We start from the raw sequence: 144,179 nt of genomic DNA on the forward strand, positions 1-144,179 counted from the left end.
TTCAAAAATTGACTTTTATAGGAAAGACTAAGGTTAGAAAAAAATTACAGGAAATATAAAAGTGAGCTGTGATCATAGAAAAGGTAGACGACACTAAAAATGTTCTTTGTAAAGGAACTAATCATAGTAAGAAAAAATCACCTCCTTAAACTTAGAACTGAAAAACTACAATTTGTAAGTTAAAAATAAAACCTTATAAATCAGTCAAAGACACTAGAGAAATAAGAAAAGCATACTTGACACTCTAGAAAATAGACAGGTTAAAAAGTATATATATTGAAAAGGAGCTGAAGTAACTCCTGAGATAAAATTCTTTTAAAAGACCACATAATTCAAAATTATGGCAATATTTTTCAATTGTCTGAGTAAAGAAAACTCATTTTCCAATATGAGAATGAGGAAAGTGATTCAATACCATTGAAACCTGTCAGATAAACAACTCTTTCAATAGCCACTTTGGAGAAGAAGGCCTTATTATCAAACTTCACAGAATTTGCAGAATGTGCATGGAATGTACATTCCATGCTCTGGAATTTATTCCCAGCTAAAATAATAGCACACGCACAGGAAAGGAAAATGAAGTTTTTTAAGATTAAAATAGAGTTTAGGGAAGTAATAGGCTTTGAAACTTTAAGCAACTGTCAGCAAAATAAAGATACTGTTTCTAGACACTAATATATACCCACATAAATTGACGTTGTGTTAAAAATTGATTTCCAGAAATAATTCACATGCATGTTTTCTAATTTAATCGTGAAACATATATCGAGTTTATCCTATGTGCAAACCAATGTGCTAAGTAGACAAAGAGCTTTATAAGTTGGTAAGGCTGCCTAGAAATCAAATATTGGATAGTACCTTTTTTTTTTTTTTTGCAACTGGAGCACCAGCCACTATTGTCACTAATTGACTTAGATATCAACGGTCTGGGGCAATATAATGCTTTAAAAAGATTTCACTGAAACTGTGACTGTGACATTTAATGTTATTCCCACGTAATGGGTAAGTATTGTTTTCTTGTACTTAGAGATATTCACATAGAACCTGGTTAGCCCTGAGCTGTCAGGAGTGAAGACATGATAGAATCTTTGATACATTGTTGATCTCAAGGAATTCTTTGGCCAAAAAGAATCTCTGATTATCATTAGAGGATGGTACATGTGTGTGGGATGCCTATGTTATACTCGACTTTTTTTACTTTCATCATATTTACAGACAATACTAACAGGTCAAATCAATGTAGTATAGGACAGCCAATTTCCCCCCCCCTTTCCTAGTTTATACCTACCTATATCCTCTTTTATTAATATAGTTTTTTTTGGTACCATTATGAGTCCAAACTAGTATTTCTTTTAATAGTCAATTTGCGTAAGTTCGTAGGAACCGAAAGTTCCCCATGCAGTGTTAGTGAGGAATATGCCTACACATTTTTCTCATTAAAAAGCCACGACTGACCCCACTTTTTGCTTTGGCTCTTGGCCGAAGCTTGACATGTGAGGCTGCTTCCTGATAACCAGAACTGTTAGGCGCATCTTCATCTAATGTAGGGGTTTGGAGTCAAACACTTTGGTGCTATGTGGAAAATGATTTGAGTATAAATCAATCAGTCAAGAATTCTGGCCAGTACTCATTTTAAATCAATATGGAAAACAGATGGGAAGGAAACGGTCTTCCTTATTACGAACTCTGGAAATGTGACACAGATTCTTTTAGGCTGTTTTCTCATAATTTTGAATGTTTATACATTCACAAGATGTACCTACGTATCCATTGTTGTCAGTAACCCAGGGCTTTTCTTGTCAAAGATGAACCAGCTGACATCATTGTCAATGCTATTACAAAAATCAGATAAAAATATCAACAAGTGCTGAAATATCTTTAAAAACAATGGCTGCAAACAGAAAGATGATTAAAGTTATCCCAGCAAGAGCAAGGGTGGAAATGAGCAAATTAACTGATGAGAGCTCAGGGTAAAATATATAATTTTGAAATTATACGTATGCTTTCGAATATTTCAACATGTGGGAAGAATCTTTTAATGGTACTCCTTCTTATAATTGGATACATTTGTACTCAGCTCTGCACTACAATGAAATGAGAAGGACTATGATTTTTGCAGCATCTAAATTTTACAAAACATTTAAAAGTGCCATAAAATAGGAACAAATTATCCTGGTCTTGCAAAAATGTTTATAGAATAAAGCTACTCTGAAAGGAGGCAAAAAACAGTATTTTTGTAAACATTTGTAGCTGAAGTATTTATGCATTTTAATACAGAAAGTAGAATTGAAAATATATTCTATCAGATTTTCACCTGCAGAGAGAATAATTTCTCAATTAAAATATAATCTATAGAAAAGAGTCAACTGAAACCACGAATAATTTTAAAGTTTTTAACCATAAATTGCATCTTGGAAGAAAATTGCGAACATGGCAGCTTCAAATAGCTGTTCTTTCTATACTGTCTATTAAGCAGGAGTAGTTCCTTCTCTCCATCCTGGAGCATAGCTCTCTTAGTCATTTAGCAAGTACTTCCTTTTCCACTCTACCAACCAGAGTCAGTAATGTTTACAGTTCTCGAGTAGTCATTCCAGCAGAAACCACGCCATTCAGCTTTCTTACTGAGGCTTGTGAGCACCTGGGAAGCAATTTAAGGGATTTATCACGTGTCCACCCATGAGACAGAGTCTGCAGAGGAGGCCCCTTCTCTGCCATGCTTTATACTTCCACATTTTTACGAAGCATAGTCTAGGCTTTGTACTGTATTTTTTTTTTTTTTTTGAAACGGAGTCTCGTTCTGTCGCTGTCGCCCAGGCTGGTGTACAGTGGCCTGATCTAGGCTCACTGCAAGCTCCGCCTCCCAGGTTCACGCCATTCTCCTGCCTCAGCCTCCCGAGTAGCTGGGACTACAGGCGCCTGCCACAGCGCCCGGCTAATTTTTTTGTATTTTTAGTAGAGACGGGGTTTCACCATGTTAGCCAGGATGTTCTCGATCTCCTGACCTTGTGATCCACCCGCCTTGGCCTCCCAAAGAGGTGGGATTACAGGCGTGAGCCACCGTGCCCGGCCTTTGTACTGTATTAAAAAGAAAAAAAAATCTAATTCTGGAACTCAAATAAAATCCTTCTTGTCCTACGTTTGATTTTTGAATCACCTATTAAATTTTCTGTCAAACAGATAATTTTGTTCTAACATTTTCTTAGGAGTGACTCTAAAACCAAGGCAGAAGCTTTCTACAAAGACATCATTCTTTCTCCTTTATCCTCCTACAAATTTTGACCTAGAGAAGAAACAGGTAACAGAAAAGGGTGGAAGAAGAGGGAAAGGAAGGCTTTTCAATTGCTCTTGGTTAACAAAAGATGAGCCCCTTTTTGGATTGCAGGCTGGAGCCAACCGTTTTCTGATTTAGGGGTAGATGAATGTTATCATGAGGCCTACTCAGGAAATACTGAGACAGAAGTGATCTGAGAGGCTGCTTTATCTTGGGTGGCCTGATTAAAGTTCTGTCCATTTATTAAAAGTAGCTATAGCAAATGAAATGACTGGTAGACACCTGGCCTATCAGTCCTGGTTATCAAAACATCCTTGCTTCCAAATCTCTTAGAGGAGTATTCCTACTCATCATCTGAGTACTATGAGCCCCACACCATGACAAACGGTTCTAACATAGTATTAAATATATATTTGTCTCCTGTCACTGCTTTTGCCCTGATCTTATCTGTTACCACTTTATTTTATTCCTTTCTTTATCATCACCTTAGACATTTTACAGAGAGGAAATTATTCTATATATGTATATGGATTTATATATGTTTAACTTTTTACTTTATAATTTTCATTTGCAAAACTCTACACAGATACTTCAAGACTTAGAATGAGGTTATGTCCCAATAAACCCAGCACACACTGAAAATATCATAAATTGAAAATGCATTTAATATGCCTAAACTATCAAGCATCATAGCTTAGGCTAGCCTACCTTAAATGTGCTAAGAACACTTACATTAGCCTACAGTTGGGCAGAATCATGTCACACAAAGGGTGTTTTATAATAAAGTATCAAATATCTCATGTAATTTATTGAATACTGTATGTCAAAATTGTGACAATTTAGTACCATTGTAAAGTCAAAAAACTAAGTCAAACCATCCTAAGTCAGGACTGCCTGTACTTAAGAGTTTTATAGATCTTCTTAACTAGAGGGGAATGTGTTATGAACGGAATGCATAGAAAAAGGAGGTGGAGGAAGATTTGGGAGTAAAATTCTTATGGAGCATGAGGGTCTTCTCTCGTTTGGACAGATGGAGTAAGAGAGAGGCCCTTGGAAAGAGATAGATGGAAAAAACAGAATACATGCAAGCCAAGAGAAGAAAATGGCATTTCAGTAATAGTTTAAGACAGCAGAATAGTGACAGAGAAAGACTGTGATTCTACTCAGGGAGAAAACAGCCTGGGAGTGGGGACCTCTCTAGGCATCAGAATCATGTCAACAGGAGTAGGACAGGAACAACTGAGAGACATAGTTAATGGGATTTCTTCTTCTTTATTTTGGATCTAGATAAAGTTGATTTTAACTGATTACTCATGTGGGAACATCATCATAAAAATCAACAGAAACATTAATAAGCTAATTTCTAAAACTTTGTAATATCTTAATCCTAATCTAGTTCTGAGGGGGCACCACTGTCATTAGAAACTTGTCTCACCGTAAATGGGAATGAGACAATGTGTCAAAACCAGTCAAGTAGTAAGATAATCAATAGGAAGATAAAGATGGATCAAAGACCTAGACAAGAAGTTAAGATAAAATATACTAGGCAACCACAACAACAGAGACCAGGTCAGCTTCCTACCATGACCAGTCCCCAACAGGGTATGGGTAATGAAATCCTGAACTCAGTGAGGTGACTCTGCAACAATAAATCCTCTCAATTTGTAGACATGGATATAACTCATGTCATGAACTGGGTCAGTGAAGCAATTATGCTTTTCTGATGCCAATGCTCTCCCCGAAACTGTAGCATCAAGGAAAATTCTGTACAAGTAAGGCAGCTTGAAGTACCTCAATTCAGAGAGAAAGGAATCATGAGATCTATTAGAGCTAAGTTCAACACAAGCTCTGCATAATATTGTACTTATCTTTAAGTTTGTGGATATAAGAAAACTCTATTTTCTTTAATAGCAGTGGGGGCTGGGCACGGTGGCTCACGTCTGTAACCCCAGCACTTTGGGAGGCCAAGGCGGGTGGATCACCTGAGGTCAGGAGTTCGAGAACCCAGCCTGGCCAACATGGCACCTTGTCTCTACTAACAATACAAAAATTAGCCAGGCATGGTGGTGGGCGCCTGTAATCCCAGCTACTCAAGACGCTGAGGCAGGAGAATCACTTGAATCCAGGAGGTGGAGGTTGCAGTGAGTTGAGATCATGCCACTGCACTCTAGCGTCAGCGACAAGAGAGAAACTCTGTGCAAAAGAAAACAAAACAACAAAAAAAAAATAGCAGTGGGATATAAGAAAACTTCATTTTTTCAAAATGGCAGTGTTAAATGGTATAACAGTTTAAAAAGCAGTATGGTATTAGACAGCAGTGTAAAACTTGAACTATGTTCAAGTTTTAGTTCTTCTGTATTCTATATGACTTAAACCCTTAGTTTTAATATTTTTATCTATAAAATTGGGATTATAACATGGGCTCTTAACCAATTGCGGGATTGAATGCCTCAGTTGTAATGTTTCAAAGTGTCTATTAATTGATATTTGTCATTTAAATTAATAAAAATTAATATAAATAATTGTGATTTCTCCCAACTATGAGAAAAAACAACATTCCCAAAACAAACAGAAGAACCCGTTAGATTAGAAAGGGCAAAGATTTCCCCCAAAGTTTATGTTGTATAGTTGTCTCTCCTCTCCTCTCTCTACCAATATATTTTTTAAAAATTATAAACTAATATGTTTCTTAAATTTATAATACATGTGCTGTCTAAAGACATGATTCTTTAAAAATTTTTTCAGTTGTTATTTTTGGCATTTTTGTTTCCAATTTATTGGCTTGCTATTACCTAGAATTTTGACTTTAGCTTCTCAGTAGCATGCAACACATTTTCAGAATTTAGAAATCAGACAGAACAGGATTGCTTTTTTTCTTTCTTTCTGGTAGTTTTGCATGTGAGAAGATTATCCCGGACTTTCCTGTTTGGTCCCTAAATCTAATGACATTTGTGTGTCAGAGAGCTTTGACACAGAATGAAGAAGGAGGAGGCAATGCGACCTTGGAGGAGGAGATTGCAGTGATGCAACTACAAGTCAAGAAGCTGCCTGAAGCTGGAAGAATCAGAAATTAGGACGTATTTACTGGTTTAAAACAACACAAATACAGTCAGAAGTCTGACATAGATATTAATGGGCAAAAATCGAGATCTCAGCAGTTTGCTTTTTTTTTTTTGGAAGCTCTGAAGGAAAATCCATTTTCTTACCTTTTCCAGCTTCTAGATGCTCCTGCATTCCTTGGTCCAAGGTTTTCTTCATCCATCTTCAGAGCCAGCAACGGTGGAGAGAGTCCTCCTCACATTTCTTCACCTCCTCTTCTGCCTCCCTCTTCTAGTTTTAAAGTATTACATTGGGCTCACAAGGATAGTTTTTCTATTTTAAAGTCAGCTGACAAGCACCTTAATTCTATCTGTAACTTTAATCTTCCTTTGCCATACAGCAAAATATAATACTCATGGCTTCTGGGAATAAGGACGTGGGCATCTTTGACCATCTTTACTTCTATAATTCTACCTGTAAACTTAATTTTCTTTGTCATATAACATATTTATGGATTCAAGGAAGAAGGAAGTGAGTATCTTTGACCATCTTCCCTCCTGTATAAACATTCCAAAATTCCTCTAAATTATCTTTAGGTTCTTAATCACCAAAGCAGGTGAAAACACTTCCTTCAGGAAGTCTCTCCTACTCCCTTGTTTCGATGGGTAGCTATTCATCTTGCATCCTTCTATAACAATCTTCAGTGCCCTTAACCCTTGCACATATTGTACTGAATTTAAGCCACCCCTCTATGCTTTTCTATTACCTGTAAAATACTTCCTTCCAAAATTCTTAAATGTTAAACTCCTTGAAAGCTGTTCTAGGGTGCTTCCATTTGCTCATTTTCACTTCAGTAATTTCACTACCTCAAATAAATATTTCTATCTTTCTAGTTTTCCGTGACATTTAGCTATTGTGTAACTATAAATACAGACATATTAGTTTAGTATTCTTGATGTCTGAGTTCATGTATGCCTATTTCTCTGGACCCTGACTTGTCTTAATTTTTAAGCTTCTTTCTTCTTTGGGAATAGTGAAATTCTCAGTTGTTACTCCATAGTAGTTTATCATACATACTCACTACTTGTTAGCACCAAATGCAGGGTGACCACAGTCATCTTCCTCCAAAATACAATGGTGAGATAGATACGGGATAAATATTCCCATCCAAAAAGGGAGAAATAAGAAAAGAAAGGAGGCTCCGCCCCAGGCAAGCCCAAAACCTGGCAGGGCAAACTATGAGAACTTAAGTCTTGTTAATAATCTTCTTTGGCTTGATGAGCTGACTTCTGGACCCACTAGGGTGACTACATCGACCCCATGACTCAGCAAGGCCCTGCCCAAATCACTGCTCCTTGGGGATGAGATACTGCCCCAAAGGTTGTGCTGTGCATCCCCCTGCCCACAACTACAGATGGCCCATTCCCACGACTTCTGTTGGAGGCCATCTGCGATGCTGAAACCTAAGCAGTGGCCCAGATAGTCTCCAAATCACCTTTGGGGTTCTTCTTCCCCTTTCTTGAGGGACAGCACACATTCACAGTCTTTCTTCATTCTGTCTCCCTTTGTGTTTCCATTAGTCCCAGTTGTCAGGGTATCTGCTGGTAAGAGCCCATCTCTAGTCCTGGCTTCTGTTGAGATGGGTGATTGAATCTGTGGTTCTTATCCACCCTAATGTCTTTATGGAATGGCAAGTGTGTCACACCCTTTGTGTTCTCTTTCCAATGTACTTTCATATTTCTTCTAATGTGGACAGGATGAGAATTTGCCAGATCTTTAGTTCTGATTCCTTTTACTTAACAATTCCATTTTCAACTCATTTGTTTCCTTCTCTTCTCACATTTTACCATAAGCACTCAGGAAGAATGAAGCTGCTCCTCCAACACTTTGTTTAGAATTTTCCTCAGCTGAACATCCAACTTCCATCCTCTCAAGGTTGACTTGTCATAAAACATGAGAACACAAGCACGATTCAGCCAAGCTCTTTGCCGCTTTGTGATCAGGATCTTCTTTTCTCCATTGCCCAATAACATGTTCCTCATTGCTGTCTGAGACTGCATCAGAGTCATCATTCATATTCATATTTCTACCCACATTCTATAGCTCATTCTTTGCGTATTCTCTAAGAATTTTCAGCTCTCCCCTTTTCTTTTTGAGCCCTCACCAGAATCACCTTTTAAGTCACTTAATGATAATAGCAGCCTTTTCTAGCATGCAGCTCAAAACCCTTCCAGCCTCTCTACTCATTACCTAGTAACAAAGCTCCTTCCACATCGTTAGGTGCATCAGCACACCACTTCTCAGTACCAGTTTCTGTTTTAGTCAGTGGGGACCGCTATAACTGAGTACCATAGACTGGGTGGCTTGAACAATATTTACTTCCCACAATTCTGGAGGCTGGAACTGTGTTCCAGATTAGGCTGCCACAGTGGTCAATTCTTGGTGAAGTCTCTCTTCATGGTTTTCAGATGGTCATGTTTTTGTTGTATCCTCACATGGTCAAGAGAGAAATCATCTATCTTGTGTTTCTTCATAGAAGGGCACTAACCCCATCCACGAGGGCTCTGCACTATGATCTAATTGTCTCTCAAAGGCTCCCCCTCCCACCTCCTAATGACATTACACTGGAGATTAGGATTTCAGCATATGAATTGGGGAAGACACAAACATTCAGTTCATAATACTGGAAGAGAGTCTGATTTCTATGATTTGGCTCCTTCGTTGATACATTTCAGGCTGAAAATGGAGAAAGAATGACAGAGGGACAGAAAGATTCAGCAGGAAATGTTATGGATGATACCTGTGAGTAGTTTATATTATTTCTTCTGACATTTCTTTAGTTACAACTCAGTAGCATAGTCATTCCTATCTGTACCTGCATTACTAAGAGGAAGGCAAGCAGATTTGGTGGTAGCTTTTTTTGTTTGTTTTTTTGGCCACAAAAGGAAAGAGATCTGATCTGAGATTCACAGTTGGGTTCTAAATAATGCATCATATAAATGCTAACAGAGGTAGGAGTTTGCAAGAGAGTAGTTCTGAAGATCTAAGTTTTATAGATCCAGGGAGGTGACATGCCACTAAGAAAATTTCTTTATCCATCCTCCTCTTGTACATCTTATGAGAGCCAACATAAAGATATCAAGTAGCTGGGACAGGGGAAGAGGATGGCAAGATGAAAAACATGACTGGAAAAAGGCATCGGAAGGTTTCCTGATAACATTCTTTCTACTTTGCTATGTATTCACCTTTCTGTAGGGAGGGTGTAAGGAATCCTAAATGATAGTGAATGTCCATATAATAAACGTTAATGCCTCCTAAACGGAAAAGAGTCAGATGTAAGATTCCCCACTGATAAGTGGTAATATGAACACTCAGAATCATCCTGGCATTAAAAGTGTTTTGCTTCATTAGTATTTTTAACTTTCACAGTAGCCTTATAAAGCAGTTCTAATTAGATCAGTTTTACACAAATAAAAATTGAGATACAGAGTTTAAGTGGCTCATACAATATCACAAAGCAGAATTGAGTGGAGCTAGGGCTAAGTCCCACGTTAGTTTTACTACAAAGCCTTGTACTTCTTCTTTGGTGATATTGGGAATAAACATCAATATAATCAATAATATGGATGTATACTTTATTTGGAAAAGAATCAAATGTTATTTATCTTTAGAAAGCTATTTACCTTAAGAAGAACACTTTAAAATGTTAATAGGTTACATTTAGTGAGAATCAAATTACAAATGTTTATTTCACATCGATAATTTCAAGGGAAATGAAGATACAGATTTGAATACAACTGCAAAGCATGGAAAGTTTTTGTAAAACCCAATGTATTTTAACATCTTTTTCATATAACAAAGTAAAACTTAATGCATTTAAAATTTACTAAGAGAAATGCATTGCTCTTGGAATAAATCATTTTAATCCATTTTTATATTTGTATTTGGAGAGAGTATTAAGCAATGAAATCTACCTTAGGTTTGGAGGATTGATTTCCCTAAATGAATATCTTGAATATCTTGACTCTCTTTTACTGCACAAAGAAGGGGGTTGATGGAAATTGGTATAGAGTTCCACATGAGCCACATTTGCAAAAGTAATCCTTAATAACATAGTCACCCATGTCTATTTCCCCGAGTAGATTTCAGAATTCTTTTTTCAGTTTTTTAAAAATTACTTGTTTCTGTGTTGGACGGAAAACTATTCATGACACTCATTAAAAACAGTAAGGAAGACTTCATTTGACAGAGGCTACCATAATAAGGTTTTGTAATAGAGGAGAGAGATGGTGCTCAATTCTGAATATAACAAGGAAATGTGAAAATTTGTAGCCAAGTAGCTGGATCAGGGTAAAGGTGGGGAGCCAGTGGAGGAAAATGCAGGAGTTTGGGTGGATTCTGGCTAAGCTGACCTACCGTGATTCTTGCTGAAGGCCAGCCAGGATGATTAGACCTCACCTCTGGGATGGTGGAGGAGGAGAAACCTCATTAGATATCAAGGGTGACCAGATATTGCGGATGGGGGATTATTGCTAAACTGACTTAGATTTCTTGCTAAAATTGGACAATGTACAGATAAATACGAAAGTTCAAATGTCAGGGTCTAATTGAGAGGAGATTTAGGAGGAGCCTGACTAGAGTTCAGTCAAGGAGAGAATCTTTGTCATTTGTCAACAAGATGCTAACATTTCTTGCATCTGTAACAAAATGCATGGTAGTACAACCAAAGCGTTTTTCAACTGAGTTTACTGAAAAGCCAAAATTCAGAGACATAAAATTTAGAACTAGGTCTTCTGAACAAAATTAATTTTAAGGGGAAGTAGAATACTAGTGAACTCTATTACCAGAAATATGTCAAAGTGTGCCTAGATAATTGAGAAAAGTTTCTAAGTAAAGCAATTAGTCTAAAACATAAGATCTCAGAGAACTGAAACTTCATTCTATTTGTTACTATTCTGAAAGATATATAATATTAAAAAAGGGAATATGACAGAAAAATTGAAAATGAAATTGAGTAAGAAACAGAAAGAAGGTAACTGTTTAACTCTGAAGATCAGTGAGAGCACCTGCGAAATGGAACTGTCAGGTTTAAAATATAGAGCACTCAGTTAAAACTCAAGTTCATATAAACAGCAAATTAAGGTTTTCAATGTAAGTCTGTTCTACATGTTGCATGGAACATAATTATACTGTAAAAATTATTTGTCTTTTATTTTAAAATCAAATTTAACTGGTCATCCTGTCATCACTGCTAAATCTGGCAACCCTATGAAGAACAGATCATCGACTATCTTTTATTTTGATTACTACTATTAAATTCTTATCTTCCACTTTTACATTTTAGAATAGTGTTCTGACTTAACCTTCATTTGTGATCATTTATTTCTGATTTTACTTGGTATACTAAATCTTCTGGTAGTTGTTGCCACAGGATTAACATTTTTGTAAGCATTTAATTAAATACCTCAGCTTGGCCGCTTCAAGAAGAGAGCACATAGTTTTACAATGTGTTATACACAGATAATTCATTTTTAACTGTGAATTAATTTATTGAAGGCAAAGGAAGTATTAAATGTGCTCTCATGGGTCAAGAGTTGCAAATTGAGGAAGGTTTTTCCTAATCCTCATTTCTCATACTATTTTATTTCTCCTAGTCTCATGTGTCTCTTCCTGATTCTTGGATCTATTCCTCTCCATCTTTCATTTTCCTCCTAACTCCTTAAACTGAGTCAACAATTGGAAACTTCCCTTCCACCTCTAGTTCATTCCTACTTAAGGTAAATCTGCCCCAAATGTACCCATCCTGTTGAACTTTTATTGCACGCTTGTCATTTATATATAGTGGCCTAAAGTCAAAGCAATCAAGATCTCTAAAAATGCATATTGCATGACTATAAGCACTTGCTGCATCTTTACTGCTTCTCAGCAGAGAAACTGCTTACAATGTGTGTTGGTTTAAAGTGCAATGGGAATACACACAGAGAAAAACACATGTGATAAACCTCTTCAAGCTAGGTCTATTTTTGAACTGTGTCCAGGCCATCTTACAACAGAATTCTGTTAGAATAAACATGTCTTTCATATATGTTGTTGCTATTCCTTGTCTTTACCTCACAATTCCCTGTCTCTTCTCAACCTCCATTCCTACTACACCACTCAAACAACTGCCAAGTCAACAAGAATATACTAGGTCCTTCAATCCAAAGGACACTTGTTACTTCTCGCATTTGAACTCTCTGCAGCATTTGATACTGCCACCATTCCCTCTCTCTGCAAACAATCACCTTCAAATATACCCCTGTCAGAGGCGTTTGAACCAGAGTGGCTCTATCTTGAATAGGGGCTGGGCAAAATAAGGCTGAGAACTACTAGGCCGCATTCCCAGGAGGTTAAGGCATTCTTAGTCACAGGATGAGATAGGAGGTTGGCACAAGATACAGGTCACAAAGACCCTGCTGATAAAACAGGCTGCAGTAAAGAAGCCGGACAAAATCCTATGACAACCAAGACGGTGAAAAGAGTGACCTCTGACCACCCTCACTGCTCATTATATGCTAATTATAATATATTAGCATGCTAGAAGACACTCCCACCAGTGCCATGACAGTTTACAAATTCCATGCCAATGTCAAGAAGTTACCCTATATGATCTAAAAGGGGAGGATCTAAAAGGTTCTGGGAATGGTCCACCATTGCGGAAAACTCATGAATAATCCACCCCTTATTTAACATATAATTAAAAAGTAACAATAAGTATAAGCAACTGAGTAGCCCATGCTGCTGCTCCATCTATTGAGTAGTCTTTCTTTTATTTCTTTACTTTCTTAATAAACTTGCTTTCACTTTACTCTATGGACTTGCCCCAAATTCTTTCTTGCACGAGATCCAAGAACCCTCTCTTGGAGCCTGGATCCGGACCCCTTTCCAGTAACAGCACTACAATACCTTTTCCTTTAATCATTGTAATGAAATAATTGCAATTACAAAAAAGTTTGAATAATAATACAATGAACACCTATGAGGCCACCATCTATTTTGAGAATTAAAACATTATAAATACAGTTAAAACTTCCTCTACATCTTGTTAAGAGAAAAGCTTTAGAACAGTTAGATTTAGCAGAGTTTAATTGAGCAAAGAATAATTCACTAATAGGCAGCCCAATGAAATGGAATAGGTTCAGAGAGACTCTAGGCTACCTCATGGCTGCAGAGGATTTATGGACAGAAAAAGGAAAGTGATACACAGAAAATGGAATTGAGGTACTGAAACAGCCTAATTGGTTACAGTGTCTGCCTGATTGGAACACAGTTTCAATAGCTGGCCACAACTCACGATTGGTACAACAGTAAGTTACAGTCTGTTTACACATCTGATTAAGTTACAGTTCACTATGTATGGAGAAACCTCTAGCCCAAACTTAAAATATGTAAGGCGGCACACTCCATCAAGTTAGAACAATCTTAAACCAGAAAGCAGGAAGATGGCTCACTGACTCAAAGACTTTAGAAGTATAAAGCTGTCCTATTAGGAAGAGATGATTTAACACTAATCACTGATAATTCACTTAACCCAGTAGGTTTTCTAACAGGGAATCCAAATCTAAAAGGCCCTAAGCATCAGTGTTTATATTTAATTGATTATCACACAAAAGTCAGGCCTGATTTAAGAGAGATTCCTTTCAAAATAGGGCAGCACTTACTGATAGATGGCTCTTCCTGGGTAAATGAAGGAAAAAGACAATGGGTATTCAGTAGTTGATGGGGAAGCTCTCGCAGGAATAGAGTCAGGAAGATTGCCTAATAATTGGTCTGCCCAAACTTATGAATTGTTTGCATTAAATCAGGCTTCAAATCACTTGCAAAAAAAGGAAGGGATTATTTATACTGATTACTTATTAGTGATAGTAGATCGTCTTACTCACTGGGTAGAAGCTATTCCCTTTTCAAGCGCAACTACGAATAATGTAGGTAAAGCATTGATGGAAAATATTATACCCAGGTTTGGCAGATAATGGGACTCATTTCACTGCACAAGTCATAGAGAAATTAACTCAAGCACTAGACTTAACATGGGAATACCATACTCCCTGGCACCCACCTTCATCAGGAACACTGGAGAAAATGAACCAAACTTTGAAGAGTCACTTAATCAAATTAGTCTTAGAGACTCGGCTGCCATGGACTAAATGCCTCCACATTGCCTTATTAAGAATTCAAACTGCCTCTCAGAAAGATGCTGGTTTATCTCCTTGTGAGATGCCATTTGGGTTGCCCTTTTGACACTCCACTGCTGACATTCCTATGTTTGAAACAAAAGATCAGATCTTCCACTTGCTCTTCCCTCAGAACTAAAGGTCTTTTAGCGCAGGTGCCACCCCTAGAGCTCCTAGCACACCAGCAGCAGCCTGGGGATTACATCCTCATCAAAAGTTGGAAGGAAAGAAAACTTGAACCGGCTTGGGAACAACCATACCTACTGTTTCTAACCACCGAGACTGCAGTCCAAACAGCAGAAAGCGGATGGACTCATCATACCCAAGTCAAGAAGGCATCGCCACATCCAGAGTCATGGGCCATTGTTCTGGGGGAGAGTCCTACCAAACTAAAACTAAGATCCCTCCTTTATTCCTTCCAGCTGACAGGACATGAGCTGTATGGTAGCTCTCTTCCAAGACCCCGCAGCCTGGGGTAATGAATTCTGCCAAGCTCTCCCTCTTTCTCTCTCTGCTATTCCCTGAAGTCCGACAACCCTGCGGGTCAGCCCCCTTGGGCCATCCAGCCTCCGTCTCCCGATGCCAATTTTACCTTGTGACTCTCACAACAGGGGGAAAATTTAGCATTCCTTGGAGACCGAATGTGATGCCGTGAGCTTAAGCCCTTCCAAGAGCTTAACAACCAGTCTGTCCTTATTCCATCCCAATAACACAGCCCCCGATGGAACAATTACAAAAGTATTTACAAGGCCTTACCTCTTACTGTTCTTATAGATGTACTTATTCCTGTAGGTAGACTCTAAAAAGTTTGAAGAGGAAAAATTATGAAAATCCAGAGGGAGAAGTTGTTGGAAACAGTGAGTTCCTCTTCAGAGGTTACACTTGTCCTCTGTTTTCAAAGCCTAACTTCCTTGCCTCCTTGCCCCTAGTTAGGATAAACAACCTTCCAGCTATTTCCAATCTGTAACCCACATCCATTAACCCACATCTGTTCCCAATCTATAACCCACATCCATTCCCAATCGGTAACAACTCACATCTGTTCCTTATTTGGTACCCTTAGTTCCGAAATTGCTCTGTAGCCCCCACCCCTGCTCCATTTGAAGTAGTCAGTCAGGATCAGCTTAGATTGTGTCGTCGGACCCCAACCTACGGAGACTGGACACAGTAACAGGGACTGACTATGTTAGAGACAAAAATCCTTCCCTTCTTTGTTCTGTGTACTCTCGCCATTGCTCCCTCCATGAGGCCCACCCTTCTTTTTTTTTTTGAGATGGAGTCTTCCTCTGTCGCCCAGGCTGGAGTGGAATGCAGTGGCACGATCTCAGCTCACTGCAAGCTCTGTCTCCCGGGTTCATGCCATTCTCCTGTCTCAGACTCTCGAGTAGCTGCGACTACAGGTGTCCGCCACCATACCCAGCTAATTTTTTGTATTTTTAGTAGAGACGGGGTTTCACCATGTTAGCCAGGATGGTCTTGATCTCCTGACCTCGTGATCCATCCTCCTAAGCCTCCCAAAGTGCTGGGATTACAGGCATGAGCCACCGCACCTGGCCAATTCTCTTTATTGTATTTTTATTCTCTATTTTATCATATTTTATCATATCTGCTCTAATTGCTATTATTTCTTTCCTTCTGCTAGCTTTAGGTTTACCTTGCTCTTCTTTTACTCCTCATGTGTAAAGTTAGGTTTTTGATTTGAGATCTATGTAGGGAAGCCTCTCTTTAACTGCATTTTTCCTCTACTGTCACAGCAAAACAATGATCATTGACAAAGAAGAATAATTATGTGACCAAATATGTGGGGAGTTTTTCCTCATGCATTAACCAGCAGACACCAGCTGAGTGCCTTCTACTTCAGTTCTGACAGTACCAGGTTGGAGGCTCAGTCACTAAGATTGTCCCCCATACCCTCAAACACTAGTTGCAAGTTTCTGAACAAATGGCTTCAAGTTGGGGTTCCCTCATCTCCTTCTTATAATTGGGTTCATTTAATTTTCTGGAGTAGCTCACAGAACTCAGGGAAACACTTGCATTTACGAGTTTAGTATAAAGAACATTGCAAAGGATACAGATAAAAAGATGCATACAATTAAGTATGGGGGAAGGGGTGCAGAGCGTCCATGCTCTCGCTGGGCATGCCACCCTCCAGGAACCTCCACATGTTCAGTTATTTGGAAGCCCTTCAAACTCACTCCTTTTTGGTTTTTATTAAAGCTTTATGATGTCAGCATTCCTTCCCCCAAAGTATAGGTCATGACTCTTTCTGTTGGAAGGCCTTAAGACCCACAATAAGAAAGCTGAGGAAAGGCTACAGTCCTGCCTGGGGGCAGGTGAAAAGAAGGTAAGAAAAGGTCAGCAGCCTCCCCCTGTGGCCTAACACACCCAACATTATAACAAAAGACTGTAACAAGGCCTATGGAAGTTATAAGCCAGGAGCTTTGGGTGAAAATTAACATACATAACACCAAAAGATCATTCTTCTTTTTAATGTATGTATTTACAGCTATAAATTTTCCTTTGAGTACAGCTTATACTGCATTCCCTAAGTGTTGGTGTATTATGTTTTAATTTTCATTCATCTCCTCCAAGTATTTCTAATTTCCCATGTGAGTTATTTTTTGACCCATTGGTTAAGAGTGTGTTAATTTCCACAAATTTATACATTTTCCAGTTTTCCTTGTATAATAATGCAATAATTATGATAATTTCTTGCTTTATTCTACTGTAGCTAGAAAACATACTTGTACAATTTCAGTCTTTCAAGATTTATTGAGATTTTATGGTGGCCATTCAATCACAAATAGGTTGCATGGTGGATAACAGTTCATGTGCACTTGAGAAGAATGTGCATTTTACTGCTGCTGGGTGAAATGTTTATATATATGTATATATATGTGTATATGTATATATGTATATGTATATATGTATATGTGTACATGTATATGTGTATATGTATATATGTATATGTATATATGTATATATGTTTATGTGTATATGTATATATGTATATATGTATGTATATGTATATATGTATGTATACGTATATACGTACATATACACATATACACATGTATACATATGTATACATACGTGTACATGCATGTACATATGTACATACATGTACACATGTACATACATATAGGTATATGTGCATACATGTGTATATGCACATATGTATATGTATGTATGTGCATACATGTGTATATGTACATGTGTATATGTATGTATGTGCATACATGTATATATGTACATATGTATATGTATGTATGTGCATATATGTATATATGCACATATGTATATGTATGTATATGTACATATGTATATGTATATGTATGTATATGTATATATGTATATGTATATATATGTATATGTATATATGCATATATGTATACATATATGTATATGTGTGTATATATGTATACATATATGTATGTGTGTATATATGTATACATATATGTATGTGTGTATATGTATGTGTGTATATATGTATATATGTGTTTATATTTATATACACACATACATATATATATGCTTATTAGGTCTAGTCGTTGTATAGGGTGGTTCAAGTCCTCTATCTCCTTATTGATCTTCTTTCTAGAAGTGTTAAGCATCAATGAACGTATTGTATTGAAGTCTTCAACTAGTATTGTAGAACTGTTTATTTCTCACTTTATTCTGTCAGTTTGCTTCATATATTTTGGGGCTCAGAGTTTTGGTGCATATATGTTTATAATTGTTATATCTTTTTGATGAATTTGTGTCTTCTCTCTTTTATCAATATATAATGTCCTTTAATTGATATATAATGGTCTTTTCATTTTTTAACAGTTTTTGACTTAAATTATATTTTGTCTGATATTAAAATAACAACTTCATTTCTCTTCTGGTTACTATTGGCATGAAAAACCTTTTTTCATCACTTCACTTTGAATGTGTTTGTGTCTTTGAATCTAAAGTGAGTCTCATGCAGACAACATATACTTATCATTTAAAAAAAATTTCATTCTGCCAATTGCTGCCTTAGAGAACCTAATCCATTTGAATTTAATGTAATTCTGACAGGAACTAACTTTTGACATTCCAACATTTTTCTATATGCATCATACCTTTATGGTTCTCATTTCTTCCATTACTGCCTTCTTTTGTATTTAGTTGACTTTTTTTTGTGGTGAACCATTTTGTTTTCTTCTTATTCCCTTTTGTGAATATATTTTTAGATGTTTTGTTAGTGACTACCATGGTGATTAACATCCTAAATTTGTAACATCTGTCTTAAATTGATACCAACTTGACTTCAATAACATTTAAAATCTCTGCTTCTAAGTACTCCATATTTCTCACACTTTGTTGTGGGCCCATATTACATGTTTATGTGTGTATAATACAATAAACATATAGTTATTTTAACACTTAGATCTTTTAAATCATGCAGGAAATTAAAAAATGAAATTATAAACACAAAATACAACAATACTAGCTTTTATATTTTCTCATGTACTTACCATTACTGAAGATCTTTATTTCTTCATATGACATTAGTTTAATGTCTAGCGTTCTTTCATTTCAACCTGAAGGAGTCCCTTTAACGTATCTCAGAGGGCAAGGGCAGGACATACTGGCAATAAACTTCCTCAGCTTTTGTTTATCTGGGTAAGTCTTTTTTTTTTTTTTTTTTTTTGAGATAGAGTCTCTCTCTGTCATCCAGGCTAGAGTGCAGTGGTGCTATCTCGGCTCACTGCAAGCTCCACCTCCCAGGTTCATGCCATTCTTCTGCCACAGCCTCCCAAGTAGCTGGGACTACTGGCGCCCGCCACCATGCCTAGCTAATTTTTTCTATTTTTTAGTAGAGACAGGGTTTCACCATGTTACCCAGGATGGTCTTGATCTCCTAACCTCATGATCCACCCACCTCGGCCTCCCAAAGTGCTGGGATTACAGGCGTGAGCCACCGCACCCAGCCTATCTGGGAAAGTCTTAATTTCTCTCTCATTTTTGAAGGACAGTTTTACCAGACATGATATGCTTGGCTAACAGATTTGGGGGTTTTGTTTCTTCTTTTTCTTTCAGTACTTTAAATATGTCATCCAAATGTCTTCTGGCCTTATGGTTTCTGTTGATGAGAAATCAGCTATTAATCTTTTTGAAGGTCCATTGTATATGACAAGTTGCTTCTCCCTTGCTACTTTCAAGACTCTCTGTCTTTTTCTTTCGGCAGTTTGACCAGTTTGTCCTGGTGTGAGAGTTTTTTGAGATTCTTGGACTTTTAGATTCATGCCTACCATCAAATTTGGGAAGTTTTGTTTAGTATTTATTTACATATTCTTTCTTCTACTTTCTCTCTATCTCTGGGACTCTCAAAATGCATATTTTGGCCCACTTGATGGTGTCCCACATGTCCCTTAAGCTCTTTTTACTTTTCTTCATTATTTTTTTCTATCTGCTTCTCAGACTCAATTTAAATTGTCCTATTTTCAGATGAACTAATTCTCTTGCTTGTTGAAATCTGCTGTTAAAGCCCTCTAATAACGTTTTCATTTTAGTAATTGTATTTTCAGATGCAGTTTCTGTTTGGCTCTATTTTTTGTAATTTTTGTATCTTTATTGATATTCTAATATGGCTAACACATTATTTTTCATATTTCCTTTCATTCTTTGTCCATTACTTTTTAAAGCATATTTAAGACACTTGTTTTAATGTCTTTGTCAAGTAGGTACAACATCTGTACTTCCTCAGTGACTGTTCTTTTAATTTCTTTTGCTTATTTTTGTTTTGTGACTATCCTGAATGATTTTTACCAAGACTGTGTTCCTTATTGTTGATGATCACTGGAGTCTCTGTTCCTTACTTTGTGTTAAGCTAGTGTTTTTGAATGCCAAGCACTAAAAACAGAAATAAAAGACAAAACACAAAATCTGCAGCAACCAACACAACCAACAACAATCCATCTCCCTCAGTATTTGCAGATTGTTTCTGAGCCTGGGCACGCCTTTAACACTTAGCCAGATTTGCACTAATCCTAGAGATCAGCCCAAGGTAAAAGTTTAGGTTCTTTTCAAGGCATGTGTTTCACCCTGAGCATGCATGGGGCTTTCTAAATTTCCCTGCATTCATTTTTTTTAAACACCCTAATTTCCCAAAGAAACTGTCTTCAGTTTTTGCTACCAGGCCTTATGCTCTCTATTTCATGTTTCAACTATAATGTTGTGACCCATGCATTTGAGGGTTGTTATTTCAGCTAACAGTGTTTTTGAACAACGGCCACTGCTTTACCAACGTGAATTCAAAATTAAGTGAAACAGAGTTGAATGCTTTGCATCAGTCCTTCAGGGAATTTCTTAGACAGATTAAAACAGACAAACACAACCGTTTGTGAGGAAGGTCATCTCTGCTTCCCATGGAACCAGGGCCCAAGGGCCCAAGCTACGAATGTAGACTGCCTACCACTGCCTCAAGACAAGAGAAAAAAAAAAACAAAAAAACATTGCTGCATCCAGGAGGAGGTAGGGGGAAGGCAGGTAAATATATCACAAACTTTACTGTTGTTTCAAAGTTGCCTTTTTCTTGACTCAACATTTGGTTAGTTGCTGTACAATTCTGAATTTTTTCAGAGTCCTGACAAAGTTGATTCTGACAGTTTCTATTTATTTTTTGATATTTCTCTAAAAGAATGAATTCATGAAGCTGCCTACTCCACCATTTTGTTAATATTTCTCTTCGCTTTTGTTTGTTTGTTTAAGTAAATGTACTCAATAATAACATACACATAAGTTCTTGTTAAGATATTAACATTTTAAAAATATAAATTCTAAGAGTTTTAAATATAAATTACTCTGCAAAGGAAAATAGCTGATAAATAACAGAAAGGAATACATATTTCAGTATGTTATGTAACCAGAAGATTGGTGTGGTTAAAGAAAAACATTTAAAAATGTATTACCTAACATTCAATAAAGAAAAAGTGCAAAGAAAATGCATAGTTGAAAAACATCAGGCTATATTATGGTTATATGTGTGATTAAAAGCCAAAACCACATCTAGTGCCAAACACATGTTCCTAAAATTCCTATATACTGTCTCAATGAATTAAAAAAATCTCAACGTAATCATCTCCTAATTGTGCTTTTCTGAGGGAACACTGTTAATTGTCTATCTGACAAACATTGACTTATTCCTCCTCTCTGCCATAATCTTGATTTTATTTAGTTAACATGAGATCTTGAGCTTCACCAGCCTTGAGCTTCTCCAACTCTGGAGAGTAAATAATGCTTACCATTGTAACCCAGTAATGGTAAATTTGTATCTCTTGAGTGTGATTGCTTTGGACATACATATCACTGCCATACTGATCAAACAAATGACTGAGGGTACAAATATTTCATTTTACCCTTAATAGCAAATATTAATACAGTCAACCCTTAAACAATATGTGTTTGATCTGTGCACTGTTCCACTTATACATGGATCTTCCACCTCTACGATTCCTGAGACAGCAAATCCAACTCCCCCTCTTTCTCCTTCTCAGACTACTCAATATGAAAACAACAATGAAGGATGAAGACATTTATGATGGTTCACTCCCACTTGATTAATAGTAAATATATTTCTCTTCCTTATGATTTTCTTAATGTTTTCTTTCCTCTAGTTTATTTTTTTGTAAGAATACAGTACATCATGCATATAAAATGTGTTAGTTGACATTATTAGTAATACAAAAAATGGTTAATTGACTATTTATGTTATTGGTAAGGATTCTGGTCACCAGTAGGCTCTCAGTGGCTAAGTTTTGGGGGAGTCAAAAGTTATATGTAGATTTTTCACTGTGAAGGGATCAGTGCTCCCAACCTCTGCATTGTTCAAGGGTCAACTGTATATTATTTGTAATAAGCACATTACAAATTAATGTAATGCTTTACTTAAGTACAAACTACTATGGTCTATACGTTTTGAAAAAATGGAAAGTTTTGATTTGAAACTATTTAGATAATTTAGGTGGAATGTGTTTGGCCCTTAGATATTAATGGTTATTCTTCATTTTCTACATCCCTTTGGTCTTTCTTTTTTCTTCTTCGTTTATTTAAATATACATTTTGCATTTAACGTGATGCTGGATGGCTCAACAAGTAGAATACATTCATTCTGGTCAGTTGAGCTATTTTTTCAAAAAAACCAAATGGCAAATTTCTGTTTTTTTTAATGGGGCAAATGCAATTCAACATTCCAAAGTAAATTAAGTCCTCAATTTTTATTGGTGCTATTAGGTTCTTTTCTTGACTGGACTGAACTTAGTAGATTCTCTCAAATACAAAAAGGATTTTTAGATTACTTATTAAAGATATATCTATGCATAAGTGGTAAATCAGCATGCATATACCATACAGCAATATAGTATTAACAACCCATAGGCACTGATCTCAGACATCCCAAGTGCCTATGGGTTGTTAATAGTACTATTAACAGTGTCATAGTACTAGTACTAGTAATAGTACTATTATTATTTTAAAAGTAAATTTTATTTTAAAATAAAAACAGTAATAGTACTATTATTAGTGTTAATAATACTAATAGTTAATACTAACAGTTAACACTAATAGTTAATACTATTAACAACCCATAGGCACTGATTTCAGACAACCCATGCATACCACTTATGCATAAGTAGTAAATCAGCATACATATACCATACAGCAATACAGTATTAACAACCCAGAGGCACTGATCTCAGACATCCCAAACAGGCTGATAATGCAAATGATTCTTTCAGAAACCATTGTATTTACCTTTTGAAGTTTTGAAGAAAATACCTAGATAGTGGAACTGAACACAAAGAATTATTAACTAGTTGAAATTACAGCCAGGGTTTGAGACAGAAAGTGTACATTCAGAATTCATTCTCTTAACCACAAAATTATGCTGCCAGAGAAAATCAGCAATGTTAAACAAGTAGAAGAATGTTACATGATAAAAATGCATTTTCAGTAGGCTGTTTACAGTAATTCCAATTCCAAGGTAAGGTTCTGCCTTTTTAAGTTGGACGGCTGTGAGTCTACCACTTGGTTATTATGTGTGGTGAGACTTCAGAATATGAAAAAATGCTTAAGCTTATGCTTTCATTTGCCACTATTAAAGAAAGAACAGTAGAGTAATTCCATAATAGTACTAGTTTACAATTACTTTTTTTGTGAATTAGTCATAGGAAACTTCAGAATTCTGTTATTTTCAGGGCTGAGGTTGAATTCATTTGTGCTTTAATATCAACTACTGGGCTTTCTGCAGACAGTCACTTTCAGGGTAGAATTACTGGGTTTCAGGGTAGCTTTTCACACTCTACACTATGGCCCTGGAGATGGGTTGACTACCAACAAAAGGTTGCTAAGCTACTTTTTTGGGGCATGCTCAGAGTTATTGTCCCTTTAGGACTAAAGGAGCCCCCCCCCCCCTTTGGTTGTAAATGTTGACTGACTTCATAAAAGACTCCAAAAAGTTGAAACCTTTCTTCCTTCTGCACTGAAGATGTTTGCATTGTTTGTTAAAATGGATTAATTAGATTTAAATTTTAAACACCATGTCCTAGAATTATAACAAGCTAATTATTCCATTTAAAACTGCATAACAAACTAAACTTCCTGTTAAGTTGCATTTTTGATCCACCAATTATCTGGACAAATATAATGATGGTCAGTTTTCTCATATGTCCTGCTTTCAATTTACTTCATGATTCAATTAAACAGTTGTCAGTACATGACAAGAAAAATAAGCTCCCTGGTCCATAGTGGCCAAGACATATCATTAATATTGATATCTAATACACAAGTTATTGCACATTGAGATATCTTAATAGTTCGATAACATTCTTATTTTAAAATAATATGTGTGGATTGGAGATTTTGCAATCTAGGCACAAAAGATATCTTCTGATCCCTTCTGTTACTCAGAAAGTAATTAAAATCAACTAAATAGATTACAAAGACAAGAAGAGCAAAAAATTGTAATCTCCTGGTGAACATATTATGAATTGGAGCCAATTACTGGTATGCATTGCTATTACCCTTGGCCTTTGTAATCTGGAAGCTATAAACTTCAAAATGTTCAATTCAGCATATAAGTCATTATATTAGAAAATTCCATTTAAAAACCTATAGAAGTTAAAATGATTTAAATATAGACATAAAATAGTAAGTATGAAGGTGTTCAATATATGAATCCTGTAATCTAAAATATTATTTGGGCAATATTCTTAATCTCTTAAATATTGATTAAATGGATTTTACAGGAACAAGGTAATAAAATCATTTTTGAGCAGCGATTTCATAGTTGTGAATGAAAATATGATGCATCATAAAGTGCAAGTGACTCCAGCATCTTCAGAATGTGAACAGGCTCTTGTCCCCCATTGCCGAAATTTACATTCTTCAATAGATGATTCTCTCCCAAAACAAAACACTTCATTCAGCCATATTGGACCAGTACCTGCAATAATGAGGTATAACTGCATTAGTAAGTTTAGAGTTTAGTGTTTCTCTTTGAGTGGGGCAAAGCCATTAATTCCTTCACTAATTAAACAAAAAAGTGCTGATTATTTTCTGTATGCAAGTTCTGTGCTCTCTAGTAGGAATCAAAAATTAATCTCCTGCTTCAGAACACTTTATACTCTGTTAACATGTAAACTACTAAAATGCAAAGTAAGAAGAGCTCTAACAAAGTTACCTACACAGTTCTATAAAAGTAGAGATTAAGAATTTTTTTAAAGGATTTGACAAATTAGTTTTATTATTAATCTAAAAATAAAGAAGAAAGTTTCAGCCTTAATAATCATGGGTACATGTAATAACCTGATGATTCAAGCGTATCTGTACGTCAAAGGGTCTTGGGATATATTTGCACATAAGATAAACCAGAAAAAGGAAAACTTAATATCAGCATCTTCCTCCTTTTCTTATCTTCCCGTGTATTTCAATTTATGTGTGCCTGCTTTATCAAATACATTATCTGTTTTTAATTAAAGTAGAACTAATCTAATCAGCAAACGGCCTACAAACTATCCTGTAAGGAAACCATGGATTAAGAATGCTACTAATTGCAAACACAAACAAACAGCAAGAAAATGACAAAGCAAAGGTTTTCCTGAGCTGATCAATTATAAGAGTGTTAACAGTAAGTTGGAGAGCCCGAGTATTTTTTGAGGTGTTTATAACAGTATTGAGGCTTTTTTACTTGAAATTTTAAGGCAGAAGAAGGAAAAGAATAAAGGAATATGATCTCAAAATCAGAAACCTTGCCAGGGACACTTTTTAGTTCCCAAATTATCTTACTAGGCATAGCATATTCCCTATTGTGTTTGTGATTGTATGTGTGAGCATGCTTGTATGTGTATATGTGTTTGTATATCTGTGTTTCCTTATAAGTATATAAAGTCTATAAAAACTTTTGAAAGCCTCAAAGGGCTACTTAAAACTACGGGCAAATAAAAACAATTGCACAAATAGTAAGACTATTCCCATGTTAATACAGGAGGAAGCCGAAGTACGAGACATTTATAAATTAAATCTATTATATTTATTGTCATTTATAAATTGTATAAACAAACAGAAATTAAACTTTTGGTGAAAGCCATGGCTCTGTCATAATTTGGAGAGTGCGAGAATGGCTCCATGAATTCTGAACCCGGGCTACTGTGATGCTTTCGCATTGTATTTTGTAGGTCTACTCAGTGAATTTAGATTTCAGCAGTGCAGAATTTGTACAATCCAGGAAAAGGAAATTGAGAGTGGGAATTCTCCCAATGTCTACAGCACAGCAAGGCCATCCCGACATGAACAGCAAAGGAAAGAAATTATTTGGTTGATTAATGTGCTGACATGTAAGCACATGTTTTTAGAAACTGCAGTAAGGGAATTCACGAATGTTAGAATACCAAGGTTGTGGTCCTGATAATGAAAATTTAAGTCCACTCTTTTAAGAATTTATTATGTGGCAGGAAACACTTTTACATTTGATGTATTATTCCATGCAATCCTCAAATAACTTTCAAAAATTGAATGCCATTATTGTGTCATTTTACTGTTGAGGAAACTGAAAATCAGCGAGGATAAGGAACTGTGCGTGCTCAAAGTCGCATAGGATTCTCACCTTGTATCCACCCTGAGTCACTGCCTTAAATCAATGACTTACTGCAACCTCCTTCATTATTAGACTTACTTATTTAGCAAATCTGCTCTAGGTGCCTACACGAGTGAACAAGTCCAAACTCCATACTCTTGTGGACTGACTTCCTGGGAGGGCTTATGTTCCAGGTAGATGAAGCAACTGAGATCACATATGAAATCGTGCCAGAGCAAATACTGGCATCTAGAGCCTCTGATTCTTATTCTGGTTATTTTTCGTCTGAGGACACATGGATGTGACAAATGTATTGTGGAATTTGGTATCTCTGTCTTTTGCTATGTGGAAAAGTTTCAGACACAGTGAAAATTTTTTAAGTGCTTGTGTATAAGGTAATATGCTAGGTCTTTTCACATACATTTCTAAATTTACTTTTTATAATAACCTTGTTAAATAATGATAATTATCTCCATTATATAGATACATAAACTGAGACTGAGAAAGGGTGTATGACTTTCTCAAAATTACAAAGAATAGATCCAGGCAACAGAACATGATGACACTTAAAGCTTAGTGATATTCATGGGTTACATAGATGTCTAGATAGAATTATAGAAGTAATTTCCAAAGATTTGTTGTTTTATTTTTATATTAATATATTCAAGACTATTGAGCCCAGGGGAAAAATTTATTTAATACACATTTTCCATCTCATTCCAAATTGTTTTCTGCATTAAAAAGTTAATGCAGATAGTATAAAATTCATAAAATTTTATCCTTGTGTAAACCAATGAGATAAAAAACAAATTTGTTTTTATTTCTTTAGATAATAACTGTTATTCAAGGATTTTCGTTGTTTGGGCTGTCACTGTTATTATTTTTTTTGTGCCTCTGAACTATTCTTTCTATTCAGTGGAAAGCTATACAAAAATTACGTGTGTTTCTTAGATATGTTTTTAACCTCTAATCCTCTTCCTCTCTTTCTCTCTCTCTCATCTTTCCACCTACATACCTAGCCATATATATATCTATGATTTCCTTTATAATTTGAGGGTTGTAGGGATTGATATTGATTATATTTTTTTAAAAATTTTTTTTTTTTTTGAGACAGAGACTCCCTCTATCGCCCAGGCTGGAGTGCAATGGCGTGATCTCGGCTCACTGCACTTCCGCTTCCTGGGTTCAAATGATTCTCCTGCCTCAGCCTCCTGAGACAGGTGTGCACCACCACGCCCAGCTAATTTTTGTATTTTTAGTAGAGACGGGGTTTCACCATGTTGGCCAGAATGGTCTCGATCTCTTCACCTTGTGATCCGCCCACCTCAGCCTCTCAAAGTGCTGGGATTACAGGGGTGAGCCACTGTGCCTGACCTTCTCTTCACCTCTTTATAAAAAATGAAAGATACTGATATTTCTTTGGGGGATTTGGGTATCTTTAATCTTACCAGCATTTCCATGAAAAATAAAAGGTAATCAGTTTCATACATCATCCAGATATATTATAAAATGATGAGATTTGAGATCAGCTGCTGAATAGATAAATGGGAGAGCAAATATCATTAATAGTTAAAAGTGCCTGAATGTGTATTTTCATTATTTCTAGTCATGACTGAGTGACATAAATTTGTATGACTTTTAAACCTAGTTGGGAAGTGTTTTGTGAACAGTGTCTCCATTGAGAAAAACATTGTAAATTAAAGTTGAATACACCTTGGGAATCAAAGTAGAGAAGAATGGGTCAATATAGCCTATAGTTTGGATTGTAGTTTTGTGCTTATAGAGAAACCACTCATTTTTCCTCAATTTTATGATATGCAGAATAAAGGAGTAAGGCTAACATAGCTTTAAGACTTTGTCTACCTTTAATATTTCATGATTCTAAGATTCTGAAGAAGCAAGCTCTTTAGAAATGAAGATCTTAAGTATAAAGGACTTGGAAGGATGTTCCATCTGGTGGAGAAAGCATGGTATGAGAGAAAGGTTAAGGCATGAATCTTGACCCTTCTTCCCACCCCCACCCACCCCCAACCACCATAATGACTACGTAAATTTGTACAACTTTGATGACCTCTGCTAGCCCTACTTATTTTCTCTATGAAAAAAATATGCGATTTTTCTATGATTACCCAGCTCTATGGACCAGCCCTATATTACTTTCCATAATATTTAACATTCAAATGTTTACATTTTGAAACATTCAACATGCAAGGAGCAGTATGTAAAAATTTGACTTGTGACCCTTTGATATATTTATTTATCTTTGAGATTATATTTACTCCCATTCATTAAAGGATAGTTCAGAGGTTATAGAGGTACATTTTTTGATTGCCTTCTGTTTACCCTTACGTTTTTTTTTTTTGGAAAATTTCACATAGAAAATTGATTATGGTATGTAAAAGTGGTAATAAAAAAGCAAAGAAAAGACAGCTAAGAATAACTTTTAAATGGCATTTATGTTTATATATTACTTTTGTTTCTCTTTTCAGGTTTGGAGTTTCAGCACTATAAACTCAGGAGAAGATGCAATAGTTACTCCAGATCTTACTTCCCTCATCAGCATCCGTACAGGCTCAGATATACCTGGAACAAATTCTTGGAGGTACCACTGTTGTCTGATAAAGCTCATCCAAGTTTGCTGCAGGGAGACCACAGGCACAAGAGCTGGGAAAGCCTGGATACGGGGCAAAAAGTGACTCACTCTCCTTTCCCTGCCCTGTGCATTGATAAACAGTAGATGCCCCTCAGTGCTTCCTTAATTAAACTTGTTTTGTCTAGTCAGAAAAAAAGGTGCATCCAAATGAGAGAACCTATTTAAAGGAGCATGCTTGAAACTTTATTCCTATAAGTCATTTTACCTGCAGCTGCAAAACTAATTGTTCTTAAAACTAAGGATTCTATCTGCTAAGCCAGGTTTGCTATTTAAAACCAGAAAAAAAATATGTGGAGACTGTCCAAAAATTATATTCTTTCTATAATGGCGCATTATAAAAAGAGGGATCATTTAAATTGTTTTCTGGCTGGGCACGGTGGCTCATGCCTGTAATCCCAGCACTTTGGGAGGCTGAGGTGGGTGGATCTCGTGAGGTCAGGAGTTCGACACCAGCCTGACCAGCATGGAGAAACCCCGTCTCTACTAAATATACCAAAAATTAGTTGGGTGTGGTGGTGCATGCCTGTAATCCCAGCTACTTGGGAGGCTGAGGTAGGAGAATCGCTTGAACCTGGGAGGCAGAGGTTGCGGTGAGCCGAGATAGTGCCACTGCACTCCAGCCTGGGCAACAAGAGCAAAACTCCATCTCGAAAAAAAAAAAATTGTTTTCTTTTTGTTTCAGTTTTGGTAATGATGTACAGTATGATATGAACCTGATTCTCTCACTTTCCTAAGAGAAGGATAAATAATTAAAACAATGCATGTTTCTCTTTTACTTCTTTACTCATCCACTCATTTTTCTAAGTTTCTTTTCTTGTCTCTACTCCGCATTTAAAATTGCCTTTTCTTTTCCTCTTGAGTGAAACTGTGAATTTAAGGTGGAGGAGTGAAAAAATCAGGAATGTTTTAAAAAGCTTTCCATAAAAACCTCGTTTGCCATGTCTAATCCCCAATCAGTGAATAATGTAAGCCTGTCTCTTAAAATACAATATCCAGTGAAGTAGATCATAAAACTTACTTTTCAAATCATTTTCTTCAGAACAAATAATGTTGGTTCTATTTTTTCTCTCAGCTCATTGTGCTTTATTATTTTAAAATTCTCATAATTATTCTTTAGTTGTTTGGTACTGAACTCTAGTCAGGGAGTGGAAACAAGAGCTAAGTCAAACCAGGTTCAGTGGCTCACAACTGTCATTCCAGTACTTTGGGAGGCTGAGGCAGGAGGATTGCTTGAGACTATGAGTTTTAGATGAGCCTGAGCAACATAGCATTTCTTATAAGCCCTGTCTCTATAAAAAATTAAGATTAAAAAAAAATTAGCCAGGTATGTGGTGCAGGCCTGTGGTTCCGAGAAACTCTGCAGGCTAAGGTGGGAGGATCGCTTGAGTGCAGGAGTTTGAGGCTGCATTAAGCTGTGACTGTACCATTGTACTCCAGCCCAGGTGACGGAATAAGACCCTGTCTATATAATAAAAAATCTAAGTCATATTAGTGGAATATCTACTTTGAATTATCCTTGGAATATCACTGATGTCAACGTACAATGTAATAGTGATCTGACTCTTTCAAAGAGAATAGCAAATAAATGTGTGATAACACAGTTTGTATTGCTGCTAGCAGTGATCTCCTTCAGTACTGAGCAATACAATATCGTGAGTCAGATTTTGTAGTGGGTGCTTTCCATATGCTAGTTAACTTAAGCTTCAAAACAAATCTGCCAGGTCAGTATTATTCTCATTTTATTGGAAAGGAAATTGAAATTCTGAAACACAATAACCACAGCTAAACTTTAAACTTGCAATTTTTTAAGTTAGAAAACTCCTAATCTTTCCAGTTTGCTTCACTAGATGCTGAAAAAAATGTAAAAGGAAACCAAAATCCTGACCCACTTTATTGTTTGATGATAATAAAACTCTGGGACAATGTATAGAATCACCAACTACCATAAACAAATAGCCTCCTGAAAATTTAGACAAATTATGTCAAGAAAACTTGAGAGACTTATCTCCATATAGCCAAGTAAGTAACTTCACATGAGACTAAACTCTGTCATTCTATTCCTTATTTAAGTTTAAAAAAAACCATTTTCTTCTTAGTATCTCAGTATACTTATCATCTTCCTTTCTTACCAGTTGTTTCGACCAGAAATCCCTACTTTATAGAGATATAAGCAGGAATGAATAAAAGTTTTGAGGAAAATACTATTTTACTCATGAGACTAAGCCTTAAAGTTAATACAATTTTAGGACAATAGTCTTCAGCTATGTTTTTCTCACCTATGTTTGTAACTCCAGTGGAAAAATATCTTTGAAGTCCATGGCAAAGCTTCATGCTCAGAGAAGAAATAAAGCTAGAGATGACGTCTTGTTCACTTTCATACTACAGGCTGTATTTTGCCAGCACTTACTAGTTTTCCTTGAATTAAAGTACATATACTACTATTGTTGCTCTCCATTTGATTTTCTCTTTGTAATAGATGAAAAAGCCTCACCTCAGCCACTGTACTACTGGGCTAGTTTCTTAAAGCAGGGGTCCCCAGCCCACAGACCATGGACCAATAGTGTCCATGGCCTGTTAGAAACAAGGCTGCACAGCAGGAGGTGAGCAGCAGGCGAGTGAGCAAAGCTTCATCTGTATTTACTGCTGCTCCCTATCACTCACATTACCGCCTGAGTGCCACCTCCTGTCAGATCAGTGGCAGCATTAGATTCTCATAGGAACACAAGCCGTATTGTGAATTACACATGTGAGGGATCTAGGTTGCACGCTTCTTATGAGAATCTAATGTCTGATGATCTGAGGTGGGGCTGCAGCCGTGATGCTAGAGCTGGGGAGCGGCTGCAAATAAAGATTAACATTAGCAGAGAGGTGTGACGGCACAGAGACAATAGTAAATCAATTGCTTACAGACTCATATCAAAAACCCTGTCAGTGAGTGGAAAGTGACAAGCTGCATCTGATGGCAGGCTTTAGAGTTGAAAGTGAGTTGATGTACTTCAGTTGTACAGCTGCTTTTGGTGCCTTTAAAGGTATGTTTGAGACAACTTCAAATTTCCATACATTCTGGATTAAACTTTCGAAGCAGAATATCCTGAAATTGCCACAAAAGCACTGAAAAGCCTGCTTCCATTTCCAACATGCTATCTTAGTGAAGCAGGGTTTTCTACAGTGACAGCAACTAAAGTGAGATTATGGAGTAGACTGGACATAAGCAACACACTTCAGGTGTCACTGTCTCCCATCAGCCCCAGATGGGACCGTCTAGTTGCAGGAAACCAAGCTCAGAGCTCCCACTGATTCCACATAGTGAGTGGTATAATCTACATCATAATAAGTCGTATAATCATTTCATTATATACTACAGTATAATAATAATAGAAATAATGTGCACAATAAATGTCATGTGCTTGAATTATCCCCAAACCTTCGCCCATCCCTGGTCTCTGGAAAAATTGTCTTCCACAAAACTGGTCCCTGGTGCCAAAAAGGTTGGGAACCACTGTCTTAAAGAAACAATGCTAAATACAGACTTGTCAGATCTCTGCATAATGTAAGCATCACAATAATTCATCCAGACTAGTGGTATTTTAGGATACTTTTCTTTTTTTTAGACTGAGCTTGTCTGCATTGATTATATTATCTAAATAACTGGCAAATTTTATACTTCATTTTATCAACAAAAGCACATCTTGAGAATCCAAAACATCTTTTATTTCTAAAGCTGAAGAATCATCAGTCATTTACCAGGTGACTAAGAGCATGGATAAGACTCGTTATGTCCTCTATTAGAACTGTGGGTGTCCCCTTCATAGATGGTAACAGTCACTTGAAATGTTTTATACAATTATGTATTTTAAATAAATGGTCTTTCATTCTGTGGATGTTAGTTATCATAGAAATGGATTCTGTTCCCACAAAACAATTTGGAAACGTGGGCTGGGTGGTGTGGCTCATACCTGTAATCCCAGCACTTTGGGAAGCCAAAAATAACTACCAAATATACAAAAACTAGCCAGGTGTGATGGTGCATGCTGGTAGTCGCAGCTTCTCAGGAGGCTGAGGAGGGAGAATCACTTGAACCCAGGAGGCAGAGGTTGCAGTAAGCCGAGATTACACCCCGCACTCCAGCCTGGGTGACAGAGGGAGATCTGTCTCCAAAACCAAAAAAACAAAAACAAAAACAAAACAGAAAACCAATGTGGAAACTCAGATTGGGAGCTCAGTCTTGTTAAATAACTGATGGCATCATTCAATTCTCTAGGGATGAAGAGTTGAGGATTTTTTCTTTTTCCTCTTCTCCAGAAAAACAAAAAAGAAAAACAAACAAAACAAAAGCAAAAATCTAGCTGTTGACCTTGAGAATATCTTACTATTTTACTTTTGGAGATAAATTTTATAGGTGCAAGAATGATTTCAAACCCACACTTTTCAACCTGGGAAAAATGTTCTAAATATGGGACAGGGATGGAAAATTTGGAAACTCCACAGATCTCTCTGAAGCTGTTTATTTCCTTTGTTTCTTCTATGTAAACCTTTAGGGTGCAAGTTAAAAACCAGGGCCAGGGGCTGAAACTGGCTACAGAAGTTCTGCACATTACCAGTCTATTTTCTGACATCTCCTCTCTTCATGAAATTAAATTATCCTTCTGGGACCTAAAGACTCTAGAACCTGAGACTTCTGCTTAAATCCATCTCTTAAACCTAATATGATAATTATTATCATTATTTTTTTAGACGGAATCTCACTCTCTCACCCAGGGTGGAGTGCAGCTCGGCTCACTGCAACCTCCACCTCCTGGGTCCAAGCAATTGTCCTGCCTCAGCCTCCAAAGTAGCTGGGATTACCGGCGTGCACCACCATGCCTGGCTAATTTTTGTATTTTTAGTAGAGATGGGGTTTCACATGTTAGCCAGGCTGATCTCGAACTCCTGACCTCAAGTGATCCACCCACCTTCAGCATCCCAAAGTGCTGGGATTACAGGTGTGAGCCACCATGCCCAGCCTAATATGAAAATTATTTTAGGTAAAATAGTAAAGGATGTAATTGTGACCTATTATTAACACTATGCAGGTATTTAACACAATGCGTGGCATATAGTTATTACTCAATAAATCATAGCATATTAGCACTTGGTAATATCTTCTAGGCATTTGAGAAGTTTGTCTTACCTTTTTCTACTTTTCTGTAAAAATTTGTTTTTCAGAGACAGGTCTTGCTCTGTCACCCAGGCTGGAGTGCAGCAGCGTGACCACAGCTCATGTAACCTGGAACTCCTGAGCCCAAGCGACCCTCCCACCTCAGCCTCTGTAGTAGCTAGGACTGCAGGTGCATGCTATCACGCCTGGCTTTTTTTTTTTTTTTTTTTTTAATTGGTAGAGATAGGATCTTACTATGTTGTCCACGCTGGTCTTGAACTCATTTATTCCAGTGATCTTCCCACTTCAGCCTCCCAAAGTGCTGGGACTACAAGCGTGAGCCACTGTACCAAGCCTAGACTATGTTCCTGTCACTACTTTATTCTCTGTCTTTAGAGAATGCCTACATTTCATTTTTTTAAAAACAAAATTTTCTGGCCAAGCGCGGTGGCTCTCGCCTGTAATCCCAGCACTTTAGGTTGGCGAGGCGGGCAGATCACGAGGTCAGGAGATCGAGACCATCCTGGCTAACACGGTGAAACCCCATCTCTACTAAAAATACAAAAAATGAGCCGGGTGTGGTGGCGCGCGGCTGTAGTCCCAGCTACTAGGCAGGCTAAGGGAGGAGAATCGCTTGAATCCGGGAGGCAGAGGTTGCAGCGAGCCGAGATCGCGCCACTGCACTCCAGTGTGGGCGACAGAATGAGACTCTGTCTGAAACAACAACAACAAACCTCACAAGATTTTCTTTAAATTACCTTGTCCAAAATGAGCTGCCTTGTGCACGGCTTGAACACCTGGGTATCCCAAGCTCCTACAGACGACCTGTCCAACGCGCACTTCCCAGCGATCGTCACAAATTGTACCCCACTGGCCGCTGTGGAGTATCTCCACTCTCCCCTCGTGAGGGCCGCTCCCACCGACCAGTCGAACTTTCGTAAATGGAGCTGTAAAGTAAAAAAAAAAAAAAAAGAAAAGACAAAGGCAAGCAAGGACTAATTATGTACATACTGCTTTATAGCACCTTTTTTTTAAACACAAAAAAATGTTTAGCACATTTTCCAAATAAGTTCAACTATTGGAATAAATATTAAACTTTCTAGCACCACCTATTGGTAAAGAGTTTAACTGCAAAGATTGCAGCTTTAACAGCTGTTAAGAGCAAAATCCAATCTGTCTTACATGTAAGTTATATATACGAGGACACGTCAAAGATTATATTCCAAAGAGTTTGAATTTTAACAGATAGAAGTTTATTGTCACTTAGATTTTTCATACCATTGAAAAATTTTAACTAAATGGTTCATTATTTTCTTGACATACAAACATACAAACTTACGAATATACAATGCAGAGATTTTCAATGGTATAGGAGGGCGAGGAGCCGATATTTTAGAATATCATAAACACAAAAATAGGTGATCAAACTTCATATCTTTTACCAAGGGAAACAAGGGAACTATAGTGACAACATTCATTTGGAAATAGCAAAGACTTTCCTTGTTGTGAGGTTCCTGGATTCTGTAACAAAGTTTTTTGTGTTTTTCTTCTTTAGAAAAAAATATTAACGAGATAAAAAATCAGACAATTTTGTTTATTTTTAGAAGTGATTCAAATAGTAAACTACAAAGAAATAAACTTTGTTTATAATTATAAAAGTAATTTTGTTCTGTAATGTCTAATCAAAATGACCATATGTACAATAAACTTTTGTAAAATCTTGATCATGCTACAGAAAGATTTACATAAATATGAAATGGCTCTTTTCTATTTTTAAAAACCAATATATATGCATTTTGACCTAGTGACAGATTAAATAAAATAGTGCTACAAATATTATAAGAGCAATTCACTTGGCGTATGAAAAATCTCTCAACAGCCTGTATTATTCTGCTAAGTATTTGTTTAGAAAATTATTTGGCTAAAGAACAGAAGGAAAGGCAGAGATGAAAAATTATTTTTAAAAATTTAGTTAATATTAAATAAAAATATTTTCTAATAATCATAAAAACTAATAAATGTAATTCTATGTAAACAAAAGATAGCTTTCCAAATATAAGTTTGAGGAATGTTATATTATAAAAAAGATGTAATTTTCATAACAAAAATATCTCTCTAATGTGAAAACGGAGTTTTAGGGAATGGGTTTTTGGAGCTCAATTAATTGAAGAAATATTCAGTAACTTCTTTTTCTCCAATTTGAATTCATTTTGTTAGAACAGTAATCTAATAACATTTAAAGTTACTAGATTACTGTTTCAACAAATGTTTTTAACTTATGCTTATTACTGTTTTAACAGTAATTTAATAACATTTAAAGTTATTAGATTACTGACAATTTCCTGTAATGAAATTGAGTGACCTGAGCTATGCAGAAACATAAAAGGTGGCATGTTACTATATATATAATTATAATTATTCTCTTGATTCTTCCAAAATATAATTCAGTGCTAAATACTGATTTAGTGTAAGCATGCCTGACTGGATAAGTCCTTCTTCACTTAATAAGCATAAGTTAAAAACACTTTAAAAAATGAAAATAATGTGTTATTATAATATCTCAACTTTCATTTACTAGTAAAATTCCTGAGTGGCCCAATCATTTCCTGTAATTGCCTAAAGAAAATGAGAAAGAAAAATCCAAGAATGGATTGTGAGAAGCCTTTACATATTAGAGACATGTTTTATTAACTAGTGTGATATCCAAATGTTTATTTTTATACAAGTCAAATATATCCAAACATAATATATTTATCATGCATGCATGCTATGAAAAATCAGGCACACTCAAACATTTGATTATATCAGCATCGTTGTCCTGTTGTCCAAACAAGTGAATGTAAGCATTCTCACTGCCCATTGTTTACCTCTTACTCCTTCCAAAATGTCATGAATGAGCCTTGCTTGTCCTGGAGCAGTGGTTCTCAAACAATAATATGCAGCAGAACAAGCTCCCAACAGCTAATGCTGTTGGTCCACGGACCACACTTTGAGAACCACTAACCTAGATGATTGCAGTATATATTTAGAAGAGGAGACATATTATATCAGAAACAGATAAGTGCTGCTGATACAATCCTTTCATCTCATTTATTGCAAAGAGAATGGCTGACTGTAAATTTCTGCCAAATTCCGTATGCTCAAGGGATCCTGAGGGGGAGTAGGTACCTCTATTCAAATTCTCTTCTTTTTTTTTTTTTTTTGGAGACGGAGTCTTGCTGTCTCCCAGGCTGGAGTGTAGTGGCGCGATCTCGGCTCACTGCAAGCTCCGCCTCCCGGGTTCAAGCCATTCTCCTGCCTCAGCCTCCGCAGTAGCTGCCACTACAGGTGCCTGCCACCACGCCCAGCTAATTTTTTGTATTTTTTAGTACAGACGGGGTTTCACCGTGTTAGCCAGGATGGTCTCGATCTCCTGACCTCGTGATCCGCCCGACTCAGCCTCCCAAAGTGCTGGGATTACAGGCGTAAGCCATGGCACCCGGCCCTCTATTCAAATTCTTTAGGGCCAAATATGCTTGGGTATGCTGATCCTTATCTGTCACCTGAAATATTTTTCAGTTATAAATAAATTATTGACAGGTGACCACACACTGCTGATCCTTGACCATCTCTGAAGTAATACAGAGGAAAGGCGTCTCAATAGGTCAGTAGACTCATTTGAGAGTTGGCTTCACCTACTATTCAACTGCTCTGTTTTGGTGATGTAGAAAAGTTCATTTTGTCATCAACCTTGATCATAGCATTTTCTCTGTAAGACTGAAGGATCAAAACTTCTCTGAAAGTAGCTAATTCATTGTCACAAAGATGTAAAGAATGTCTGTCGTTTCTTTGGCATCAAGCTAATATATTTAGTCAGATAGGGCTTTTTTTTCGTATTTTTATCTTGTATATAAAGATTTCAGAAGATATGTATATGTGTGTGTGTGTGTGTTTCTGGATAGCTGTTTCCTCTTAACTTTATTTGTGTAGACATTTTCTAGATTCAAATCAAATAAACACAGATAAGCATTGACTATGTGCCTAAACGATTCCGTGTATTATTATTTTTTAATTGGTGAAAAAACAGAAACAGAAACTAAAGTAATTTAAACCAAAACCAAAATAATAATGTATTTTAAGGACACTGGATGTTTCATAGAACCCAAGGATAAGATTATAGTTAGGTATCTGCAATAGCTGACCCAAGAGCCGAATCTGCTTAGGAGTCTCCAACTTGTACTCAAGCTTCTTTCTGTAGGTTGCTTTATTATTCTTTTTTTGTTGCAAGCTAGATATCTTTGCTCCCCTGTTCACTTGATAGAACATGTCTGTTAACAGCTCCTAAGTTTATATTTTACAGTTTCTTTCTCGAAGACAGTTACTGTCTCTTTCTCAGTGACAGAATGACAGTTCTGACACTCACCTAACTTGATATTTTACAGCCTATTTCTTAGTGATAGTTTCTAAAATATCCAGGGAAGTTCTTCTATGACCTAGTTTGGGCCAAATGCCCACCTGTGGACTGCACAAACAGGCCGAGTCACTTGCATGAACGTGGCATTCCCAGAGTGAGAATGGGGAGGCATTTCCTTGTTGAAAGAGTTTTGAGCAGACAAAAAATCTTAAGTCCATTCCATAAAAGATATTTTAATAATCTTGGTGCATTTATGAAAATATTTGCTGTTTCTTTACAGAAAAAGTTTGGGAATCCCTGGTAGAATTACAAACATAGTAGACGAGAATGATAGAGGATTTCCTGGGAATACTCTTGCCAAGTGACTTGTGGAATAAATAAGGTCATGCTTAATCTCTGCTCACCTTTCCAGCCTAACCCTTGAGAAATTCTCCCCAACTGCATTGCTTTGTCTTTTTACTTTATATATAACTACTCACATTTTCCAAATAAGTCTCATTCTCCTTTATTTCTGGGGCTTTGGTTCCTGTCTGGAATGTTCCTTCTTCCCTTCCCACTTCCCCTCTCATTTCTACACTCTCAATCTCCAAATTTGGATTGGTTACTCAATAGCACTATTACAGATGCTATACCAAACTGCAGTAAACTTGTTTGTTTTCCCCAGTAGACTGAAAGAAACCCCTTATAGTCATCTTTTCAGCATCTGACAAAATGCAAGTTGTCACTTAGTAGTCACTTGAGGAAGAGTTATGGCATGAATGAGTAAATGAATGAATAGTAAGCTTCTCTTGATACATGAACTGCATTACCCAGTGAGATTAAATTGGCAAATGCTTAAAATATCAAATCATAGAAGAAACTGAATTTAATATTTCATAAGTCTTCAGAGGGAATAGAATATAGTTTCTATGAGTAGAAACAGAAAAATCAGGAAGGAAAGATTGATTTAACTGGCATAAACATAAGTGTTTTTATGGAAAAAAACCCATATGGCTGGCTACTGAGAGCCTCTCCAAATACGAGGGTTTCGTGGGAGGCTCTGATCAGAGAAGCCTGAGACATTAGAAAATCTGATCTTGTCAGCTCAGTGAGCAGATCTATCTCTTAGAGGCAGACTAATGTTAAACAGAATCTTGGGACTAAATGTCAATTCAATTTACAATGAGAAATGTAATTGCCTTAAAAACTGGAATATTTGAATCTGCTTGACAAGGCCATTTTCTCCCCTTGGGCAATCTGCATGGGAAGGCAAATCCCAGTGAGTGAACTCTTAGTTTAATTAATTAATTAATTTACAATGAGACTTAGCAGTGAGATTTTGCTTCTGGGATGGCCAATGATCTTTCGTTAACACATTTTTCTTTATATATGTTAATACATTCAGTCAGGTTAAATGATTTGACATATCTCTGCTGATTCATTGAATGTTCATTCTATAGTTTAACTTTTTAAAGGCAATCTCACTATTCTTACGTCCCATTTCTTTACATCTCTATGACAATGAGTTAGCTAGTTTCAGAGAAGTTTCAATCCTTTCTTTAGGAAAGAACTGGGACATAAGAATAATACATAAATATGTAGTAAATGCACAAAAACATGAATGGAAGGAAACAAACTTCAGGATAAAGGTTTACCCTGGAAAGGAAGACATGTAGACATACTGGTACTTCAACTCTGCTCATAACATTGTATTTCTTTCAAAAATTTTTAAAAGTTTTTCTTTAGAGATAAGGCGTCCCTGTGTCTCCCAGATTGAAGTGCTGTGGTGCAATCATAGCTCACTGCAGCCTCAAACTCCTGGGCTCAAGTGATCCTCCTGCCTTGGCCTCCCAAGGTGATGTGATTACAGGTATGAGCCACTGCATCCAGCCAAAATTATATTTCTTAAAAAACAAATACTTGTAGTCAAGACGGTAAATGTGAACATTTCAAAGGTCCAAGTGGTACACATGACTGTGTATTAGCTATTTATTATAAATATTATTTCTTTTCTTTATTTTTGAAATATATTTTATTTAAAGAAGGAAACAACACATTCACTGCAATGTTCACAGAGCCATACCTGAACCCTGAACAAATTATTTAAAGTGTTCCATATATGAGTCTACCCTTAAAAGTTAGAGAAAAGATACTACGAATCTATTCATTGCTGTTAGAAAGACAACATTCAAACTTGAAAAGTCAGGGAACATGTAAGGTCTTCTTTGCATGTGTCAATTGCCACTACTCAGTGGAAAGAAATGATCGAACTTAGAAATGACTTTTGAGGAGCATAACAGTTATCCTATTGTTTACTCATAGTCATGATTTCCTTTTTGTATCATTTATTGGAATTACGATTTAGGGTTAAATTTATTACAATGGTAGTTATGATATTTGAGATGCAAACGTAATACAGAAATTAAAAAAAAATCTGGTTGCAGTTTGACCTGAAAGTTCTCATAACATGGCAAAATTCCTTTAAGAAGATAACTGATTCTTTATTTAAGATAATTAACTTAATGAGATACTTAGCAATGAAATGTGCAACCCAAATATCAGATACCTGAAGAAACTGAGTTAAATTTCTCTAGAAAATTTCTCTAGAAAAATAACATAACAGATTGTGTTACTCCTAAAGCCAGGGAGACAAGTATTTGGGACAGAGTCAAGAGGAGATATTTTTGTATTTTTTGAAGAGACGGGATTTCACCATGTAGCCTAGGCTGGTCTCCAACTCCTGAGCTCAAGCGATTTGCTTGCTTTGGCCTCCCAAAGTACTGGGATTACAGACATGAGCCATTGCACCTGGCCATAGGTATAATTTTGCACAGTTTACTTAATGGTTCTAAATCCTCATGGGGAGAACACCAGAGTGATAGATTCCTTGTGGGGATTAAGTAAACGAGGTATATAAAGTGCTTTTCAGAGTGTCTGGTACAGAGGGTTCATTCTACACATTATAGGTATTATTGATGCTATTATTTCTTAAAAATTCAAATTTCTGGCCTAATGATGGGGAATAGGTGATGGGAGAACAAAAGTATCATATATTAAATAACAGTTTCTCAACTACTTTGTGCTTCAGAATTCCAAGGAGAACTTTTGGAAATCACATGTATCAAGGCCCACAGCACAAACTCCCTGAAATCAGAATATCTGTATGTCATGTCCAGGCATCTTTATATGATAAAAGCCTCACGAGTCATTCTGATGTTCACCATATCCTGAGCCCACCTTCTAGAACAATACTAGAATACATATGACCACTTAGAGGTTACAAATCATTCGCATTATGGAAGAATTAAACTAATACATAGCCGCCCAATAAGCAATCAGCAAGACTATTTCTAAACATGATTGAACAAGATAGTGAGTTTGATCCACTTTTTAGTGCCCTGGACCCTGCATTCTGAGATTTTTAAAGGAAATCTTGTCTTATCCACCATTTGGTAATTATCTCTTCGGGTTAGGCAATGAGTATATCTTATCTCTACACACAATAGCTTGTCAAGGGGAAAGCTCAGGATCAAAAGTAGAGACAGAAAGAGTTATTTTGAAGGAAAAAATGTGGCATTCTTTCTTAGCCATGGCTAGATGTTAAGATAATGCCACACAACAAGAGCTGACTTCACAATGAATATAACATATCTAAAGAGAGAGAGCGAGAGAGTGAGACTGAGTCCAAACGATTTACTTTTAACACCTGGATCCTGCTATGCCTGAAGCCATCTGTTGAAATTGTAATTCTTAATTATGTAAACCAATAGACTCTATTTTGTGATTAAAGATGTTTCTGTTACTTTCCACTTAACATTTCTTACAAATATCTCCATGGTGATTATTTGTCAAAGAATATTAGAAGTGATTGCCCAGGTCATCCTGTTTGTCATTAACCCCAACACCATTGGTTATTGTCTGTTTAAATAGCATTATTCTGGTAATTTTTATTATCTCATGAGACAATGTAAAAGAACACCACTGAAATGTAAATACACAATATTGGCAGTAAACAAAAGTGAAATTGTTCTCATAACTATAAAAACACGAGAATGCATCAAATTTACTTATGGTGCAATTTAGGCCCTCTTTAAGAACAAAGTTACAGAAAGATAGACATAGAAAACTGAATTCATCCTGAAACAGTTCCAGCCGTGTGCTGCAGACATCTTGCCCACAGACAGAGGATCAATTCTTGATGCCTTCCTATTATGTACTGAATTGTGTTGCTCCAATATTCATATGCTGAAGTCCTAAACCCCAATGTGATTATATTTAAAGATAGAGCCTGTATGGAGGTAATTCAGTTTCAATTAGGTCATAAGGGCAGAATCCTAACTTCATAGGACAGGTGCCCTATCGGAAGAGATAAAGACACCAGGAGCTCAGTGCTCACACAGAAACTGCCTCATAAAGTCACAATGAGAAGGTGGCCGTCTGCAAGCCAAAGAGAAGCCTCAGGAGAAGCCAATCCTGCCCCCAGCTTGATCATGGGCTTTTAATGTCAAGAACTCTGAGGAAATAAATGTCTATAATTTAAGCTACTTTATCTGTGGTATTCTGTTCTGACAGCCCAAGCAGACTAATACGTTTCCTTTTTACACTTACGTTATGTGTTTTTACTTGCAAAGGAGAAATAGCATACTTCAGTGTGCATATAAACTTAAAAATACAAGCTGCTTCTTTAATTTATAGGTGGAGTTAAGCTACCATACTTGCTATGTTGTGATTTGAACACACTGAAAATCCCTTTTCTGAAAATAATCACTTTGTCCCTAAAACACCTACTTTAAAGGCTGATTTTTATTCAAAAATGACATAAGTACTTACGAAGGACCTATTAGATGTTTTAATACATTAATAATAATAATATGTTTGTTAGCTTACACTCTGTGATTGATAAAGTACATGTCCTTTTGGTGCAGAAATAGTATTTCTAGGTGCAGGTAATGTACTGGGTAACAGGATTAAGAGAGAATGCAACAGGGAAGAGTTTGAGGTGGAAGATGTTTTATAATAAAACATAATCATTTTATAGGGGAAATAAGTTTTGTTGTAAATCATATGAAGTTTTTGTGAAAATACACAGAAACTGAATATTTGTATGCAATTAAAGAGGTTTACTTGTTTTTTGAGCTTTCTAGGAAATAAAAATTCAAAATTATATAAAACGTCATTAGGAAATGGGTCATTTTGCTAAATAATTCACATTAGAATTCCTTTATATAGGTCCCTAAAATACCTAAGGGTCCAATATTTTACTTTGGCATGGATTAAGCAGGATGTGAGTAAGAAGTAGAAAATGAAAATAACTACAGCATCCGGGAAAGGATTAAGAGTCTGTAGGCTAAGCCGTAATGGGGGAATTTCTTGGAGACTCCATGTGAAACAAGCCAACTGTGTCGTTCTAGGAAATCTGGTCTTAAGAGTCACCTCAGGTTGGGTGCCGTGGCTTATGTCTGTAACCCCAGCACTTTGGGAGGTCAAGGCAGGCAGATCATTTGAGTTTAGCAGTTAGAGACCAGCCTGGGCAAGACAGCAAAACCCCGTTCCCTACAAAAAATTTTAAAAAACAGCTGAGTGTGGTGACCTGTGCCTGTAGTTCCAGCTACCTGGGAGGCTGAGGTGGGAAGATCACTTGAGCACAGGAGGCAGAGATTGCAGTGACCCAAGATCATGCCACTGCACTCCAGCCTGGGTCACAGAGAGAGACTATCCCCCCAACACCCCCTAAAAAAGATTTACATCTTAAGGGCAGCACATTTCAAGAGACGATTGGCTGAGGGGGGCAAATAATAGGCTGTGAGCCTATACAAGTCCAGTGCTTGAATTTGAGCAAAATAAATAATCTTGTGTGAGTATCAGGCTAAATTTCTTACTGCAGAATAGGAAGCCTGGAGTTGTTTCTTCAAAGGGCAGGAAAGGTACTTGGTACTCAGGCTATGGAGGAAAGGGAAGTGGAGTGTTGGGCCTCTGCTTCATCTGCATTCCTACACAAAATTGCATGAATTTCCACTTTTGCTGCTGTGAAAAATGGGGCTGATGTTTTTCCTTCTAATTGGCTCTGGTGAGAGTGAGGCTGTGAGAGTCAGCTGGGATAGTGACTAAGCAGGACAAGTGCTAACTGCTGGATCCATAATTGATTTAAATCTCTATTTCAAACGACAAAACATACAGGTATATCCTGTCTTATTGGTCTTCACTTTATTGCACTTCACAGATCCTGCATGTTTTACAAATTGAAAGTTTGTGGTAATTCTGTGTCCTGCAAGTCTGTCAGTGTCATTTTTCCAATAGCATGTGCTCGCTTTTTGTCTTTGTGTCACATTTTGCAAATTCTCACAGTATTTCAAACTTTTCCTTTGTTTCAAATGCTTTCTTCTGCCCCCACTTAGATGAGCACTGTATTTTATCTTTAAGTATATTAACATGGTGACAAATTGATTTATTTCATTTTTTAAAACTTTTATATTAGGTTCAGGCGTACCTGTGAAGGTTGGTTATATAGGTAAATTGCGTGTTGTGGCAATTTGGTGGACACAGATTATTTTGTCATCGAGGTAATAAGCATAGCAGCTGATAGCTTTTCGATCCTCACCCTCCTCCCACCTTCCACCCTCAAGTAGACCCCATTGTCTGTTGTTCCCTTCTTTGTGTCCGTATCTACTCAAAGTTTAGTCCCCACTTATAGGTGAGAACATGAAGTGTTTGGTTTTCTGCTTCTGTGTGTGTTTGCTAAGGATAATCGCCTCCAGTTCCAACCATATTCCTTCAAAGAACATGACTCATTCTTTTGTATGGCTGCATGGTATTCCACGGTGTATATGTACCACATTTTCTTTATCCAGCCTACCAATGATGGGCATTTAGGTTGATTCCATGTCTTTGCTATTGTGAATAGTGCTGTGATGAACATATGCGAGTACGTGTTTTTATGGTAGAACGATTTGTATTCTTCGGGTATATACCCAGTAATGGGATTGCTGGGTCAAACGGTAATTCTGTTTTAAGTTGTTTGAAAAACCACCAAAGTGCTTCCCACAATAACTGAACTAATTTACATTTCCATGAGCAGAAGATAAGCATTCTCTTTTCTCCACGAACTCGTCACCACAGCATCTGTAATTTTTTGACTTTTTAACAAACAGCCATTCTGACAGGTGTGAGGTGGTATCTCATTGTGCTTTTGGTTTGCATTTCTCTAATGATTAGTGATGTTCAACATTTTTGCATATGTTTGTTGGCCACGTGTACGTCTTCCTTTGAAAATTGTCTGTTCATGTCCTTTGCCTATTTTTTGTCAGGTTTGTTTATTTTTTGCTTGTTAAGTTCCTTACAGATTCTGGATATTAGACATTTTTTGATACATAGTTTGCAAATATTTTCTCCCATTCTATGTATCTGTTTACTCTGTTGATAGGTTTTTTTTTTGTTTTTTGTTTTTTGGTTTTTTTTTTTTTTGTGGTGCAGAAGCTCTCTAATTAGGACTCATTTGTCAATTTTTATTTTTGATGCAATTGCTTTTGGCATCTTCATCGTGAAATCTTTACCAGGTCCTATGTTCAGAATGGTATTTCATAGGTTATCTTTCAGAGTTTTTATAGTTTTAGGCTTTACTTTTAAGTCTTTAATCCATCTTGAGTTGATTTTTGTATATGGTGTAAGGAAAGAGTTCAGTTTCAGTCTTCTGCATATGGCTAATCAGTTATCCCAGCACCATTTATTGAAAAGGGAGTCCTTTTCCTATTGCTTGTTTTTATCGGCTTTGTCAAAGATCAAACAGTTGTAGATGGCTGGCAATGTTTCTGGGTTCTCTATTCTGTTCCATTGGTGTATGTGTCTGTTTTTGTACTAGTACCATGCTGTTTTTGTTCTGTACCCCTGTAGTATAGTTTGAAGTCAGGTACCGTGATATCTCCAGCTTTGTTCTTTTTGTTAAAATTGGCTTGGCTCTTTGGGGTCTTCTTTGGTTCCATATACACTTTACAATAGGGTTTTTTTTTTTTCTAATTATGTGAAGAATGTCGTTGGTAGTTTGAGAGGAATAGCATTGAATATATAAATTGCTTTGGGTGGTGTGGCCATTTTAATGATACTGATTCTTCCTATCCATGAGCTTGGAATGTTTTTCTATCTTTTTGTGTCATCTAGGATTTCTTTGAGCAGTGGTTTGTAGTTCTCCTTGTAGAAGTCCTTCACTCCCCTTTTTAGCTGTATTCCTAGGAATTTTATTCTTTTTGTGGCAATTGTGAATGGGGTTGCATTCCTGATTTGGCTCTCAGCTTGACTGTTATTGGTGTACAGAAATGCTAGTGATTTTTGTACACTGATTTTGTATCCTGAAACTTTGTTGAAGTTGTTTATCAGCTGAAAGAGCTTTTGGGTCAAGACTATGGGGTTTTCTAGATATAGAATCATGTTGTCTGCAAACAGATAGTTTGACTTTTTCTCTTTCTATTTCGATGCTGTGTATTTCTTTTTTTGTTTTGTTTTGTTTTTTTGAGACAGAGTCTCACTCTGTCACCCAGGCTGGAGTGCAGTGGCATGATCTTGGCTCACTGCAACCCCTGCCTCCCAGGTTCAAGTGATTCTCCTGCCTCAGCCCCCCAAGTAGCTGGGACTACAGGCACCCACCATCACACTGGCTGATTTTTGTATTTTTAGTAGAGAAGGGGTTTTGCCATTTGGCCAGGCTGGTCTGGAACTCCTTACCTCAGGTGATCTTCCCACTGCAGCCTCCCAAAGTAGATGCCCTATATTTCCTTATCTTGCCTGATTGCTCTGGCCAGGACTTCCAATACCATGCTGAACAGGAGTAGTGGAGAGGGCATCATTATCTTGTGCTGGTTTTCAAGGGGAATGTTTCCAGGTTTTGCCCATTTAATATGATGTCACTGTGTGTTTTTCAAAGATGGCTTTTATTATTTTGAGATATGTTCCTTCAACACCTACTGTATTGAGAGTTTTTAACATGAAGAGGTGTTGAATTTTATCAGAAGCGTTTGCTGTATCTATTGAGATCATCATGTAGTTTTTGTTTTTAGTTTTATGAGGTGAATCACATTTGTTGATTTGCAAACTTTTCCATTATTAGTAAAATATGGGGAGATTAAAACAGTTTGTGGAAAAAAGCAATTAAAAGGTAAAAATCAGAAAATATAAATTTTATTTCTCAACATAAGCTCCATCAAGTTCAAGACACTTTTATAGGTGATGATACTAGCCATTTAGTCCATCCCTAAAGACCTGAGGATCTTAAGAATTTAACTATATCAATGTTGTAATCTTCTCATTATTGAAAGAAGAAAAATTGGTGTCCTTTAAAAATATTTTGAGAGTGGGAAGCAGAAAGAAGTCAGAAGGAGCCAAATGAAGATTGTAAGGTAGATGCCCAATGATTTCCCATTGAAACTCTCCCCAAAATTGTCCTAGTTTGATGAGAGAAATGAGCAAGAGCATTGTCATGATGGAGACTCCCTGGAGAAGCTTTCCTGGGAGTTTACTGTTAAAACTTTGGATAACTTTCTCAAAATACTCTCATAGTAAGCCTAGGTTATCATTCTTTGGCCCTCCAGGAAGTCAACAAGAAAAATCACTTGAGCATCCTCAAAAACTGTTGTGAGAACCTTTGTTCTTGACTGGTCTGCTTTTGCTTTGACTGTAACACTTCTACCTCTTGGTAGCCATTGCTTTGATTATGCATTGTCTTCAGGATTATACTGGTAAATCCATGTTTTATCTTCTCCTATAATTCTTCAAATAAATGCCTCAGGATCTTGACCCCACTTATTTAAGATTTCCATTGAAAGCTCTGCTGTTGTCTGCAACTGATCTGGACACAATAGTTTTGGCACCCATCTAGAAAAAACTTTACTCAACCTTAATTTCTAAGTCACAGTTGTGCAAGCCAAACCAGTTGAGATGTCTGTGGTGTTGGCTGTTGTTCTGCTGTCTCAGTTCCTTTCAATTAAGGCACAAACAAGATGTATTTTTTTTCCTCACAAATTGATGTGGATAGTCAGCTGCTGCAGGCTTCGTCTTCAATATTTTCTTATCCCTTCGTAAAATTGAGTTCTCTTTTTGTAAACTGCTGATTCCTTTGGGACATTGTGCCTATAAACTTTTCATAAAGTATCGGTGATTTCACCATTCTTCCAAATAAGTTTCATCATAAATTTTATGTGTGTTCTTGGTTCCATTTTAGCAATATTTATGTGGCTCTGATAGGGGCTTTTTTTAAATAGATACCTTATTGTTCTTAGTGCATCAAATTAGATTCTATTCAGACATATTATAATAAGCTAGCTTGTTTTAGTGCAGAATTTTTGAAATCCATGTATAGTGTTTTCATAACACATATTTTCCATGATTTTTTGAAGACCCCTTGCATTTGTTATGGCAATCAGTGACCTTTGAGATTACTACTGTGATTAGTTTGGGGAACCACAAACCATGCCCGTAAAAGATGGCAAACTTAGTTGATATATGTTGTGTGTATTCTGACTGCTCCACCAACTGGCTGTTCCCCCTTCTGTCTCTCTTCCTCTCCTCAGGCATCCTTATTCCCTGAGACACAGCAATATTGAAATTAGACAAATTAGTAACCTTAACAATGGCCTCTAAGTGTTCCAGTGAAAGGAAGAGTGGCACATCTCTCATTTAAATCAAAAGCTACACATGATAAACCTTAGTGAGAAAGGCAGGTTGAAAGTCAAGACAGGCTGAAAGTATGAAATTTACCTAAGTTGCAAATGTGAGAAAAAGTTCTTGAAAGCAATTAAAAGTGCCACTCCAGTGAACACAAAAATAATAAGAAAACAAACTACCTTAATGTCGATATAAAGTTTCAGTTAGTGGCCTTCATATATGATCAAAACAACCATGACATTCACTTAAGACAAATCCAAGTCCAGAGCAAGGCTCTACCTCTCTTCAATTCTATGGAGGCTGAGAAAGGTGAGAAAACTGCAGGAGAAAAGTTGGAAGCTAGCAGAGGTTGGTTCATAAGGTTTAAGGAAAGAAGCCATCTCCATAACATAAAAGTACAAGATGATTTAGCAAGTATGGATATAGAAGCTTCAGAAAATTGTCCAGAAGATCTAGTTAGGATAATTGATGAAGGTGACTACACTACACAACAGATTTTCAATGTGGATGAAACAGCTTCTGTTGAAAAAGATGCCATCCATAACTTTCATCCTTAGGAGAAGTTCATGCTTGACTTCAAAGCTTTGAAGTATAGGCTAATTCCCTTGTTAGGGGCTAACACGGCCAGTGACTTTAAGTTGAAGGAAATGCTCATTTGCTATTCTGAAAATTCTAGGGCCCTTAAGAGTTATGCTAAATGTCCTCTCCCTGTGCTCTAGAAATAGGACAATGAGGCCTGGGTGACAGCACGTCTGTTGACAGCATGGTTTACTGAATATTTTAATCTCACTGTTGAGACTTATTGCTGAGAAAAAAAATCCTTTTAAAATATTACTGTTCATTGTGAGTGCACCTGGTCACCCAAGAGCTCTGATGGAGATGGACAGAAAGACTGGTGTTGTTTTCATGCCTGCTAACACAATATCCATTGAGTAGCCCATGGATCAAGGATTAATTTTTACTTTCAAGTCTTATTACTTAAGAAATACATCTTGTAAGGCTGTAACTGACATAGAGAGTGATTCCTCTGATGTGTCTAAGCAAAGTAAATTGAAAACTTTTTGGAAAGGTTTCACAATCCTATATGGCATTAAAATAATTTATAATTCATGGGAGAAGGTCAAAGTATTGAGGTTAACTGAAATTTGGAAGAAGTTGATTCCAACCCTCATGAATGACTGTGAGGGGTTCAAGACTTTAATGGAGAAAGTCACTACAGATGTGGTATAAATAATAAGAGAAGTAGAGAACTAGAATTAGAAGTGGAGCCTGAGGATGTGGCTGAATTGCTGCAATCGACAAAACTTGAATGGATTAGGGGTTGCTTCTTATGGATGAGCAAAGAAAGTGGTTTCTTGAGATAAAACCTACTCCTGAAGGGAAGATGCTGTGAACATTGTTGAGATGACAACAAAGGATTTAGAATATCATATAAATTTAGTTGACAAAGCAGCAGCAGAGTATGAGAGGACTGATTTTAATTTTGAAAGAAGTTCTAAAGTGGGTAAATGCTATCAAATAGCATCCATTGCATGCAGCAGAGAAATCTCTCATGAGGAGAAGACTCAATCAACGTGGCATATTTCATTGTTGTCTTAAGAAATTGCCACAGCCACCTCAATCTTCAGCAACCATCACGCTGATTAGTAAGCAGCCATCAACACGGAGGCAAGACCCTCCACCAGAAAAAGATAACAACTTCCGGAAGGTTCAAATGATTGTTAGCATTTTTTAGCAATAAAGTATTTTAAAAATTAAAGAATGTACATTATTTTAAAGACAAAATGCTACGCCACACTTAATAGACTCCAGTGTAGTGTAAATATAACTATTATATGCACTGGGAAACCAAAAAATTTGTCTAGTGTGTTTCATTGTGATAATTGCTTTTTTTTTGCCTTGGTCTGGAACTGAAACCACAATATGTCCACAGTATGCCTGTATTAGCTATACACTCTATTAAGGAACACATCTATTGTGTTAATGGAATGCTGCATTTTTTTTGAGAAGGAGTATTGCTCTGTCTCCAGGCGGGAGTGCAGTGGCATGATCTCAGGTCACTGCAACCTCTGCCTCCTGGGTTCAAGCGATTCTCCTGCCTCAGCCTCTCAAGTATTTGGGACTACAGGCATGCACAACCACACCCAGCTAAATTTTGTATTTTCAGTAGAGACAGGGTTTCACCATGTTGGCCAGGATGGTCTCAATCTCTTGACCTTGTGATCCACCCACCTTGGCCTCCCAAAGCGCTGGGATTACAGGTGTGAGCCACCGCTAATTTGTGAACCCACAGAAAGCTCTAAACACCATGTAACTGTGAAGGATGAGCAGCATTTACCTAAGTTACCTGGAATCATCCCTACTCAGGTACACTCAGTTCTGCTAACTCATAACTAGTGCTACTAAGAAAGTATATTATGGAGTTAAAAAAAAGACACAATAAAAAAAGAGAGACATTGGAGCAGACAAATAATAGTGAAAAATGTTAAGGCTGAGCCCGTTAGCAAAATAAAGATAGAATATTAACAGGTAGCTCGTCCCCAGGCGCACATAAGTAGCTCTCATTAGTGATAATGGAAGCTTTGTGAGCATTCCAGGAAGACTATGTTTCTGAGTAATATCCTTAGGAGGGAGGCTAGAGGCAATAGCTGGAGTAGTTATGAAGGTGGAAACACAAACAAAGAATAACTGAGAATGCTTATTTGGAATTTGATCTGCCATAAGAATTTTTATCTCTTTAGCTCTTCAAATTACTAGGCCCATTCTAGAAAACCAAACTTCTCATTACAAATTTCTTCCTTTTCTGCCTTTCTCTCTCTCTACCTATCTCTTTCTCTCTTTCCCTCTCTTTCTCTTCGCATACCCTCCACATGACATATCTGTGATATTTATATATAAAAATACATAACACTAGTGTGGGAATATTGAATGGAGTCATAAGGACTTTGGAGATTTAAAGACCTGGCTTTGAGTTTCTGTTCTTCCACTTATTAGCAGTAAGCCTCAGTTTCTAATTCCAGAAATTGGGATAATAGTCCTTCACCCAAATGCTCTTCTGAAGATTAATGTATAATGCACCAAAAACCCTGGTGGGTTGGGTGTAGTGGCTCACACCTGTAATCCCAAGATTTTGGGAGGTTGAGGCAGGAGGATCGCTTGAGGCCAAGAGTTGGGACCAGCCTTGGCAATATAGTGAGATCTCATTTTTATTTTTATTTTTTTAAATAGCCAAGCATGGTGGTGTGTGCCTAAAGTCCTAGCTACTCAGGAGGCTGAGGTGGGAGGATCATGTAAGCCCAGGAGCTTAAAGCTGCAGGGAGCTATGGTCGTGCCACTGTAGTCCAACCTGTGCAACAGAGCAAGACTTTGTCTCTTAAAAAAAGATAAAGAAAAGGAAAAAAAAAAAAGCCCTTGCCTCACAGGCTTTACTTTGATCAAAAATGCTTTGGAAAAAGACTAGTATTCATTTAAGACTGAGCTGAGTCCTCAGTAAAAATCAAATGAAAAAATAAATGGATTTTTCCTATCATTGTTTGAGTTTTAGATAGGATACTCAAAATTCACATCCTAGTTGTAGTCTCATTGCACTTGAGCAAAGAATGATGAGAAATACTACCAAACCACACATTGGTAACTGAGATATTTAGGACAGAGCCTCACACAAGTGTTGTATTGTATGGTAGGAATCATTTCGTTTGACTGAAACATCACTCTTCCGCGTTGAGAACACAGCAGACAGCTCACTATGACTAGCGTTAGAGCTTAGTGAAGGCTTCTTTTCTCTTCATTATGCATTTTTAAAGTTGATAAAATTTGTGCCATTTGTGCCAATAATTTGAACAGGGCATTCAGCATCCATTTTTTGTCTAAAGAGAGAAGCCTTTCTTCCCTAATTTGAAAAGTTTGGATTAGTTTTTCACACTGAAAAATCTATATTTAGTCTAGGATGTCAGATGACTTTTTAACTGAATCCCTGGAATTGTCTCCCAGCATCTCTGGGACTGAGGCCATCCTGTGGCTGATGTAGACCAAGGTCTGCTGAAGAAAGCTGCTCATACTCTACCTGACTTGCAGTGCAGAATGGGACAGGAGGTCTCATAAAATTAAACCAAGGAAAAGGAGTTACAACTTATCTCTAGATGTTTGTGTAAACTGGCTATTCAATGTTGCTAGCCTGCTATTAGTCAGGAGTATCTGAACAAGTGGCTAATTCTTCTCTCCCTTTTATTTCTGGAGATTTTAGTGTCATGTAGGCATAAAACCAGAGTACCATTGACAACTCTAACTTGTTTCAACCTTTCTTGGAATTTTCTCATCAGCACTGTCTTGGGCCCATGCTTTGTCCTTCAGAGACTGGACTCTTGTTTTATTAGCCTGACATTTTGTTCTGACCTCTGTTGACACCTTCTGCCCTCTGGCGTGCACTCTGTTTAGTAGCTTCTTTTACTTATAACTAAAGCTCTTCTGCTCGACTCAGACAAACTCATTGATTTGCAATCTGGTCACACTTGCATTGCTCTATCTAATATAACATCTTTTCTTTTTCTCTAGCATCTCTGTTTTTGCCATGACATTTATTCCGCTTCTTGCATTTTCATTTCACTTTCACTCCTATTCTGATTACAGATTAAAAATGTCTGCATTATACCAGCGGGGAAAAGCTATTCCAGTTCAGAGAGATCACTGCGAAGCATACCTTACATCTTTAAAGGACTTTATGATTTCACAGAGCATCTTCACACACACAATATCTTACTTGATCCTCACAACAACCCTGTGAGGTAGGTGTTAACATGTTCATTATACAAGGGTGGAAATAAAAATGCTGAGATACACAGAGGCATGCCATCTAGAGTTCTACTAGAATCTTAATAGTATGAATCTTGGGTCTGTGTGTTAAAACGTAAAGGAAAGAAGAGTTGTGAAAATGTAGTCTGTTAATCAGTAGAGAGAAACCAAAAATATAACATGTAATCCCATAAGAGATTTTTAGAACAAAAGAATATTGGTATTCTTTTTCATGATCAAAATATTTTCGTTTGAAATGACCAGGTAATACATGAAAAGTTTTATTTTTGGTTTAAATGGGTTGGATAAATTGCCCAAGCTCGACTACACTTCAAAATTAAAAATATATATATATATATTTATATATATATATATATGCTGTAATTTGGAAAATAAGAAGATGAGAAGGTAAACTAAGAATCAATTTTTAAAAAATATTCTAAGGAATTAAAATTTTTTTATCTCCTCTGCATACCTATCCAGCCCTGTTCTTCCCCCAGTATAGCTTAGATGTATTGTAATTGCTTGTTCATTTGTCTACATCTCTGAGGGACAATTAGCTCTGTAAAACCAGAAACAATTATCTCTTATTAGCTGTTATGTCCAGCTCATGGAGGTACATAATGGACATGTGAATTAATGAATGACTGAATGAACAGATTTTCTTCTATGACATCCCTATCTCTGGTTGAGAATAATGTTTGAATATAAAGAACTCTCATATTATCAGTACTCATGACAGTTCTCCTAGAACCCAATAAATTAAATTGTGTTCTAGACTCTAGGTGAATGGGTATAGTCCAGCCTGTGCAATAGAGCAAGACTCTGTCTCTTAAAACAAGAAAAAGAAAAAGAAAAAAAGCCCTTGACTCAGTCTTTACTTTGATCAAAAATGCTTTGGAAAGAGACCAGTATTCATTTAAGATTGAGCTGATTCCTCAGTAAAAATCAAATGAAAAACAAATGGATTTTTCCTATCATTGTATGAGTTTTAGATAGGATACTTAAAATTTACACCCTAGTTGTAGTCTCATTGCGCATGAGCAAAGCATGGCGAGAAATGCTACCAAACCACATATTGGTAATTGAGATATTTAGGACAGAGCCTCACACAAGTGTTATATTGTATGGTAGGAATCATTTTGCTTGACTGAAACATCACTCCTCCAAGTTAGGGTGAGAACACAGCAGTTCTCCTAGAACCCAATAAATTAAATTGGGTTCAAGACTCTAGGTGAATGGGTGGCAGAGAACTGAGGAATGGTTGGAGCAGCCCTCCAGTCCATGCATGAGAGGTGTCTAGGCTGGGGGTGATAGGGGAGAGGGGTGATGGTGGAGTAATTGGAGTAAGAAGAGGTATGAGCATGGGAGCAGAGGCCCAAACAGCACCAGGGACCAGGAGAGGAGGCCATGTGGAAGTCAGGTACAACACGGGAACCAAAGTCATTTGGAGGAGTCACAAAAGGATCTTGGAAGTCAGTTGTGCAGATGACTTGTCCAGAGGTGAAGGGCCTTTTAATGAGATGGTAGCAGAGGATGTCCCGCCCAACCCACCTGATCTTAAGAGGGCCCCGCCCTAATATGATCAGTGAGTTGTACTGGTCCTGACACATATATAAAAGAGGAAATTAATTATTTTTAACATATTTACAGAAAGCCTTACAAAATTTTAAAAATGTATATGAAAAAATTCAATATAAATTTTCACATACCAGGATTAACTAAAGATGTGGGGAATCAGGCACTTTCATACAGAATAAATTGGTACAAGCTTTTAGCAGCCATTTACAAGAATTCATCAAGTGGTAAAATGTATATAACCTTTGAACCATTGATTCTACTTCTAGCAAATTCCCTATTAAAAAGTATTCCCACAAGATTACATGTGAGAGTGTTGAATGTAGCATTAGTTATTAAAGTCTGACCAAAACAAACAAAAATCATTTAGTGTTCAGGACTAGAGGAGTGAATGGCTATATTATGGTGATTATGGTATAGCTGAATAATAGAATAATGTGTAGCCATTGAGAGAAAAGAGGTAGAGCCATATATAATGATATGGACAGATGACTGACATATTAACATAAGCGAAAAGCAGAATATACCACGTTAGATGTTTATGTATATCATTCTTTCTTTTTAAAGCATTATGCAGTTGTTATATACTCTGCATGAGGAGGGAGGGCATGGTGGAGAATGCAGAGGCTGTATACAAACATCTCTCTTACTCCTTCCTCAAAGAAAGCATGTGCATAAACTCCAAAATAGCCATGAAAATATCTGTAACTGAAAACATTTCTGAACATATCTGAAGAAAATGTTCAAAGCATTTGATAACCTTAGGTAATGGAAGATAGTGGGGTGCTGTTTGCAGTGTAAAAATTAAAAAAAAATAGTTTCTTATTTGCAAAACTTGACTAAAGTCAATGTTAAGAAGCTCAGAGAAAGCCTCAGGAAAAGGAGATAAAAACAAAAGATAAAATAAAGGCAGAGATAAAGATAACATAAGGATAAGAAGGAGAACTTTTTAAGAGGAGTTCAGCTGAAAGTAAACGGAGTGAAAAGGAGAAAGAAAGAAGTAAGTCAAGTAAAAAGTATACAGCAGGTGGGCCGGGCATGGTGGCTCATGCCTGTAATCCCAGCACTTTGGGAGGCTGAGGTGGGCAGATCATGAGGTCACGGCATCGAGACCAGCCTGGTCAAAATGGTGAAACCCCGTCTCTACTAAATAACAAAAATTAGCTGGGTGTGGTGGCGTGTGCCTGTAATCCCAGCTACTCAGGAGGCTGAGGCAGGAGAAGAATCATTTCAACCCGGGAGGTGGAGGTTGCAGTGAGCCGAGATGGTGCCACTGCACTCCATCCTGGCGACAGAGCGAGACTCCATCTCAAAACAAACAAACAAACAAACAAAAAAACAAAAAAGTATACAGCATTCAAAAGTGACCACATTAAAGAACGAATGGATAGAATGGAGAAAAGACAGACAGATTCATGTTTCTATTGTTTTAATATAACAGTAATACTCATTAAGTAATACTAAAGTACTCCGAAGAGACACAATACTCTGTTGTACTTTGAAAGCATCAGGATTACACTAATGACTACTCTAATGGCTGGTATTCACAACCATGCCCTACTTTGTCTAAATATGTCATACCAACACAATATTAGGTTAAAATAATTAGGGCAGATAAATTGGTACTGTATATTTCTAGATAATGATTACAAATAAAAACTGCTAGATTTTGGTACATAAAAGGATTTGCCATTATCTGTCTAAAACAGACCCCTGATGATTAAATATGATCACCCTGTTTGTGTTACCTATCCCATGGACACACAGACACACACACACCTCACATGTAGTTTCTACTGGGAATACAGAGGGAGGAGCCTTTTGATTCTGAGAAGTTAAGTGGGGATTCCACATTCCTCTTCGTAATCCTTTCATCATATCAGTATACGTTCAGCCTAGACACAACAATTGACTTACAGCATGGCAAACAGAAGACATCTCATCTAATATTTAGTTTTAGTTTAATATTTAGTCCAATTAACAGGTTGTGTATATTGCAACATGAGGTCGGCAGTAGATTGACAAATATTCTTGTTGTGAAATCTATTCTGTTGTAGGTTTAAAGGTTTAGAACATGGAATACCACATTTCAAGTTTTTAGTAAAATAAACAAAAAGCCCCAGACATCAGATAGTTAATTTTTCAGGGTTCTTAAACTGTCCAAATTCTTATATTTAAGGTTTCATTTAGTAAGGAAGGAGGTTGTAATTGTTTCTATTCATAAGCTTGATTTTCCCTTAGTGGATAGAAATTTACTTGAAAATTGAACAATTTTCTTTGTGGAATTTTTAGAAAATAGTATTCATCACAAAAACAAAAGACAAACGGATAATGAGATTGAAAGAGTTCTATAATATAATCTATTTGTTTTACCCCAATTAGCATGCTTATTTGTAGAAAATTATGTTTGGCTTCCATAGAGTCTGTATGGATCTGTGCTGAAGTTCCCAACATTTGCCTCAAGCCCAGATCTCTAGTATCATAGACTTACTTATTACAAGAATTCACACAGAAAACAAAATACTATATACTTACTTAATGTGTTTTCACTCCCCTTTTCCCCTTTCTGGCCTTTTGGTCCAGAATTTCCTTGAGAAAAGAAGAAAAATATTTGTTTTTAATCAGGGCAATTCACAATGTTTGCTTTAACTGGAGACAGATCATCACAAGGTAATTAAAATATAAATGTATAAGAATGGACAGATATTGAAATGTATAATAACATTGTATAATGTTAACAATAAAAATAGTTATTAGTTAGGAAGCTCCACTCTGAACTCAGTATTGTGATATTTCAAATTATTTACAAGGCCCTAAATGCCCCATTTTCCTAAATCAAGCAAAGCTGAAGAATAAGGAGTTTGTTTTGTACTTATTTATCCTCCTTTTCTCCTCTTCCTTTGACTGGGTCTTACTCACACCCCCAGGAAGTCCAGTGCCTTCCATGAGCTCCCACACCCCGTTCTTCTATTCACATTACATTTATGGTTTTCATTTCTTTAGAGTGTACCATCCCCAAAAACTGGGCTGCCAACGAATTTCTGGGAGCGTTGAGATTCTTAGTCATGGGGAAGGTAGGAAGATCCTTGGAGCATTCACATCTCTAGGATGATCACCTTTGGTTTTGAGAAAACTCACCCATTTATACAGGGGTATGGTACAAATATTTCATATGAGGGTCAGGGCTTCAAATGGATGCAGAAACATTGCTAGATCTTTTTTTTTTTTTTTGCCAAGGGATTGCTACTTCACCCATTGTCCCATTTTTAAAGGGGTCTGCAGGAGATCTTTCTTTAGTACCAAGAAATCTCTTAAGATTGGTGCTGTTCCTGCTTATTGAGTTTTTTTTCCAACAGCCATGAGATACAATCAGATCTTCAAGTAATTATTGTCTTGACATAAATCTAGAACTGATCCTAGTGCTCTCTGTCTCAAAGTCAAAACCTTTGTTAATGTTTTTGATTCCCTCCAGCAAAACTGAGAACCTTCAACCTTTTCATCCTAGAGCTCAGAGGATGTAGTTTAACAACCATAGACTTCAAAATAATAATAGTAATAATTTAGAAACCCCTGTGTTGAATTATTTTGCTCTGCTACTTACTGGGTATGTGACTTGGGACAAGTCTTTAAATCTTTCTGAGCTAAAGTTTATTCTTCTATAAAATAAAAAAATAACGCTTTTCATTGTAGAGTTGCCTGTTCATTAAGCACTTTGCCCATAAAAGATACACATAAAAGATCTAGTTCTTCTTATTCCTATTCTTCACCTCCTAAAGCTTAGCTGGAATCTTCTCTTTGTGATTTTATTCTCAGGGAATGAGAGAAAAACTCTTTCATCGCAGTTCATTTTATATGGTACAATTATATATAAATTTAGTGTTTATATTTATTTTTGATTTCTCTAGTTTACATTGTCTTCATCTGTGCTTTATTTTGAACATGTGTCATTATGTATTTCTTAGAGAAGATTTTTGCATCCTAATTTACCAGCTAAAAAAATACATATATATAATGTAACATATACAATCAGTAGCATGAGACTTGAGGCACTTAAAGAGTAAACGTTATTCCCAATTGAAATTGTATTTTGAAGATTTAATGAAATGCCAACCATTTTATATCAGGTCATAATATCAAATTTCTAATTCTCTAATTGCTTTGCATAATGTGATTATACTTTATATCATTAAATTCATTTCTTAATTGTAATTGAGTTGTTTCAGGTACTGCTAAATTGGCAAAAATCGTTGCTACCACAAAGCACCCAAAACCTTTCCTATATTTTGAGAGCATGCTTTAATAAAATATAGTGCCAAATTTTCAGATTGTCCAAGAGGAAAAAGGTCTAAGAAGTTGTTAAAAATTAGGGAAGGGAGGAGTTAAAACAAAGTTCTAACTCTTTTCATAAAAGAGAACATAATAAGCAAGCTTAATTTCATTATTTCAACATTAACTTCACAATGAGAAAAGAGAAAGAAACTATGCATTGTTCTTAGAAGTCTTTTCACACAGCAACTTGTCTTAGATATTTCAGAATAGACATGCTTAAGCCAGAGACATGCTTGACCCACAAAAGGTCCTTGTAGCTCTCAGATTCTATGATAAATAAAAAATTAGTTTCATGTTTTTATTTTGCTTTTGTTCTTATACCACTGTGACTTTTCCTTTTAAAGATGGTAAAATAAAATGCCTTATCTTCTTATAAAAAACAAACAAATGTTTTGTATCATTTTAACATGATTCAGAGATTTGCTTACCGATGATACTTGAAAATCTTTTCTCACACTTGAAAACAGCAAAAATATCCTTTCTAATGGAGAAGAATGTAGTGGTCCTTCAGAATGATACCTTTGGTTAAAAATCAATGCAAGGGCTTGGTCCAAACCTAGAGTTAACTGTCTCCTGTCCGATGTATTACTCTTTAATAAAAAGTAACTTATATTTCTAAAAGCCATTCAAAAGTAAGAACCAGGTCACATGTAAGAGGATATTCTAACTTGAAAGAATGTAAGAGGGGTGTCTTCAATAACATCATCATAATTTCAAGCATTTTTTTTTAGTGCCTCTTTTTTTTTTTTTTTTTTTTTTTTGAGACGGAGTCTCGCTCTGTCGCCCAGGCTGGAGTGCAGTGGAGCGATCTCGGCTCACTGCAAGCTCCGCCTCCCGGGTTCACGCCATTCTCCTGCCTTAGCCTCCCGCGTAGCTGGGACTACAGGCGCCCGCCACCATGCCCGGCTAATTTTTTGAATTTTTTAGTAGAGACGGGGTTTCACTGTGTTAGCCAGGATGGTCTCAATCTCCTGACCTCGTGATCCGCCCGCCTCGGCCTCCCAAAGTGCTGGGATTACAGGCGTGAGCCACCGCGCCCGGCCTTTAGTGCCTCTTATATGAGCCGGATACTAGGTTAGACGTTTCTGCCTACATGCCTTAATTATACTAACCAAATTTCTGCAGCTGTAGCCCGCCTTTCCATCCCTCGTTTTTTTCAAGCTACTTTGAAATGTGATCATCCTCTCTCCTAAGCCTTGTGCTTCTTCCTGGTCCCTGAATTCCTCACCTTATACCCACTCATTAACCTTACACTATCGTTTTGCTTTGCTTTCCTCTGTCTTCAGCCACTCCTCCTCTATTTTATCTTTCCATAAGCATTTAAGTGGTACTCAGATCCTTCCTTCAAAGAAAAAAAAATCATATGAAACAAACAAAACTAACAAAAAATGCATCTCTTCCTCCTCCTCTGCATAGCAAGGCAGCTTGAGAGTTGACTCTACCACATCTCCAACCCTTATCAACCATTCCCTTCTCCGCATACCCTAATCTGGTTATCACCCCACCCCACAGAATCTGCTCTGAACAATGGCAACATCCCCACAGCAGCAGGTGCAAAGGGCTTTTTGTAGACTTCACCTTACTTGACCACCTTCGAAACTCTGTGTTTGTCTTTTTTCATGCTCTGTTCTCTGGGTTTTCTTCTTCAGTTGGGCTACTTCTCTTCCATTTGCTACTTTGTTCATCTCAGCCTGTACTTCTGGAACAACTTAAAGCTTTATGCTATGCCCCTTCTCTTTGTACCTTTCCACTCTCTTCCCATAAAATATTATTAAAATCAGTGGTTCTGAATAATATTTATATAATCATAGATAAACTTTGTCTTTTAATCTCTGGCCTCTACTCGAAACTTCAGACTCATGTGTTCAACCGTCTGTAGATAGCTCCATGAATCACAGACAGAAAATGTTCAGTAAATGTGTTGAATTAATAAATGAACTATGTATGGTCTAATATTTTAGATAATCCTGAAAATGACCATAACTTACCCTGAGGGAAACAATAAGGCTTTGAATGGACTTCAAGAGGCAAAACAGACAGAAACACGTTATTTGCATGCTGAAAGTTCTACTATGTTGAACAAGGTAGAACAGAACCTTCTACGGATTTTGAAGACGGGCAAGGTTTCACTTCAATTAAATCCTCCAAACTTTCTGAAGTAAATATGTCAGGTCTTATAAATGGACTACTCTATAGATCTGCTATGCAAGGAGAAAGTGTGAAGTCTTCTCTTTCTCTTCTCATGTTTGTGTATCTTTTCAGTTGTAGACTGTCTTATTCACCCTTCATTTCCCTGTTTCTAGCACTGTACCCTTACGAGCAGTGTGTACTTAATCCACGTAGAAGCAAAGGGCAAGGTGAGAAGAAAAGGAGTGTGGGAGGGAGAATAGAAGAAAATAGATGGAGAATGTTCTTTTTGAACTTTTTGCTTCAGAATCTGATAATGTTCTTGATATCATTCACATAATCCAGGCTGTGAAAAAATTACAACTCAAGCAATGTAAAGTATCAAAGAGTGTTTATATCATAAATTGGGGTCTTAGCTCTGAAATATATTACTTTATCTATCATGGACCTGTTTTTACATATTTCATATTTGACAATTATCGGACTTATTTCTAATTTTAGCACCTTCTTCAGACTCTTGTAGAGGAGAGACTGTATTGTTCCTTCTTTTAGTCTGCAGTACAACTAGAGCAGCACCTGGCACTGCTGCTGACATCTCTACCAGATTGCTGTCTTTTAATAAGAAGTGATGTCCTAAGGATATGTTTTGTCAAGGGACTTATTACCTCTGCCCTTGTTTTTCTTTGTGCGTGATTACTCTTTCTCCACTGTTTTTTTCCACCTAAACATAATGGTTTTCAAAATGTGGTCCCTGGACCAATAGCATCACCTTCACCTGGAAATTGGTGAGGATGCAAGCCCAATCCCAGACCTACTGCATCAGAAACTCTGGGGTGGAGTCCTGTAAGCTGTTTTAACACATCCTCCTGGTGATTCCAACACCTACAACAGTTTTAGAAATACAAACCTAAAGAAATTCTAGGCCTCTTTTAGTCCAGCGCTAACAAACACTACTTTCTATCTAACACATTTTCTTACGGTATGGAATTAATCACTCCTTACTCTCTACTTCCATACAGCATTTTGTCCAACCTCACCAAGGTTGTTTACTTACCACCTGGCATTATAGCTAATTGCTTATGCATTTTTTTTTCTGTATCCAGCTCCTTAAGAAAAGCAGCTTTGCTGTATTTATCTCCAGCACACAGTGACCCCTCATCAAGTTGTGTGAACTGGGTGAATGAATGAAATAATACTCTCCAAAGCTAAACATAGGTTTACCATTTGATCCAACAATCACACTCTTAGGTAAACTCCTGCCCACAAAAAAGCCAGCACATTAATGTTTATGGCTGCTTTATGTATAATTTCTAAAACTTTTTTCTTTTTGAGTCAGGGTCTCACTCTGTTACCCAGGCTGGAGTGCAGTGGCATGATCTTGGTTCATTGCAACCTCTGCCTCCTGGGTTCAAGTGATCCTCCCACCTCAGCCTCCTGAATAGGATGCCACCATGCCTGGCTAATTTTTGTATTTTTTGGTAGAGACAGGGTTTCACCAGGTTGGCCAGGCTGGTCTTGAACTGATGACCTCAAGTGATCCGCCCACCTCAGTGATCTGCCTGCCTTGGCCTCCAAAAGTGCTAGGATTACAGGTGTGAGCCACCACGCCCAGCCTAAAACTTTGAAGCAACCAAAGCGTCCTTCAATAGATGAATGGATAAACAAACTGTGGTAAATCCATAAAATGGAATACTATTGAGTAATAAAAAGAAATGAGCAATCAGACCATGAAAAGATATAGAGAAACCTTACATTCATATTGCTAAGTGAAAGAAGCCAGTCTGACAAGGCCACATACTGTCTGATTCCAACTATATGACATTGTGGAAAAGGCAAAACTATGGAGTCAGTAAAAAGATCAGCAGCTGCCAAGAGATTGTGGTGGGGAGGAATAGAGCTGGTGGAGCACAGGGGACCTTTAGGGCAGTGAAACTATTCTGTCTAATACTGTAATGATGGATACACGACATTATACATCTGCTGAAACACATAAAATGTACAACAGAAAGAGTGGCCACTAATGTACATTATAGATTTTGGGTAATAATATGTCAGTGTTGGTTTATTAATGGTTACATATATACCACACTAATGCAAGACGTTAATAGTAGAGGAAACCATGTGTGCCTGGGTGGTTTATGGGAATTCTCTATGCTTTCTGTGCAGTTTTTCTATAAATGTAAAACTGTTCTAAAAATAAAATGTAGTTTAAAAATACCTCAATGATAGGGATCCTATTCCTTTTTTTTTCTTTTTCTTATTTTTTTAGAGACAGGGACTCACTTTGTTGCTCAGGCTCGTCTCAAACTCCTGAGCTAAGCAATCCTCCCACCTCAGCGTCTCAAATAGCTGGGACTACAGGTGCTCACCTCTGCACTTGGCCCGACTCTATTCTCTTGATGATAATTCACTTTGAAATTAGGAGATCGTAAGCCTAGCTCTTTCTAAGATTGCTGTTCAAAGTTTGCAGTTTAAGCTTAGGCTACTGGCAGAGCTGATGGAAATAATATCATCATGTGTGTACATTTCAAAATGCTGAGCAACCTTGATTATTAAGCACTAGTAGATAATGGCAGACAATTTATTTTGCAGAGGATAGGATTTCAGACTTCTCTGTATTTTGCTAACAGTAACTTCACAAAGTCTGGCCAGTTGTGGTTAAACGGGTATCTACACTTTGCTTCTTTTTTTTTCTTTGCCAGTCTTTCAACTCTCTTTGTTCAAAGATGGATATCATTGTTCGTGATGATTTATGATTGTGAGGAGTTTATAACTCCTGTGTGTTTTTTTAAACGATTTTCCTTTGGGATACAGAGACTTTCCTCAGGTGAACAGAAGTCAGTTTCAAAAATCTGATTTCAGAAATCATTTCTAGACCACAAAATAACTGCATGTGAATACCAGTATTCACACAATGACCACTTTTTATCATCCAAGAATTTAAAAATATATATACTACATATATAACATTATGTGTATATATATGTATATATATGTGTATATATATGTATATATGTGTATATATGTATACATATGTGTATATATATGTATATATGTGTGTGTATATATGTGTATATATATGTATATATATATAAATTATCTGGTGTTTCTTCTACATATTCTATAAAGAAAATACACATTACTGTAATACCTGGCCTTCCGGCATATCCTGGGAGTCCTCGACTTCCAGGAAAGCCAATTGCTCCCCGATCACCTTTAAGACCCGGAGGACCTACATTATTAACGAAGAAAAAAGAAGGTAATAATTCATTTTCATACAGACTTGAGAGTATAATGAAAACATCTAGTTTTATAAGTGAATATGAAATTAGAGAATCTTCAAATGAATGGATTAATATCTTTCCTAAAATTTAATGTTTGACATTGAAAGACAATATAAGCAATAAATATAAACCTTAGTACATTCAGCACATTGTAGCTATTCAATAAATAACATATTGTTGGTAGAAATAAAAGCACATTAGAAAAAATAGATCTTGGAGTTTTAACCAGAAGACTTATGTAGTCAACCAGTAATCATCAAATGGCAGGATTTTGCTGTAGCTGAAATAATAACTTTAAAATGCATAAGCTGAAAATTGAATTCTTAAGATTTGCCTTAGAAAAAAATGCAACTCAAGCAATGTAAAGTATCAACGAGTGCTTTATAAAATAAATTGGTGTCTTGGCTCTGAAATATATTACTTTATCTATCATGGACCTGTTCTTACATATTTCATTGTAATCCCAGGGTAAATAAACATAAACACACACACACACACACACACACACACACACACACACACACATGCGATACACAGATTTACTTATGAGTATCTACTATATACTTACACAAATCCAGGGTTTCCTATGCTTAAATGAAAACTGAAAATGGCTATTTTTTTACCCAATATTACTATGGTGATCATAACAACTGTATATAAAAGAAAACGTTATATTCCTATGAAATACAATATTTCATCCTAGAGTTCAGTAGTTCTTGATAAACTATTGTAACAGTTTAGGCATCTTATTTTGTCATTATCAATTCAGAGAGATCTCGTTCACCCAGTCTCACTTGATCCCATGGCAGAGAATGCCATGGTGCCTGCTTTAGACAGGAGCATCTTGGGGCCATAAGAGCATCAGAGAAGCCCCTCCAATGCTGACTTCTCAAGTACCTCACAGTGATGCTCAGAACACAGCTGTTCAACTAAAAATCAAGGTTGTTCAACTACAAATCAAGTACATTTTCAATGAGTGAACAAATAAATCGGTAAATGAAGCATATGAGATACTTTCATGGAAATCAGGCAATCATAGACCTCTGTTCTCGGAGATGGTTAAGCAGACTCTATATGGCCTATGGAGTTATGTGACTTGTTTGTTTAATGATGGTTCAAAATGTAGTCCCCAAAATATAAGCACAGCTGTTGAACTTTATTCCAAAAGATCAGATACCCTGCAGCTTTCAGGAGGCAATTAACTAATTTTCTACAATAATCTGTGGCAATGGGAAAGGGTCTGGCACCTGCTTCTAACTCATGGACAATATAAGTACAATTACATGGAATCTCAGCCATGGGATGTTCAAAGAGACATTAGACATCATCAGGTCAGAATCCATCATTTTAGAGACAGTTCCATGAGACCAGAGTGATCAAATCACTTACATAAAGCTGGTCTGATAATTATTCACATGTCCTAGGTGTCCTGCTCCGTTCAGGCTCCTTTCTGCAAAGTAGCAGACTGGTTAAGGGCATGGACTCTGCACTGATGCCCATTGGGATTCAAATACCAGCTTTGCCACTTACCAGTTGCTGATTGACCTCAAGCAAGTCATTTAACCTTACTGTGCATTGCACCTGTAAAATGGGTGTATTATTTGTTTCTGCATCATCAGGCTGATGTGATAGTTAAAAGAGCTCATACACGTAAAACACTTAGAAAAGTGCCTGGCATGTAATGACTACTTTGTAAATGTTAGCTTTTCTTGTTCTCCTCCCCCTCTTCCTCATCCTCCTCCTCAGTAATACAATCATTAGTTTTGCCAGCCTGTTGTAAAGGCTTCTAAATTTAGTTTTATTAAATAATACGTACACAGTTAGCAGTGACATTTTTTGATTCATTGGCACAATTTGTTACTTCCAGAAAAAACCCACTTTCAATACTCAGGTGTAGAGCGACAGCCTGCAGCCAGGCAACTTTCCTTACTCAGGTGTATATTTAAGGATCCTGTCCTTGTTGAAGCTTTAGGGAGGGGCCTTCTTGGGGCCATAGCCTATGGGAAGGGGTGGGCCAGGGTAAAGATATATGTGGATATAAACATTAATAAAATATGGTTCCTCTCTTCCAATATCTATGGGTAAGACGAGCTTTATTTTCTCTTCTGGAAGCACGATTCCTATGGTGGAAAATTCAGACTATGTAAGGAAGTAAATAGTACCGGTTGATGATGAAAAGTTTGCAGCCAGAGAAGCCTTCAGTTCTCTCCCAGGGCATCACATGTAGGTAGCCCCGCCCATGCCTACAGGTCAAACTACCTTGTTATTGATCACATTGGGCACAAACAGCTTCTTAGATGGCCCACACAAAGTTTCCTTTAGAAAAGAAAGTTGCTTCTCCTTCAAAACATTGTTGTCATGGGTAAAATCAGCCCCTTAAAAGAAACTCACATGAGATAAAAAATCCTTGATCATGACATTTGCCTCCCTTATATTACTACCTATCATCCTGGAAGCGCTGTGAATTCAGAGATTCTGTATCTGTCTACACATACTCTATAGGGTATTGTAGAACACCAGGCCTGGAGAAAGTGCTCAGCACATAGTTTTTGAGTGAAAAGTGATAGGTCATTCTCCCTAGCATGCTGTCAAGGAAATAGCCCTCTAAACTAAATTTGTTATTATTTGGGGAATAAAGCATATTTAAACATAATATCCACCCTAGTATATGAATAACAATTCTACTCTACTTAATGTATTAGTTATTTGAGGCTACTAGGACAACCACTTAGGTTTTGCAGATATTCACATCATGATTGTGAGTCTAGGTGAGTTTGAATTGGTCAAGCTGAGTTTAGTAGGCTCAAATGGATGTAGAGATGGGGAAGTAATAAACCTGCTCAGATTAGAAAGCAGAATTAGTATGATTGTCCATCATATACTCTTTGCTTCCTGATTTCGGTATCAAATATAAGGCAATTAGACAATCTGGTGGAGAAACGAACAGAATGTAGCAAAACATCCAGAAATAATTCATTAGGAAAGATGCCTGGTATTTTGAATACTTCTCTCATAGTGCACCAAACTAAATGGTAACCTGATAGCCTAGAAGAGTCATTGATTACCCCAGGAACTCGACCTGTCTTTTATGAGGAACTGGGTAATGCCTATTTGTGTAAATGAGCAGTACCAAAAGCAACAAATTATGACATCACTTTTTACCCTGTAAATTTAAACCATGACAAATCGTTAATTTACAATAAAAAAAACAAAATCAAAGATTCTTTGCAATGGTGTCTATTTATAACATTAACACAAGCTGAAATTTATAAATCCTTCTATTTCATACATTCATAGTTCAGAAACAGCTGCAGAAGATTCTCCCAAGATGAAGCATTGTATGGCAAGATGTAGCCCAGACTGAACTTTTATGGTTGAGTTATAAAGCTCTGACAATCGCAGCCTGTATGGAGGGGGCTTGACAATGGTAGTTCTGGCAGCAGATTTAACACTGGTTATTTCCCCTGCTTATGACATTAATGCAGCATTGTTAATATCTGATTACCATTAGTCAAGTAGAAAGACTTTCCTGAATAAAAATTCTTTCCTGGCAAGGCATTCAAAAACACATCAATACTAATACCACCTGACTTGGCATATTATATATATGGGGAGGATTGCTATTTTATACATATAAAACATGTGTACCTGGATGTATATCATCTATCTTCACATATAATATGCCACATATATGTATATACATATATATACATATATGTGCTTAGGCAGGTATCAAGTTCATGCTTCTCATTTTCAAAAATGTTTCTGATGTGACCAGGGCTAGTCAATACACTGATCAGAAAGAAGAACCTTTTATATAATCAAAAGACAGAAAAATAAGATGAAGTACATGGTATTTAGACATGTTTTGGTAACACAAACAATTCTACTTATAATTAGACCTTGCAGTATACTTCCTACCATCAAACGGCATGCAGGATATTTGATTTCAAGCCAAGGCTAACATGACAATCATGTTATTATCTTTTTTATTTTTTCAAGCAAAGAAAGTTCGTGTTCTCTCTTCTGTGTCTTCTACTGTCTTCTTTCAAAATACTTCTTTCAAGATTACAACTTAGAGGAAAATAATTTGAAACAGTTTTGCTCTTAGTAAAGCACAGAGAGTGACTGTCAGCAAGGTAAGTGTCATCCATATTTTAGCCAATATTTACATTCAGATTTCACTAGTTTAAACAGATATATTCCAAATACTATATAATAAATATAGTCCAATTTGCTTGTGATTCATAACTCACTACTAATGTGAGTTTTCACGTCTTAAAAATGAGATAGCTTGCAAACGTGAAGATGATTTATTCAATGCAAAGATAATTGTTGTACTCCCCTTCACATATGATCTACGGTTAGGTCTGCCTTATACTGTTTGCTGTCTATTATGTACGTGTCACTCTCTAGACTTATGAACAATTCCATTTGGTTACTCTGGTTAAAGCATTTATTTTCTTCAAAAGTCATGAGTAATGCTTATCATTCAGTATATTATATGATTAGGCTACTAGAACATTTACTACCCCCCCAACACACACACACACACACACATACACATACACATGCGCGTGCATACACACACACACACACACACATACACATCCTCTGCAGGATATAAATAAAATAGCAATCCTCCCCTACACATGTACCTGGATGTTTATCATCTATCTTCACAGTATATGATTAAATAGCTATAATTACCATACCTATTGGACCTGGAAATCCTCGTGGACCACTTTCTCCAGTGGGACCTCGATCTCCTTTTTCACCTGGGGGTCCAGGAGGACCTTTAAAAAAATTACAGTTCCTGATCATAGTTGTAAAGCAAAGGAAAAATGGGTTAGTCATCTGTCAAGGTACTTATATAAGGAAATCCAAAGTCTTCTATTTGTTGTGCAATAATATAGAATGTATAATACTGAACTTCATGAATGGAGGAGTATTCTGCTATTCAGGAATATGATGCCCTATACTAATGAGGATGACATTGCCTCAAAGTAAACAACCTAACAGTATATTAAATGTGAATGTGCCTAACACTTTTCTATGTTCTGAGAACCTGGGGGCAGAGAAAAGACAGCAGGCTGGCACAAAGTCACATTAGTGTTGTGCGCATCCTAGGCAGTTAGACATAGAGTTAGATATAATACGGAGTTAGCTACTATATGGAAAATCTGTAAGTAAGAACTTAAAAGACATTTGTGATCCCCTCAAGGGAAAGGAAAATTCACACATGGTAGACAACCAGAAAGCACTTTGTTGGAACCGACCATAAACTCAGATATTTGTCAGTGAACTGTAGATCGGCGTGAATGGTGATGGGTGAAGTCTTCACTAAGAAAGTAGGATATGAGGGGTACTTTCAAGAATGAAGGGAAGGGGAAGGAAGACAATTCCTAGGGATTGAGAAAGGCATGAGGAAAGGCAGGAAGGTGAAAATGAGTAGAGGAACTATTTTTTCAAGTAAAATATTAAGTAGAATTTCTAGGTTGCTATAAATACTGTAAACAAAATGGAGACATTGCAAGGAAAACTCTGGTCTCATCATTTTTTTTCAGGTGGCTCTCCTGAGAGCTGTAACTAAACAACACTGATTTAGCCATTTGTATTTTCTGTGTCCAGCAAAACAGATATCTGCCCATCATGCCTTTAAAATGATTATACCCAGCATGTCTTTAGAACTCAAAGGTAATCCTACCTACATACCATATTCCATATGGAGTACAGAGGACAAATAATCTCTTCTTTATCTAAAGAAGAGCACTTAGTTTCCTTTTCAACACCAGAAGAAAGAAATAGAAAGAAACATTATTCTATAGATTCACCATAGAATAAGGAAATAGTGATATTTTAAAGGAAGCATTTTCAATTGCTAGTTTGGACACATACATAGTCCAAGGAAAACATACAAATATATACAGCATCCCTGGTTAGAATGCACTTGTTTACAAATTTTAATCAGGTGGGAGACATAATACCCGAAGAAATCTAAGAGGGGGACCACATAAATAAATAAAGATTATCTCATGAATAAGTATATTTTGTACTTTTTTTGTTGCTTATTTTGACATCCTTGACTCTACTTCTGTCTATTCCTCTGGTATGTCCCATTTTCAAGGTACAATTTGGGTTTTAGAGGCCCAAGATATCATTACTCTTCTCAATAGAATGTCCCTTTCTCTTCATATGCAACATTGGACACACATTTAATTGTATTTTTATTATAAAAGCAACTCTACTTATAGGAAACATAAAAGCCTAGAAAAAGCATGAGGAAAAATATAATTCGTAGTTGTGTTATTTTAACTAAAGATCTTTACCATTTCTTTCCTAAGTGTGTATGTGTATATTTTTTCACATAATCGTCATGCAAACAACATGTTACAGGTCTTTTAGAAATTAACCGGTGTATTATATTCTAAGGTATAGCTTAATTGCTGCGAGACATATATTTAAGTGCTGCACAAGAAATGTAAGATTTCTATATCAAAGGGAATCTCTATGTGCCCCCTATTCTCTGCAGAAGAATGTAGTACTTCCCAAGAAAAGGAGTGTAACTTCCATAACCATGAACGCAGCTGCATCCATTCATCACTACACAGCAATGAATCCCAGGAGAGGGGGGCAAGCGGGACAGACACTCAATTTATGCCTGAATTTTGTTGAACTAATTGAAGGGAAGCACAGGGATAGTACTCAAGGATGGTATTTTGAAAAAAGTGCACAAGCAAAGATTTCAGTTTAGTAACTCAGGATCCAAAGCAAGACGCAGACATTCCAGGAAAAACTAGAACATGAAACAAGAAGAAACAAGGGACACAGAGAATAGATCTAGACTCTTAGCCTCTGAGATGGACTTCTCACCATTTCTTTGGTAAGTAAGAGATGGAAGGAACTCTCCTAATTACTAACTATCCTTTCAATTATATTACATGTAATTATGGGAACTGTATACTTAATTTTGGAGTATTAGTTCAATCACAGTGAATAGATCAGTATTATTTTACAAAATTTGGAGTTAAAGATCCCTCTCTGTATTTTTATATAAAAATACTGATGCCTGGTATTCGAATCCTACAATAAGAAAAACAGGTAAAGCTTTTTGTTAGAGTTCTAACTAGGCATATTGAATGTACCTTTTTATTGTCATTCTGTTCTTCATGTAACATTAATCTCACATTATGTTTCATTTTTGTACATTGTTATAGCTCTTTTACTGTTTCTAACAAAATGTTGGAAGGATCTCAATAAATGTTTTAAGTGTCTTTTAGATTCATTGGGGGAATAAAATAACAAATTATATACCACTTTACTCTTAGTTTCTGATGCAGAACTTTTGAGAACACTATCCACTACCTTGCCACCTTCCAAAACTAGCCTCCTCTCCATTCCCATTGTAGCTCACATCTTCACCATCACACAGCTGGACTACTGCTAGAGATTCTAAATCTAGTCTGAATGTGTTTTATCTATTTCACCTCCTACTTCCCTCAGTGTTGGCTTTCTTCTTCTTTTTGATAAGAAGCCGTTTTGCAATGTCTCTATCAAATTAAGGAAATGCAGTAACCTATTCTGCCATATTATGGAAAAAAGAATAAAGACTTAGAGTCTCTTGTAGTCACCTTTTGTTCATAGTTTCCAGTTAGTCTTTTCAAAATTTTGTTCCATACTGACATAATAACTGCCTCGTTGCATCAATAAATGGACAAAATGCTACCTGTCAGCTCCCTTGCTGATACATGTCAAAAAAAAACTGGGTTAATATTGGCCAAAATATATGATTTATTCTAGTTCAAGAAGCCATAGAATTTACATCATCTTTCATCTTTAATATTTCCAATTACAGTTATAGAAATAATTCATAAATACTATCACAATAATCTGCCATGAAAAATTACCTTTATACAACACATGCACAAAATCTACTATGTAGCTTCCTCCATGATTACTTCTTAAAAAGGAAAAGGAAGATTTCTATATAACCACAAAAAAGTACTGATATATAATATTTGATAATCATCAATATCATAGAACAAAATTACACAATTTACTAGAAAAACAAACCCAGGTGTATCATATCATTTAAAATCCTCAGACGATAACATAGCACTAATAATATCTGACTAAGTTTCCAGAGCTTTGCTTCTCTAGTTTTTATTCATTATGAGCATTAATCTTCTACTTTGTTTTCAATCTTGTCTCATATTCAGATCATCATAAAAATCTGCCACATCTTCTAGTGTATTGCTGCCTAAACCTGCTTCCTTTTTTTTTTTCTAGTTTTCATGATCATTGATTTAGATATATTTAATCTGGAAGACACTTCAAATATTGTTTAACTAAACATATTTATAGAGGGTCAGAGAGTGAGTTGCTCAAGGTCTTAAAGCTAGTTGGGTAAAATCAGAACTAGAAGAATTTCATTTCTTTCCTGATCCTATGCTACCATGTTCTAAATTTAATTGACTTCATTTTCCGCATCTGTTCTTCCATTATTCCTCAGCTGAATTTTTCCTTTACATAGTGGTTAGATAAACTCACCATTCAGTTTTTTTCCTTTGGTTAATTTTTTTTTGTTTTTTTTTCAGAGATAGGGTCTTGCTACTTTGCCTAGGCTGGTCTTGAACTTCTGGGCTCAAAAGGCCGTCATGTCTCACTCTCCCGAAGTGCTGGAATTATATTGTCTCAGCCTCCCAAAGCTCTGGGATTACAGGCATGAGCCACCACTTCTAGCCTACAGTCCAGCTGTTACAATCTCAGTAATTAATTGTACAAAACTCCAAATTCAAATGCCCTCAGTTGCTTTTTCATTTTCTCTACTATAAAAATCAATATTTCTTTTTTGGTGCTTTTACATCCTAGGAAGCCAATGTATCTAAAATGTTTCCAAATGAACAAAATGTTAGTTATTCTCACCACAGAGCCATATTATATTTTATTTCTCTTAAATACCTTTCTCTAGAGTTCATCTTTGCTTCTTTAAATCACGTTATCCCCAACTCTCCACCAAACTCTACTTCACCATTTCCACAATGAAATTTTATGTAGTTCTTTAAAGCGCTAATTATTATAATACTTGAGAAATGTATTAAAAAATCTTTGTCTCTTTTAACTGTATAATTATTTAGTGATTATTAATATAAGGGAAAAGAGAACACAAAGTAATTACACTAACTCTGCAATCAACACATGATAAAGGATAAAGCACTCATTAATTTCTAAAATACAGTTCTTAAGTTATAATTTAATTAATAAATATATATTTTATGGATAGGCACTATAAGAGATATAAAGAACAGTTTCTAATGGAAGTAACTTGGGTCCAGGAAGAGTGAACACTGTGTTCAAAGAGAATATGAGATACTTTTATACATAACTATCACATTAAGTATTCTCTTGTGAGAGAATACTTAATGTTCCATATTAAGACAGAAATAAATATCAGCTGGGCCTTACTATTGGTGGAACCAGCAAAGGCTTCATGCAAGAGGTGGCATCTTAGATGGACTTTGAATGATAAACAAGATATCTTCGAATACAAATCAAAGAGAAAATATTTCAAATAAAGGAAAAGACATGAGGCAGGATGCACAAAGTACTGGGTACATTAGAATCACAGTCAAATTAGTTGAAATATTTGATATACAAAAAAGACAAGGGAGGGAATGAAGCATTCAAGACTAGTTAAGAGACACACTGAAAAAGACCTTGAGTGCTACAGGCAAAACTGTATGTCTAATGACGGGGCAACAGAGAGTCTTTATGCAATCTAAGACTTGCTTTAGGAAGGCTGTATTCTACAAGGGTGCAAAAAGGATTACAGTCTGGGCAGGAAACAATTGCAACTCTGGCAAAGAAGTGATAAGAATAATTTATATGAGGATATAAAGAAATGACAAAGGAACAGAGAATACAGAACGTTGAGAACTAATGGTGGTCTTGGGAGATATAAAATAATTAAAATTGATAGCTTGGAAACCAGGAAGAATGACACTGCTATTATACAGTGTAACTTGCTAAGAAGAAAGTGTTAGTTTCACTTATTCACTCAACACATATATAATTGCTCACCCACTATTTTCCAGGCACTCTAACAGGCATTGGAATTGCAGAGGTAGACAAGAAGGAGAAGACTTAACCTCACAGAGCTCACATTCTGCTGGAGAAGATACAAGCTAAACAAGTAAGCAAATGTAGAGATGACATGATTTCATATAGTGGTAAATACTATGAGGAAATTAAAGCAAATCATGGTAGAGAGAGATGGGGGAGTTTAGAATAAGAATGGTGGAAGGTGGAGGAGGTAACTTCAAGTGGAGCCAAGGAGTAGAGACTTAGAGAAGAACCTTTCAAGAGAAAGAGAAAATGTCTAGTGTTCATTACGGACAGCATGAAATGAAACAAGCACTTTTTCTATATTAACTTTTACTTGTTCGTGGCACTTCATTCTTCCACATTTCCAAGCTAGGCAGAAGGATGACAGAGGGAAGATTGAGAAAATTAGGGCAGAGAAGTAGAGAGGTGACAGACCAAGGAGAAGTTTAGATTTTATCCCAAGTCTAATGAGAAGACATTGGAGGATTTAAGCAAGAGAGAGAAAAGACACATCTAGTGTAAAGAGAGAAACCATATACATCCAGTAATTTGTGTGGGTTTTCTTAAATAGCATTTTTTTTTTTTTTTTGCTATTTAGAATGGACTAAGAGCAGAGCCAGGGACACCAACTGAGAAGCGGATGTAATATACCAGACTGGGATATGGTTGCTTGAATTAGAGTAGTAATAGAGAGTAAGAAGAAGTTTGGTTTGAGATATTGTATGAAAGAAGAATTAGTAGGACTTACAAATGGATTACGTAGAGAATGAGAGCAAGGAAGTCAAAGACAGCTTCCAAAATCATGGAGTGAGCAGGTAGTTGGAAAATGACAAAACCAACAAAAAGACTGAAAACGCAACAGATTTGGGGAGGCAGATGCGGGTGGCTAGTTAAGAAGCAAGGAGTTGGTTTTGAATTTGTAAAGCTTCGGACATTTATTTGAAATCCAAAGTGGAGGTATCTAACTGTTAGAGAAAAATCTGATTAATTCAAATTTTCCTTTATCATCTGTTTTACTGTGATAAATACTATATATGATATGTGTTCTGTATAAGCAAGCTATAAAGTACAACAATAATGAGAATACCCTTGCAACATCACAATCCAAGAAATCGGTATCTACCTAGATGTTCCCCCATCTCATTCATCTATTTCCTTTTCATAGATAAATATTACCCTGAATTTTGTGTTTATCATTTTCTGAAATTTTAAAACAATGATTATATTACATATTTATGTGTCTGTAAATTTACATAATTTTACTAACTATAAGCATTAGAAGTAAAAATTGTCTATATACAGTCTTCTGGGACTTGTTTTTATTCTTTTTTTCATTGTCATCACTTGATTATTAGGCTTCTTAATTTTCTCAAACTAGTGTATTTGAAATGAAGTCACATAAAGTTCTTACTTCTATTTTTCTAGTTGCTAATGATATAAAATGAGACAAAATATTAAAATCATGAAATAGAGCTTAACAGACATGGAAGCTGGAATGAGAACATCCAATATGAATTTCATGTAAGTTACAGAGGAAAGGAGAGAAAGAATTGTGAAGAAGCAATAGTCAAAGTGAATGAAACTGGTTATATTCCCAAACTGATAGACATAAATCCACTAATATAAGAAGTACAACAAATGTTAGATGGATACATTATCAATACAAAACCACAGATAAGTAAAACTGCAGATATGAAAGACAAAGAGAATGACAAACAGATTGGTGGCAGTCATTTTAAGAGCCATAAGAAAAGCTTGAAGCCAGGGGACCAATTTTTTCATAACACTGATAGAAGGAATCAAAATAACTGTCAACCTAAGAAGTGTGTATATAGTAAAACAATTTCAAAGATCAAGTCAAAATAGAGAAAATGAAATCAGAAGGTTTCTTGATCAATTTACTTTCACTAAATGAACTTCCAAAAGATATACTTCAGGCAGAAGGAAAATAATCCCAGAAGAAATGACCGAGGTGCTTTTAGAAGGGAGAACAATTGGTAAATTCATGGGCAAATTTAAATAAATATTTGTTGTGGGTGAGTGATGCCTATCTGAGCCAGTGGTGCAGAGTTAAATAATTTACCAAGATGGTTGTAGATAAAGAAAGGCAGATTTATTAACAAAAGCAGGAAAATATGCTGCAAGGAGGCAATGAGCTGGCCAGCAGAAGAGAAACTGATTGCCAGGAAACAAAGGTTTGCTGAAGATTTTATAGAATAGTGTTTATAACGTATGCTGAAGAGAGCTTGTGCAGTACTGATAAACCAAGGTTACAGCGGGTTAACTTGCAGGTATCTGGTGATAAGTTTCTTGCAGGAGGGACCTACATGTTCTGGACCAAGAAGAAAGGCAGATTTATAGCTTATCTTCTTTCTCTTTGCTTTCCCTGGTCCTACCAGCCTGACTACTTTTCCCTAATTAAGGCTCCACAATATTGTCTGTATAAAAAAAGAAAAATAATATTGACTAAATTCTCGATTTAAAAAAAATAAAGTAGAATGAACTGTACTAAAAATATTAGCAGGAAACTAGGGAAAAGGATCATCAAAGCACTTTCAGTTCCTTGTGTATTTTACGATGAATGTTAAGATACTGATCAACTTTAGACTTCAAGATAAATGTTAAGGTCAACAATCAATAAGAAATAGAAATATACTACAAAGTTTCTAAAACCTGTTTGGTAACTTTGGTAGCGAGAAAAATTCAGCAAGAGAAAAATCTTAATCAGTCCAAAAGTGGCAATACAGCAAAGCAAAAGAAACATAAACTGGAAAAAACCAAAGCACATGATAAGATAGTGGAAATAAATACAGTGCAAAGAGATGGTCAGATTGTGTATTTTTTTAAAAGAAAAGGTAAGTATTCATTACAAGAGACTAACCTAAAACAAAGAATACCAACAGGCAAAAGATTGCAATCAAAATATAGAAAAATACATGCAAATGGTTGAAATCAAAATATAGAAAATCAAAATCAAAATACAGAAATCAAAAAATCAAAATATAGAAAAAATCTATAATGTAAAGCTAAAACTAAAATATCTAAAATGTAAAGCTAAAACTGAAAGCCTATAAAGAAAGCATATATATATATTATATATATATATGTAAGTAAGATTCAATTCACCTTATTTCACTAACAGGCGCTGCAGAAGAAATGGACAAATCCATCATTATTTTGGAGAGTTCAAAAGATCCTTTTAATTAATAATACAGTCAAGTAAGAAATAAAAAAGACTGGAAGTTTTGGAAAAGCAATATTAACAAGCTTGGTTTGTGAACATGTGAAGAAACTTGTAATTACAAAAAACTTGTATTCAGTACTTATGAGGTAGTTTTTAACAATGAGAAAATCATTAGACCTTAAGATATATTTTGCTTTTCCCTTTCTATTTAAGTGATACCAGGCTACTGGTTATCGTACCCTGTCTTGATCTGATTTTCATATTCTTTCCTTTGGGTATTTGCAGTAAATGTAAGCTCAAAAACTGTTTATTTCAAACCATAGGATTTCAAATATCAAATCTCTGCATGTATCAGTATATTTTAATATATATATCATTTTCTGGAGAAATGACAAGACATTTTACCTTGAATTAAAGTCATATTTCTCAAGGTCTGAGAATGTTCCCAATCTTTCAGTCTGAGATCATTAGTGATGTTATTCAGTACTTTCACTTCTCCTTTTATTTCCTGTTCCAAATGCACTTGTTCTTCTTTCATAGCCATAATTTCTGCTGATACATTGTAAACACGCTCCTCTAATTTACTGATTTCCTGTAAAACATAAGTGAGCATTCACAGCCTTTGTTACATACATAATTATCAAATATGAAAGTTCAAGAAACCCTCAGAGTTCAGGTTTTTAAAAACATATTATGGGAGTTTTATGGAATAAGAATATAGAAATTAGAAAACTGTTTTGAAAGTAGTAATTCTTTAATTGTGAAACATTTCCTCTTTTGACTGAATGGCTGAATGTTTACAATCACAACCCCCTTCAAAAATCAATTTAATGTATCTATGATATGTTTCTATTCCTATATATATAGATGTCAAAATGCTAACAATAAAATTAAATAAACACCATAAGGTCTTAATTTATCTGAAGTAAAATGTCTTCATACTGTACTTACAGTGGCAACATAGTCAAATTTCATGAATTTGATAGATTTATATTGGAAATTGTTTTATAGTAATAAGTGAAGTTTAATGTCATAATCCTCAGTGGTGATGATCATTGACGATAGATTTTCATACTCAATAAAACCTCGAACTCGCATATTAACAGTGCTTTACTTTCAATTTGCATTGCCTCTGTATTTGAGGCATTAGTATTTTGTATTTTCAAATACACGTATATTTTGTGTATATTTATACATACACATTCATATACTTAAGAGTGTGAAAAAGACAGAGGATCTACCTATATCCTGGAATATGCTTTTATATTTTACTCAATAATATATTAAGGATATTTGTCTATTAAAATACTTTAGAGACTGATATTTTCAGTAATTTAGTGGAATTGAATCTATTTCTCAAAATTTATTTAGGATTCCTATTCATAGTGTTTTGAGCTGTGCACTTTTCTACAACTAAACAATGCTGCCATGAACATCATTTTAAATATATTTGTATATTGATATAAGTACTTCTATAGAACATCTTCCTGAAGTGGATTTGACCAAAGGGACTAAACATTAAACAGCATTTTTGTTCAACCATTGCCGTACTACTCTCCAAATATATGCTACCATTTTTCTTCCTCTTACTGCGTATCAGCGTCCACTTTTTGCAGCTGAATACTGGGTACCATTAATATATTTAAGTTTGCATAGTAAGAGTAGGTACATAGCAAATCATTATTATTTAACTTGTTTTTCAAGTTATAGTGAGGTTAAAGTATCCAGTCATTAAATTTCTGACAATTAATATTTATTAATTTTTCTTTTAGATCATTTGCTTGGTTTTCTCTTTCAGCACTGGGCTTTTTCTTTTTGATGAACCAAATCTTCTCATCTATTCTGGTAATAATTTTTGTCTCTCTGTTCTACTTTTATCCCATTTTCTGTCTTCATTGTATGCTTTATTATTGTATTAAGTACTCCTATGTTCTAAAGTTGATAGATACTCATTTCCGATTTGCACATGGGGAAATAAGCCAGTGGTATGTTTTTCTTTAATCCAGAAGTAAAAAGAATATTACACTCTCTTGAGCTGGACTAGACTAGACAAGCTTAGGTGAGAGGATCAAGATGGTCAGAGTGCAGGACCTTCGAAAATAAATGAATGTGCGTTTAGATTTGCCTCTTCAATGACACTATACTTAAGCAGAGAGACTTATCAGCTTTCATTGCTCTAACTGTGCCTTCTCCCAAACAAAACCTTATTCTAGATTAGAATTTCTCTATCTTGCACCTCCTCCTTCCCTGACCATTGAATATTTTCTGTACAATACCATCATTACACTAAAGGTGAAATAGTGAGCATGGATGTTTGTGGGGCACACCACCATGATAAATACACTTGACTTAATTTAGGGGGCTAAAAATTGCTGCAAGTATGTCAGGTAGTTCCAGACATTCAGCATACAGTGTTAAGTGACTAGACAGTGATTTTGCTTCCTAGAAATGAGGAATCATCCAGGTTTTTCATCATACCTAAAAGCTGAGGCTACTTTTTCTTTCTTTCTTTCTTTTTTTTTTTTTTGAGACGGAGTCTCGCACTGTCACCCAGGCTGGAGTGCAATGGCATGATCTCGGCTCACTGCAACCTCCACCTCCTGGGTTCAAGTGGTTCTCCCGAGTAGCTGGGATTACAGGTGCACACTACCACACCTGACTAATTTTTTTTTTTAATTTTGTAGAGATGGGGTTTCACTATGTTGGCCAGACTGGTCTCGAACTCCTGACCTCGTGGTCCACCCACCTCGGCCTCCCAAAGTGCTGGGATTACAGGCGTGAGGCACTGCGCCTGGCCGCTGAGGCTACCTTCTTATTCCCTTCTTTGAAAACTGCACATGGTGTTTACATTTGTCAAATTTCATTGGAAATTATTTTTACTGGGAGGAGGAAAAGTGTATTTAATTTCAAAAAATCCTATATAGCATCCACACACTCCCTCCACATGCTACCACCAGTGACCCTCCTAGAAACAGACATTTAATTTTGTAGTCATACAGTCCTTTTCACCTCTATGGATGAAGATGATAAATGCCACCCCTGTCTTTCATTTGGTGCCAATGTTCTTCCTCTTTCTTTCAAATTAATTTTTGATGTGTCCTTGATAAGTGTTATGCTGGTGTCACTTATAACCTATTTCCTCAAACGCCATTTACAAATGCAGGCATTCATTTAATTTATTTATTCCTACATTGAGCTAAAGATTCAAAGGTCAATAAAATTATTCAAGCAACGGGGATGAGAGTCCCAATGTTGTTTTTCAGTGTACACAGGAGTACACACACACACACACGCACTGGCACTGACCTAGTTTCTAAGTCTCTGTGAGTGACTACTGTTTTTAAAGATGTATATAGCTTTCAAATTTCACCATTCCCTTGCATTTCCTTTTCTAATGCTGGAATTCCCTCCAAAATTTAAGTGTAATCTATCGAAACTCAAACAGCTCACTGATCACCAGATTTTGATTGTTTCCATTAATTATCACTTCAAACAGGTTCAAAATTTCTACCACCTTCCAGATAGTTTCCAATTTGCTTTCAATTCCTCATGTTTGGGTTCAAAAGCATTCCATGGTCAGCCAGGCGCAGTGGTTCATGCCTGTAATCCCAGCACCTTGGAAGGCCAGGACGGGCGGATCACCTGAGGCCAGGAGTTTGAGATCAGCCTGGCCAAAATGGTGCAAACTCTGTCTCCACTAAAAATACAGAAATTAGCCGGGTGAGGTGGCACGTGCCTTTGATCCCAGCTACATGGGAGGCTGAGGCATGAGAATCACTTGACCCTGGGAGGCAGAGGTTGCAGTGAGCCATGATCTCACCACTGCACTCCAGCCTGGGCAACAGAGTGAGACTCCATCTCAAAAACAAACAAACAAACAAACAAAAACATTCCATGGTCTCTGCAGGATTTAATGCACTGCCAGAATCAAATGTATCCTTCTTCTTCCATCTCATCCACCTTCCCTCTGTCCTTACTTCATCTCAGTGCTCTTCTGACCCTATTTCTACATAAATAGTATTTCTTCTCCATTCTTCTCTCCCCCCAACTTAATCAATGTCTATCCTGATAACTAACATTTTCGCTTCCTCTCTTTCTTATATTATTCAAAACTATGGACACTTTCTTCTTTGTATACTTTCTCTAATCTTTCTATAGCCCAAGGCTTTGATATCCCAATACCCTTTGATATGCTTACTTATTAACAATGTAGGAAACACTGACAGATTTTAGACGTGACATGGAATAGAAACGGAATATCAACATGTTGGGATGAGGTTCACCAACAGACTCCCCATACAAAAACTGTAATACCATTGTCTTCTGACACCTTAAGGTGAGGACCATGTATAAGTTCAAAAGTTCTGAGTGAAACTTACAAATAAAAAAAAAATCTAAGCATATCAAATGGGTCTGTTGCAAAATTCACACATACAGAGTGTTCACTTCTCAAGATCTGCTAAGATAATCTAAAAATTATGATTTGTTTAGGCAGTCTAAAAAGACATTTTAACAGTATTTATAAAATATGTAAAGGGAGTCTATATTCAATGGGAAAAATTTCCCCTTTTTCTAAGAGTTTAGAGAAGGCAAATCCGTTTTAAATCCCTTAACATTCGTTTAAAATCTGGATAAGTTAGCCATAGAAATCAGGGCAAACAGGATGATGAAACAGGGTTTGCAACTTTTGCTTTCCTGTACTGCCTAAGGAGACGAGACTTGGATGGATTCAGTTCCAGCAAGTGACCTTGCAGTCCACAAACTCTTACCTCTTGTTGTTTGAAGGTATTCTCTTGGATTTTGCCATTCAGATTTTCTATGTTGAGCTGCAAATCAAGCAATGTGGTATTCAAACTTATTAAGGACTTGGAGATTTCATCTATTGCATTCCCATGTCCCTGGACTGAGGAAAACAAGGTACTTAGCTGCAGAAGAATGTCATTAAATCTTTGATCAGTTGTCATGCTGAAATTTTGGAAATGCTCTGTGTCCATGAGGTTGGCTTCCATGTCTGAAATATGCTGGATTCTCTTCTCCATGTTGCTCATGTGTTCCATAAAGACTTCTTGAAATCTCATTTCCTCTTCGCTGTCATTTCCTTTTCCCATGAGACTTTGAGTTATATCATTTGCATTAGTTGAACCAACTGAGCAATTCTTCGTTTCCCACTTCAGGAGTTGAGCTGTATATTTAAGTAAAAATAAACCAGTCATGGCCTGATCCTTGAATGCATACACGATCCCATCCCATATCATTCCATTCTGTTCATTTTATTCCATTCCATTCCAACTTTTTCAACGCTAGGCTAAATCGAGTATTTTTAAATCTACAATGTGTGAACTACGCTAAGTATATTGCTGAGAAGCATACATTCTCCCTTTCCTGTTTTACGTTAAGATGATTCCAGGATTATATCATGCTTTCTGAATTGCTGCTTATATGAATCTTCTTGGCCATTGATTTTGGCCTTGCCATTTAAAAAAAAATTCTATAGATTATGAAAGGCTATGTGTCGACGGAACTGTTGTTAGAATAAAGCGGACTAATGCTTAATACAGTTTCTGAAGTAAGCATGTTGAATATGTTAACAATGGCAGTGATAATCATGATGACGACAAAAGCAATAAGTGGTGAAATAGTGGTGTCATGCATAATATGGATAAATTGTTGGTTTATCTTCTTCATTCTTTCACTTGAGCTGCCAGAAAAGCGTCATTTTCAGTTAATACGGACCTAATTCACAGTTGGTGGAGCAGGAAATTGGGCAAATACATTTTTTCTCTTTATAAAGGTACGATACTCATAAGACTCCTTTTTAACTATTATAAAATATATATTCACAGCAGAAATTTTAGAAAATATAGATAATATGGAAAAACAATTTACCATGAATCTCACCACCCTAGCTAAAACTCTAGGATTTTGGTGTACGTGTCTCAACCCTTATCATATTATTATCTTAAAATATGACATTTTTAAACAATCTGGAAACAACTTTTTAATGTAATGCTCTATTATAAGTACTTTTTTATATTATTTAATATTATTCTACAAAAATAATTTTAAAAACTCCATTGTAGTATACATATGGATCTGCCAGATCTATTTAAAAAATAGCTGCATTTAGTTTGCCTCTGTTTTCAGTAATATAGTCAATGTTTTGATGAACAATCTTGTGATTATTTCCCAAATTAAAAAAAATTATATTCTAAAATAGTATTTTAGGAACATACTGAGCTGCTGATAGATATCCCCAAATGGGCATATGTTCTCTAAACAAGCTAATTATCATTCTGAAATAATCTAAAGCAATATGTCTTCTAGTTTCAAAAAAATAAAAGGCTTAAACATTAACTTTTTATGCAAAAATAGGCCAGGTGCATTGGCTCATGCCTGTAATCCCAGCACTTTGGGAGGCACAGGCAGGTGGATCACCAGGTCAGGAGATCAAGACCATCCTGGCCAACATAATGAAACCCCATCTCTACTAAAAATACAAAAATTAGCCGGGCGTGGTGGCGGGCGCCTGCAGGCCCATCTACTCAGGAGGCTGAGGCAGGAGAATCGCTTGAACCTGGGAGGCAGAGGTTGCAGTGAGCCAAGATTGTGCCATTGCACTCCAGCCTGGGCAACAGAGCGAGATTCCATCTCAAAAAAAACAAAACAAAACATGAATAATTATAGACAATGAGGAAAATGTTAAACACAATCTTATCACTATTCAGTCACGGCTGAGGTTTTCTGTTTTCCTACATCTCTCTATATGTATCTATTTATACCTTTTATCTACATGTATGTTAGTCATATTCATATTAGATTGGATTTATAAGATTTTCCGCATTTGACAATTATGGAACAACAAAAAGAATAATTTCATATTGCTCAAAAATACATGCAGCTCCACCTGAGTCTATCAATTTTCCAATAAAAGTGATATGGTGATAGTACCATTTTTATAGATTTTTGAGAATTAAACAACAGATGAAAAACATTTAGTTCTACCCTTAACTCAAGGATTTTGTTCAATAACTAACAGCTTGGTGTTTACATAGGATCTAGTTCCCTGATTCTAGAATCTTCCTACACTCCTCCATTACCAACTAGGCTACTGTGAACAAGTTACTTATCGCTCTCCTTGCTTTGGTTTTCTCAATTTGTAAAAGTAACAATTACCTCAACAGTGGTGCTGAGCACAAATTAAATAGGCATATCTATTCCTCTAAAGTGCCTTGTACATGAGAAACATTATCTCAGTTACAGAGTCCACCGTATTTACTACCTTTACTTAAAGAGGCTGTGTGTGGATCACCTGAGGTCAGGAGTTCGAGACCGGCCTGGCAAACATGGTGAAACCCCGTCTCTACTAAAAATACAAAAATTAGCCAGGCATGGTGGTGGGTGCCTGCAGTCCCAGCTACTCGGGAGGTTGAGGCAGGAGAATTGCTTGAGCCCGGGAGGTGGAGGTTGCAGTGTGCCGAGATTGGGCCACTGCACTGCACTCCAGCCTGCCTGACAGAGCAAGACTCTGTCTCAAAAAAAAAAAAAAAAAAAAAAGAAGCTGTTTGATGAGCATTACTACTGTAGCTATTATTACATTAAGAGTGACATCCTAAATATGCAGTTAAATTCTAATTTCAAAAAATACATGATACCATATTTTTCCTTGTTTTATTAATTTAATATTAGCTTATTTGAAATAACAAAATATAATATTTTGATGTGATCTACAATAGAGTTTGTATTGAGTATGTTACTCTATATGTCTTAACGTACCAATACCTTGGAAATAAAAGTATATTTCTTAACTGTATCTCATCACATTTATTAAATTCATTGTGGGGACCAAGTTTTGGGTTGACAGCCGCATCCATGCATTCATTAATTCTATGATTTAATTCTTATATACTATGTGGAAAGTATTGCTTGAGTTACTCTGGGAATAAAAGAACAATTGGGAATGGAATTTGACTGTAACAATGAGGAGCCCAAATAAACAATTTTATCAAAATTACTTCAAAATTTTCCTCTAACGTTGTACTTTTTTGATTATTATTTCTTTTGAAGTAGCAGTTAAGAATTTAGATTCTAGAATAGAACTGCCTGGGTTAGCAATTCTGGCTCTGCCCTTTATAAACTATGGCATTGGACAAGTTACTTAATCTGTTATTGCCTCTATTTCACCATCTGTATAAATGGGGTACTAATAGTCAGTGTCCAAATAATTAAATGAACTATATGTAAAATACTTAGACCACTTCCTGGCATGTAATAAGCACTTGCAAAGTTTCAGGTTTTTGCTATGATTAATATTTGGATTCAAGATGTGTGATTCAAGTACCTATATGCCCAATATTGATTAACTATGGGGAAGTAGCATTGTGTGATAAAAATCTTTTTCTGGAGTTGGATGTTCCTATGAACACAGTCATCTCTCTGCTTTATTTTACTATGCACACTGCTCTGATTGCTCAACCATATAGTTTTACTTTCACTGGAAATAAGATTTATTTTGTATCAGTAAAGCTAATATTTTTCACAATATGGAAAGAGAAGCCCCAATGTGACTAAGGTCATATGACCAACTATTTTTAATTTGACAACAAGTTAAACATGAGTTGACAGTAAATGCTACATTTTGTTAATAGATCTAAAAACACAAGTTGGCTGTTTCATCGAACCCTGAGTGAAAACTAATTTTTCTATAAAATGTTAACTTTTTATCATATATCTAGGTAAAGAATGCCAGGGTTTATATTTTCAAAAGTTCACTTATTTTTATTGGAGAGATGGCATTTTGTGACTTTTCTGTTTCACATATGAAAGGAGACAGAATTTTATGGTCTGTGCAACAACCTACGGACAGGGTTATATTTGATTCTACAGATCATATCTACTCTTCCATATTGGAATTATCTTTTCATACCCCAAATGGATATTGTTTTCAGCTAAAGAATTTTTAGTATTTCAGTAACAATTTATATATATATATATATATAAATTCTTGATTTTTATCTTATTGTTCTGACACAGTATTATGTTGTTACACTCTGACAGTGTTTCAGCAGCTTCTTTAAGAAAAGATTGTAAATGGAATAAACCTTATAATTAAGAAAATACCCCTCAATATATAATTTACTTCATAGAGTTTTATATATAATCTATTTCACCCATCAATTCATATTTGCCAAACTTCTACCATTTTAGGGATATATTCTGTCTACATTTGTAATTTTTTATGCCAAGTAGAGATACATATTGCTTTTTAGTTTCTTTTTGAAAAATATACTGATCTACAACTTAATTAAAGTTGTAAGTGGATTGTGAATTGTTTGTTGTTAATACATAATAAACATAGTGAGGCCTTTTCCAAATTCTGGTGAATCTGATACTGATGTGAACTTATAAAATTTGAACATTCTTAGTGTCTAGTCAATTTTAGTCGGTACCTATTGTAGTTTCAGTAAACAAACTACTTCAAATCAATCATTGTAAAATCCAGAATAAATGTGTTGACTTGGTAGTATTTTCTAAGAGCTCGGGGACTTTGAACTTGATTAGAACCTTGAATTATTTTCCGACTCCTGTCTGCACTCTGAACGAGCCTTTCAGAAGCTGCGGTCCCTGGTGCTGGTACTGCAGGCAGTGATTTGCATAAAGGTGATGAAATCTACTCAAATTCTAATTGGTTTATATGTAATAATCCCAACAATGAAGCATCATTTAGTTATACATTTCAAATTACAGATAAGCATAGACATAAACAAACATACAGATAACCTTGATTTACCAGGAAATTGATTGTTTAATGCCAAACGTGTCAGGTCCTTTTACTCAGACAACAATAGTTTGGTTGGTTGGTTGTTATGGTTGGCTTTTTGTTTTAGTTTATTTTTAATGGCCAAAAAGAAGTTAATTGTTACCTCTGGAGAATATTTTCCTGTGCTGACTTTTTTGTTTTTTCTTTTTCTTTTGAGACGGAGTCTCGCTCTGTCCCCTCAGGCTGGAGCGCACTGGCGCGATCTCGGCTCACTGCAAGTTCCACCTCCTGGGTTCACGCCATTCTCCTGGCTCAGCCTCCCGAGTAGCTGGGACTACAGGCACCCGCCACCACTCCTGGCTAATTTTTTTGTATTTTTAGTAGAGACGGGGTTTCACCATGTTAGCCAGGATGGTCTCGATCTTCTGACCTCGTGATCTGCCCGCCTCGGCCTCCCAAAGTGCTGGGATTACAGGCATGAGCCACCGTGCCCAGCCGACTTTTTTGTTTTTTTATTGGCCAACCATGTTGTTTTATAAAGACTTAATTAAACTGGGAGACAAGAGACCAGAGTAACTAGGGTTCAGAAGTCTTGGATGGGAACTCCAGCTCCAATACTGAGCTGTTTGAATTTTCTTATGTGGATAATGAGAATAATTACAGTCTCTGTACAGAGGTTAATTGTAAGGGTGTATTATTGTTTTCATTCTTTCTTTCTTAGTGGAATTTTTGCTCTGTCTTGGAATACTTCCTTAGACTGCCCTGTAGCAGAGGAACTTTGGCCTGGTCTTTAGGAACTTTTTTGTTGTTGTTGTTAAACTGCTTAGTATGCACATAAAAATGTATCTAATTCCCAGCCTATCTCTTATTAGAGCACATGGGCAGACATTTTATCAGTCATATAGAGAAGAGGAGAGCTATAAGGCATATAAATTCAAATGCCAATCAAAAAAAGCATATGGGAAGACATTTTATCAGTCATATAGAGAAGAGGAGAGCTAAAAGGCATATAAATTCAAATGCCAATCGAAGTACATCAAATCCATCCAAAATGCTACGAGGGGAATAATATTTACATAAGTGCTTACAGTGTATACAAGCTATCTACCCTTGTAGAAACAGTCAAATCTATCTCCGGTTCAAGTCAGACTCTCCAAAGAAATATATACCTCAAGAACATCATTTTGAGCCCAAGTATCACGTTGTATATTTTTTCTTTGAGAAGATACTATCAGGTTATTTTTAGAGATATTTTAAATAATATCCCTATGAATGAAAAATGTGGTCATATAAGCTGGATTTTACTAAGTTGTGGGCCATTATTCTACAAAGTCTCCTCTCTTTAAAAACTGATAGAAATATTTTTTCTGCTCTCAGTACTAAGAATAGAAGAGCTTCTCCTGGACAACAGGCTTTTTTTTTATATTATAGTTATTGTTAATGTAAATGATCATCTTACTTCTTCACATTGGCAAAATGAATACTTTTAAAATTTGTCACCCACATTAGAAGGAGAGGACTCTAGAGGATAATATATTTTTGAAAGAGTTTAGTCCTTTTCATTTTACTATTACAAATCTGTATTTTTATCTTGCACTTCTTTTTTTCCATTCTATTTTGTTTTTTCTAATTTAAAAACTATTTTTTTCTACTTAACTTTGCAGAATCTGTCTTTTAACTTAACAAATTTGAAGGACACTTTGTAATGCAGTATTTTCTTTATGAATGTACCATATACAAAAAGACTGAATGCTTCTTTTTTGCTTTGGCAATGAATAATTCACGGGACGAGTTACTAAATTTCAAAACTCTGGGTTACATTACCTGCCACTATTCCAATGAGAGGGATGAGAACTGCAAACACGAGGAGGTAAAGGGCAATCAGTGCAGCTTTGAAGGACTTCAGTTTCTCTTGAAGGGAAGGGCTGTTTTTAGGATCTAATAAAACAAAAAAGCCCAGCCTACTGTTAGAAAGTGTTATCTTCTTCCATAATTAAAATTGTTTTAATCTCCAATTATATTCTTACTACCAAGCCTATTGGAATAAAAAAGAAGAAAAAATGTTCCACATCTTTGCAGTAGAAAGCAAAAGGACAGTCACAGGAAAAGCCAATCCAGGTATCATTATAGACACTTGATTGACTCATCCACTCACTAAACATCTACAAGAAAGTTACTGTGCGCTACAAGTTGTGCTTGTCTGATCTTTTGGAATCAGCTGGTAAATTTTAATATCGACACTTACATATACAAACATAAATTTTATTCAATGTTCATATGGGAAAATATTCTGGGTGACAATAACATTTTCTAAAGTAACTATGCAATTTTTTAATATTTTAAAATCAGGGCAAATATTTATTTTCAATGACTATGATGTTAAAATAATTTTCTTGTTCAATTCCTTCTCAATAGTTTTGTATCTGGATACCTCTTATGATTTGAATACAGTGTAAACAATATTTAAGAAAAATGAAATAAACAAAGTGATTCACATTTTTACTAATCTTTAGAATGGATCAATGAAGCCCACTCTCTCTATATTTCAGAACATATTAATAACAGTAACCTTTTATTCATATGCGTTTATATGGCACTGTGATTTATATAATGGGATATTAATTGTAGTAGAGACAAATCAATATAGAGGGGAAATAGTAGATGAGGAAGTCATTTCTCTGATTAGTTGAATACAATGGTCATTAAAAATTTATTTTCTATGGTCATTGCTTTCATTAATCAATTAAAAAAAGTAAACGTTGCTTTCAGGTTGCAAATTTTTAAATTAAAAACAAACTTTTTTATTTTAAGGTATTGAAAAGAAAATGAGAGACAGTTTTTAAAAAGTAAAGAAAAGAAAAGAGCTGGATGCAGTCGCTCACGCCTGTAATCCCAGCACTTTGGGAGGCCAAGGCGGGAGGATGGCTTGAGCCTAGGAGTTTGAGACCAGCCTGGGCAACATGGAGAAACCCTGTCTCTACAAAAAATACAAAAATTAGCCAGTCATGGTAGCATGTCCCTGTAATCCAAGATACTTAGGAGGCTGAGGTAGGAGAATTGCTTGAGCCCAAGAGGTTGAGGCTGCAATGGGCTATGATCGCACCAATGCACTCCAGTCTAGGTGAAAAAGTGAGACCCTGTCTCAAAAAGAAAAAAAAAAGGAAAAGAGAGAAAAGGAAAGGAAAGAAAAGATGGAAGGAAAAAAGAAAAAGAACCCATAATAGAAGCAAGTGGAGATATAGTCCACCTGCCAGGTTGATTAAGCCTGAAAAGTAGGAGTCATCTTCTCATCTCTAATTTATCATCACAAATGTAAATTCTACCTTTTAAATAGCTCTCAAACATTTTGATTGCTTTTTCTCTGCTCCCGATGTCTCTCTCCTCCTTCTTTAAACTCTCATCATTTCTGTCTGTAACAGCCCTCACTATTATCTTTTCTTACATGTGTCTCACTTGTGCCACATCCTCCCATCCATCCTTCACACAGAGCACAAGATCCACTGTGCCCCAGAGCTGAGGTCTGTATTTCAGGTTTGCTATGTAAGAACTCATATATGAGGCTTTAACTTTGTATATGCTGCTTCTTCACACTGAAATATCTTCTCTTTCTTTTCTGCCTCCACCCATCCCCTTAGCGGTATGTATTTATATTTTGAAGTTTAGCAGAATTATAAGTAACTCTCTCCTGACATCTTAAATGATCCTGTTGAGATACAGCTGAGTATTGCTACTTTTTAGCTGTTGTCATAACCTGTGCAAACATGTTTCACCACTGCTATATGGGTTGAATTGTGTGCCACCAACAGATATGTTAAAGTTTTAACCATAGGTACCTGTGAAAGTAAGTTTATTTGGAAATAGGGTCTTTGGAGATGTAATCAAGTTAAAATGAAGTGATATTGGATTAGGGTGAACCCTAATCTAATGACTGATGCCTTTGTAAGAAAAGAACAAATAGCTACACAGAGAAGACCATACGAAGAAGGCGGGAAAGATGAGTGGTGCAGCTACAGAGGCAAGGAACACTAAGGACTGCCAGGAGCCCGTAGAAGCTGGGAGAAGGCACAGGAAGATTCTTCTCTAGAGCCTTCGAAAGGGCACATGGTCTTTCTGACACCTGCATTTTAGACTTCTGCGTCTCAGAACTGTGAGCGAATAAATTTCTGTTTTAAGCCTCCCATTTGTTACAACAGCTCTAGAAAACTAATACAGGCACCTACCACCCATGATTTTCAAATATTAGCTCACGGTGCTAGGATCATATTTATCTCCAGAACCTAATATTGTAGCTGGGAAGCCAGAAGGCTCAATCAATGTCATCGATTAATTTAATTTCATATAATACTGCCTTACTTTTATTTAAGCTTATTTTTATTCTGTCTCAAGAATACCCCTATTTGTCAAATAAGTATTATTTTAACATCCGCATACATTTAAGGTAAGTCTCAAGACTATAATTTTATATTTTGTCAATAACTCTAAGAACAACCTCCATGGGCAGCCCATCCCCCTCTACTTACTCGGAGGAAGCAAAGCTGTCATTGAGCGAGCATCAAATTTCACAGATTCGGAGCAGCTATCAGTGTCCTCCTGTTGATTGTGAAAGTGATCCCACTGCTCCATACTTCTGTGAAACAAAATGGAAAAATATACTAATTCCACATGAAATGGCTAGGGCTCTTTTGCATAATGTTTTAAACTGAAATTTCAGTTTGAAATGGAATCTATTCAGTTTTTCTTTTTTTTTTTTTAATTATACTTTAAGCTCTAGGGTACATGTACACAACGTGCAGGTCTGTCATATATTATACATGTACCATGGTGGTGTGCTGCACCCACCAACTCGTCATCTAACACTAGGTATATCTCCTAATAGCTATCCCTCCCCCCTCCCCCTACCCCACAACAGGCCCCAGTGTGTGACGTTCCCCTTCCTCTGACCATGTGTTCTCATTGTTCAATTTCTACCTAGGAGTGAGAACATGCGGTGTTTGGTTTTTTGTCCTTGTGATAGTTTGCTGAGGATGGTTTCCAGCTTCATCCATGTCCCTACAAATGACATAAACTCATCCTTTTTTATGGCTGCATAGTACTCCATGGTGTACATGTGCCACATTTTCTTAATCCAGGCTATCATTGTTGGACATTCGGGTTGGTTCCAAGTCTTTGCTATTGTGAATAGTGCTGCAATAAACATATGTGTGCATGTGTCTTTATACCAGCATGATTTATAATCCTTTGGGTATATACCCAGTAATGGGATGGCTGGGTCAAATGGTATTTCTAGTTCTAGATCCCTGAGGAATCGCCACACTGACTTCCACAAGGGTTGAACTAGTTTACAGTCCCACCAACAGTGTAAAAGTGTTCCTGTTTCTCCACATCCTCTCCAGGACCTATTGTTTCCTGACTTTTTAATGATCGCCATTCTAACTGGTGTGAGATGGTATCTCATTGTGGTTTTGATTTGCATTTCTCTGATGGCCAGTGATGATGAGCATTTAAAAAAAATGAAATGGAATCTATATTCTATGACACAATCTGTAATAAATAACATTTAATTTTAGCAAAAAGACCATAATTAGTTAAATGTGTATATCTCTCATATACAGCAATGTATTAAACTTACCCATAAGTTTTAACTTTCACGTAAAAAGACAGATGTATGTGGAACCCTCTCATGTGTCTTTCTATTTACAAACATGTATGTCTATTTTTAGAGGTGTGTTTTTTGAGTGTGCAAAGAGGTATCTCTTCTTTCTTAGCTGAAAAATTTTTTACAAGTGACAGAAAATAACGTGTAAAATGATTTAATCAGTAATTTAATAGAGTAAAAGGAAGGCAATAAAGAAATGTCTGGATCTGAATGATCTGATTTGACTTCTTACAAAAGTCAATTTTCCCAGATAATTGTTTTAATTTGCCTCTATCTGACAAAAGAAAGGATTTGGGAACTATGCCTGCCTTCCTCCATCCTCTTCCTCCACAATGTTTAAATCCATTAGAGAACATAGTCCTTGTCCATATCAACATAGGATTCAGAAAAAACAATTCTCAGAAATGATGCACATACAAATTGTCATTGCGAACTGCCAAATAAGGAATTTCCTTAGTATTATTTTAATTACTCTATTTGCTGATAAAACAATAATTTCCCTTAGAACAAATAGTTTTGCATATTTGGACTACATAAATATTTCCTGGATCTTTTAAGAAAATTATTTATTGGCTGGGCACAGTGGCTCATGCCTGTAATCCCAGCACTTTGGGAGGCTGAGATGGGTGAATCACCTGAGGTCAGGAGTTCGAGACCAGCCTGGCCAACATGGTGAAACACAGCTCTACTAAAAATACAAAACAATTAGCCAGGTGTGGTGGCAGGCACCTGTAATCCCAGCTATTCGGGAGGCTGAGGCAGTAAAATCACTTGTACCCGGGAGACAGAGCTTGCAGTGAGCCGACATCGCACCGCTGAACTCCAGCTCGGGCAAGAAGAGTGAAACTCTGTGTCTCAAAAAAAAAAAAAAAATGTATTTATTTATGTATTTACTTATTTTGAGACAGAGTCTCACTGACTCTGTTGCCCAGGCTGGAGTGCAGTGGTGCAATCTCAGCTCACTGCTACCATGTTGTCCAGGCTGATCTTGAACTCCTGACCTCAAGCCTGCCTCCCAAAGTGCTGTGATTGCAGGTGTGAGCCATTGTACCCCGTCTCTCTCTTTCTCTCTGCCTGTCTCTCTCTCTCTCCCCTTCTCCCTCTCTCCTCTCTCTCCCTTCTCTCTCTCTTCTCTCTCTCTCCCTTCTCTCTTCTCTTTCTCTCTCATTCACTCTTTCACTTTCCAGGGCTTTTCTCATTTTACATTGGCAGCCATACAAATATGTCCTTGTACCTTTTCCAGCATAATCTCTATTTTATGTGCATACTAAGCAGCTTTTAAAAATGTTCCTGTGTCTCTTTAACATGTATCAGAAACATTGGAAAGGTTTGATAAAAAGAAACTGATGGGCCTCACCCCCAGAGTTTCTGATATTTGGGGTGGGGGCTCAAGAATTTGCAATTCCAACAAATTCTCACGAGGTGATGCAATTGGTCTGAGGACCACATTTTAAGAACCTTTTCCATAAAAGGTGATTATATGCCTTCCTTTGTTGGACACAGTTCCGTTCATGTGATTGACAAATTCAGCATAAAGCCAAAATCTTCTGATCATTTCTTATTTTCTTGAATGCTGTGTAATGGACTTAGCACAGCACAGTTCTAACTGAGTGCACTGGCATCTTTAGGACAGCAAACTCAAATCCAGCCCAGGAAATGAAGGGCGATCATTCAGATGCAAATGTTCATCCCACTGTGGGGAGAGGCAGTGACATGTAAGGATATGACTCAACTCCTGTCAATATATTTTGAAAATATCACTAAGAAGATTCTTTATTTGGAAGTTTGCAGTGACAATCGTTGCATATTCCTCCTTTCTGAGAGTTGGTTTTCATGAATCCTATGTTGATCTGACCAAGGACTGTGTTCTTTAATGGATCTGACCACTGTGGAGGAAGGGAATGAAGGGAGGTAGGCATGGAACCCAAATCTTCTCCTTTCTCAGGTAGAGGCAAAGCAAAATAAATAAACGATTATCTGGGAAAATGAACTATTGTAAGAAGCCAAACTGGATTATTTAGATCCACACTCTTCTCTATTTCCTTCCTTTATTAGATTTAAAGAGGAGTTTTACTCACCAAGCAAAACAAATGAACAAAAAAACCAAATAATTTAAAAAAACTGACATGACAATAAAACTTAGCAAAATTCACTTTAAAATATAGTTGAATAATTTATAACCCTTTGGGAATATATGCAGTAATGTGATTGCTACGTCAAATGGTATTTCTGGTTCTAAATCCTTGAGGAACCGTCACACTGTCTTCCACAATGGTTGAACTAATTTACACCCCACCAACAGTGTAAAAGCATTCCTATTTCTCCATATCCTCTCCAGCATCTGTTGTTTCTTGAATTTTAATGATCGCCATTCTTGGAACCAATCCAAATGCCCATCAATGATAGATTGGATAAAGAAAATGTGGCACATATACACCATGGAATACTGTGCAGCCATAAAAAAGAGTGAGTTCATGTCCTTTGCAGGGACATGGATGAAGCTGGAAACCATAATTCTCCGCAAACTAACACAGGAACAGAAAACAAAACATCACATGATCTCACGTATAAATGGGAGCTGAACAATGAGAACACATGGCCCCAGGGAGGGGAACATCACACACTAGAGCCTGTCAGGGGTTGGGAGGCAAGGGGAGGGGATAGCATTAAGAGAAATACCTAATGTAAATGATGGGTTGATGGGTGCAGCAAACCACCATGGCATGTGTATACCTATGTAACAAACCTGCACATTCTGCACATGTATCCCAGAACTTAAAGTATAATTAAAAAAAAAATTGAAAAACGAAAACCCTATAGTTTAAGGCAATTGGAACTATGTACTAATGCTTTTTAACTTTGAACTCAGTTTGTAAAAGATGGATTCGCAAAAATTGTGTTCAAGTATACCTGGTATGTATAGACATGTGTCAATTAAGGACAGAGATACGTTCTGAGAAATGCATTGCTAGTCAATTTCATGGCTGTGTGAACATCATAGAGTGCATTTACACAAACCTAGATGGTCTAGCCTACTGCTGCTAGGCAACAAACCCACCCCAGCTGTGTGGTCTAGCCTATTGCTCCTAGGCTACACATCTATATAGCATGTTATACTGTGCTGAATCCTGTAGGCAGTTGGAACACAACGGCAAGTATGTGTGTTTCTAACATATCTACACATAGAGAAATGCAGTAAAAATATGGTATAAAAGATACGAAGTTCTGCACCTGTACAGGGCAATTGGATAAATGAAACTTGCAGGACTGGAAGTTGCTCTGGGTGAGTCAGTGAGTGAGCGGTGAGTGAATGTGAAACACTGTAGACTTTATAAACATTGCACACTTAAGCTACACTAAGTGTATAAAAAATTTTATTTGTTCATTAATAAATTAGCCCTAGTTTACAGTACCTTTAATACTTTAGAAACCTTTTTAAACAACATTTTTACTCTTTTCTAATAACACCTGGCTTAAACCATAAATTGTGTAGCTGTACAAAAATAATTTCTTTCTAAACAGCTTTATCCTATAAGCTATTTTAACTTTTTTTTTTAATGTTTCTACTTCTTTAACTTTTTTGTTGATAACTAAGACACAAACACACACATTAGCCTAGGCCTACACAGGGTCAGGCTCATCAACGCCACTGTCTTCCCCTCCATATCTTCTCCCATTGAAAAGTCTTCAGAAACAATAACAGGCATGGAGCTGTCATCTCCTATGATAACACTGCCTTCTTCCAGAATACCTCCTAAAGGACATACCTGAGGCTGCTTTATGGTTGAATCTTTTTTTATAAATACGAGGAGTACACACCAAAATAATGATTAAGAAGTATAATATGGTAAATACATAAACCATTAACATTTATTATCAAGTATTAAATACTTACGTAACTATGTGCTATACTTTTAAATGACTGGCAGAGCAGTAGGCTTGTTTACACCAGCACCACCACAAATATGTGAGTAATGCAATTTCCTATTCCCTTAGAACAGCCATGAGGTCAATAGGTGATAGAATTTTTCAGCTCCATTATAATCTTATGGGACCACCATCATACATATGGTCCTGTGTTGACTGAAACATTATTATGTAGTGCGTGTCTATAACCCGAAAAGCTTTCCTTTCAGGCTACCTACTGGCCCCTTCTCCATATGTTTGATTATGGCTTTGATCCTCACATTTGAGATATTCTGCCTCCATTTTTACTGAAATGCAAAATAAACATCTCAGATTATTCTATCTACCAGGTAAGAACGTTTGTGAAAAAAGCTGAAGACTTTTGAATCTGATAAACATCTTTACACCGTGAACTCTGAACGAGTAGGGATCATGTCTGCTTTTGTCCACATTATGTCACTAGAGCCTAAAGCAACCTGGAACATTGAATATATTAAATAAATATTGAATATACTGAATAAATAGAATATGCTGAATATTCATATATGAATAGATGAATAACTATATAGATATATTCATTATATAATTACATATATAACATGTAATACATATTTATATATATATTATATAATATATAATTTATATTATGTTAATATATTACATAATATATTATATAATAGGCAAATATATAATATATAATATATAATATAATAAATATATTATTATATTAATATAACATATTATAAATATATATTTCCCAATTATATTATATGTAATACCATATATATTTGCCAATTATATAATACATAATATAAATATATGTATAATTATATGTAATTTATATTATGTTAATATATTATATATTATATTAGTTGGCAAATATATTATATATTATATATTTTATATATCATATAATTGGCAATATATAATATTAAATATATTTATATTATTATAAATATATAATTATATATATATATGGCACAGGCATAGTACAAAAGTGAGTGACTAACTCTTTTGGGGAAGTGGGTAATCAAGGTAGGAATACAGAAAAGATGACAATGAATCAGGGTTTCGAAAATGAGCAGAATCTGGGGTAAGGTCATTCCAGGATGGAAAATATCATGTTAAAAAGCATGAAGGTATGAACAACATGGAACTCAGAGCAGTTTTAATTTTTCATAAAGACAACATTTATTTTTCACCTTAACATATTTATTTTTAATATGCCTTACTTAGGTTAAGAGAAAACAAAGATTTAAAAAGCCAAGTGTCCCTTTTATTATTATACTTTCTTTTCACATAACCTTTTCAGCCTAGATTCAGGTAACTTCCTGTCTCTCCCATTAAAGGAGAGGGGTCCTGCACATTACAACAGGCAAAAAAGGCTTTCAGGAAATAAAATGTTTTAATTTGATCTATTACATCTGTTCAATTTTCTTGAGTACCTTGGAGAGTGGGAAAAAGCCAAAAGGAGAAGAAAATGGTATTTTAAACAACCAGACTGTAATAACCTTAGTTAGGTTGGTAGTACACTATGCTTTTTCTGTAAACAGGTACAAACGAGGTTCAAAAAGAAGAGGCTGGAGAGGCATGTAGCTGGTAGCATCCGACTCATCAATTTCTTCCTTTATTTTTCTGATCACATAAATTGATCTGGCTTTCACAACCTACCCAAAATATAACATTGAATTACTATCTATACAAATGAAGTAAAAATTTATTGTTTGCTTTGGCAGTAGTCACCTGGATTAATATTATTAGTGAGACAATATATATTGTTTATTAAACATTTTGCTTTTCTCCCTTTCACTTTGAACTAGAGATGAAGCTTGATTTTGTTTTTCTTTAAGTTTCTAACCTTTGGTTTATTTTTTTTTAGCATATAGAAGTGATAATAAATATTTTGTGGATTACTATATTTTAAACCTTGGTTACCTTGGGAAAATTTATTTAATCTCTGAAAAAGGAAAACCACCTAGTACATGTCTATGAGTGGTTTAGACTAACTAACAATATTTGGTCTATAAAATGCCCCTGACAGGTGTAGTGGGCCAGAAGGGAGGTGAACACTGAAGCATACTCAGTGCAATGAGGAATGAACAATATTCCCTATGGCTACATTTGTGCACCATGGGAAGTCTGTTTGCTTTCTGGGCAATGTTCAAAAGGGATTGTTTTATCATGAACTGCACAAAATGTTCGTATATATATTTTCCAGAAAAAAAAAAAGATCACGTTCATCAGAGATAATGCAGCCATAGGATTTGTGGCATTTTCTGATGTTACTGTCTTTTTTCTTAGTTTGCACAGTCTCTCTGAGAATCTCATCTACTTCCATGGCTTGAACTACTGCCTGTGTCCTGATCGAGCCAATATAGCCAACCCAGATCTCAATCTCAGAATCAGCTTTTGTTTTACATAACACAACTAGCTACAAACGTGGATTTTCTATAGCAACCTAACTTTTCTTTTTCCAGGATTTTCACTGTGGGTATATCATCCATTTACATCATCTATTTATTATCATACCCACTTATGATTATCATTTACTTACTGCATAGTGGAGAATACGTGATATAGTTAGGCATATGCCGGCAAAGCACAGTCACGCAATCTGAAGCCAGAGCTTCTTTTCTAGACTACTCTCATCTATAAGACCCATATCCAACTGCACAAAAACTCCTGATTTCCTTTGATCCATTCCTTCCATTCTATTCCAATTTTCGGACTTTGGCTTATTTTTACCTACTCCAGCCAGGCATCTTGGGTAGCAGCAATGGTGCAGACAATTAAGAGGAAAATCCAAGGGCATTAAGAGAGAGGACAAATTAATAGCATCTAAAACACAGCATTTTAACAAAGAATAGTAGGGAAAAAGTCAAACAGTAGAAGATACCTTTTTTCAGGAAAAAAAAAAACACCACAGACATAAACTTGAAAAACATGATATTCAGTGGGTGAGTAGAGGAAGAAGACTCAGCACAAAAGACAGGGAAGAACTTTTTGACACTGCAGGACAAAAACAAGAAGCAGTCAGGGTCATGGAAAAGAACAAAGAAGTTCGTGGCCTGCAAGAAATCCATAACCTGCCACATAGAATTTAAGTTGTTTTTCCTGTGTGGTAGAAGCAGAAATAAAACCTTGCAAGATTGGCAGTAATAAATGTATAAAAATGAAAGTCCCTGAGTGCATAAATGAAAGTTGTTCATGCTCATGGTTTTTTTGTTGAGAAGAGAGATTCTGATGATTGCACTGAGATAGCACATCCAGGGGAGTTTTATTTATTTCTGGGTATTCCTCCTCATCTCCCCAACGTCTCAACAGCAGAGTGAGCCAGGGTCCAGTTTCTGTTCTGTTTTCTCTCCTTCTATTTTCACTCCCTTGGTGATCGCACTAGCCTCATTGCTTTAAATATAATCTAGAAGGCTGATGACTCTTAAGTCTTTATCTCTTGCCCATAGTTCATCTCTCAACTCCAGACCCATATATGCACTGCCTAACAACACCCCTGCTTAGAATTCTAATACGGTGCAAACCTAGAGGTCTTCTTTTCCTCGCCTTTTCTCATCCACTACATCCAATCTCTCATCCAGTCCTGTTGCTTTGTTTTCAAACGCTATGTAGAAACTGAGGGCTTCTTGTCACTTCCTTGCTAGCATCCTGTCCAAGCCCCATCATCCTTTTCACCGTGACATTTCTTTTTTTTTTTTTTTTTTTTTTGAGACAAGGTCTTGCGCTCTTGCCCAGGCTGGAGTGTAGCCATGTGGTCACATCACTGCAACCTTGACCTTCTGGGTTCAAGTGATTCTTCCACCTCAGCCTCCTGAGTAGCTGGGTCTACAGGTGCATGCCACCATGCCAAGTTACTTATTTTATTTTTTTCTAGAGATGCAGTCTTGCTATGCTGCCCAGGCTGATCTCAAACTCTTTAGCCTCAAGCAATCTACCCACCTCAGCCTCCCAAATTTTTGGGATTACACACATTAGCTATTGATCATGGCCTCACCTTGTTGATTTTAATAGCTCCCTGACTTTTACGCTTACATTCTTGAATTAATTCTCCACACACTTTCCAGAAGAATCCTCTTAAAAAGTAAGGCAGATTGAGTCACTCCCATGCTCAAAGACCCTGAATGCCTTCTCGTCTCACTCAGGCCCTCACTAAAGTTTGACTCAAAAAAGCAGACCACTTGTAATTCCTGCACTTTGGGAGGCTGAGGCGGGTGGATCACCTGAGGTCAGGAGTTCGAGACCATCCTGGCCCACATGATGAAACCCTGTCTCTACTAAAAATACAAAAAATTAGCTGAGTGTGGTGGCGGGTACCTCTAATCCCAGCTACACAGGAGGCTGAGACAGGAGAATTGCTTGAACCTGGGAGACAGAGGTAGCAGTGAGCCAAGATCAGGCCACTGCACTCTAGCCTGGGCAATAAGAATAAAACTCTGTCTCAAAAAAAAAAAAAAAAAAAAAAAAAAATAAAAACGAAAGAAAGAAAGAAAAAGCAAGCAAGCAAGCAAGCTGACGGTTCCTGAACATCCATTTTCAACCTACAACCTCTTGGGGCTTTGTCTTCCCCATCCTGGCTTCATTTTCTTTCCCCCAGAAGCATATTTTCCTTATTTATCTTGTCTATCATCTGTCTTCTCTCATCCAGGCCAGATCCATGATGTGGACTTTTGATCTCTTTGGTTCAGGGATCAGAGAGTTCCTGAAGGTGCTCATTACATACATAATGCAGTATTTAAAATTACATAAATAAAGGAAAGGCAAGATATTTTTCAAGATGACTGGATTTTATATCTTAGGTTATGCCTCAAGAAAACTTTGTGGTTCACTAAAGTAGGGATTTTAAAAATTCTTCTGTTACATATTGGAAAATAAAATATTTCTCTCTGCACTGCACGTAACTAGCAAACTGAAACAAAAAATATTACCCTCAGTGAACCCACTTTGCTTCAAAAGCATTTATTATTAAAATTACCAGATTATTTCAGCTGCTTACTCTGGTTCTAATCATTGTAATTTTTTAGTAACGTGAACATACATACATGCATGAGCCTTCATTAGCAGGCAGTGAACAACTCACACTGTTCAAGTGTGCCTTTTAATATCAGTTCCAAAGTTAGGACAAAAAGTAGCTTCCCATAAAGTTACTCTTCCTATTAAATGTCAATGTGCTGATAAAGGATTGTGAAATCCTTGGAGTTTGTGTAATCTATTAAAAGCACGTGCTCATGAGAAGTGACACACGTTTCTGTAACATCAGCTTTTTATCAAGTGGATGAAAAGTTTACAGGAAATTCATAGTGAAAGAATTTCAAGGTTAATTTGTTGGGAACCATATACCTTACTTTTTTGTTTTTATTATAAAACATTTTAATAATATTATAGATATGTTAGGATGAAATTTCTGTCATCTCATCACCCTAATAAAGGTAAAAAACCCTTAATTTTTTAAATGAAGCTCGAGTCTTCTGATATATGTATACCTGTAACATACTTCATATCATCATGCACCTATCATTTGGTATTATGCATTTTCCTTAAAATCATCTCATTATTTTAATATTTCAAATGAATTTTTCAAACTTGAAATTTTTTTTATTATTCTTTAGGTTCTGGGATACACGTGCAGAACGTGCAGGTTTGCTACATTGGTATACATGTGCCATGGGGGTTTGCTGCACCCATCAGCCCATCATCTAGGTTTTAAGTCCCACATGCATTAGGAGTTTGTCCTAATGCTATCCCTCCCCTTGCCTCCCATCCAGTGACAGGCCCCAGTGTGTGATGCTCCCCTCCCTGTGTCCATGTGCTCTCATTGTTCAACTGTCGCCTATGAGTGAGAATACGCAGTGTTTGTTTTTCTGTTCCTCTGTTAGTTTGCTGAGAATGATGGTTTCCAGCTTCATCCATGTCCCTGCAAAGGACATCAACTCATCTTTTTTATGGCCGCCTAGTAGTCCATGGTGTATATATGCCACATTTTCTTTACCCAGTCTATCACTGAGGGACATTTGGGTTGGTTCCAAGTCTTTGCTACATAATAATTCAACACATATATATATATAAAACAACATACGTTGAATTATTATGTAGCAGACTTGCTTACATATATAAAATCTTATTTTATATATATTTTATATATATGTAAAACCTTACTTTATATATATTTATATATATGTAAAACCTTATTTTATATATTTTATATATATGTAAAACCTTATTTTACGTATATTATATACATGTAAAACCTTATTTTACGTATATTATATACATGTAAAACCTTATTTTACGTATATTATATACATGTAAAACCGTATTTTACGTATATTTTATATACATGTAAAACCGTATTTTACGTATATTTTATATACATGTAAAACCGTATTTTACGTATATTTTATATACATGTAAAACCGTATTTTACGTATATTTTATATACATGTAAAACCTTATTTTACGTATATTTTATATACATGTAAAACCTTATTTTACGTATATTTATATACATGTAAAACCTTATTTTACGTATATTTTATATACATGTAAAACCGTATTTTACGTATATTTTATATACATGTAAAACCGTATTTTACGTATATTTATATACATGTAAAACCTTATTTTACGTATATTTATATACATGTAAAACCGTATTTTACGTATATTTTATATACATGTAAAACCGTATTTTACGTATATTTTATATACATGTAAAACCGTATTTTACGTATATTTTATATACATGTAAAACCGTATTTTACGTATATTTTATATACATGTAAAACCGTATTTTACGTATATTTTATATACATGTAAAACCGTATTTTACGTATATTTTATATACATGTAAAACCGTATTTTACGTATATTTTATATACATGTAAAACCGTATTTTACGTATATTTTATATACATGTAAAACCGTATTTTACGTATATTTTATATATGTAAAACCGTATTTTACGTATATTTTATATATGTAAAACCGTATTTTACGTATATTTTATATATGTAAAACCGTATTTTACGTATATTTTATATATGTAAAACCGTATTTTACGTATATTTTATATATGTAAAACCTTATTTTACGTATATTTATATATATGTAAAACCTTATTTTATGTACATTTTATATATATGTAAAACCTTACTTTATGTACATTTTATATATATGTAAAACCTTATTTTATGTATATTTTATATATATGTAAAACCTTATTTTATATATATTTTATATATGTAAAATCTTATTTTATGTATATTTTAAACATTTAAAATCTTATTTTATGTATATTTTAAATAGGTAAAATCTTATTTTATGTATATTTTATATAGGTAAAACCTTATTTTTATATTTTATAATCTTATTTTATTTATATTTTATATATAAAATCTTATTTATATTTTATATATATAAAATCTTATTTTATATATATAAAATCTTATTTTATATATAAAATCTTTCATAGATATTTTATATATCTATAAAATCTTTCATAGATATTTTATATATCTATAAAATCTTTCATAGATATTTTATATATCTATAAAATCTTTCATAGATATTTTATATATCTATAAAATCTTTCATAGATATTTTATATATCTATAAAATCTTTCATAGATATTTTATATATCTATAAAATCTTTCATAGATATTTTATATATCTATAAAATCTTTCATAGATATTTTATATATCTATAAAATCTTTCATATACATTTTATATACGTAAAATCTTCTTTCGTATACATTTTATATACGTAAAATCTTCTATATACATTTTATATACGTAAGATCTTCTTTTATATACATTTTGTATACGTAAGATCTTCTTTTATATACATTTTGTATACGTAAGATCCTACTTTCAGTATGTCACATACGTAAGATCCTACTTTCTGTATGTCACATACGTAAGATCCTACTTTCTGTATGTCACATACGTAAGATCCTACTTTCTGTACGTCACATACGTAAGATCTTTTCTATACGTCACATACGTAAGATCTTCTTTTCTGTACGTCACATACGTAAGATCTTCTTTTCTGTACGTCACATACGTAAGATCTTCTTTTCTGTACGTCACATACGTAAGATCTTTTCTGTACGTCACATACGTAAGATCTTCTTTTCTGTACGTCACATACGTAAGATCTTCTTTTCTGTACGTCACATACGTAAGATCTTCTTTTCTGTACGTCACATACGTAAGATCTTCTTTTCTGTACGTCACATACGAAAGATCTTCTTTTCTGTACGTCACATACGTAAGATCTTATTTTCTGTACGTCACATACGTAAGATCTTATTTTCTGTATATTATATACGTAAGATCTTATTTTATATATGTTTTATATATAATCTTGTTTTATATATGTTTTATATATAATCTTATTTTATATATGTTTTATATATGTATAATCTTATTTTATATATGTTTCATATAAAGTCTTATTTTATGTTATATGTGTTTCATATATATAAAATCTTATTTTATATATGTTTCATATATATAAAATCTTATTTTATATATGTTTCATATATATAAAATCTTATTTTATATATGTTTCATATATATAAAATCTTATTTTATATATGTTTCATATATATAAAATCTTATTTTATATATGTTTCATATATATAAAATCTTATTTTATATATGTTTCATATATATAAAATCTTATTTTATATATGTTTCATATATATAAAATCTTATTTTATATATGTTTCATATATATAAAATCTTATTTTATATATGTTTCATATATATAAAATCTTATTTTATATATGTTTCATATATATAAAATCTTATTTTATATATGTTTCATATATATAAAATCTTATTTTATATATGTTTCATATATATAAAATCTTATTTTATATATGTTTCAGATATATAAAATCTTATTTTATATATGTTTCAGATATATAAAATCTTTTATATATGTTTCATATATATAAAATCTTATTTTATATGTTTCATATATATAAAATCTTATTTTATATATGTTTCATATATATAAAATCTTATTTTATATATGTTTCATATATATAAAATCTTATTTTATATATGTTTCATATATATAAAATCTTATTTTATATATGTTTCATATATATAAAATCTTATTTTATATATGTTTCATATATATAAAACCTTATTTTATATATGTTTTATATATATAAAACCTTATTTTATATATATTTTATATATAAAACCTTATTTTATATATATTTTATATATATAAAACCTTATTTTATATATATTTTATATATATATAAAATCTTATTTATATAGCCATTTTTCTAAATAAAACATACAGCCATTTTTCTAAAATATAATTTTTTCTTTTGAACTTTTTTTCCTTTTGCCAGGGGGCAATGCTTCACTGATATAAATAATGATGTTATAAATATTTGCTTTTTTTTTTTTTTTTTTTTGAGATGGAGTCTTGCTTTGTCACCCAGGCTGGAGTGTAATGGTGTGATCTCAGCTCACTGAAACCTCTGCCTCCTGGGTTCAGGTGATTCTCCTGCCTCAGCTTCCCGAGTAGCGGGATTATAGGCATTTGCCACCATGCCCAGCTCATTTTTGTATTTTTCACCACGTTCATGCAGCTGGTCTCAAACTCCTGACCTCAGGTGTTGCACCCTCCTTGGCCTCCCAAAGTGCTGGGATTACAGATGTGAGCCACTGCCCCGGCCATTATTTTCATAATTTAGCTTTCTTCTTTTAAAATGTTTCTTTAGGATAATTCACCATATGTGAAATGAAAAAGTGAAAGGAAAACTATTTTGAACTTCTTGAGCTCTACTGTCTTAGTGATCTTTAAAAAGATAACATAAATTTATAAATATTCCAGACATATATGAATATGGCAGTTTCAAGCAAAATTCACTACCATTGAATAATAAAGCTGATTTTAGAATCATTTAGATTTTGATAAGAGTTAAATAATACCTAAAAGTGGTTTTCATTTTTATTTTTTATTATTAATGTAAGAGAGAGATTTCACTGTAATTGTCTGTCATACGTTGTTCTTCTTGGGTTATTATCTATTCATATTCACTGCTTATACATCCCCACAGGTTTCTTTTACCTGTGCATGTGAATCAGCTCTTTATGTTTAATACATATTTACCATCTGTCTTTTCATACTTGACATGCATTCGTTTTCCTAAGATTTTTCCCTATTTAGTTTTTTTATCATATTCTTTCTTTTTTCTTTCTTTTTTTTTTTTTTTTGAGATGGAGTTTCGCTCTTGTTGCCCAGGCTGGAGTGCAATGGCGTGATCTTGGCTCACCACAACCTCCGCCTCCTGGGTTCATGTGATTCTGCCTCAGCCTCCGGAGTAGCTGGGATTACAGGCATGCACCACCACGCCCGGCTAATTTTGTATTTTCAGTAGAGACAGGGTTTGTCCATATTGGTCAGGCTGGTCTTGAACTCCTGACCTCAGGTAATCCACCCGCCTTGGCTTCCCAAAGTGCTGGGATTACAGGCGTGAGCCACCGTGCCCGGCCCATCATATTCTTAAGGTCAACTTTATCTTCAAGATTTGGAATAAATAATAAGCTTGTGATCCTCCTTATTATATAAAATAATAACTTTGATTTTTGTAACAGCAGTTGAATGTGTATATAAAATGAAAATTAAATTAAGATTATTTGTGAAAGTAACAGCTTTATGCTTAAGGAACCTATCTGTAAGAAAGATTTTAGTAAGAAATGGAAATATTTATATTGTGCCTGATGTCACTGATATTCATCCTTGGTAGCAAAGAAGAAAGAGCATCAACTTTTGAATCTGAAATCTAGATTTGAGTATTGACTGTGACATCGTTTAGCTGTGTGATCTTAGGCAAATATTTTAACTTATTTGAATTGAAGTTTCTTTAGATATGTAAAATATGATCACAATATAAATTTAAAGAATTATTGAGAGAATTAAAAATAATTTTTGTAAATTGCCTGGTACACAGAAAACCATCAATATATGAATCCCTGTTATTTTAAAATATCACTTTTTTTTAAATATGAGCTTTTCTTATTTTGTTCTCACGGAATCTTCATGAGGTACACAGTAGTATTTTCCCCATTTTACAGGTTAGGGAACTGAAATGTGTAAGTAACTAGTCAAGTTACTCAACGAGGGAGCAGGGGAGCTGGAATTTGAACACAGGCAGTCTACTCCCAGAAGATCAGCTCTTACCCACTGCATAAAACTGCTAATCACTGCATAAAACATTCGTAATCTCAGTTCTATGGTTTTTCTATTTTTACCTGGTCAGTGCAAATGCCAACCTCCCATTATATGTTGTGTGAATCTTACTTAGTCTTCAAGATTAATCAGATTTCTAGCATCTCCATGAAGATTTATTTTTGATAGACTTTTTTCCCATAGAAGTAATTTTGGCCTCGCCTATATTTTCATAGTAATTATCTATAGCACTTTCATACTACTTAAGGTGCTAGTAATTATCTATAGTACTTTCATACTACTTAAGGTGCTCAAATTACATTATGCCTATTTGGGGATATGTTTTAAATCATAAGATTCCTGAGCACAAAAAGAACTATATTTTATTTTTTGTATCCTTTCCCCACATCTAGTTCAATGAAGTGCATATAGTAGATACCCAGCCAATATTTGCTATATAATCAAGGAAAGATAATAAAAGGCATTAGATTAAAGCCAAAAATGTTCCATGAAAAGTTATGAAAGGAGAATAGGTGAAATATATCAAATCATACTTTGAATAAAACCAGTATTTTAAATAAAATATGCTTAATTATATGAAAAAACCCCATTGCTAGTTCAAACTACAAAGCATTTAGTGTATTTCATATGTACTTGTGGACATATATGTTTTTCACTCATGGAAAATTTAGCAGAAATCCCTATTTTTTGATTATCGAAAAAAACCAAACCAAATTATTGCTGATACAATAAAGCATTCTACTATAAATCATTTATCTCATCATACACACACAGACACACAAATATATATCACACACATGCATGCACACACACACACAGAGTACACACATAACAATCAATAGAAACAATTCTGGAAAAAACATTAAAATAAGCCTTTGTTTTCTTTACCTTTGGTCCTAAAGAAAGCAGCACTGATTTATCCACTTCTCTCTCTTTACAATTGAAACCTAAAATCTTTATCTCATAGTATTTCAGCATCTGGTACATGAAGAAAGGAAATGACACATTCCTGCGCTGAAAATCTTTCTTAATGTGTTTCAATAGCACTCTCATGAATGCACAGGTTTGCAAAATCTAAATTTGTCAGATAACTCACTCTTCACCCCATTTAGGCCGCTTTAAAAAAAAAAAAGAGAAGTGAAAAGGAAAAGAAACAAGGGTTGTTGAAACAAGCACATAATTTACAGCAGATTGAGCTTTCCTTTTTTTTTGGAGACGGAGTCTCACTGTCTCACCAGGGTGGAGTGCAGTGGTGTGATCTCAGCTCACTGCAACCTCTGCCTCCCGGGTTCTACAGGCGTGCGCCACCACACCCGGCTAATTTTTTGTATTTTAGTAGAGACAGGGTTTTGCCATGTTGCTCAGGATGGTCTTGATCCCCTGACCTCATGATCCGCTCGCCTTGGCCTCCCAAAGTGCTGGGATTACAGGCGTGAGCCACCGTGCCCAGCCTGATCTTTCCTTTTTTATAAGTAATCTATGCCTTCTAAAACATACATTAATTCTCATGATCTCCTCTTTCATGTTACTATAATGTTGAGTAAAGACTCCATGTTTGGCTAGGTGTGGTGGCTCATGCCTGTAATCCCAGCACTTTCGGTGGCGGAGGTGGCTGGATCACTTGAGGTCAGGAGTTCTAGAACAGCCTGGCCAACATGGTGAAACCAGTCTCCACTAAAAATACAAAAATTAGCCAGGCATGCGCCTGTAATCCCAGCTACTCGGGAGGCTGAGGCTGAAGAATTGCTTGAACCCAGGAGGCGGAGGTTGCAGTGAGCAGAGATCGCACCACTGCACTGCAGCCTGGGCAACAGAGTGAGACTCCACCTCAAAAAAAAAAAAAAAAAGACTCCATGTTTAGTGATTCGGGTTTTTTTCTTAAATCCTTTTTCCTGTACCTTTATCCCTAGCCTCAAACACAAAACACGTGAAGAAAGAATATGATGCCTTAGCAAGAACAAGTAATAACCTAAAAGCACTCACTCCTGTTCTCTCTATAATGATAATAGCATTAATTTTTAGAGCACCAGACAAGTTGTTTATTTCCAGTAGTATAGTAGAGGGAAGGAATCTCAGGCATGGATCAGGTGAAAGGGATGTTCTTTCCCTTCTGCCATCCATCAGGGTTTTATACAATTCAACTCTGTTATTTACTCACATTCAAGAAGTTCAAGTATGACTCACATGAAAACGTTCAACATTACATTAATGAGCTAACTTTTACAACTGATATTTCTGGGAGAAGGTGTTTAGCTTATATTTCATAGTCACTCTTTTGTGCCCAAACAGGAGAAATCATGCTTCTTACCAAAAGATGCCCCAAATTGCTGTGCCCATGGGCACCATCCTTCAGAAGACAATACGTCTGCAAGAAAGTATGCGGGAACAGCCCACGGTCTTTGAGAGATGCAAAGTAACAGTATTATTCAGTCATTCTTAAGGTAACCACTAAAAGGCTAATAGTAGTAGTAGGACAGGCATCAAAGTAAGCTGCATAATTTCTAACCAGGCAGCTTTAAGACTAGAAGTACGATCACAATTTGATCCAGCCTGGACCAGTATAAATGCTAGTGGCTATTCCTCATCAAATTCTTACTGACACAGAACTGGAGACTACAAAACTCACACTCTTTCCTTTACAATTATTTGTATATGCTTCTTATTTTAAAATATAGTCCTTTTAGGTTTTTTTGTACAAAATCTGAAGTTTAAAATTTAGATATCCCTGACAATACTACGTGATTAGAAAAGTCAGACTCTGGGAATAACAAGACACCAACCTCCCAAAATTCTATCCTAATGAGGTTTCTTTCTGTCAGTGTGCTTTACTTTCAGTAAGACTCCGTAATATTGTTTGGTGTATATCCACAGTGCTAACCACTTCCCTATGTGATGATTTCCACACTCTTCAGCCAATCTAATTTTTCATTAAAAAACTTCCCTTTTTATATGTCTAAATACGTACTATATAATTTTATATAGTTTTATACATAATAATTATAGATTATGTAACATAATATTATCTGTTAGGTCTTATTATATGTAAAAACACCTTTAGCAGGGAACCATGTAAAAAATGTTCAGTTCAAGCCAATGATTAATTGAGAACAGAGGTAATGTGTAAAGGGTTGGGATTTTGCATTCATTCCTTCATTTGACTTCACAGCAACTTTGTCATATCACTTCCCTAATTGAGAAATTAATGTTTAGAGATGTTAAGTAAATTTCTCAAGATCAGAGTTATGAGTCATCAGAGCTGGTATTTAAACCCAGTCTGATTACAAAATTTGGCAAAATATAGTTTTTTCTTAAGCTGAAGTAGGTATATGTATTATTAGGGGACTATATAGTATCTCCATCAAAAACAGTATACAGAAAACAAACCACAAATATGGGCAAATTCCAGATCATGTGGATAGTTACTTTGTTCATAGTTATTGTGATGGATCCCAATTATTTTTGTTGCTTATGGATATATGTGTCTAGAATGAGGTCTATGTAAGATTATGTCCAGTGACCAAATAGAGATTCATAATCAAATAGACAAACGGCTTGAGAGAATTGATTCAAATGTCCTAGGGCTCATTGTGGTACAGGTATACTGAACTCAAAAGAAGATTTAACATTTTACACTCATTAAGAGGTATTTTTGTATGTCTAAAGTTACAACAGGTTGTTAGTCATAATATATAGTTAATACATTATGACTTATTTATTGTATGATATATATATGATAAAGTTTCGAGATAAAATTTTTCATGTTCTTAATTCAAAGCAATAAGTAGTGATTTAAATACAGATTTTAATAATGCTGCAATGGACACATATTGCTGTGGGATTATAAAGCATTTACAGAATTATCAAAACATTCTTTATTAAAATTGACATTGAAAAATTGCATATTGGCAGAGCTTTTTCTTTGATAATCATAAGCAGAAAACTGTGAAGGTACCAGTAACATTTTATATAGCCTTATTAAACAGAACTTTCCTATATGAGAATTATTGAAGTCAAAAAACAGAAACACAACAAGGATAGTACCAGAATTGAATAGTATCTTCCTTCTATTAAACCTATAATAATATTTTGGCTTGCCCACACAATCTTAAATTGGTGGTGTTAGTTAAAATTTTAATTTTTTTGCGAGATTTTAAAATTTAATTAACATATGCATTATATTTCAAAAACTTGGTTAAGAACTGTAGGCTTACAGTGTTTAGGTCTAAATTCGTGTTTCTCTATTTTAACATAAAATTATAATAAAATAATATATCAACACTTAATAAGGTATAGAGATCAATACATTTATTTTCTTTTGAGAAACACTGCACTATGCCATACTGTCTATTTTTAAAAGAAAGTTCATGGAAGACTTCTAGTTGCAGCTTCAACATCTAAAGAGCTTGGAAGTCATCACTCATATCTCAACACCACGAAAAAAACTGGAGAAACTAAAAATCAATGACGTCTTGGACCCATCAGAGAACTGAGGTCTCAAGGAAACCACCAGCCTGAAACCGGGAGAGAGAGGAGATCACAGAGCATCACAGCAGAGACCAGATCACCTGCAGCTGATGCCAGTGGAACCACAAACTGGCAGGAACACCTAAGCAGGAATTTGGCAAGAGGCTGAGTATGGACCAGTGTGAGCACTGGAGCCTCCTGGGGGCTGCAGTCTTCAAGGCGCCCCCTAAACACTTACAGGCTTTACTTCCAGGAATACAACTTGGTTCTCACAGTATATACCAAAGAATATCACCTGATGTCCCTGGCAGAGAGAAGGGAAATCTAATGATTTTAAAATATACATAGAGCATTTCCTGTAACAAAGGCTTACTCCCCAGTGAAAAGAGTTTATCAGAGCGTTATCTTAGCTAGGCAGCTGAAGGGTAACTATTCAATGCTCGCTCCCTCTAGTCTTCCAGCTGCAGTTCAACTTGGCAGAGAAAAAGGAAAAAAAAAAAAAAGTTTAGAAACGCTCATGAAGGTCACAGTCCAGGGACAAGGGCCCACTAAAAGACTGAGATTTAATCATAAGACTATAGAACACCTCCCCCGCCCGCACATCTCACCCCTCCATCAACAGAGCTCCCGTATGATAACAGTGGATGACAGCTGAAAGAGATGCAAGGTTTTTTTTGAAAGGGAAGTTTGTAGGGGAACCTAAATACAGTAGAGGCAACAAAGAGACACTACAGGTAATTTTAGCTTCTGACAGCTGTATCTACAGGAAATGTTAGACGTAACCCAGCTCCTAGCTAGATTAATATACAACCTCACACTAAAAGGCAAGTAAGCATACCTAAGACCCTAAAAGTCATACTGTCCTTAGACAGTTAGGGAAGTAGAATGGATAACATATGCCCAAAATACGAATGACTAATTTCCTTGCAAGATCAGCTGTCTCCTGCAAGCAACATTTGACAATTCACCCTTTCCTCGTGATGATGTCTTAACTAAGAAGATACAAAAATGCAAGGAAATGAAAGTGAATATGAGATCACTTTTATGTGCTATTTTAAAAACATAAATGCACATTGCACTGTGTTTAGGGAACTATGGCTTCAGAATTGTAGGAAAGACCCATGTAGTTTAAATGAGTTTCAAAGTTGTAAAAGTGTCAATTAATTTAAGCCAGAGCAAAATGCATTAAGCAAATTCTTAACCAGAAGTCTGTGAAATCATGATGGAATGTCAGCCTAGGGGCCCAAATGAGAGAAAAGAATTTATGCTATGGCCAAAAGGATTGTTGCAAGGTGGATACCATTGACTTTATAGCGATTTCACATGCTCGATTGCCTTTTATTCTCATAGCAAACCCTTTATTTTGCAATGAGAAAACTTAAAGACCCTTGAATAAATTATCTAGGGCCACCTGGCTAGTGACAGAGCATGAACTAGAATGTATGTTCTGTGATGTTCTAAGCCACATGGCTCACGTCGCCTTCATAAACATACATAATTGCTTATTCTATACATCTTCAGTTCCCCTTCAAATATCTCCATAAACTACTGCTTAAAGCTCCAAGATGGCCTTTGTGAGAGGGAAATAGGAACTCAGGAACCCAATTAACTTTGCCAAAAGAAAAAAGAATTTAAGTTGAAAGCTGAAATTGCCTTTCATTTTGTTCCTAAGCAGATAGCTACAGATAAAAGGTTAAATATCTCCACAGGTAGCTATTTCATGTTCACTTTATCTTATGCAAAGTGTAGATTTACTGAGCAAGAGAGGAATATATGATTGATTATCCCACTACCTGCTCCATTTCTCTTGCAAGATGTGGATTGCCATTCCCTCCTCCAGCCAGCTTTTCCCCTTTAAATATGGAAGCCCTCAATATCATCTATGGAGAAAGTCACAGACCAGAGATGGTTTCTGTGACTGTGTTCTTTTTTTCCAGGAATGTCCTTAACCTTGGCAAAATAAACATCTAAATTAATTGAGACCTGTCTCAGATACTTTTTGGTTTGCACTTCCAAAGCTCAAACCTGTCATTTGCTGTTTGATCTTCCTGCTATCAGAGAATACATGTCTTTTTCTCTTTTGCTCCCCAAATCACTTGGGAGCACCACTCATTGGCAAATTCTAATGTGGTAATGAGAACTGTAAAAATGATTGATAGGGACACTCCACTTAAACACCTGCACTGAGAGACTTCACCAAACTTGTTTTATTTTCTATTATCTACTCTTCAAGAAGCAATTACCAAACCTTAACATGGCTTCTAGCAGCTCAAGGCCATATCTCTGAGACCACCCAACCCCCTTTTGGGTTCCTGCCTAGGATAGCTCAGGACTGTCACTGAATTAACTGTTTGTTCTAGCCAATATCTGACAATAAGTCCCTGGCCTCCTTTAATAGAACATTTACTAAAAAAGGGCTTACAACATTGAATTATTTCTCTGTCCTTTTGAGATGTATATATGTTTCCTATCACCTAGGAGTGTCTTCTTCAATGACCTGGGAGTATTTTTTTTCAAGGACCTGAAAGCCATTCCTTTGAAAAGAAGTCATTAGGAAGGATAAGACTTCTGCCTCCTGGTCTCTGTTGGGGGATAGAACCTTTCTCATTTATCACTCCAGATCCACTCTTCACCCTTCTGTTTTCTCCAAAAGGATGATCTTTTTGGACAGAATCAAATGACTCCCCTGACCTCTGGTTCCTGATTAGGTTTGGCAGACTGGTAGGCTAGCAGGAGATTTGTGAGACAGAGGAGAGTGAATCCTCCATATTAATTACCTAAAAATGAAATAAATATTTATGGTCTAGGAATGTTGGGTGGCCTCTTAATGAGTTACTTAGCTTATACAATCCAAAAATGTTCAAGTCTGCTGAGGAGAAACCTAATTGTCATTATTGTGGAAATTCATAACATCTTAGTTCAAAAACTGTACCAGTTCAAAAATCCACTACTTCTTCAATGATCGGCCCCTAGAGAAGCAACCCAGCATCTTAGCTATTAGGACTGGGGTAGGCAGACGAATGCCCTCCTCACAAAGGTGTCCACATCTAAATTCCCAGAACAATATTACATTACAGGGCAAAGGAAAATTAAGATTACACATGGAATTATGGTTACAATGGGCTTGTTCAGATGACATTAAAACAGGGAAGTTACTCTGGATTATATGAGTGAGTCCAATTCAATCACAAGGATCTTTAAAAGCAGCAGAGGGAGGCAGAAGAGATTCAGAGAAAATAATGTGATGAGGGGAAGAATGGCCAGAACGATGCAAGGTTGCTGACTTTGATAATGAAAGAAAGAAGACCACAGAGCAAAGGATGTGGGTGGCCTCTAGAAGCTGGAAAGGGCAGAGAAATAGATTTTCTCCTTGAGTATCCAGAAAGGAATGCAGCCACGTTGACAACTTGATTTCAGCCCAGGGTGACACATTTGGACATCTAACCTGTAGAAATATAAGATAACTCATTTGTGTTATTTTAAGCCACTTAAGTTAGTGCTGCTTTGTTATAGCAGCAGAATTGTATTAATTTGCTTGGGTGCCACAACAAAATACCTCAGGCTGAGTGGCTTAAAAATCAGAAATTTATATCTTACAATTCTGGAGTCTCAAAGACCGAGAGCAAGGTGTCAGCAGCTCTGGCTTCCCCTGAGACCCCTCTCCTTGGCCTGCAGATTCCTGCATTCTTTCTGTTTCTTCATGTGGTTGTCACTCCGTGCATGAGTGCCCCTGGTGTGTGTTTTTAATGTGTTCAAATTTCCTCATCTTATAAGGACACTAGTCAGATTGGATTGTGACTCACCCTAATGGCCTCATTTTAGCTTAATTACCTCTATAAAGGTCTCATCTCCAAATACAGTCAGTCACATCCTGAGGTGTTCAGGGCTAGGATTTGGGGGCCACATTTCAGCTCATAACAAGGGTTATATTATAAAACCTTCCTTGAAGCCATGTCTAGAGGGCGTCTCAGTGAGAAAACAAAGCTATGTACTGGGGCTCATTAATTGAGGCTCAGAACTCTAACCATCCTGAGCACTACGGAAAGTCTTGACCCAACAGCATCTCATAGTAAATCCAACGGAACTGTAGACCCAACTGACTGTTATTTCTACAGATACAAAATGCGAACTAAGAAGATATATATTTAATTATTGGCAGAATCCATATTCGTTTCCTGATATATGGAGTGAAAACTCTTATGGTAGAAGGACTAAATGGAACCCACTGAAACGACCCCTCCCCACCAGGATGGTAATCCAAAAACAATACTGCATTTCTGGGAGAACTGGTGACATCAGGGTCACCATCAAATGTTAATGTTGCAAGATTGTGATTCTGGGGTAATGATATGTGGCTGAAACTCTCAAAATGCGCAACAATGTGAAAACATCCATTTTCTGTGCAAATGTCCACTAGACAGCATCCACTATGTAGAGTCGATAATCTGGCTGACAAGATGACCTATCTGGTCAAAGTCAGTCAGCTTTTGCCCTAGCCATAGCATATGGGAAATGGCCATGCAGAGGAGACTGAAGTGGTTCATGGGCTGAACAATGTAGGCTTTTCTCAACAAGACGATCTGGATACTGGTGCTCCTGAGTTTCCAAAACGCAAATAGCAGAGGCTGAAAACTCAGCAAGCTGGTCTGGATACTGGTACTCCTGAGTTTCTAATATGCAAATAGCAGAGACAAATACTGAAAACTCCTGAGATGGCCCAGCCAGTAATCTGGCAGCACAGTGATTACACCTGATCTCTTCCAGGAAGGAATGTTTAATCCTCTATGGAAAAAACACTTGCTAAAGATGTGGACTTTCCTTTCCTGCTTCAGTGATTACCCTAGCACCACAATGAGCAGACACACTGAATATATATTCAACAGTGATGCATACCACACAGTACTGCTTCTAACCAGCAGCACATTTTATAGATGGTTCCAAGTTTAAAAGCTTTAGGAATTAGTTCTGATGGGTCATGTTCGGTGAAAGATCCATTGTTAGACCAGTCACTTCTTTCTACAGTTGGGGTTTTATAAGAATGTCAACTCCCTCACACACAAAAATGGATGGTTGGATTGGGAGAAAGATCCCCAATGCAGGGGAATACCTCAACATTAATTTTCTGCTCTCCTAATTGTTTCATATTTATTATAGCACTGTTTTTTTCATCCATTTGTCTTAATTTTCAAACAATGAAAAATAAATATGTATCTTTTCTATATATTTGTAAATAAAAACATTGCTGATAATACCTCATACCTCACATTTATATATTTCTTAACAAATAAATGGTTATTATTAACTTATTAACTTCTTCCTTTTCTTTTTGTATTTTGCTCACACAGGTAGACCATTACTACCTATAATTTTTTTTGAATGAAAAGAAATGGAAAGAAACCTTGCATAAATTATCTCATTTCACTCTTTACAATGAAATGAGATATTTTGGGCAAAACAATATTATCCCAGTTTAAAACTGAGGACACCCAGGCTTAGAGAAGGTCACACAACGCTAGGAACTGAATTTGAATAGAACCCACGTTGTTTCTCAGTTAGCTTCTTTCCAACACTCTATTATCTGTGGATATGACAGTGATGACTGACATGGGCCATGGTCCTTCGACTAAACAACACTTGAGATCCTTCCAGTTTCAAATCCCTCCTTACAAATGCCTTTTGGGGAAGCAGGGTCCATTTCCCCATCACAAGGCTGACAGCACCGAGGGCTCTCTGTCTGTTCCTTGATAACTGCAGTGTGGGCTGTGACCTAGGTCAAGCCAACTATTTAATCCTGCCTGGATTTTGAGTCTTGAAAAAATAATACGAAGATGTTAAAATAGGTAATAAACAACTCATAGCAATGTCCAGAATGAGAGTCCAGTGGAAGACTGATTATCTCGCATCCTGTGCTGGTCGTGCTATTAGCAACCTCCTTAACTTGAGGAGGCTCCGGGCTTGTGTGCTTAGCATTCTTTACTTCCTGCATGCCCTTTTCTCTAGCTGGGCTCTTCAGCCTCCCCAATGATTTTCTAAGGGATCAGATATTCTTCCAGCACATTTCTTTGCTGCTTACATTAGCCAGAGTTCCTACAACTATAATACTAATGATACTTCATGTAACCAAAGAGAAGCCGACACAGAGAAACTGGAGGATCAAAAGAATACCAATCACTCTTCTTTAATTTCCATTGTCCAGGACTGTTTCTGTCTTTGTTCTTTTCTTTTTCAGTTCAGTTGTTATAGTTCACAATGTAGCAGTTTACACTACTCCAACTGTAACGCTATAAATGGCATGCAATCTCTACCACATCATGGGCACTATGAATAAACAGATTCTTACATGAAAATGTGTCATGTTCTATTTCTCTTTATTAGATATGTAATGTGGATATGTGATATGCTTTATGATCTTTAGCATTGATCTATTTTAAAGTATTCACTCAATCCTAAGACACTTAGCTGTAAACATCCTCATTTACCAAATCTATGATAAAAAGAGAAGTGAGAACTTCCTTAATTAGGCTCAGGTGCCTGAACAGATCTGATGGAATCCTGCAGCTCTCTGCAGGACAAGGATGGCATCCAAAAAGCACCCAACTAAAGAGAACAATGAGTATGCTAATGAGGATGAAAGGAAATGGCAGGTTTTTAATCATCAGCCAAAGCGCAGGATACCCCACAAAGGACAAAAAGAAAACACTAACTTTTGAATAATTGTTCAAAGAAGATGATGATTCAGAAAAATAAAAAAAAATGGAACTAACATAAATGGCTCTAGATTGCATTTTTCTTTACACTATAAATGGCAATTCCAGTGCTTAATCTTGAGCCTTTTATTATTTAGATATGAATACAAATTATCTTAAGAAAATTCCTTTGCAAGGCAGAAGCTTTCTCAAAATGTAAATTAGTTCTTTCCTGTCTGTCATAATGCTTACAGCGAACTTACACAGTACTTCACATGAAACTATCTTAACCAAAGAGTCTTCTCTGGCTGTTTTTACATCATATGGAAGAGATTTTTGTTTATTTGTTCATTTTATTTTGTTTTACAGTAGTGGAGACTAGTATATCAAATGTTCCAGGCTGACTTTAAAATCTAGAACAAAAACACTGCATTTCTTATATTTGTAAAATAACTACTAGCTAAGGCAGATTAAGGAGAATTGTTAGAAAACTGGTTACTGACATGATTATATTTACATCTTGAAATAAACTCCTTGCATCCAAATCCCTTGCTATATTCATACAACATGAAAAATGAGCAAGGTAGAGCCTCTAAAATCAGCTAGTAAAAAACTATTTCAATAAAGAAACAGTGTTATTTACATAAGAAATGCATTGTAGAATCTCAATGTTTTCCAGGAACCAAACATTTTCATATTTTATAATTCATTGATTTTTATACCAAAATTTTTATATGAATAACAGTGAAGAATCCTGCCTCTGGAATTCACTAATTGTGTGACATCTGAAAAGTAAAATCAGGATTAGACAAGAACCTCTCAGAATTAAGTTCATTAAAAATATATATATAATCATGCCTGAACTTTAGTATTCCATCTATAAATGTATTGTAAAATTGTAAACAGTAAATTAAGATATTAAAATTTGAAATTATAAAACCAACATTAACTCCTCTTCAGTAATATTAAAAGAAATAAATAAAAGGAGTTTTAAGGAACTCTCAGAAATGTTTTGAAATATCTTTAAAATGAAATAAACTTTACGAAATTCATAGATTCTGTGAAAAAGAATACCCTTTTCTTCTAAATCACAGGCACTCAAGTCACTGTTTTTGTTATTTACTAAAACAAAATTGTGGAAATGTTATTGTTGTATCTATCACTGGATTGAACAAAATAATTTCCTTCTAAAAATACATTTAAGCTTCTCAAAACACTTGAATCAAATGGTGATAAGTCCAAGATGGCCAAATAGGAACAGCTCCAGTCTACAGCTCCCAGCATGAGCGACGGAGAAGACAGGAGATTTCTGTATTTCCAACTGAGGTACCGGGTTCATCTCACTGGGGCTTGTCAGACAGTGGGTGCAGGACAGTGGGTGCAGCACACCCAGCGTGAGCCGAATCAGGGTGAGGCATCGCCTCACCTGGGAAGCTCAAGGGGTCAGGAATTCCCTTTCCTAGCCAAGCAAAGCTGTGACAGACGGCACCTGGAAAATCAGGTCACTCCCACACTAACACTGTGTTTTTCCAATGGTCTTAGCAAACAGCACACCAGGAGATTATATCCCGCGCATGGCTCAGAGGGTCCCACACCCATGGAGCCTCGCTCATTGCTAGCACAACAGTCTGAGATCAAACTGCAAGGTGGCAGTGAGGCTGGGGGAGGGGCGCCTGCCATTGCTGAGGCTTGAGTAGGTAAACAAAGCAGCCGGGAAGCTCGAACTGCATGGAGCCAACTGCAGCTCAAGGAGGCCTGCCTGCCTCTGTAGACTCCACTTCTCGGGGCAGGGCACAGCTGAACAAAAGGCAGCAGAAACCTCTGCAGACTTAAATGTCCCTGTCTGACAGTTTTGAAGAGAGCAGTGGTTCTCCCAGCACGGAGTTTGAGATCTGAGAACGGACAGACTGCCTCCTCAAGTGGGTCCCCGACCCCTGAGTAGCCTACCTGGGAGGCACCCCCCAGTAGGAGCAGACTGACACTTCACATGGCTGGGTACCCCTCTGAGACGAAACCTCCAGAGGAACGATCAGACAGCAATATTTGCTGTTCAGCAATATTCACTGTTCTGCAGCCTCTGCTGCTGATACCCAGGCAAACAGGGACTGGAGTGGACCTCCAGCAAACTCCAACAGACCTGCAGCTGAGGGCCCTGCCTGTTAAAAGGAAAATTAACAAACAGAAAGGACATCCACACAAAAACCCCATCTGTACGTCACCATCATCAAAGACCAAAGGTAGATAAAACCACAAAGATGAAGAAAAAACAGAACAGAAAAACTGGAAATTCTAAAAATCAGAGCACCTCTCCTCCTCCAAAGGAATGCAGCTCCTCACCAGCAATGGAACAAAGCTGGACAGAGAACGACTTTGACGGGTTGAGCGAAGAAGGCTTCAGACAATCCAACTTCTCTGAGCTAAAGGAGGAAGTTCGAACCCATCACAAAGAACTTAAAAACCATGAAAAAAGATTAGATGAATGGCTAACTAGAATAACCAATGCAGAGGAGTCCTTAAAGGACCTGATGGAGCTGAAAACCATGGCACAAAAACTACGTGACGAATGCACAAGCTTCAGTAGCCAATTCGATCAACTGGAAGAAAGGGTATCAGTGATTGAAGATCAAATGAATGAAATGAAGTGAGAAGAGAAGTTTAGAGAAAAAAGAATAAAAAGAAATGAACAAAGCCTCCAAGAAATATGGGACAATGTGAAAAGATCAAATCTACGTCTGATTGGTGTACCTGAAAGTGACAGGGAGAATGGAACCAAGTTGGAAAACACTCTTTATGATATTATCCAGGAGAACTTCCCCAACCTAGCAAGGCAGGCCAACATTCAAATTCAGGAAATACAGAGAATGACACAAAGATACTTCTTGAGAAGAGCAACTCCAAGACACATAATTGTCAGATTCACTAAAGTTCAAACAAAGGAAAAAATGTTAAGGGCAGCCAGAGAGAAAGGTCGGGTGACCCACAAAGGGAAGCCCATCAGACTAACAGTGGATCTCTCGGCAGAAACTCTACAAGCCAGAAGAGAGTGGGGGCCAATATTCAACATTCTTAAAGGAAAGAATTTTCAACTCAGAATTTCATATCCAGCCAAACTAAACTTCATAAGTGAAGGAGAAATAAAATACTTTACAGACAAGCAAATGCTGAGAGATTTTGTCACCACCAGGCCTACCCTACAAGAGCTCCTGAAGGAAGCACTAAACATGGAAAGCAACAACTGGTACCAGCCACTGCAAAAACATGCCAAACTGTAAAGACCATCGAGGCTAGGAAGAAACTGCATCAACTAACGAGCAAAATAACCAGCTAACATCATAATGACAGGATCAAATTCACACATAATAATATTAACCTTAAATGTAAATGGGCTAAATGCTCCAATTAAAAGACACAGACTGGCAAATTGGATAAAGAGTCAAGACCCATCAGTGTGCTGTATTCAGGAAACCCATCTCACGTGCAGAGACACACATAGGCTCAAAATAAAAGAACGGAGGAAGATCTACCAAGCAAATGGAAAACAAAAAAAGGCAGGGGTTGCAATCCTAGTCTTGGATAAAACAGACTTTAAACCAACAAAGATCAAAAGAGACAAAGAAGGCTATTACATAATGGTAAAGGGATCAATTCAACAAGAACAGCTAACTATCCTAAATATATATGCACCCAATACAGGAGTACCCAGATTCATAAAGCAAGTCCTTAGAGACCTACAAAGAGACTTAGACTCCCACACAATAATAATGGGAGACTTTAACACCCGACTGTCAACACTAGACACATCAACGAGACAGAAAATTAACAAGGATATCCAGGAATTGTATTCAGCTCTGCACCAAGCAGACCTAATAGACATCTACAGAACTCTCCACCCCAAATCAACAGAATATACATGCTTCTCAGCACCACACCACACTTATTCCAAAATTGACCACACAGTTGGAAGTAAAGCGCTCCTCAGCAAATGTAAAAGAGCAGAAATTATAACAAACTGTTTCTCAGACCACAGTGCAATCAAACTAGAACTCAGGATTAAGAAACTCACTCAAAACCACTCAACTACATGGAAACTGAACAACCTGCTCCTGAGTGACTACTGGGTACATAATGAAATGAAAGCAGAAATAAAGATGATCTTTGAAACCAATGAGAACAAAGACACAACATACCAGAATCTCTGGGACACATTTAAAGCAGTGTGTAGAGGGAAATTTATAGCACTAAATGCCCACAAGAGAAAGCAGGAAAGATCTAAAGTGGACACCCTAACATCACAATGAAAAGAACTAGAGAAGCAAGAGCAAACACATTCAAAAGCTAGCAGAAGGCAAGAAATAACTAAGATCAGAGCAGAACTAAAGGACATAGAGACACAAAAAACCCTTCAAAAAATCAATGAATCCAGGAGCTAGTTTTTTGAAAAGATCAACAAAATTAATAGACCACTAGCAAGACTAATAAAGAAGAAAAGAGAAGAATCAAATAGATGCAATGAAAAATGATAAAGGGGATATCACCACCAATCCCACAGAAATACAAACTACCACCAGAGAATACTATAAACACCTCTATGCAAATAAACTAGAAAATCTAGAGGAAATGGATAAATTCCTTGACACATACACCCTCCGAAGACCATGTCTATTGTGGTATTTTAATAATATGATTTTTTAAAAAATCCTTGTACTCAGATTTATCAGTCTTCTATGGTTTTATTTCCTGCCTTTTTTTTTTTTTTTTTGGAAAGGATCTTTCCTAACTCAGTATCATACAAACAATGTTTTAGTAAGAAAAACTGACAGAAAAAAACAGAATGAGAGAAAATACTCGTAATATACCTAATGTGAAAAGGCCTAGTATTGAGACTATATAAAATATTTCTAAAAATAATTACCTAGCAATAGGAGATACGATAATTCAGTAATTTTGCTTCTAGGTAAGTATCTCAGAGAAATTTTTGCACATGTGTACCAAGAAACATGTACCATAATCTTCAAAGAAATGTTCATTACAACCCTATTGGAAAAAACCCAAGTACCACTTAAGAATAAAATTAAAATATATTGTAGTGCACTGATTCATATAATTATTTATCTCATTAGAAATTACATATATTATATACATGATATATATAGTTTAGACTTGAGAATATGTGTGTGTGTATCCATGTATGTTTGTATGTATGTATGTATGTATGTATGTATGTATCTATCTATCTATCTATCTATCTATCTATCTATCTATCTATTTTTGTTTTGTTCGAGTTGCGGTCTTACTCTATCGCCCAGACTGGGGTGCAGTGGCACGACCATGGCTCACTGCAGCCTCGACCTCCCTGGACTCAGGTGATCCTTCCGCCATGGCCTCTCAAGTAGCTGGAACTATGGGTATGCACCACCGTGCCTGGGTAATTTTCGTTTTGTTTGTTTGTAGAGACAGGGTTTTGCCATGTTGACTAAACTGGTATTGAACTCCTGGGCTTAAGTGATCCAACTGCCTTGACCTCCCAAAGTGTTGGGATTACAGGCACTGTCAGTGATTATTTTAGTAAAAATAGTGTTTCATGAAAAAGTCATGAGTTTAGTTCACAATTTAAACTATTGCGCGGTGGCTACTGTGACGGTTTGTTGCCACTGCATTGATTCATGTTAAGTCACAAGCTGTGTTACCTGCTTGTTACTTTGCGACATTCATGCAAATGAAACAATAAAAAAAGTCAAATAGCATTATAGTATTATAATAAAAATAGGTCTGACCTTGTGGACCCCCTGAAAAAGATTCGAGAACACAAGAGATCAGCCGACCACACTTTGAGGATTACTGTTTTAGTATATTGTTTTAATGGGATATTACTCAGCAATGAAAATGTGCAAAATAAAGATGTAGAAAACAGTATAACTCAATCTCCTGGCTATAATTTTGAAAACAATGAAGCAATGCTTACAAAACACATAAAGTTGAAAAAAGAACTTTTTAGGGATGCATAGATGTGATAAAGCCAAAGAAACACTGAAGTACATGCTCATCACAAAAGTTGTACCAGTAGTTACCTCCTGCGAAGGGATGGCGTTGTAATTGGGGAGGAGCAGATGATGGGCTTCTGGGAGCCCATCTATTTCCCCTGATCTATTTCTGGATCTGAGTGGTTCCATAGTTGTTTATTTTCTAATAATTTCTTAAATTGTATGTATCATTTCATTTACCTTTCTGTATTGATATCACATGTCAAAATTAGGTAATAAAATTGATGAATTAACATTTATTCTAGTGTATTTGTATTTCTTTTCTAATCTTGGTTAGTGTAGAGGAAGGGTCTAATTTTTCTTCCACAAATGATAGTCAGATTCTCCCCCATTGCTTATGAAATGGTTTATTTTTTCCCTAGAGATTTGAAAAGCCACATGAGAAGAGAATTTTTACATTTTTTATAACTCTTCTCTTTTCTACATCCATGTGCAACCCTCACTGTGTGTGGAATAAAATTTCTTCTACTTATGATGCTCACTTTATTTGTTTTCTGTTTTTGTTTTTTTTTTTGCCTGGCAAGTTATTGCTTAATTTGTTTCACCTATTATTAATTCTATGGGTCACCATTCTCCTTGTCTTTTCCAAAGATAGCATAACGAGCTGCACTTAACCATCTGCCCTGTAATTTGCATGCCTGAGAAAGAAGCTTACTTTTAAACCCTTCTCTAGTGACAGAATCCTAAGATCATGAGAAGGCATATCAGCTCAAGAAAAGGTAATATAGACTGTGGGCATTTGAGGCTTGACTACTTGAAAAAATGACCTGAAGGTTCAGAATATGTACTAATTTGCAATTTAGCTGAGAAAGAAATTTGGATGACAGATGCTGTGAGGTTGGTGTACAGGAGCATTACTTAACTAGAGAGAACCTAATGGATCACACACCATCATCATTGCACCAACATCAATGAGACTCTATTATTCAGCTATATACAGAGAAACTTCTAAATATTTTCTCCATTTTATTGAACAGGACCTCTGAAAAGAACATCATCTTCAGGTGCTGATAAGGAAAATGGACTCAGGACACACACAATTAAAAACTTAGATAATAGCCCAAAAATTATGTTAACAAATGTTAAATTACAAATGTTAATTAAAGATAAAAGATTGTACACACTTTGGGAGGCCAAGGTGGGTAGATCACTTGAGGTCAGGAGTTCGAGACCAGCCTGGCCAACATGGTGAAACCCCATCTCTACATAAAACACAAAAATTACCTAGTAATCCCACTTACTTGGGAGGCTGAGGCAGGAGAATCGTGGAGGTTGCAGTGAGCTGAGATTGAGCCATTGCACTCTAGCCTGGGCGACAAGAGTGAAACTCCATCTTAAAAAAAAAAAAAAAAAGATAGTATAGCCTCTTCTTGATATAGATTTTTCAATCTTATTAATTTTTGGTAAAATCCATGTGTGCGTTACTGCTAGAAGGGAAATTTTATTTCAGAGAAGAAAAACAATCTATTCCCCTAATTATGAAAGTTCCTAGGTGACCTTAGTAGGTTTAAATCCAAGTCTAACTCTATGACTTTTACTCTCATTTAGAAATTGAGGGTAGACACTGGACCTTGTAATTTTCCTAACACTGTTTCACTTTTGAACAGTAATAGATTCAAAATGTATTAGGTTGAACTAAACATTATCAGAGCTTAAGTTAAAAGAAGTTTTCTAAACAATTAGCATATATTTATTGCTTTCCAGATATTAATGACATCCATTAATTTGTTCATGCACGCAGTCATGACTGTATTCATTTATGACAATCAAATTAGAAAACATATAAAGGCCCTCAGCAAACTAAAATAGTATACAAATATGTATGTTATTATTATACCTATTTCTACATAATTAATACCTATATGGTTAATGCCAGGTTAGTTGACACAGGAAATGCTATGAAGAGGTCACTGATAATCTATCTGGTCAGAGCAAAACATGGCTAGTTATTGACTCTTACATCATACGTAGAATTGCTGTAGCTGAGAAGGACAGAATGAAAGCAGGGAAGTAAGGATATAAAGACAGTGAGTTGGAGAACATTTGATTTAGAAATAAGACATTGAAAAGTATGCAATAATTAAATTTGAGATGGCTACTATGAGGATTCAGGAAAGGAATCACTAAAATATTAGGAGGAAAATAAAAGTTTTCAGAGATGTGGTGTTTGCTGTGAAAAAGTCACATATTGTGGTTCTGGAGTAAGCCAGGTAAATGTGGGTCTCTGATATTCACTAAAAACCTTTTCTTCAAAAAAAAAAAAAAAAAAAAAGCCAATGTTTTCTGGATATATAAAAAAGTCACTAAATTATTTAATATTTCGTCACCATAGGATCTATAGTACATGTGAAAAAATACATTCTAAACAAAAAAAGTGAATTAGATATCTTGTTTAAAATTACACAATTTTGAAATAGATTCTGACTAAATAATCATTTGGTAATCTTTTGACACTAAAATTTTAGATGATGCTGAGAATAAGCTCAGCTAGAACTACTGAGTCTTCAAATTAGAAAATGTCATGTTAATAAATCAGAAAGTAAGAAAAAATGGTTATAATTACTATGAGGTAACATCTGTATCAGGGTTGAAGCTAGTAAACTCTTATTCTAAAACAGAATATTCTCAGTGTTTTATGTTTCTATTGAGCTATCAGACACATATTTTTTGAAAACTTTTCTGAGTTGAAAACAGAATCAAACTGTATCCAGTTTTAACTCCTATCAAAAGACATGAATGTAGCTTGGAAGTATGAGAATATACTTTGGATTCTTAGATTTTAAAATAGAGAAATAAGATGTTTAAGGTAAGTATTTTAACATCTAACCCAACCTCTGTTCTAGAGTTGAATTTTTTTTCCTGCCATCCATTTTTTAATAATATTGATTCCTTCTGTTTGTTGTCTGATTAATGTAGTAATCTCAAGTCTTACAAGGATGGGTTGTAAATCCAACAAACTGAAAAACTGCTGACTTTGATCTGAGGAGCAATAAAGTTAATAGCTGTGTATTCTAAATTTGACACAATGATGTGCATCACTATCAGAAATAAATATAAAGTTTCTTAAATCAGAGTGTGAGAAGTAACCAGATTTGGCCTGCACACCAATCTAAGCAGAGTCATAGATAGGGGAAGAACACAATTGTAGCATCCATAAATAAAAAATATATATAATACTGACATTATAACATACACATTTTACAATCTTTCCAGATGGGATAAGAACTGTTTAACAATGATTCTAAATAAGTAGCATGATTATCAGCATTGTTTAAGACATAGAAACTTCAAATTTGGAATAATGAAAAAAGTGAAAACTTTTCATTATTTGACATAAAATAAATGGTCCTTCTCATGATTAGTTATCTTTACCCTCAACTATTCTTTTTTTTTTACATGATCTTGCCATGTTTCAGGCTAGAACGCAGTATTGCTATCTCTGCTCGCTGCAGCCTCAACCCCCTGGGCTCAAGTGATTCTCCCGCCTCGGCCTTCTAAATAGCTGGGACCACAGGCATGTTCCACTCAGTCCAGCTAATTTTTGTATTTTTTGTAGAGAGAGGGTCTCCGTATGTTTCCTAGCATGGCCTCAAATCCCTGGGCTCAAACGATCTACCCACCTTGGCCTCCCAAAGTGCTGGGATTAGAAGTGTGAGCCACTGCACCTGGCTCAACTACTCTTAAACCTAAGTAATCCAGCTGTCCTCTTGTTTCAATATCACATTTCAAGTACTCATTTAAGTCTTAAAGGGTTGGAAACTTCTAAGTTGCTTCTTTTACATTTCACTGATGCCTTTCAAAAATTTGGGACAACTATGGGCAACTTAACTATATTTGCATGTGAATTCCTCTGATTTGGGAGGAACACTATTCATAAATAATTGTCACGCTGTGATTTTAAAAAACCAGCACTCAAGTGTACACATTCTAGACATAAATGCATAAAGTTTTAAAACGTGGTCCTGTAATATTTCAGAGGATATATCTTCATTTAAAAATGTTTGACAGACAATATGGGACATAGATTAATATTCAGTAGTTGGAATTGAGAATGAAAGAATTCGTCAGAAGTTTACCTAAGACCAATTAAAAATTATTTTACCTTTGTAGGCAATCCTGCACTTGGTCTTTAAATTTTCTCCAAGTTTTGGTTCCTATTCTTCCTGACTATCCAGGAGACAAAGTTTTAAGAATTAGAACTACTATGATCACTCACAGGTTCACCAAACCTTCCATTATCTTTTGCGGGGGCTGTCTTTCAAATCTCCAATTTTCATCAAACCTGTGATGTAAACTTTTGGTTTCTACTCCCGGGCTGCTAGGGCCAGTGAAAGACACATGAGATGCTACAGGGTCTGCACTACAAATTTATTATTTCCAATTTAATTGAGGCCCCTTAACAGGCCAATCTCTTTACTTGTTATTTATCCCTTCAGTATCTAATCTAAGCTTTTTGGTAATCTCTTCAAGCTCCAATCAAACTTCACTTTTCCTTTACACTTAGCAAAATATCAAATTTCATGCCTTCCTGAGAAAAATGAGCTTAAGAAACTTGACGTTCCTCCAGATAGGGACTCAAAGATACACACTTCCCTAGATATGCTTTCGTAAGCCTTGCCACTAATGCCAGAGGGTGACTTTATCCCTACAACCCCTGCTGTTCAGAGATAAATAACGTATTCCCTTCTGTCCTGAATTCTACCGTTTTCTGTAGCTTCATAAGTCTTTCCAATCAACTGTGCTCTTTCTTTTTTGATTTTTTTTTCAATTTTCTACTTCTTCCAGCACCTTCTCCTTGGTTTATGAAAACGTCTTAATAAAAGTAAGCAAATAAATATTTTAAAATTAAAATTTCTTTAGTTGACATTCTCCTCATTCTATTTCACTCTTTTTTTGTTTTCATTCTTGCCACCACATGATTTCTCAATCAACTGCAATGTGCCTTCATCCTCATCATCAGAGAAAATGTTCTAAAGTCACCACTGAGCCTAAAATCACTCATTAAAAATTTCTCCTCCTTTAACTTCTGTTTCTGCTCCCATACCATTGAACTTTCTTTCTCAGCCAATTTCACTGTCTATTTTTTGGTTTATGTTTTGCTTTACTTTTCACAAAATGCTGTCTGCCCATGCAAGTTCAGGGATTTCATGATTCTTAGAAGCACTTCTATAAAAGAGCCCCAATTCATGTCTCTAGATCCAGAGTCCACACGCTACTTCGACAGGATAAGTCGAAATTCACATATACATTTTTTTCTGGATATTTTCACCTTTCAATTTCCTGAAAGTATTTTAAATTTAACATTTACAAAATTTAGTTTAAGTAGTGCAAATATAAAATGGTGGAAAAAGTAATCTTTCTAAAATCAATGGAAAACAATTTCATAAAAAGATGACTGCACCTTTGACAAGAAAGCAATTATAATTCCTAATTACAATCTCTAAAGATAGAATTGTCAATTTTAGGAAAATTTTTCCTTGGAGAGAAGGTACACACAAATATTAACTCAGAAAGTTACCCCAAAATAGACATCGTATCATGAGCTCCATCAGAATTCCCTCACTTGGAAAAAAGAATCCGGCTCAGTAGTTGTACTGCTTGCCACACATTAGATCTTTATTTTGTATTAGTAACTTGAAACGTGAGAAACAAAGAGGAATAATTTTTATGTAAAGCAGGCTGCTGGAATAGTATAGTGGAGACTATAGGACCAAAACTACAATATGAACAACACAGTCTCCTCGATCTTGCAAGGAATAAAAATAATAAACAATAACCTGAGCAATATAGCAAGTCCTGATTTCTACTGAAAATTAAAAAAAAATTGCCAGGTGTGGTGATGTACACCTACAGTTCCACCTACTTGGGAGCCTGAGGCAGGAGGATTGCTTGAGCCCAGGAGTGGAAGGCTGCAGTGAGTCACGATCATGCCACTGCACTCCAGCCTAGGTGACAGAGAGCCTTTCTCAATTAAAAAAATAAAATAAATAAAAAATAATGTGAGGGATCAGTTAGAGTGGTGGGAAAAACTACAGGGAAATGATGCAAACCTGCTGAAAGGTGGGAACGTTCTGCAGAGCCCTGGGGGAGAATAGCTGAAGGCGGCTGTTCTATAACCCTGAGGCAGAGGGCAAGGATTAGGAACAAGGCAGTATGGGGGGATTTATCTTAAACAGGCTTGTTTACTTATGTTGACCAGGAACTGACCTTTGAACATCCCACGTGCGCATGAGATTCCCTGAAAGGGGAACAAGAAATGTTAATTACCTACAGGTTGTGTGGGCTCCAGGTTTTCAGCATTGTGCCTGCGCTGAATAAAAGCAAGCTCTCCGGACTGCTGCTCTCTGGCCACTGGAGCCAGGCAGTCACCTAGTAGCTCTTACACTGCATACCTATGTCTGAGTACTCATTTCATCCATTGGCCAGGGTCTGTGGGACAGACCCGGCAAAATAAAAATAATTATAGTGCTGTGATTTGAATGCCTCCTCCAGAACTCACGTTGGAGTTTAATTGCCATTGCACCATGGTTAACAGGTGGAGCCTTTAAGAGGTGATTAGGTCATGAAGGCTCTATCCCCATGAATGAATTAATGCTGTTAGCATGGAAGTTTAGAGCCCCTTTTCTCTTTGTCTCTCACTTGTTCTCTTGCCATGTGATACTTCTGCTGTGGAATGACCCTCGCCAGATGTCACCACCATGGTCTTCGACTTCCCAGCTCCAGAACTGTGACCCAAATAAACTTCTACTGTTTATAAATTACCCAGTTTGTGATATTCTCTTACAGCCAAAAAAAAAAAAAAAAAAAAAAAGCACTAAGACACATGGAAAGACAGAGCTTTAGTTAAAGCCAAGGAGGTTTAGAAAAACTAGACTATTGCAAAGTGATACCTAAAGCTGATTGTTGTTAAATTTAGAGAACACAGAATGAAGCATATGAGATATAAAGGGCACTTCACTCTCCTGACCCCTTCTTAATGCCATCTTTTGAAAAATATTTAACATGAAAATCCCCCATTCAATGATAAGTTATATCTGGAAAGGGTTCAACGTGGATGCATGTAAGTACTACAAGAAAAAGCACTGATAGAACCATGGAAACAAATGGCAGATGAATATGAAAAAAATTCATGAGAAAATGGGTGAATATTATGAATAAGCATTACTCCAACAAATCAAATAAATTAAAGAAAACCTGTTGTCTGAAACAAAAGCTCAAACAAGAGACACAAAACCTCAAAGAAGAGAGTTATTTTAAACAACAAATAGTAATCTGCCATAAATCAGTGAGAAAATGATTTAAAAATCAAGTCTATTCTAGAAAAGAGGAGAAATATGAAGACATTCCACAGATAGCACAGTTAATCACAGGGAGAAGAATCTGGTCAAAATAAATGAGTGAAGAGCAGGGAGTTAAAACTACATACAACATAGAGATAATTAGTATCCCTAAGAAGTAAAACAATAGAACAAATCAAATGGCCAAAACATTCAGTCTTTTGAAACTAAAAATAGAAATCTATAGTTTATAATGGTCATTTTGCAGAGGAAGTATTGAATAAAAAATGAATGTCAATGAAGATCAATATAGTTAATTACTGGTCATGGTAATTAACTATAAAAGTAGCAATTCTATAGGATACCCAGTTGAAAAATCAAGTCACGTATTAAAGAGGGAAAAAGCAAATTTTCCACTTCCCCTTTAATGCTGAAATAACAGTAAAGCAATGTCTTCAGAGTCCTCAGTGAAATTACTGTGACTTAATGATTTTTTTAATTTAATTTTATTATTATTATACTTTAAGTTTTAGGGTACATGTGCATGTACCCTAAAAGTATATAAAGAGTATATAAACAGATTTTTATACTCTTCCCAGTTGTTACTGGTTGTAAAGGAGATAGATATTTTCACAAACGCAGAAATTCAAGAACCCTGAGATATATGTATAATTAGAAAAATACCTGCACCCCCACAAAATGCCCTAAATGAAGGGGATATAAGGTAAAAGTTGTAAAATTTCTTATCAGTAAATAAAACAAATAAAAAAACCTATATCACTGACAACATAAATTCTACAAATCACTTCTCTATTTGCCTTTACAGCCATGATAATTCTTTTTATTTTCTTAAATTTTTTTTTTTAGACGGACTCTCGCTCTGTCACCCAGGCTGAAGTGCAGTGGTGCGATCTTGGCTCGCTGCCAGCTCCGCCTCCTGGGTTCACGCCATTCTCCTGCTTCAGCCTCCCAACTAGCTGGGACTACAGGCACCCGCCACCACACCCGGCTCATTTTTTGTATTTTTAGTAGAGACGGGGTTTCACCGTGTTAGCCAGGATGGTCTCGATCTCATGACCTCGTGATCTGCCCACCTCGGCCTCCCAAAGTGCTGGGATTACAGGCTTGAACCACTGCGCCCGGCCTACAACCATTATACTTCTTTAAAAGCAGTCTTTATAGTCACACTCTAGTTTCTCTTATCATATACTTTAAAAAAACCCAGACTTATTAGATATAAATTACATACTAGAAAATTCCCATTTTAAATATTTATCTGATTTTTAATAAATTTACTGTATTGCATAACCATCACCACAATCTAATTTTAGAACATTTCTGCTACCTCTCTGTAACTCTAACTGCTGGTTTACAGTTAATTCTCATTCCTACTCATTCCCAGCAACCAATAATCAATTTTCTGTCTCTATAAATTTGTCCTTTCTGGGTATTTTTTTTAACTTTTAAGTTGAGGGATACATGTGCAAGTTTGTTACATAGGTAAACTTGTGTCCTGGGGGTCTGTTGTACAGATCATTTCATCATCCATGTATCAAGCCTAATACCCCCTAGTTATTTTTCCTGATCCTCTCTCTCCTCTTATCCTCCACCCTCCAATGGTCCCCAGTGTGTGTTGTTTCCCTCTGTGTCCATGTGTTCTCATTGTTTAGCTCCCACTTATAAGTGAGAATATGCGGTATTTGGTTTTCTGTTCCTGCATTAGTTTGCTAAGGATAATGTCCTCAAGCTCCATCCATGTGCTTGCAAACGACATGATCTTGTTCTTTTGTTAAGGCTGCATAGTATTTCATGATGTATATGTACCACATTTCCTTTATCCAGTCTATCACTAATGGGCATTTAGGTTGATTCCATGTCTTTGCTACTGGGAATAGTGTTGCAATGAACATACGTGTGTGTATGTCTTTATAACTGAACAATTTATATTCCTTTCAGTATATACTCAGTAACGGAATCTTTGGGTTGAATGGTATTTCTGTCTTTAGGTCTTTCAGGAATTGCCACAGTGTCTTCTACAATGGTTTAACTAATTTATACTCCCACCAACAGTGTAAAAGCGTTAATTTTTCTCCAAAACCTTGCCAGCATCTGTTATTTTTTTACTTTTTAGTAATAGCCATTCTGACTGGTGCTAGATGGTATCTCATTGTGGTTTTGATTTGTATTTCAAAAGATCAGTTTCTGATATTGTATTTCCAAAGATCAGTTTCTGATTTTGTATTTCAAAAAATCAGTGATGTTGATCTTTTTTTTTGTATGACGTTGGCTACACATATGTCTTCTTTTGAGAAGTGTCTGTTCACGTCCTTTGTGCACTCCCTAATGGGGTTATTTGTTTTTTTCTTGCTTTTTTTTTCCTGTTTAAATTCTTCATAGATGCTGGATATTAGACCTTTGTCAGATGCATAGTTTGCCAAATTTTTTCCCATTCTGTAGGTTGTCTGTTCACTCTGATGATAGTTTATTTTGCTGTGCAGAAGCTTCTTAGTTTAATTAGATCCGATTTGTCAATTTTTGCTTTTTTCGCAATTGGTTTTGGAATCTTCCTCATGAAATCTTTGACCATATCTATGTCCTAAATGGTATTGCCTAGGTTTGTTTCTAGGTTTTTTATAGTTTTGAGTTTTACATTTAAGTCTTCAATCCATCTTGAGTTAATTTTTGTACATAATGTAAGAAAGGGGTCCAGTTTCAATTTCCTGCATATGGCTTGCCAGTTATCACAGCACCATTTATTTCCCCATTGCTAATTTTTGCCAGGTTTCTTGAAGACCAGATAGTTGTAGGTGTGTGGTCGTATTTCTGTGTTCTTTATTCTGTTCCATTGGTCTATGTGTCTGCTCTTATACCAGTACCATGCTGTTTTAGTTACTGTAGCCCTGTAGAATAGTTTAGGTAAGGTATTGTGATGTCTACATCTTTGTTCTTTTTGCTTAGAATTGCCTTGACTATTTGAGCTCTTTTTTGGTTCTATATAAATTTTAAAATGATTTTTTCTACTTCTGTGAAGAATGTCAATGGTAGTTTAAAGGGAATAACTTGAATCTATAAATTGCTTTGGGCAATATGGCCATTTTCACAATACTGATTTTTCCTATACATGAGCATGTTATGTTTTTCTATTTGTTTGTGTCATCTATCATTTATTTGAGCAGTGGTTTGTAGTTCTCCTTGTAGAAATCCTTTACGTCCCTTGTTAGCTATGTTCCTTGGTATTTTATTCTTTTTGTGGCAATTGTGAATGGGAGTTAATTCATCATTTGGATCTGAGCTTGACTGTTGTTGCTGTATAGGAATGCTAGCGAGTTTCTTACATTTATTTTGTATTCTGAGACTTTGCTGAAGTTGCTTATCAGCTTAAGAAGCTTTGGGACTGAGTTGATGGGGTTTTCTAGATATAGGATCATCTCATCTGCAAACAAGGATAGTTTGACTTCCTCTCTCTTCCAGTTTGAATACCTTTATTTCTTTCTCTTGCTTGATTGCCCCGGCCACAACTTCCAATACTGTGTTGAAAGGAGTGGTGAGAAATGGCATCTTTGTCTCATGCCTGTTTTCAAGGGGAATGCTTCCAGCTTTTGCCTATTCAGTATGATATTGGCTGTTGGTTTTTCACATATGGCTCTTTTCATTTTGAGGTATGTTCCTTCGATACCTAGTTTATTGAAAGTTTTTAACATGAAGGGATGTTGAATTTTATCAAAAGCCTTTTTTTGCATCCATTGAGATGATCAAGTGGTTTTTGTCATTACTTCTGTTACGTGATGGATCACTTTTATTAATTTCTGTATGTTGAACCAAACTTGCATCCCAGGGATGAAGCCTACTTGCTCATGGTGGATAAGATTTTTAGTGTGCTTTTGGATTGGGTTGCCAGTACTTAGTTGAGGATTTTTGCATTAATGTTCAGTAAGGATATTGGCCTGAAGTTGTCTGTTTTTGCTGGATCTCTGAAGTTGTCTTTTTTGTTGTATCTCTACCAGGTTTTGTTTAAGATGATGCTGGCCTCATAGAATGAGTTAGGAAGGAATCCCTCCTTTTCAACTTCTTGGAATAGTTTCAGTAGGAATGGTACCAGCTCTTCTTTGTACCTATGGTAGAATTCAGCTGGGAATCCATCTGGCCATGGGCCTTTTTTTGGCTGTTCAGGGTTTCCATTTCTTCCTGGTTCTGCCTTGGGAGGGTATATGTGTCTAGGAATTTATCTATTTCTTCTAGGTTTTCTAGTTTATGTGCATAGAAGTGTTTATAGTATTTTCTGACCGTTGGTTTGTATTTCTGTGGGGTAAGTGGTAATATCCCCTTTATCATTTCTGATTGTGTTTATTTGAATCTTCTCTCTTTTTATTAGGCTAGCTAGCAATGTATTTTGTTATTATTTTCTTTAAAAAAATCAGCTCCTGAATTTGTTGATCCTTGGAATAGTTTTTCATGTCTCCATCTCCTTCAATTCAGCTCTGATTTTGGTTATTTGTTGTCTTCTGAAAGCTTTGGGTTTTGTTTGCTCTTGGTTCTCTAGTTCTTTTAGTTGTGATGTTAGATTGTTAACTTGACATCTTTCTAGCTTTTTGATGTCGGCATTTAGTACTGTAAATTTTCCTCTTAACCCTGCCCTAGCTGTGTCCCAGAGATTCTGGTACATGCCAGCATCCAGGCATCAGAGAACCCAAGCTGACCAGGAGTGGAATGGTACCCAGCACAGCACAGCTGCTCTATGAAATTGTGGCTAGATTGCTTCTTTCAGCAGGCCCCCAATCCCATTCCTCCTGACTGTGTGAGACCTCCCAACTTGGGTCTCCAGCCACCTCCTACAGGTATGTTCAGGCTGGCAACAAGTCCATACCCTGCTAAGATGGAGTTCCCAGAGGAAAGGGCAGGCTGTCATGTTTGCTGTTTCACAGGCTTCACTGGTGATGCTTCTAGGTACTGAAAAATCCAAGGCAACAAGGGTTCTCTCTTCTCATCAGTTTCAAATAACTTACTGATTTCTGCCTTAATTTCATTATTTACCCAAAAGTCATTGAGGAGTGGGTTGTTCAATTTCCATGTAGTTTTATGATTTTGAGTGAATTTCTTATTCTTGAGTTCTAATTTGATTGTGCTGTGGTCTCAGAGACTGTTATGATTTCAGTTCTTTTGCATTTGCTTAGGACTGTTTTACTTCCAATTACATGATCAATTTTAGAGTATGTTCATGTAGCAATGAGAAGAATGTATATTTTGTTGTTTTGGGAGAAGAATTCTGTAAATACTTATTAGGTCCATATGCTCAAGAGCTGAATTCAGGTCGTGAATATCATTGGAAATTTTCTGTCTTGACGATCGGTCTAATATTGTCAGTGGGATGTTAAAGTCTTCCACTGTTACTATGTGGCAGCCTAAGTCTCTTTGAAGGTCTCTAAGGATTTGCCTTTTAAGTCTGGGTGCTCCTGTGTTGAGCGCATATATATTTAGTATAGTTAGGTCTTCTTGTTGACTTGAACCCTTTACCATTATATAATGCCCTTCTTTTTCTTAATCTTTGTTGGCTTAATGTCTGTTTTGTCGGAAACTAGGATTGCAATCCCTTTTTTTCCATTTGCCATTTGCTTGGTAAATTTTCCTCCATCCCTTTATTTTGAGTCTGTATGTATCTTTGCATGTGAGATGAGTCTCCTGAAGACAGGATACCAATGGGTCTTGATTCTTTATCCAGCTTGCAACACTGTCTTTTAATTGGGGCTTTTAGCTCACTTACATTTAAGGTTAGTATTGATATGTGTGGATTTGATCCTGTCATCATGATGCTAGCTGGCTATTTGGAAGACTTGTTCCTGTGGTTTCTTTGTAGTATCAGTGGTCTGTGTACTTCAGTGTGTTTTTGTAGTGGTTGGTAATAATTTTTCCCTTCTATATTTAGTGTTTCCTTCAGGAGATTTTGTAAGGCAGCTCTGGTGGTGACAAATTCCCTCAGCATTTGCTTGTCTGAAAAAGATCTTATTTTTCCTTTGCTTATGGGCTTCCTTTCATAGGTGACCTGGGCTTTCTCTCTGGCTGCCCTTAACATTTTTTCTTCCGTTTTGATCCTGAAGAATTTGATGATTATGTGTCTTGAGGATGATCTTCTCATGGAGTATTTTACTGGGGTTCTCCACGTTTCCTGAATTTGAATGGTGACCTGTACAGCTAGGTTATGGAAGTTCTTGATGATATCTTGAAATATGTTTTCCAAATTGATTCCATTCTCCTCACTTCTTTCAGGTACCCCAGTCTGTTGTAGAGTTGGTCTCTTTACATAATTTCATATTTCTTGGAGGTTTTGTTCATTTCTTTTCGTTCTTTTTTCTATTTCTTTTTTCTCTATTCTTTCATTTCTTTCATTCTTTTTTCTCTATTCTTGTCTCTATTCTTGTCTGCCTGTCTTATTTCAGAAAGTCTTCAAGCTCTGAGATTCTTTCCTCTGCTTGGTCTATTCTGCTGTTGATACTTGTGACTGCATTGTGAAGTTCTTATGGTGCGTTTTTAAGCTCCATCAGGTCAGTTATGTTCTTCTCTATACTGGCTATTTTGGCTGTCAGCTTCTGCATTGCATCATCATAATTTTTAGCTTCCTTGCATTGGGTTTAAATCATTGTGCTCTTTTAGCTCATCAAAGTTCATTTTTATCCACATTCTGAAGTCTATTTCTGTCATTACAGCCATCTTAGCTTCAGTCCAGTTCCAAACCCTTGCTGGGGAGGTGCTGCATCATTTGGAGGAAAGAAGGCACTCTACCTTTTTGAGTTTTTGGCATTTTTGTGCTCATTCTTTCTCATCTTTGTGAACTTATCTACCTTCAATCTTTGAGGTTGCTTTCCTTTGGACAGGATTTTTTTTTTGTTTTAACAGTCAGGCAACTTTACCATAGGGCTACTGTGGTTTGCTAGTGTTGCACTCCAGACACTATTTGCCTTGGATTTTCCAGTGCCTAGAGGTATCACCAACGAAGCCTGCAAAACAGCAAAGATGGCAGCCTGCCTCCTTCTTTGGGAACTCCTTCCCAGCAAGGTATGGACCTGTTGCCAGCCCAAACACACCTGTAGGAGGTGGCTGGAGAGCCCAGTGGGGAGGTCTCACCCAGTTAGAAGAAATGGGATAGGGGTTCAGCAGAAAGAAGCAATCTAGCCACAATTTTGTAGAGCAACTCTGTTGTACTGGGTACTGCTCTGCCCTTGGTCAGATTGGGCTCTCCAAAGCCAAGAAGCTGGTATGGCTAAATTGCCAAAACAGCAAAGATGGTGGCCCACTCCTCCCTCTAGAAGCTCTGTCCCAGGAAGTTTTAAAATCTCTATTGGCCAGAGAACATCAACAGGCGTGGCTGGAAGCCCCAGTCGGGAAGTCCCTCTCTGGGTATTTTATATAAACAAATTATAAACTATGTAGTATTTTTCATCTTTTTCACTTAGCAAAACTAAAAAGAAATTATTCATGTTGAAACAAATATCAGTAATATACTCCTTTTTATTGTTATATAGTGTTCCAGTGTATGAAAATGAGGTAGAAAGCAGAACTCTACTCAGGAGATGGGACTTGACTCCAGAGATGAGGCTTGGACACTGGACGAGATTGAGTACTAGCTTAAACAGGGCCAGGGAAGAAACAGCTTTCCATAAGGCATGCCTACCAGTGTGTCATGTCAGTTTACAATTGCCATGGCAACACCTGAAAGGTACTGTCCCTTTCCATGTCAATAACCCAATGACTAGGAAGTTACCATCCTTTTTCTAGAAATCTCTGCATAATCCACCCTTTAATTTGCATATAATTAAAAGTGCATATAAATATGACTGCAGAATTGCCTCTGAGATGCTGCTCTGGGCACATTGCCTACGAAGCAGCCCTACTCTGCAAGGATGAGTTCCTCTGCTGATGCTGTATACTGCTGCTTCAACAAAAGTTGCTGTTTAACAGCACTGACCTGCCCTTTAATTCTTTCCTGGGTGAAGCCAGGAACCCTCTCAAGCTAAGGCCCAATGTGGGGGTTTGCCTCTCCTGCATCAAATGCACTACATTTTGCTTATCCATTTACCAGTGATGCACATTGGGTTGTTTCCTAAACAGACTTTTGTTCTTAAAACTGCATTGAAATTACTCTTACCCTTATTACAAAGTCTAATGGCTAAGCAATCACTTTTTTTTTTTTTTTTTTTTGAGACAGAGTCTCACTCTGTTGCCCAGGCTGGAGTGCAGTGGCATGATCTTGGCTTGCTGCAAGCTCCACCTTCCGGGTTCATGCCATTCTTCTGCCTCAGCCTCCCGAGCAGCTGGGACTACAGGTGCCCGCCACCACACCTGGCTAATTTTTTTTGTATTTTTAGTAGAGACAGGATTTCACAGGGTTTCATCGTGTTAGCTAGGACGATCTCAATCTCCTGACCTCATGATCCACTCGCCTCGGCCTCCCAGAGTGCTGGGATTACAGGTGTGAGTCATTGCGCCCACGCTAATTAATCACTTTTTAATCCAATTCATCTTTTCCCTTTTGACAAAGTTTTAAAATTTTAATGTAACCTCCAGAACATCACATTTTCTTGCTGATTTGCTCGCTTCCCTTTCATTCCTCATTAGCCCAGTGTATTAGTCTGTTTTCATGCTGCTGATAAAGACACACCTGAGACTGGGAAGAAAAAGAGGTTTAATTGGACTTACAGTTCCACATGGCTGGGGAGGCCTCAGAATCATGGCGGGAGGCAAAAGGCACTTCTTACATGGTCGTGGCAAGAGAAAAATGTGGAAGAAGCAAAAGTGGAAACCCCTGATAAACCCATCAGCTCTCATGAGACTTATTCAATATCACAAGAACAGCACAGAAAAGACAGCCCCCATTATTCAATTACCTCCCCTGGGTCCTTCCTAGAACACGGTGGAATTCTGGGAGATACAATTCAAGTTGAGATTTGGGTGGGGACAAAGCCAAACCATATCACCCATTCTGTTGGATAGGTCTTCTTTTGGTTTATAGATCAGTGCTGTCCAATAGAAATTTAATTTGAACCATAAATGTAACATGAAATTATTTTTAGTGCTATATTTTATTTAATTCAATGTATCCAAAATATTACCATTTCAACATATAGTAAATATACATGTTTTTAATGAGATAATGTATTTAATACTATGTTTTTTATACTAAGTTCTTTTAAATCAAGTGGTTTGTTATTTACACTTTCAGCACATCTCAATTCAGACTAACAAATTACAAGTTCTTAATAGCCACATGTAGCTAATGGCTACCATACTGAAAAACACGGCTTTAGATCCTTGAAAGCCCCAGGGAAAAGCTTTCTAAACATTTTTCTTCCCTAACTATGTGTACTTCCTAGAGATATCACTTGGTCCCATGGCTTTAAAAGCCATCCACATACTGATGACTACCAAAGTCATATAGTTAGCTGTGAATATTTAACTGGACAACTTTACTTTTATGACTAATAGTATCTTTAATATAACATTTTCAAAATATATCATTTCTACTCCTCCTTTCAAAATATTCTTATTCTTTTGCATTTTCCCATCTCAGTAAATATTGTCATTCTTCTCCTGTTGTTATAGTTAAACATTGGAAACATCTTTCCATTTCAGAAAGAAAGAAGAAATACTGATGTTTTAGTAACATGATGACAAATAGCTATCCATATATGGAAAATAGCAAAGTCACATCCATACCTCACCACTTAAATCAAAACAAATTTTAGATGAATTAAAAATGTAAAGTAAAAAATGCCAACAAAAGGCAGTGGAAGGAAATGTCAGCATGTATGCATCAAGGAATACTTTTTTTTGTGAGATGGAGTTTTGCTCTTGTCGCCCATGCTTGAGTGCAATGGCATAATCTGGCTCACTGCAACCTCCACCTCCCAGGTTCAAGCAATTCTCCTGCCTCAGCCTCCCAAGTAGCTGGGATTACAGGTGCCTGCCACCATGCCCAGCTAATTTTTGTATTTTTAGTAGAGACGGGGTTTCCCCATGTTGGCCAGGCTGGTCTCAAACACCTGATCTCAGTTGATCTGCCCGCCTCTGACTCCCAAAATGCTGGGGTTACAGGCATGAGCCACAACATCTTTTTTTCAACAACAAAAAAATACAATCGAGAAACCTCGAAAGAAAAAGAAAAATACTCAATGACATTACTGATAAAAATTTTAGGACCAAAATACACGAAGTCAGGAAATATCTGCTACGTGTGTTTAAAATGCATGTTTAAAAAACAAGAAATTTTTGTGTGTTCATTTTCTCTTACCAGTTCTGGAAACTACTTGCAATACATCTTGCCACATGTTTTAAAACTTTTAAAA

At 36.1% G+C, this 144,179-nt stretch overlaps 1 protein-coding gene across 2 annotated transcripts; it reads right to left on the reverse strand.

Annotated features, from left to right (window-relative positions):
* Positions 1-22,702: 22,702 nt before the first annotated feature.
* On the reverse strand, positions 22,703-110,570 carry MSR1 (macrophage scavenger receptor 1). 2 transcript variants are annotated; one of them, XM_019031879.3, is made up of 10 exons: positions 110,266-110,570; positions 93,104-93,210; positions 90,408-90,521; positions 83,596-84,008; positions 79,232-79,418; positions 70,254-70,334; positions 65,406-65,486; positions 58,334-58,387; positions 35,172-35,360; positions 22,703-24,994 (listed from the first exon to the last, which is right to left on the reverse strand). In XM_019031879.3, the coding sequence occupies exons 2-10, from the start codon at positions 93,204-93,206 to the stop codon at positions 24,861-24,863; spliced, it is 1,356 nt and encodes a 451-aa protein (XP_018887424.3). In that variant the 5' UTR covers positions 93,207-93,210; positions 110,266-110,570; the 3' UTR covers positions 22,703-24,860. The 2 variants fall into 2 exon arrangements, with proteins under 2 accessions (XP_018887424.3, XP_018887425.3); XM_019031880.3 differs by lacking the exons at positions 22,703-24,994; positions 35,172-35,360 and adding an exon at positions 54,130-55,824 and having other exon boundaries at positions 110,266-110,380.
* Between the last annotated feature and the right edge of the window lie 33,609 nt (positions 110,571-144,179).

This window comes from Gorilla gorilla, chromosome 7 (genome assembly GCF_029281585.2).
Source record: "Gorilla gorilla gorilla isolate KB3781 chromosome 7, NHGRI_mGorGor1-v2.1_pri, whole genome shotgun sequence".
Lineage (NCBI taxonomy): Eukaryota > Metazoa > Chordata > Mammalia > Primates > Hominidae > Gorilla > Gorilla gorilla.

What these genes read in the sequence shown, in the direction of transcription:
- MSR1 (XM_019031879.3), bottom strand. Translation starts at nt 93,206, where the DNA reads ATGGAGCAGTGGGATCACTTTCACAATCAACAGGAGGACACTGATAGC. An exon ending in ATACCTTCAAACAACAAGAG is followed by an intron (nt 79,419 to 83,595) that starts GTAAGAGTTTGT and finishes TATGTTTTACAG; the next exon opens with GAAATCAGTAAATTAGAGGA. An exon ending in AGGATTTCCAGGTCCAATAG is followed by an intron (nt 65,487 to 70,253) that starts GTATGGTAATTA and finishes TTAATAATGTAG; the next exon opens with GTCCTCCGGGTCTTAAAGGT.